The 112,023-nt window shown below is 37.0% G+C and overlaps 1 long non-coding RNA gene and 1 pseudogene across 1 annotated transcript; one reads left to right on the top strand and one right to left on the bottom strand.

The window, feature by feature from the left end:
* The first annotated feature begins 13,600 nt into the window (after positions 1-13,600).
* Positions 13,601-111,883, top strand: LOC113095074 (RIMS-binding protein 2-like; annotated as a pseudogene).
* On the bottom strand, positions 65,512-71,052 carry LOC113095075 (uncharacterized). Its single transcript, XR_003288266.1, has 3 exons — positions 71,027-71,052; positions 65,996-66,013; positions 65,512-65,750 (listed from the first exon to the last, which is right to left on the bottom strand). It is a non-coding gene; the product is annotated as an uncharacterized LOC113095075 (long non-coding RNA).
* Positions 111,884-112,023: the final 140 nt, after the last annotated feature.

Below are 112,023 nucleotides of genomic sequence, written 5' to 3'. Positions count from 1 at the left end.
AATGCTGTCATTTAGCCCTGCCTTCCAAGGGCTTCCATAATGAGTTTATGTGCAATATTCGACTTGCGTACATGTGGGAACACCCTAAGCCAGAGCGTCCAAGGAACTCCTATATCACGTAACACTCCAACAGTGAAACCTGATGATAGTGTAATAAATCGAACCCTGACCCGATATAGCCCGTAGAGGAGACAGATCTTGCTGTAATTTCCAGCTGTTTAATTGGCTTTAATTGGGATGAATAAAACGCAGCTCATGCCAACGTTACAAAGAGATAACCTTGACATTCTATTTAGCCCTGCTGTCTCACAGTACTGGGAATTCAGCCCAGCTAGTCGGCTTGCTTCAGATCTGCCGCTCGTTCACTTCCAGCGTCACTGATCTGGACTGTCATCAGTCCAAGCAGATAGATTTAAAGTAATAAAAAAAGACAGATTATATCCAGGTTTTCCTCTGAGAGCCACGATTCGCTTCTGATTTTTAATTATACAAACACAGCACAGAGGCGGTGATGTTCTATAGGGGTCTAACAGAGAGTCTGCACCACCGTTCAGTTACTTATTGGGTATTATTAATCATTTTTGTGACGAAATGAAAATCTAAGGCTGAAGCTCAGATGTAAAATGTAAAAGTAGTGTGCAAATACTACATAAGGTGGCTGCTTATGTAAATAAAATAGTAAAATAATACGGTATATATGGAGCTAACCTTCAGACCTATCAGAAATGCTTATTTTATCAGCCTAGTATAAATAAACATGACTACTACGATACTTTCCTTCAGGCACTATAGACCTTCTTGGTTTAGGTTTTATTGACATGTAAATGTGGGCCATTTTTGCTGCATGTTTTTTTTTCTCTTGCCGTATTCATATGCCGTATGAACTGCAAAGCTTGAATTGGGACAGGTCCTCATTTAAACACTAGTCTGGGACCTGAGAATCAGTGCCAATTTTTTTTGCCTGTGATTAGACGAACACCAGCTAGTTTTAAGGCTGCATGCGAGACAGGATTTAGCTCTCCGTGTGATTGCTTCTGACCTGAGCATATGAGAGCAGAGGACCTGTTGATCCAATCATGTTGGGATTCACACTCATATGAAGTAACACGTTTCAGTAGAGCTGAGCTTGGGAGGCCGCCTTTGTTACGATGTTCTCAGTGACAGCCAAAGCTTCAAAGCTCGCCCTGTAATCATCCAAAAACACCCACCCCATGCCATGACGGCAGGGACATCTGGTGTCACATCCGGCAACTTTTTGGACACAGACGGCTTGTTTGTGTTCACATTCTTTGTAAACCACAACATTTGTTTGTTTATTGTCATGTACGCTAGATCTTTACGCATTTATGTGATTTTATGATTCATTTAAAGTAGTTGGTGCTACAAAGCATGTAGCTAATTTCTATTTATTAGATCTCTGTTATTGAATACAAAACACCAACAAGAGAAAATGAAAACGGCATTAGACAGATTAGAATTAAATAGAATTACACATGCAGATAAAAAATGAACACATTTTTTTTTTCTTCGTTTTTTTCTTGTGGTCAATTTGTAACGGTAGTTAAGTGAAACATATTTTAGCTTTTCATGACAATTCTAATTTCTAATTCTATTCTATTTACATTTTTGAGACGTATATGCACTCTACCGTATTCAGTTAAATTTGTGCTCTTATGCTCACCAAGGCTATTGTAATAGTAGTATTATAGTTTAATAGTATTACAATTTAAAATAGAAATTTTAAATTAAAGTATGTTTTTATTATTATTTTAATACATTTATTTTTGTGATGGCAAAGATTATTTTTTTTCCACCAGCCATTACTCTTCATTGTCACATGATCAGAAATCATTCTAATATGCTGATTTGCTGCTCAAGAAACATTTCTTATCAGTTTTGTTATATATATATATATATATATATATATATATATATATATATATATATATATATATATATATATATATATATATATATATATATATGTAAATGTTTATATATGTATGTATATGTATATGTATGTATGTATATATGTATATATATATATATATATATATATATTTGTTTTTTTTTGTTTTTACTGTCAAATAAAATATATATATGTGTTTAAGCTGCAGAGTCACAGCTATTTTAACTGGAGTTTTGGGTTCTAAATATGACTCTTTGTTATATTACATTGACTTTTTAATTTCAAAATATCAATGAAAGTTTGGTTTGTGATGATTTGTTTTCTTTAAGAGGCGTAAAATTGATCTGTGGTGGCTGGCCTGCTGTGGGTGTGATAAGTCTGGACTGACATCGATGTGAGTGGATTAGAGGAAAAGTTATTTTCTATCGCTGCTCACTGAAGTCATCCTGACAGTCTAAGCATATACATGCTAGCATTTAGCCATCATTAGACTCAAATCGATCAAATTTGAGGTACATTGGAGATTTTCTGAGAGGTTTGTTTGTAAATACAGTTTCCTGTGAGACGATGGCTGTCAGCAGGTGAATTCACTACTGAAGTTTTCTTTGTGATTCTTAACTGTTGGGTGTATGTTTGAGAGAGAGAGGGATAGTTCTGCTCTGAGTGTGTAATAATGATAAATCCTCTGAGTTGCCTTCATTTGGCTTGTGCTACTTAAGAACCTCAGAGATGAATATAAAAATCTTTATATATTTTCCAATACTCATATATAATCTCATAGTGTTTCTTTAGGCTAAATTCTCTCAAACAGCTGATAGTATTTTATGTTTGTTTGTTTAGCTGACTAGCTGATTACTTTTTTTTTTTTTTTTGGATATGCCATATGTTGTTGTAGACTTGTTTGGATCCACCTTTTCTGGGCAAAAAGTGTTGCTTTTTTCTGAGCTTGCTGGGCTCTGGCTCAAGATGTGATGTCAGGGATTTCTTCAGTGATCTGGGACAGATTGGAAACAGCTGCTCGGAGGCTAACAGAGCTGGAATTATGAGGCATTGAGTCTAAACGATGTGATAAAAAAAACGATCAGAGACAAGAGATTAGAACTGTATCATTATTCGCCGCAATTAATCAACTTATCAGTGAGCAAATCTGTGGTGTTCATATTTTACACCTCTTCTCTTTAAAGCTGCAGTCGGTAACTTTTGACGCTCTAGCGATTAATAAACAGAACTGCTTGCGTCTTGCGGAAGAACATCGTAGCCGGAACTACTTCTCTCTGTTTATGTCTATGAAGAATCACAAAGGTACTGGGTTACTCCGCCGCGGTACCCCCGAAGCAATCTAAAATAGTCCGAATATAAACACTTATTATAGGTGCACCCTAGTGATTCAGGAGAAGCTAAAAACACGGTTTGGAAAATGGATTCATGGTGTACTCGCTTATTATATACATGTTTCTACATTTTGAACACAAACAAAGTTATGGACCGCAGCTCTGATTGGTTATTTTTTACCGGGAGCGGATTAATTTCTGCAAATGGCAATAGGACCACTGGGAGGAGCCAGAGGAGCTTGATTTTTTTCACAGATTATCTGTCTCATATTCTACTTTCAGGACATAATGACAGGTTTAACAAATATTTAAAATATATATTTTTACAAAAGTTACCTACTGCAGCTTTAAATTGTGGTCATTCATCAAAAGTGACAGTTTACCACTAAAATAAAAATTCTGCAATTTAGCTACTCCTCATAATGTTGTTCTAAAGCTGCATTTATTTCTTCGTTAGAACACACAATGAGATATTTTGTAGCTTCTTTTTGTATAATGAAAATAGATGTAGGCCTTTAAGAGATTCTGAATGTTTTTACTGTCACTTTTGATCAATTAAAAGCAACTTGTTGAATACAATTATTTGAAAAAATCTGATATGCTATATTCCAAGTTTTTATATATATCAGTTCTCCTGGAGTGCTGATCAATAGGAAGAAAAGGGCTGAAAGGACCCTTGTTTACTCCACAGAGCTAACTGATTCTCACTGCTGTTCTGATCAATTTCATTTCACACATCATTATGTCAGCATAAATATTGTCCCAATGTGCCCTCAGATAAATGCTTGTCTTTTTTCAAGTGTTATCTTTACACCTTTCGATTCATCTTCACTGCTGGAGATCCACAGAGACCGTTAATGTGTTAACGAGTATGTGACCTATTATTGTCCTCTTTAGTTAGCCGAGGCTGTAATCATAATCCTACACCTGAAGTTCATTCCTTCAAGCGTTACAGTAATGTCAGCATTTGTAAAAGCAGTGTTTTCATAGCCTGTGTTAAAGGACATTATGGCTTTGAGCAATTTGATGAGGTTTTAAGAGGCTGCTTATAATGCCACAAAGCAGCTAAAGGAATAAGGTCACCTACAAGCTTTCTAAAGGTTTTTGTTTTCTTTTGCTATCTTTGTCCTTCCTTTTTTCCTCTCTGTGTTCTGATGCAAGACCGAAGGCACTGCATAGAAAAATACAGTTCTCACTTTGAAGTAGGTCTTATTGAACAGGTCTTTATTTACACCTCAACACTCTATTTTATCATTATTTTATTATTTTTTAGGACAGCAGAAACAAAAAGAGAGCGATATATATAGAGAGAAATAAAACAGGATCACAGCTTTATAGGCTAGATTCAAACACCAGTCAAGAGTTGCAATACACTTTTCAACACAGAATTTCTTATGATCTTATAAACCTTTTGACCTAGGAATTAAATCATTAAAATTACTGACATAGTTATGAATTTGCCAAAATATTTGTGTAATCTAGGTAAGAGGTATTTTGACAAAATTTAAATATAAGATGAGTTTTTACTGGAACATAGAACTCAATTGGTCAGTGAGTTGTTTTTTTTTTTTTTTAATACTATTTAATTTATAAATGTATTAAATTTATTTAAATTAAAGTTAATACTTTCATTCAGCAAGGATGTCTTAAGATTACTAAAATATGACAAAGGGCATTTAAAATATTTTTCTACTTCACATAAAATCTGTTCTTTCGAACTTTCTGCTCATCAAAGTATCCTAAAAAGTGTCACGGTTTCCACAAAAACTTTGTTTTATCAGCAGCTGTTATCAACATTGATTATAATAAGAAATGCTTATTGAGCAGCAATTCATCATATTGTAATGATGTCTCAAGGATCACATGACAGTGAGAAATGAGTGCTGAAAATTTAGCTTTGCCATCACAAGAATAAATTACATTTTAAAATAGAAGACAGTTCTATTAAATTGTAATAATATTTTGCAGTATATAATGTCTTTTTAACAAAATAAATGCAGCCTTGGTGAGCATTATGGACTTCTTTAAAAAACATAAACAATTATTTGAACCGTAGTGCATATACCTTATAAGCCTCCCAAACTGTTACTGTAAAATATGACCAAAAATGTATATTTGCAGCTGGAGATCACATCTGCACTTCACAGAGTAGAATTGGTGTGCTGTTCTCTCTTTCTGGTGGTCCCATGTTCCTTTGAGTAGCGCACTGAATAGATGAGTTCAGATTCTCTATCTCTGCCTCTTAGTGCATGGGAGTAGCAAAGGCTAATTGAATAGCATATCTGTAATAGGCTAGATTTAATTTGCCTTGCCCTCACTGAAAACCAATTAGGAAAACGGTGAGGAGGGGTGGCCGCCCTCAGGACTGACACTCTCTCCGTCTGCAGAGTTTCACAGGACATGCAGCCGAGCCTTTTGCCAAATATTTGCCTATACTGGCAGCATTCCAGACTTGACCCAATACAAATTGCCTCCTGGCTGTTGGAAAAAAGGCTTAACCGTATTCACAGACAGCCAAACACGCTAATTAATATTGATAATGGGGAGAGGACAAGCTCAGCTCAGTATAACAGGTTTAATAACTTTTTTCTTAAAACGAAAAATTACTGAACATTTAAATACAATAAAGCAATACAGAAAGATAGATAAATGTAAAAGTTTTGCACAGATTAAAGCGCAAAAGAACTATAAAGACCCATAGGTATCACTTTACAATAATACCTCAATAGTTAACTTTAGTTAATGAATTAACATTCCCAATTGAGCAATAGCTACATTTGCTACAGAAATTATTAATCTTCGTTAAGAATACAAGTCTTAGTTCATGTTAGCTCATTAAATAGCACAGTTGCAACTTCCGTTTTTCCGATTCCGATTGGAAAACCTAAGATTAATGAATGTTCAGAATAATTTTTCATTGGCAGTTTATTAACTAATTTTAACTAGTGAAGCCCTAATGTAAAGTGTGAATGAAAAATAAAGAAATCAATACATTTTCTAGGGCATGTTGTAGTCCAGATTTAAATAATAAATAAAACAAGTTTGAAAATAAATAGCCTATGAAGTCTAAATATTTAAGTATTTGGCTGTGATGAACACCATCGCAAATACACAAATCTAAATGGCTATTAAATGTTTAAAATACGTTTTAGAAAGTTGCGCAGCTGCTTTATTTATGGGATTTCCAGGGTAAAGGCTGCATTTTCTGCAGTTTAGTGCCATCTGCTGTCAGAGAGTGAATGTGCTTTCATTCAGCGTGTCTCTCACATGTTCCCCCATGTGCTTCTCATGCTTGTTTACATCAGAGCGGCACAGTGCCTTTCAAGCAGCATACAGTGGTGTTGTGCATTTTGACTAGTTGATGGGAATAGTATTCTTAAAATGCATTCCAGATTCTGAATAACTTATTCATGGTATTTAAAAGTGCCCACGATAACAATATTGTGCATATTCATTACCGTGATATATCGCATTACCGAATACCAGCACATGTCTACTCATAACACAGTTCTCCTTAAAGGGGGGGGTGAAATGCTCGTTTTCACTCAATATCCTGTTAATCTTGAGTATCTATAGAGTAGTACTGCATCCTTCATAACTCCAAAAAGTCTTTAGTTTTATTATATTCATAAGAGAAAGATAGTCTGTACCGATTTTTCCCGGAAAAACACGAGCGCCTGGAGGCGTGACGTGTGGGCGGAGCAAAAGAATCCCGAGCGCCAGTAGACTTTTGCGTTGAGAGCGTCCAAAACAAACCATGGCTAACAGTCAGATTCAGCGTATATTTATGATCCAGAATAAGATCCAGAGGCTGAAATTTAACAAGAGCAGCATCAGCAACAAAGTCTCTATGTGGTATGTACTGAAACTGTATATATTTGCTTAGCGGTTCTAGAAAATGACTAAGTTCCACTTTATGTCGTTTTTTTTTTTTTTTTTTTTTTTTTTTAAGCTGTACATGTGGAAAGTGCAGTTTGATGACAACATCGCATGTTGTTTACTTGATGTGCTTACGCGCCGATTGCTAAGTTAACAACACAGAGATATTTGAAGCAGTTTTTCTCACTGCCTGCGGTTCCAACACACGATCGTGACCCTTTTTCGTTGGGATTGTATTATCCTTAAGAAATAAACGATGTGCAAATCCGGCGTCAAACTGGGCCTTGTTTGTAAAACAAGCATCTTCGAAATGCAGGGAACAAACAAAAACACTTGCACAACTCCGTTGATGCTCTGTAAAAATTAATGTCATATATTTAAAAAAGATAGTTTATGATTCATATTCATAAATGAGGGGTATAGCATTAACATGTATAAATATTTAATTAAACTTTGAGGAGTACAAAATGTATTAACATCAAAATTCAGCCATTTAAATGGCATAACAAGTGTGTTTTATGGAATTGATTTAAATAAAATAATAATATCACTTTGACAAATTAAGCATATCTAAAGCAATCGAATTTAAATTTCAGAAGTCTTTTTTTTTGTGTGTAAGTTGACCTCAAACACTCTGAAGAAAAGGATAATGGAGAATGAAATAATATAGAATCATATAGTTTTTCTGTGATTTTCAAATGTCTAGCGAGTACTAGTATATAAATTCCAGAGGTGAATGCACTGAATGTGGTCTGATGGAAGGTCTTTTTCTTGCTTGCTCTCAGCCATTTTCTCTTTTTCCTGCCTGATCATTTTTCTCTCTCTTTTGAGGGCTGCTGATGTCCAGATGTCTGTTTGCGTTATGGACGTTAGTGTGGTGGGTTGCTGGAGGGGTGAGCTTGTGTTGCCCAGTTGCCTGTTGGCGGGGTGTAGGAGCCATGCAGCTGGGGACGAGCAGGGCTATAAATACCCTGCTGCTCACTCTCTTGAGGCCAGTGGCTGTGCAGTGCACTAGCTCTTTCTCTGATCTACAGCAATTCTTTCAGCACACAGCATTTGAAAGGTCATTGAGTGGCCAGCCATGCAAATGACAAATATCGGAAAATTGTGTGATTATATTGCCTACTTTTATAGAGGTTCTTAAGTAGGGTTGGGAATCATTAAAATTTGTCTGGTTCCGGTTCCACCTAATGGTTCCGGTTCCAATTCTGGTTCCATTAAAAATCATTAAACAACTATTAAAAAAATAGTGGTAAGGAAAACTGCATAATACTCAACTACTCAATACTAACTACTGTTTATTACTTAATTTAAACTTAATTTTAAAGGTTAGAAATGTCAAAATTCAGCATATATTACAGTATACAAATTTTCCTGTTTTGATTCCGGTTCCATTTAAATGCATTATTATGTTTTTTACTATTTTTAGGGGTGCATGATGTATGTGAAAACACACACCTGATGGAATTTACAGCTGATTAGAGAACCGGCTTTACTGATGAGATGCACATTCATCATCGTCTGATAATATATCGTGCAGCCCTAACTATTTTACCTTCACTGTATGAAGTGTTGCTGGAAGGTAGTGTTGAGTAATTCTAGTCCCTCAAACACCATATGCTTCAAAGTTGATGTTTTCTACAATATCAATAATATTTTGCTTTTCAAAGCAGGAATAAGCTGGTTGGCCAAATAGTCCCTTGAGGGCTAACCCTCTGGAGTCTAAGGATCTTTTTGGGGCCTGGAGAAGTTTTGTCATGCCCTGACGCTATGCGGCCCGGCAAATCTGTGGAGTGCGCGTCATTGGAAACAATGTGCTCAGTAATTAAAGAGGCAGGGTGGCGTTTCTGTTATTCATTTTGTGACATTCTTTATGGGAAACGCAGAACACATCATCAGAACACCAGCCGCTGCTCACAGCGCTTGGTCACATGTTGCACCAGAAGCGTTTCAAAACCAAAACTTAGAAATAGCTCACAGTTCTGGTTCTTTTAAAAAACAGAACCGGTTCTGAATAATCCCATGCACAGCCAAAAGCCACTGTTACATGAAGACATAACACAACATGCCTGGGGGTCACCAGGCTATTCAAGGCTATCTGTTTTCACGTACTTGTCAATGATCAAACCATTTTCCCTTCACATCTATTAACACAACAGTCTAATTTTAGCCCTGTAGATTATCCATGGTTCGGAACATCAGTGTAACGTTTCTGAATCTTCTCCGGAACAAAGGCTGCCCCCCATTACACCTGACTGCTGCCATGAATTAGTAAACATGCTTTTTGTTCCCTGTGCTTCCTGTGATCTGGAGGGCTAAGCTAACCGTTAGGCTAGCTCGTCTAAAGAGCGGACGCTTAGGCAGGTGTGAGTATTTGGAGACCTCAAATGCCTCATATACTTACTGTACTGTAATCTGCTTGCAGGACCATTACATTGCTTTTTTTGGTGGTTTTCGTACCACATTAGTTGATTTAATGAAGTACTTTGCATTGTTTTCAAATGGTATCATAGATACAGTCAATCCATTATTAGTCCTTATGTCTTTATTGTATTTAAATATAAATGATATACTCTGGGGTCCAAAAGTCTGAGACTTCTATCGAAAATGCTTTTATTATGCTTGTATTTGTAGTAACATTTTTGTTATATGGGTAAATGACAAAGTGTTAAAAAAGGGAAGGAAAAATCTTTCAAAAATCTAATTTGAACACATCATTAGTAGAAATGTTAAATTTGAGTGTGTTTGTGTGTGTGTGTGTGTACTGTCTCTAAAAATGTCATGGGGTATAACCAGCAAGGTAAATGTAATATTTTCATATTAAAATATTTGAAAAATATATTAAAATGAATACATGTGAATGTATGCATCTTAACTCTTCCTCATTTTTACATTAAAAGTATAGTACACTATAGGGGTGTCCATGGTTAACCGATTAACCGTTAAAAATTGCGTAACCGAGTGAAACATTTTGCTCGGTTAAGTGACGTCAATGGCGTGCATTGAATTTAGTTGTAAAACATTTTTGCACCACCAGAGACCGCCAGAGCGCTCCCAGACATTTGTAATGTCCACAAGAAGAAGTCATTTTTCTAATATGAAGCGGGCAAAAAAAAGTACAGCGTTGGAGCACTTTAAAATTGACAGTGACGGGGCAAAATGCAAGTATCGCAATACAGTGCTTAGATATACTTCAAGTACAACCTCGTTGTTGTAATCTCAACAGCCAACACCCGGGCATCATTAGGCCGGTCAGGACACACTGGATGCGTGGCGATGGGCGAAAGCATCTCAGCTGTGTGGCGTGTCTGTTTTTAATTCGGCTCCCATGTTAACAGGTTAGAGCTTGCCGACTGCCTGCGTGAGACGCGCGGCTCAGGCGCGGCTCGACGCGTGCATGCTAGAAATAGAACCGACGCCTTGTTGGAAGCGTTTCCAGGCAAAATATAATAGGAAAATATGTTTGTCATTTTGTACAGAAATACATATTAATTCATGACATTTTAAATATTTGAAAGTCTATAGGTTGACATAAATTCAGATATAAATGTAATTAAAAAATTTTTTTTATCGATTTTCAAATATTGTACCTGTCAAACATAGTCATAAGCCCTATTCGGACGGGACTAGTTTTACAGGGGGTCGTTAGAGAAATCTGCGTTTCACAGACGTACTTAGTGATTTTAATCCCGTCCGAATCTGCCACGTCTGTGTTTTTCTCACACAACCATTGTGATAATTCCAGAGCAAATTACCTACCGTTTTTCAGCAAACTCAGTGATCCTCTGAGAAAACTAATCCCGTCTGAATGCGAATGTCTGTGATTGCCGGTGATATTTTATTTCACAACGCGGTTCCTTGTGTGTTTTGGCCAACGTGAATAACCGTAGATGCTCTTACCGCGCGGATGTTTAATAGATTTGCTTAGCGGCAAATAAATAATAATAATAAAAAATACAAATAATAAAATCAAAAGCAAGATCGCGTAAACAGTTAATACCGGCTATTGTAATATCAGCATCAGGTAAGATTACTCACGTTCATTTATGTACTCAGTTACATTAAAAAAAAAAAAAAAAGAAAAAGGAAAACAAGTTAAACTAAAAAGAACCACAAATTAACAAGGTTTGCTATACTAGCCATTTAGTATTTATTGTGTAATAATACTAATGGCAATCATTTTGAATGAATGCAATGCACGCATACACAGCGCGTGATCTCTGTGACGCCCAGATGCACAAATCAGACCCTCCCACCTCTGTAATAAACACGGAGATACTAGTCCCGTCCGAATTGGTACATGAAAATCACAGACGTCAGGTGGTAAGAATCGAAACTCAAACGTAGTTTAGAAAACTAGTCCCGTCCGAATAGTGCTATAGCCTTAGCGAGGCGGCCGCGGAGCCTGCTTGTTACCTTCGCCTAAACACGGAAAGTTACATAACTATTACTAGAGCCTGTTCCTTTATAAGATAGCCAAAGGTCGGTGTATATTTGCTTTATACATTTTAGGCTTATTCTCAAATTCAGATTGTGTTAGTGGGCGAGATTATTAGGCAGTTTTAATAGGACAATTTGACCAGAGAGATTAAATTTTGTCGAAAATTTCTTTTTTTTTTTCGGCCAATGTCCGGAAATTACCGGACAACGGAAACCCTGGTGCACACTATGGTTAACCGAGTATTAACCGCTAAGGGCCTCGGTTAACGGTTAATGAAAAACTTGAAAACGTGCAGCCCTAGTACACTATAGTAAACAGTACAATTATTAATCACAAATTCATTGATGTGTTTTGTGAAACTGCACCACATTTCAGAAACTGATGTAACCTTGTATTTTGCTAATGTGGTTTCACATTTATGGACATATGAGTATGACTTAGCATGTCACGTTGATTATGTGCTTCTATTGATAGTGAGTGAAGTGGCTGTTTCTTGAATGTTCAGTTTGTTCACTCATAACATTTCAATCAGGTCATAGGAGGCTGACAGCAACTTGTATTTGTACGTTTTTCGGGCACTGAGAGCTTTTGCTGAAGCCAAACATCTGGCTTAGCCTCATGCTAGCAGGACTAACAAAAACAAGCAAAATCATTCTGTGTGTGTTGTCCATTTACAGCAGTTTAATATACCCGTACTCTGTTTTCATGCTTGTTTGTTCTCTACAATCAAATGGAGCAGGTGTTAATGTTTAGTATGTAACCCAAACCAGTATATGGACACACATACACATGTACAAACAGACGCGCTGATAAGCTCCTGTTTGCTTGCCAGAGTAGTAATAGCCCCTGGTAATGTGTAAAGAACATGATGATGGTGTAATGTTGCTTTGTACTCATTGGCCACCTGCTAAAGTCAGGCCTTCCAGGAAAGCACCACTGTTGACAAGAACCACAAAAGAGTCACTCTGCTAACAAAGAGCACACAGTGTAAACACAGAAATGCTAGCTAGCTAGACTCTTTAATGGTAGATGATATGCTTGTTTAGCAGTAAGATTTGTATTTTATTCCTGTAGAAAGGGGGGGGGGGGGGGACATATTTATGTTTATAATTTATATTTTCATCTTCGACCTTCCAGGAATGGCACATAAATGCAAAGTTGGATTTGAGAAAAGCTTTAACAATATTTGCTTGATCTGATTTAGTATCTAGTGTAGAAATCTGAAAACTGAAGAAAACTGTCCAAATACTTCTGGATTTATAAATTTGTATATTTTCTGTTATAACATTCACTGAAGATCAGAAGATACAGTACAACATGTTGTTTATTTATGAATTATTTCTATAATAATATTACTACTGTATTATGTTTTTTAACTGCTTGAAAGTTTAGGGTCTGTTTATATATATATATATAAATTTTTATATATAATATATATATATATATATATATATATAATAATTATTTTTTTTCGTTTTTATGTCTCATACTCTAGGCAATTTTTTCTTTCTTTTTCTGTGCTTTTAAAAAATTCAGTACAAAAGGCAATATATTACAATGTGTATAACTGTTTTCTGATGTAATTTATTCCTGTGATGTCAAAGCCGAATTTTCAGCACTCATTACTTTCAGAAATTACTTTTCAGAAATGTCATTACTTTTCAGAAATATCAGATCTTTCCAAAATCATTCCAATATGTTGGCTGCTCAAGAAAAATCTTATTTTTTATCAATGTTGAAAACAAATGTGCTGCTTAATATGTTTGTGGAAACCATGATACATTTGTTTTAGGGTTCTTTGATGTATAGAAAGTTTAAAACAATATAATTTATTTAAAGTATAAATCTTTTGTTACATTATAGGCTAAATGTCTTTACTGACACTTTTGACTAATGCATCTTTTCTGAATAAAATTGTGTATTAATTAATAAATTAAAATAAAGTATTTTACTATTTGTTATATATATATATATATATATATATATATATTCTGCATTTATAGTTTTTGTTTCTGTATTTTCTAGAAACTGAGGAATGATGTTTTTCCGTCGCATTTATCTGAGTTGTCGCCTCAGCATGTGGAAGCATACCAACTGCTAGAGGACAGGAAACACAAACTCTCACCCGAGACTGCTGCCCTCTACCTGCTTCGACAACAGCACAAACTATTGGTCAGTCTGCATGTGTCTGTCCTCCTAACTGTATGCCAATGATCTTGATGTTTAAGGGTTTTGTTTTAGGAAGGAAAAGAAGGAAGATGTGTTCTTTTCTGCCTATATGCTTGCTCAAATTGATTTCAACATTACACAAATGTATAAACACACATATCCCACCAGAGATCATTTGGATGTGCTGGGCCAAATGTAAATTAATTGCCATTGGCTTATGCTGTATCACAAATATAGTGTCGACATAATCTGTTCTCATGATTACACATCATCATCTTGTGATCATGTGGTATGTTTGGTTCTCTTTCTCAGGCTCATTTTTGTTTCTCTCATGTTGTTAGTTTTGTGGATGAACAAAACTGCAGCTCATCTTACCTGTTAGTTGCTTGGAAACAGAAACTTTTTTCCCTTCTTTTTACAAAAGCAGTGCTTTATCATGTCATTTATCCTGTTTTGGTGTGTCAGATTTTTGCATCGCTCAGGAACTGAAAATAAGTATTTAGGAGTGGTGCATATGTTTGGGTGTATGGGAGCAGTCAGTCATCAGTTTTTTTCCATGCCTGTTTGGCAACACTGTTTTGAGGAAACACTCAAGTGTTGGAATGGAAAACCATCCGTGCAGAATGACATCTTGAAAATATGTGCGTATGGAGTGGTGTTAGAAAAGTGAGCTCGGGTTTCTAGACATGGAAAACAGTTTGTTTCCTTTGTCAGGAAGATGTTTTTGACTTATTAACAACCCTTTACATTGCGAGAATATCAATCGCATGCGACTAAATCTTCACTCTGGGCGACTAAATGATGTCTAATAAATTCTCAGATTTTACGCACCAATATGTGAGTTGGAGGAAGAATATAATTTAGCTCAGATTCAGATATATGTTCACTCGCCGAACACTCTGACGCCAACGCCGACTGAGTGCTTCAGAGTTTCTCTCTCCGTCAAGCGATATTTTTCAGTTCATCTCAATGGATGCACAGTGTACCTGTGCTTGACGTACCATGAACTCTACTGTAAAGGCACACCACTCGCCGTCGCTTTGGTGAGAGCAGAGAGAGCACATACATGCAGAATTGATGCGCTACTTGTAAACGATATACTTTGTTGTATTTTCTTGTCAAAATAACATGTTCCTATGATTTTTTTTCCAGCTTTTTAAGAACTGTCATATTTTCTGGTGGTGGGCAGAGCTAATGCGCAAATGACAATCTCATTGACTGGTGCTCACCTATTATCATCCCTGTTTTGATTTCAGCAAATCAGTTTGAGCAAACGCACACAACCTGATTAATATTCATGAATCCAGTAGCTCGCTAATCCTCAGTGTGTTTTATAATGTGCTTATTAGTAGTTATTCGTATTATTATTTTCAACTTATAAGTATTATTGTAAGGGTTTCCCTTTTGTTTTTGTTTTTTACAGAAACACTTGAATGACCAACAAAGCACCACCACTAGTCCAGTTAAAATGTTCAGTTAAAATATCTATGCATTCATACATGGTTATCAAGTTTTAATTCTAATTACTAAAGTTCTATCATTAAATAATATTTAATTATCATATTATAATGCTTCACTGACTGACGTTAAGAGTGTACTTTCAGATATTTAAAAGCAGTGCCATTTAAAAAAATATATACTGTATTTAGGTGTATATATATATATATATATATATATATATATATATATATATATATATATATATATATATATATATATACACACACACATACATACAGTATATATACTGTATATATTTTAAAAATCAGTCTGGCGATTAAACAAAAAACTTTACTAGCCAATGGCGATTCAGTTGCCAAGGTGTCCATAGGGGGTTGATTAATGAAAATGATTAAGGACTGTCACATTATTCATGATTCATAGTGGTTTCGAGCAGGTGCATAGGAACAGTTTGAAAACTGATGGGTTCACCCAGTTCACGTAACCATGAAGTTTTCAAACCAGGGTCCAGAAACCCCATAGTGGGGCACAAAGTGTTTTATGAGAAATTCTTAAACATTCTTAAAATATGTTCTAAGCAAAATGGTAGCAAACATTGCTGTGATCAATGCTCCCTCTAAGCTGTGGGCATGAGCAAACTTCTTACGTCGCGGCTTTGCAGAAGAAATAATATGAAATAATAGGGCATTATTAGCTATCTATTGTATTGTGATTGGCTGAATACCTAGATGAAGAAACGACAAACAAAAAGCACTACACTACACTGCTTAAAACTCAAAAACATTTGAATCATCAATGGCAAATCCTTTAAATATGTAAACGTACTTACAGACTGAGAGTCAGAACAGCCGTCATTGTAGTCTACTCTTCCAGGTTCAGGAAACAGTCCACCATAAAATGTGCTGCACACATCTGAATATTTGAGTTGATCTGTTCTGGAACATTGTTTTAAATACAACTCAACCACAGATTTCTAGTTGTGTCCTCTTTTGGAAGCCCAAACAAAGTAGTTTTGCTTTCACAACGAAACAGTGTCTTCACGACATTGCGGCGGCACCTTCTTTCTTTGTATGAACATTTGGGTGGGTTATGCAAATCTTCCCACACAGTGACGTAGATATGTGGGTGCGTGTTCGAAAAAATGTATGCATGAATGAATCAGTGACAATAAAATCAATAAGATTTTATATTAAATAACTTCATTTTTTCTCACATTTATGGGTCTTTTTACATGAAAATATGCAGCAGGCGTTTAAGAATGGGGCCCTTGGAAGGGAGTTATTATATTTGAAAACCCCTGAGGGAACTGAATTAGTTTATTAAATTATTTTTCAGAAATTTGACTAATATAGTTTAAAAAAGTGGGCACACGCATGAAAACACTGTACTTGCCCATGTTTACATAATTGCTAATGAAGTTAGAACAGCATGTCGACCACACTACAAGCCTTCCACAGACCTCTAATTTCATTATCCTTCTTATTAACACTCAGAAGGAGCCAGTCTGGCCAGACTACTTCCTCCTTCTGTCTCTGTTTTCCTCTTCTCCTTCACAACCAAAGAGGCCAGTAATACCTGAAGAAAGCTGTCTGCTAGCATTCCAATTCATCTCAATGCAAGTTGCTTTTTTTAGCCAGTCTTCTGAGGCATAAATGTCATGTAATCACTCTAAAGCTGCAGGAAAATTACATTATGACAATGTTAATTGGCTACTCACACCACAAGAACAAACACAGTCCAAAAACCTTCACTAGTGACCGTCCTAAGCTTTGACGTTCATCTGCAAGCATTAGAACTAGCCCCAACAGGACTATGAGAGGCTGTCCACACGTGATCTCATATCTCTTCACACACTCACATTCCTATCTCAGCCCTGGAAACACTCGCACACACGCCTCAAGTATCTCTTATCGTTAACAGTGAAGGAGTGTGATATGGAGCCTGCAGGTGCACATGCATACCCACACACTTACAGGGTCCACAGTGAATGCCAATGACGGGTGAAGTAAGATTTCTTACCAGACATTAAAAACACTCTTCCTGTTTACATGACACCAAATTACTGCTGTCTTTATTAAAGGTTCTTTATTGGCATCTATGGTTTCATAAATATCCATGGAGCCTTGCCATTGGATAAAAATGTCCGTTAAACTATAAAAATGTATTCACGCAAAAATGGTTCTTTTAAGAACTGTTATACAAAACATTCTTTGGGAAACCAAAAATTGTTTTATAATGCCATTGCTGAGATAACCCCCATTTGGAAACTTTATTTTATAAGAGTGTGGCCCACCTTAATGTTTGTTTATTTCTTTATTTTGTATCTAGAGCTGAGAATCAATACAGATTTCCTGTTTAATTAGATTTGATTCTGATTCATTTGGATACATTTCAAATATAATCTCCATTTTGCTTAAATCCGAAAGAATTCTGCTAATGCTGTAAATTACTGAAGACTGATTCAGACTGATTCATTAGAACTGGCTCATACGTAATACTATTATATTTTAAAAGACAAAGTGAGTATTTAAAATTGTTTTATAGTACACTTAAAAATACAAGGCTAATATTTATATTAGTATTATATTAATAATAGTATATGTGTGGCCAGTTTTTGCACTGCTGAGTGAAGTGTGTCAGTGAATGAAATGTCAGTATAATATAATATAACATTTCTAAAATAATAATTTTAATAATAATTAATTTAGCAATAGTTAATAATTCTTTAATTGAATTAATATTTCACAAAATTGCTGTTTTAATTTTGATCAAATAAATAGAGCCCTGGTAAGCATAAGAGACTTTCAGACTTTTGAACTATAGTGTAAGTTAGATAATGGTTAAAACACAGTCCTGGTCTGTGCAAACCTTTTCGGTTCTGTCCTAATAAGGTGAGAAAAGCAACATCTGGATGAAAATGATACCCCTGACATCTCACTTTCCTTGGTCTTTCTTCAAACATCTCCCATTAGATGAGACAAAAAGTAAAAGAGCTGATGACACAGGAGAAATCAGCAGAGTTGAAATCTCGTCCTTCTCTGCCAACTTTCACAATCGTTTTTTCCTCCGACCGTGAGAGAATTCATTAAAATTTCACTCAGCCTGCGGCCTCTCTCTCTTTCTCCCTCTCAATCCATCTTTCTCTCTTTGCCTTCTCTCTCTCTGAATGAATGGAGCTTTGAATAATGTAACCAGTTTTAACAAGATCATAAAAACCCCCATCCAACATTCATAAGCCAGTTAGCTGAGGTTGGGGATCTTGGGGACGGCGGCACACACACGTTAAGCACACCTCGTTTCTTTCACACACTCGCGCACGTGCACACTCAAATGTCTGTCTTCCAGACGCACTCGCACACACATACTTGAATTCTGTAGAGGATGAAAGAGTGACGCAGGGGCTGGAGAGATGAGAGAGGGATGACTGGAGGAGGAGGATGAGAGACAGAGAGTGAAATCAAAGAAGCAGTGATGTAAGAGAAGCCCCCATAGGTCTCTCTCCTGTCCGTCTGTCGAGAAAACTGCACCAGCTCTTTGGCTCTGCTGCAAATTAGAGGACTGTGAATGTCCTTTAAACTGCGTTAATTTAACAAACAAAAAAACTATAATTATACTTTATATATTTCTTAACTGCTTTTATCATAGTGGAGAAGCAAACATGTCGAAAAACACAGCCTTTAATACATTGGATAATATAATATAATATTAGCAGATAGCATTGCCAACAGAGATGCATTTGCATTGTTTTTCCAAGGAAGTAATCTCTGTCTAAATCTTTGAGCTGTTTTGCTCTTAGCAATCTTATGTTATGAGGAAAATGCAAAATTATATTTTACACTGAGGAAAACATGAGGTTTGGCTGATGCTTAGATGCTAACATGCAATTTTATACCGTTTGCACTGCATAGTATGCAATGTGATTTATATACCATTAGGTGTTTATATATTATTAAAGTACTATTAAACTGTACTTTTTCATCCAAGTTTTTTTTTCAGTTTTATTTCCATTGTCAAAATGATTTTGTCAGTTTTTTTAATTTAATATTTAAATATGAATCTAGAAATGTATTATTAATACATTTTAAGATAATTTGCATGAATACTTAAAAAGATGGAAAGCACAGTGCATGTAGGGGGTGTGGCCTCAATAGCCCTGCAGTAAGCAGTGTGCTGTGTGTGTATGTGCTTGTGCAATGTGTAGGGAAGAAATTAAACTGGAATTGCATTAAATCAGGTTGTTTATTCCCAATAATTCCCATTAATTCCCATGAAAAATTTCCAGTCTTGATCATTCCCAGAATTTTGCTGTACTATACTTAAATGTTACCATATTTTTTTTCCCCTATAACCAGTGCAGTATGTGTACAGATACTCATACAAATGATACACATGGATATTTTGAGAAGCATTTTCTCACGTAGTATTTCAGTATCATAATGTGTGCCTGATTCAACGATACAGGAATATGTCGGTGTATAGACTTTGTGTCTGTGTGTGCGAGTGTGTGTCTCTAAGTCTGTGAAAACGAAATGTGACCTTCATAGGAAGATGAAATACACTGTGAGCAACAGACTTACATCGATTTCCACAGCAATTACTGCCATTCTCAGCTCAGCCAGTGCATGATTATTGATGTTCTGTGTTGAGACATTCAACATTCGGTGGGTTTATATGAGCGTGTTTGCATATATCGCTGGTTCTTTTCACTTTCTCTCTCTCTCTCTCTCTCTCTCTCTCTCTCTCTCTCTCTCTCTCTCTCTCTCTCTCTCTCTCTCTCTCTATATATATATATATTTGCTTTTCACATTTTGCATTAGCTCATATTCACATTCTCTATTTTTCTCTACACAAACACGAATATGCGAAAGCAGAACACCACACATCCTTCCAGCAGACGTGTCAGATGTCACAGTGAGAATGCAATCCAAATCTGTAACATCTAATTTTACGCTATCAGAAGGAGGGACATGTTCAATCTCACAGCCTTTAATTAGATCTCAGTCACTGGTTGTGTGTATATGTGTTTGTTCGAATACTCACATTTCTGTGTGTGTTGGTTTTGTTATGGAGAAGCAGGAAGATACATTCAAATCTTTAAGATTTTTGCACAGGTTTGCGAATGCTGTTAGTGAGAGAAATCGATCAATGGAGCATCATGTGTTTTCATGTTATTTGGCTCGTATGCAGGTTTTATTGATTTATTTTATTTATGTGGAGTTTAAAATCTTTAATCTAGCTCATCCATCTTAATTTTCAGCACTAATAGATGTTTTTACAAAAAAAAAATTTTTTTTGAGGAATTTTTTCCTCATTCACAGGAACAGTTTGCTTAAAATGTAGTTACCCTCAGGCCATCCAAGATGTAAAATAGTTAATTTCTTCATTAGAACAGATTTGGAGAAATTTAACATTGCATTACATGCTCAGTAATGGATTCTCTGCAGTGAATGGGTGCCATCAGAATGAGAGTCCAAACAGCTGATAAAAACAAATCCATCATTTAGATGCTTTTAACTTCAAACAATTGCCTCTGGCTAAAATATGTGCCCACTGTCCATAATATTGCTTTCTTCATTATGGAAGTCATCAGGAGAATCAGGAGAGAAATATGCACAGAGAGAATATGCTTAAAAGTGAAAACAGTCCAAAACAGTTGTATTTTGATGTGAGAAGACAACAGGGAATGGACCTTTTTTTTTTTTTTCTTTTTTTTTTACTTTGGAAGAGTTAATGTATTATGGACATTGATTGTAAGTAAAAATGCCTAAATAATGGATTTGTTTCTTACAAACATTTATCATGTGAATTATTTGTGGATTATTGTTGATGTTTTTCATCTCTCATTTTGATGGCGGGGATCCTTAATGTCCCTAAATCTGTTTTCATGATGTAACAAACTCATCTACATCTTGGACTGCCTGAGGGTAAGTCAGTTTTCATTTTTGTGTAAACTATTACTTTAGTGCACATGCAAAGGAGTGCATGTGTGAAATTTTCCAGGGAGGTTGAGACTGCTCTCACTTTTGATATTACAGGAATCTCAGCAGGTCGGAGCCCGTGGGAGAGAGTTTTGACACTTTTACTTGTGAGAGAAGAAGCAGGAGAAGGTTTAAAGTGAGCTAAACAAGAGTGTATAGATGAGTGACTGCACATTTGGAGCTGCTACAGTACATTGGTTATTTTTTTTAAGGCCTCCCAGAGTAATACTTGGACTATAATTTACTGCACCAGCACTGCAGAGGGTTCAGACTGAAATAACATTTTATGTCAAAATGGTCAAAATATAGGGTGTATAAATCATCTAAACTCCAGCATTAGCTGGTCTATAGGTTGTTAGAACAAGCGTCTGATTTGTATTACAGACAAAGATGTTGGGAAAAAAACATTCAACTTTCAGGAGTCAGGTGACAAGAAAAAAAGTAGTGTTTACATGGTAAATCTGATACTAAGAACATTTTGTGTGTGTGTGTGTGTGTCTAATTCTTAAATTTAATCACCCCTATTATCACATTAAAAAATAAAATGTTGTAGGTCAGTGGGTAATTGTCATTAAATACTTTTGAAAAGTATTTTACTCAAACTAAACTTATTTATTTATTTATTTATTTGCTTTTTATTTTTTATTGTAAACTTTTCTACATATTTATTTGTTTAATTTTACATTTCAATTATTCGTTTTAATTTATGTACTTTTTAATTTTTATTATTTATTTTACTTACTATTTTTTTATTACAATTTTACATGCACACGCACACACACACACACACACACAAACACACGTTTGTTTTTGTGAAAAGTGGGGACATCCCATAGGCGTAATGATTTTTATCCTGTACAAACTGTATATTCTATTGCCCTACACCAACCCTAAAAAAATAAGCGTTTTGAAGAATGGGGACATGGGTTATGTCCTCATAAGTCACCCTCTCCTTGTAATACCTGTCATACCCATGTCATTATGCAGAGTTGTGTCCTGATGTCACAAAAACATGCCTAGATAATACAGCATCTAAAACACATTTCCCTTATACATTGATTTAATTGATTAAAAATGGTTTTCATGGACATCTTAGATTTCAAGTCAACTATCCACATGTCAGTCAAATAGCCTCTTCCTTTCTAAATGGGTTGTTGTTGGCCAGAAGAACCTGTAATGTTGACCACACTTAATGCGGCTCATCAAAAGTCTGGCCACAGACTAAAAGCATCAACATTACGGTTGCGGACAGCACAAAGCATGCTTTCTTTGGGCCTCGAGGCCATCAGCAAAAATAGAAAAGGCTTGTTTAGGCAGTGAGTATGTAGTTGAGCTCCGCTCTATGTACTGTGTGCTTGATTCAGCACCATGGTCAGCTCCCCGAACAAGAGTGCACTACATTCCCTCAAACTGCATCTGTCCTGCGCCAGAGAGGCAGTTTGTCAACACTTCATTAAAGTCTCATCAAAGAGCTGACTAGTCATGATGAATAAATTATTTTAATAAATTATTAACTGTTATGTTTTTCCTCAGTGCCTTGTGGTGTAGAGATGCTTCATCAGAACCTGCACACTAGTGTTGTTTTTGGCGGCCTTTTTTAGTTTTAGTCTAGTCTTTGTGTCAAGCTTGTCATTTTAGTTTTTATTAGTTTTAGTCACGTTCATACTCTTTTTAGTCTAGTCTAGTTTTAGTCGACTAAAAGTCTGAGCATTTTAGTCTTATTTTGGTCAGAATTATCCATGACTATTTTCGTCTAGTTTTAGTCGACGAAAACTGATGACAGTTCTAGTCAAGTTTTAGTCAATGAAAATTTTATTTTAGCCTCTTGATGCCAAATTCAGTTCAGAGTGATTGCTATGTGAATTTAAAAAAACTAGCTAAAGTATTTGGCCAACAAGGGATGTCAGTCAGTCAGGTAGGAACTAAGAACCCACTTTACACTCTCTCACATAAACACACACACACACTCACAAACAAATATACACACACACACACACACGCTAGTCACACACGTTTGTCTCAGTCGTTTTCAGCTCCAGTGGCTAACGTCTAAAGCTAAGGTTAAAATGAGACACATTAACCACAGCCTCATGAGTTGGCTTGGCTAATATAGAAAGTTTCTAATATAGAAAGTAACGTTATGTTAATGTCTTTTGACTTACCTCAATTTCATTATGGAATGCCTTGAGATGTCTCTTAAGGTTTGTGGTGTTTTTTCATGTGATTTTGTGGCCGCATTTCTCCCCATCTTTTTCACAACACATTCAGTTTTCTTTTCCACTTCTATGTAATGAAAGTTTTTTCCAAATGTCGTTTCTTCTTTTTCTTCCAAAGATGAACCCCGGCTGGCCGGCCATCGGACCCTTTCTCTCTGTCAGGCTAATAGACTTAACTTTGTTGTCGTTTACATACACTAACCATGACACTCACCGCAGTCTAAATATCTAAATAATGCCGCGAGTGAGGCTTGAGGAAGTGACGTCGCCTGCGTCTGCGCAGTGCAACCTGATGCAACCTCCCGAAAGGGAGACACAGCAGGAAACAGAAATTACTGCAAAAATACTACGACTAAACAAGACGAAATAAGGTTATAACATTTCGTCTCGTCTCGTTTTGGTCAACGAAAATGAAGAGACATTTTAGCATAGTTTTTATTTTGTAAACCACATTTAGTCTCGTTTTTATTCGTCAACGATAATGCATTATACATTTAATTATAGTTTTCATCACATGATCAGCATTTACGTTGCGTCTCCGCTCGTTTTCCTCACGTGATAAAGGTTCGTTGACGACGATATTTAGTCATAATTTTTGTTGACGAAAGCAACACTACTGCACACCGCTTGTGTTTCTAATCATTTTGCTACAAATGCAGTCTTTATCTCTTCTGACATTTGACGTCATAGGGATTTTAAAGAACATTTGATAAAGTAACTCTTACTGTATTCTGTGGAATCATATTATTTATCATATTCATTTGTCTCCATTACTCCATTTGAGGCACAGCATGACAAGATTGCAGTGAGAAAAGTCACAAAAAAAATAAAAAATGCTGTATCACGTGATAAAATCACAGCCAATCAGAAGAGTGAGAGTGATCTAGCTGTTTGCATGTAAAATATCTGGTTCTCTAAATGTAAGTTGTTAACCTTTAAATGTCAATTGTTTGCAAATTATCATCAATTTATTAGACAGTTATTGTCTTTCTAAATGTTTACATCACAAATCAGTTTAATTAATCAATAATTAATAGCCTGATAACTTAATAAACTGTTAAACAATTAGCCTGGTAACATACTTTTACCGAGTTAGTCTGATAGTTTAGCTTACCATTAACTACTAAGCCCACTGGGAAGCACATAGCCTGATAGCTTAGCATATTGTTAACTGATTGACCTGATACTCTGCACGATCTTCCACCTTTACATAAGTTATAAGACACAATGACAGCCCTCTTTGTGTATTTGTATCGAGGTAAACTGTTTGTGGTCAAATCTCTCAGTGTGGCTGTGCTAAAGGTTAATGTGAACTTTGGTCGGTTAATCCTCCTCTGTAACTCAATCAACAGTTATGGGATCAGTACACACCATTGCAGTATTGAGTTACGGTGACAGCGCTCAAGTCTAATGTCGTTCGTCCACACTTCTGGAACCTTCTTGACTATTTAGATGTGTCTGTCTAGAGAGATCGGCAGTCTAGTCTGAGTGTTTGAGGGACGGGCGCTATTGTTGGTTGAAGAAGAACACGATGAGAGACATTAGCTTCCAGTACTGCTCGGTATGTGCATGGGAGAAGGTAAGCAGAGAGTCGAGAGAGAGGGATTGTAGTCATTGCTGTCATAGTGGTCGAGACTACATGAGCATCTAATAGACAAGTCTACGTTTCTTTGCTTAAATTTTATTTCATTGGAGACCATTTATGTGTTCAAAGCACTTATCCTGTTTATTAATGCATGAGTCAATTTATGCATGTATATATGTATACTATAAACCTATGCTTGTATATTGTATATGCAGAGTGCAGTCAGTAGGTTTGAGACCACGAGTGAAATTTTGTATTTATTTCACACTTAATAAAAATATTTTTTATTACTTACCATATTTTCAATGTGGTTGCAGATTTTTGGACCATAAAAATACTTTTTTTATTTTTGAAAGAAAAAAAACATTAACTTAAAATAAAAACATTAAATTGATCAAAAGTGACAGCAAATAAATGCATGGATGGATAATTGAATGAATTAATGAATGTAATGTTAATTTCAAATAATTGCTGTTTTCGGTCCTCAAAAATAGGTTTCCTCAAAACTTAAACAGCACATCATCATAAATCATCACTTTAGAAATATTTCTGAAAGATCATGTGACACTGAAGAGTGGAGTAATGAGTTCTAAAATTCAGATTTGCATCACAGGAATAAATTAAATTTCTAAATATATTAAAATAGAAAACAGTATTTTAAATTATAACAATATTTGACAGTATTACTGTTTTTATTGTATTATTTTTTTTTTTATCAAATAAATGTAGCATTGAGACTTCTTAAAAAAAAAAAAAAAAATCTTACCCACCCCAAACTTTTGAATGATTTATAAATTATATTGTAAATTAATTACATGTAATTTACATTTACAAAAAAAAAAAAAAGAAAAAGAAAAAAAAAAAGGTTTTATGGCTTTGGTTAAAGTTATTCAGGAATTAAAATGTTCTTTTTACAACAGTTATAGTCCACCAATTAGTTATGCTGAGCAACATTTCAAGAGTTTTACACATAGGAAATGTTTGTAGAACAGAATGTCCTCAGTTAGGTGGCTAATTGCATTGTGTTTATGTGTGTCCTCATCAAGCAGGTTTAATATGTAGTGGGTGAAGACTTTGCTCCCTTCAGTGTGTAAGAATATCTCTCACATTACTTGAACTCACACTGGGTAATACAGCAAGCACCTCAGTGGTGTAATAAGATCAGCTCAAGGCTACGGAAAGTCTGATCTCTGATCATCTCTGATGTTCGCACCCTTGGCAGGGTCCATTTCTCTTTCTCCTCCTCTCCTTTCCCCCATCGCTTATCTCTTTTCCTCTGATAATCGCTCTTCTCATTTCACTGTGAGGCTAAAATTCAACTAAAATCTCTGGACATCAGAGGATGGGAGAGCTCAAACCATTAGTTTGTGCCCTGTGGTTTATCGGTTGGAAAACAGTAATACTGTACTGATTTGCATATTTTCATGTTTGTTTGTTGGCCACGTGGGGAGTATGCAAATTAATCTAAAATAAATCTTTAGAAACGAAAAATTTAATCTTTTTCCCCTGCAACATTCTGAACTGCATTTTTGGAATTGTTCTGCTGTGTTACCAAGGTAACATTCCAGTTCAGAATAAATTGGCAGTGATGTACAGCTTTGTATAGGGTGTACAATACACACACAAACATGAGACCAGACTGGCCTGCATCCTTCAGAGTACTCACTTCAAGTGCTCTGCCCTTTAGAGTGAGTAGGCTGTTGTGATGATGCTCACTTCGAAATGGTTCTGTTTAAATTTAACTAAAATTTGTTTATGGTAGAAAGTGCATTAAAGGATCAGCCAGAAATAAATAAACATGCATTCTGTGTATGTGTGTATATATATAATTAATGAATGTATTTATTTATAGCATATAGAGAGATCTGTATAGTACTGACATTCTGATTAAACACATACATGGATATATTGTGTACAATAAGAACATAGATATTAATTTATGTGCATTTCATTAATTTGGGCAAGAGTGCTGTCATAGGATGTCTATTGAGCCATGTGGGTGTTAGTACATTATTTTAGATGTAAAATCTTCATATCAGAAACTAATATAGTCATATAGTCACTGTGCAAGAACATTTTTTTGATTTGATGTTGCTGGTATGGGTTTGTTTCACACTCCTTAAGCATGGTAAATCCAAAAATCACATTCAAGGAAAATCACTTATATAATAAATATACAAAAGAATGTCTTAAATAAAATCTGATATTGTATACAGGTCTGGGAGAGGGTTTGGTTTTAGGGTAGAGGATAGAAATTATTGTCATATCATTATAAACAAAACAAAATTCAATTAAGAGGCTCAACCAGTATGTGTCTGTCTTATTTTAGTGTTCTCCTGCTGCATTGGCCGTGTGAGCAGGAGATCTGGGCAAACTTAAGGAATATAGATGATCTTCTGCACCAGTGATGACTCATTCAAGCACGCACGCACACACACACACCCTGCAGATATAAAGGAGGAGAGACCGGGTAGCTGAGACACAGAGAGGAAGAAATTACAGTGATGGAATGAGAAATACAGTGCATGCTTGGTCATCCAGACACACACAAACACTTGTTAATGCATGCATACACATGCACAGCTACATTATGATAACTGGAGTCAGATTAGTTTTAGGAAATCTTACATGAGAAAATTCTGTCTGACATTTATATGTGTGTTTATTCATGTGACTCCCTATATTGTGTGACTCTGAATCCACCTTCATGCATTCCATTTTAGCATTTTATGCATGTGCATGAGTGTGTACATGCATGGGGGCTCTATGTGCATGCACGCTTGGCACGAAAACATGCCAAGGCTAGTTCGTAATGCACATTTTGCGCTTTTTTTTTATATTTCAACTTGAAGAGCTCTTTCACATTCAATCACTTCTTGTTCATAACTGAGCCACAACCGAACACTATAAACCAGACAGGCGTCTGCTCTCCAGGGCCTGGCGGACTGACTGAATATGAGCATGGAGGGAATGATTGATGTGAGATTTCAAACAAGATCAAGCGTTAGAGAAGGGCGAAGGTTAGTTTGGACTCAGTAGGGTGCCTGGAGTCTGCAGCGTTTAGTGTCGCTCCATGAGTTGTAAACTGTAATTGATTTTGATAATGATTTACTATTAATTAGTATGGTCAAATGTTATACTGAAAGTTGAGCAGGTAGATTTAGACTCTGTTATCTCAAAATCCTTTTTTTTTTTTATATCTAGTTCAGTTCCATTCCTTAACATTCCTTAAAATTTCCTTAACATTAATGATTTGTTTAGTTCTTTTCAAGAATAAAAGATAAATAAAATTCTAATTTTCTGCCAAATGCTGACATATTTTTGAAAATGGAAACTTAAATGAACAGTTATAGCAAAAGCTCTGTTTCGAGGCACTTAGAAATGGTTAATACAAGTCATTCCTTGATGAATCACTTGGACTCTATTTTTCTGACTGTGTGGGTTTGATTCTCTAAAAATAGGCAACTCATAAGGGGGATTTGTTTTGGAATCTGTTGCACTGGTTGTGGATTTTATTCACTAAAAATAACCTACAGTACACATATGAATATTCAGACTACTCTTGTTGGGTTGTACTGTATGTGTTTGATTTGTTTAAAGAGAATTGCCATATTTATCATATTTATTTCGGAGGAATTTACATACGAGAACCATAGAATCAAACCAAGGATGCATGAAAAAATACAGTAATAATAATATAATAATTTTTTTTTCTGTTTTAATTATGTTTTCTGTTTTAATTAATTTTTTAAATCTAATTTAGTCTTGTGATAGCAAAGTGGAAATTTCAACAGCCATTTATATAGTCTTTACCCTATGCCAGAAAGAATCTCTGCCAGAATTTATTTAAAATACATCCATTTCATACTAGGCATTCTTCAAATCCATTAACATATTTACTGACACGTCACTTAAGACTTAATGATATAAAAGTATAAATACACTTTATTTGGAGTATTTCTTTATTGCACAATGCACATTTCTTAATATCATGGCTAAAATGTGTTTTAATATCACAATTATCAAGGAGTGTATGAACTCTGTATAGTATCAGTCTTTAAATGCAAGATAATTAAAAGTTCATCTGAAGTATACTTGCAATAATTTCACTTTAGCACAATCATATATACTTCCGAAAATCTTTAGTTGGACCACGGCACTACTTTGCACTCAATTGAAATGCATTAAGCACAAAATAAGTGCAATTGCAGGGTATTTTTAAAAGAACACTCCACTATTTTTTGAAAATATAGGCTCATTTTCCAACTCCCCTAGAATTACAAATTTGAGTTTTACCGTTTTTTAATCCATTTAGCTAACCTTCCAGGTTTGGCGATAGCACTTTTAGCTTAGCTTAGCATAGATCATTGAATCTGATTAGACCATTAGCATCTAGCTCAAAAATTACCAAAGATGTTTAAAACTGGACTCTTCTGTAGTTACATCATGTACTAAGACAGACAGAAAATTACAAGTTGTGATTTTCTAGGCCGATATGGCTAGGAACTACACTCTTATTCCGGCGTAATAATCAAGTTATCTCTGCTGCCGTACCTTGGGTGCAGCGAAAATAATCCCCGAAATAGTTACGCCATATCCTAGCCATACCAAATCACAACTTTTCATATTCCGTCAGTCTAAGTACGTGATGAAAGTACAGAAGAGTCAAGTTTTAAATAGGAAAATATCTAACCTCTTTGGTCTAATCAGATTCAATGATCTATGCTAAGCTAATCTAAAAGTGCTACCGCCAGACCCGAAGATCGGCTGAATGGATTCAAAAACGTTAAAACTCAACTATTTAACTCCAGGGGAATTGGAAAATTAGCCTTTTTTTTTAAATAGTGGAGTGTGTCTTTAAGCACATAAATATGTAAACGTATGTGTAGTATGCTTAGCACATAGTGTGTTGCAAAAGTATTTAAAATACATATTTAGTATTTATTTCACAAGGGTAGTGTCATATGATCCATAAGAAAATGCAATCCAATAAATATTTCTTATTATTACCTATATTGATTTATGTTTATCCTTGTTACTTTTTATTTTGAGTTTCACATACTTTGTTTGAATAAAAAAAAGAAAAAAATTTGATAATTTTGTGCTTAATATTTTTCTGGAAACCTAATACTTTTCCTTGCTTTATACTAGTAGTAATTTCTTTACAAATAAATGAATACATAAATGCTACAATGTTGGTTTAATACTGTTGTGCTACTTTAGGAAAGCAAATCACAAATAAGACATTTTAAATATCTAAATTGCTTGATCCTAGAAAGAAATTAATTACATGGAAACCAAATAGGCAGTTATGCAGTTATGTGTCTCATGCATTTTTGAGAAAATGGCCTTAGTAATTTAATGGACCTCTTCTAGTTGCAGAGGAAATCTCAGCATTGTTTTAAATGGCTCAAGTCTGCAATCAAGATTGAGACACTTTATATTATACCCATGAATTTGATAGCTCCCTGCTCTTACTATGTCAACAAATGGTATTTGTGTCTGAGTTTATATCTCCTAAGGAATTCTATAAAACAGAAATACTTCAATAAGCCATAACTAAGAACTCCATTAACTTATGAAAGCACATCCTCTGAACAATAAAATGTTCCTCTGGGCTCTCACCCTTCAGCCCCTCCCAGCTTACAGTACCCTGCCTCATCTCTTCCTCGCCAAGATTCGTCTATTCTTAGCCTGGTGAGTCAAAACAAGCCTGTTCCATTGGCTGGATGTGATCGCTCAAATAACTCCCTTTACCCAGAAGGCTAGACTTGTCTCTCTGGCTGACCGATGTTAGCTGTGGCCACCGCAGCAGCTCAGTTTCTTTCCATCTCTTTCATACAGTGTATATCATCATCATCATCATCATCATCATGTGATTAGCCAACAAAGCTGCCACATTATATTTTAGCACCTCCTAAATGTATTAAACCCAGTGTGAGCTCCCTCAGTGACAGCTCTATGATTAATGAACAGCAATGCTGACAGTGAGCAAGAGCTTAAACTACTTGCATTATATGAAGGGACTCCAGGTCGCCTCTATAGACTTCTCAAATTACTCAGAAAGACTCTGCTCATGGACCGATATCAGAGCTGATGTGATCAAAGAAGTCTGTCTGAAGCCTTATGCATCCCTCTGAAGACGCCCACTGCATGACGCACAGCAGAAATATTGATATGAATGGAAACTGATGAGGAGTACCACAATAAAATATCTTCAGAGCCTATTCAAAACGTTCCTGTTTATGTGTGTTTTATGATTAAATGTTTGCCTACAAATACTTGAATCTATTTATACATGTTAATTATAAATACTTATATACTTTAATTGATATTTTAATTGTTATTAATATATTATTTATTTGTTTTATTTGTTTATATATTGTTTAGATTTTACCTGTTTTAATTAATGTGTTAAACGTTTCAAATTGTAGGACTTCTGTCTGAGAGAGACTGTGCGCTTCATTTACAGTCAATTTTGGCTGGTACTCTTACCCTGCTGAAAAGACCAGCTTAGGCCAGCATGAATGTCCAGTCTGTTTTATGGAGGTATGGTGTGTATGCAGGTTTTATGCTTTTCACCAGCACAATAATACTGGCAACAAAAAATACAGATGCAGTTATGGTGCAGATATTATTGGAGTGCACAAGCAAATATTTTAGATTAAAATTATAATAATTTATTTTATTCCTCAGCTGTTGCTTGAATCCACATGTGGTTGTTGCCTAAGCAAGCCATCTTTGAAAAAAATGTCTTAACTGACCTAAGTAGGTTTGTTAATTTTAGCTGGTTTTGTCTGTTTTAGAAAACAGACCAGGCCAGCAGACTTTTGTTTTGTTGTTTTGTTTGCTTCGATTGTCCTCATTTGTTCACGCACTTTGAATAAACGCATCTGCCAAATGATTAAATGTTTACTTTTGTTAACTTTTTTCATTGTCTGTTGTCCTCATTTGTAAGTCACTATGGATAAAAGCATCTGCGGGAAGATGAATGATTAAATGGTTTTTGCGTTTTTTTGTTTGCTTCAGTTGTCGTCATCATTAAGTCCCTTTGGATAAAAGCATGTGCTAAATGAATAAATATTTTGTTTTGTTTTGTTTGATAGCTTCTGTCATCCTTATTTGTAAATCCCTTTGGATAAAAGCATCTTCTGAAAGTTCTAAAATTCTAAAATTTTGTTTTGCTTGCTGTTTTTGATCACTGTTTTTTTATTTATTATTATTATTATTTCTTCTATTGTCCTCCGTTTTAAGTCGCTTTGGATTAAAGTGTCTGCTAAATGATTAAATGTTTTGTTTCCGATTGAACTAATACCATTTTTTGTGTAATTTGTTTATGAATATAGGTTTAGATTCCGTTTTTTTTATATAGTTATAGTTTTTGTTTATGTTATTTTCGACCGCGAGTGAAAATTTTGCAGTAGCTGTGAAATGTAAGGTTCATGACTGATGGAGTTTCAGAAAGGTGATGATGGGTGTGCAATACAAGTTGAAATTTGACTGCTCTTAGATATATTTGTAATGTGTCAAACAGAAAGACAGTGGAGAGATTGGTCATTACAATAATAATATGGCATTCCTTCTGTTGGCCTGCAGCATAAGCAGAGGCCGTTGTGCGGTGAAATACACTGCTATTCACAGCCACACTCAGATCCCTTTAATTGAATCAAACGCCTCTATAATGTATTCATAATGGCCTAGATCTGCTCGACATCTTAATGGGATCAAATTACGTGATCAGATTCACAATCGGTGTAAAAGCTCTGGTGTGCCATTTGTTTTTCTGTGTGTCTTTGTGGTTGAGTGGGTATCTTCTTGGACACTTCATGCGTTTTATTGATCAGACATCTAACCATTTGTAAGATTTGATGTAAATGGAATATGCATTCTTAATAGGATCACCATCTGATAGTCCAAAATGTCTGAAGTGAATAGGCCGTTGCTGTCAGCAGAAGTTCAGAGTGTTTTTGTTCCTTTGCTTGTGTTTGTCTGTCAGGGCTTGCGTGCTTAGCATTCTGTTTGAGCTTTAGAAGTGTTTGATCATTCTTAAAAGTGCTCAGAATAGGGTATTTCTTGCTTTTTTCTCACTCGTTCTCCACCCTCCAATGGGCACTTTCTCTACTTGACTGACTGCTGACTTACTAGTTCAGGCATCTGTAGAAAAGAGGCTGTGCAGTCAGTCAGTGTGTGTGTGGGCTCTTGTCTGTGGAATTCTGCTGACAAACAATCTCTCTCTATCTTCCTTGTGGTGGTGACTTTTCCATTCATTCATTCCCAGCTCAGAGCTCAGAGACACTTTCTTTCAGACTTTTCAATCTGTTCATGTGCTGCTTTCATCTAATGGCTCTTTTTTTCTGCCAGGCAGCATTGTATTGAAATTCCTCATACTACTGCTCACACATTTCTGCAGTTCAATCAGCATTTAAAGCTGTGACTTTGCATTTAAAGCATTTGTGACTTTGCAGCTCCCTACAGTTAAGAGGAATTCAGGGTTGTAATATCTCACTGTATATAATAATTAAAGTGTTTGTGCATTTGTTGCTGCTGTAAAGCAATCTGCCATATTCACTGAATTTCATACCAGCTCACCAAACTTACAAATACCAGAAGAGATGTTTTGGGGGAGTGTGGGAAAGAAACAGAAGCCTTGTTAGAAGTCAGAGTACCATTAGCCTTATTTAACATTGTTAACTCTATTAACAAAATAAGTAAGGTTAAGAGACACATTTAAAACTGCTTATTTATAAATGTTTAAATATTGAATTAATATGTCGATTAATTTATTGAATTAACATGCCATTTGCAAAATGCTTTTAATTTTATTTTTAATAAATTGATTATTCATTTACTCCACTGTTATTTTAGTATGTTTGATATACTATTACAGTATTTATTATTTGAATTATCTTTTATTTGCATATATTCAGTCTCCATTTTAATTTTAATTAAGATTTAGCTTGTACTTTTGTTATATGCCAGTCATTTGTATTAGTTTTTTTTCCTTAACTTCTTTCTTGTTTCTTTTTATTTCAATTACTAAATTAATCTATTTTAATTTAATTTTAATTTAATTTAATTTCAATTACTTAAAATTTTATTTTATTTTTAGTTTGAATAAATAATATGTATACTTATACTGCAGTAAAATTTTCTAGGGATGCACCGATCATGATTTTTCATGGCCGATTCCGATACAGATTTTTTACAAGCACACTGGCCGATTCCAATACCGATTTCCGTTTTTTTTTTTGTATTGTTTTTTTTTTGCAACAAACAAGAAAGAAGGAAAGTGTGCATAAACAAGATGTTTATTCTGTATTTAATAGGCCAAACTGGTTTTTGGCTAATTGAAAATCATGATGCAACAGTCCACCAATGCAAACTGTTGGATTAACGGTTCATTTTAGCCAAGCTGGAAGTAAATGTTGCTATTTAAAGCAGTTTTTCCCTTTTCTAGGACTGCATTTGTTTTTCAAATAAAGGACTCAATAAGGGCTGTCTTAGCAGAACACATCTTCCCTGGACAGGACAGAGTATCCCGTATGACACTTGTGATCTCATTGCAGTTCAACCTGACACAGAATGTACATATCTGATTGCTAATGTTTAGGATCAGCGAGTCGTCTCGTGAAATTTCTCCAATGTCATCATGACTGTCTGTCCAATCAGCATCACACTGATGCTCTTAGCTGCTATTTCAGACTGAATCTATATTTAGTTGTTGGTGGGCATGTTCAGCTGCCAGGATGAAGAAAGCGTTCACAAGACTGCCTTTCATCCTTCTGTGCTCTGCTTGCTGTCATGACATATTTTAATTCATAATTCACTAGACAAAATGTTATTATCTTCTAAAACAACATACTCCCTGTGTTTGTTTAGCTTCGTCATAGCTTAAAGACAGGGAGGAAGTGGAAATGTGATTGTCTGGTTGCTGTGTCTGGATTTGAGGACTCAAGTGAAGAGCAGAGAAAGGTCAATTTTGTCTGTCATCATTCTTTTCTTCCCCCAACCTACAGCTTTTTTCTCTGTCCTTTTTTCATTTGTTCTATTTGAAGAGAAACAGTTTGAATGCTCGATTTCAAAGTCAGATCAAGTTGAGGTCTAGAGGGAGATGTCAGACCAGTGACGGGTCATCTGATGTGTTTACTTTGTTTGCTGTTTTCTTGTTTATGAATTCTCTGGAGCGGACAATGAATGCTCTGACATTCCTGCCTCTTTCTCAGATAAGGACCAGTGAGCATGTCAACAGTAACCAAGCTGAGAGCCTGTGTTTGTGTGTGTGTGTGTGTGTGTGTGTGTGTGTGTGTGTGTTTTCAACTGATGCAAACAAGGCTTTGTATTCTGTTTCTCCAAAAAAATGGTCGGTTATTGTTTATACCAAAACGTTTTCAGAAATGATCTCTGTGCATTTAAATCGATTTCATTCTTTTAAAACTTTTCAAAACGTGGAATTAAGCTGTAAATTCCAAAGGGGTAGTTCTTTAAGAAATGTGTGTGCAGGCTATTATTTTGCAGGATGTAAATAACTGCAAAAACAACTACTCTTATTGTCTCAAATGATAATTTTGTAAATGCATAATGATTACTGGTGAGTTTCTACCTCAAATCAGCGCAACAAAAAATTATGCTACAAACATCTACGAAGTGTTTAGAAAAGCCATAGAAAATTCAATCATTTTGGATCAGAAAATCAGAAAGAAAGAAAAAATCCAGCTAAATTCTTATGTTATGGCTGTGTTTTTTAAAGAATTGATCGTTCTGTGTTCCACTAAAAAACTAACATTATAAAGGTTTGGAACAAGATGACGAGAAATAATGAGTAAATAATGACAGTTTTACATTAATAAATAAGCTTAATAGCTGAATGCTAATGCTTACAGTGCATTAATAGAGCATGCGAAATTAGTCTTTTTACAAATTCATAAGTATAGACTTTCTCACCACCAGTCAAGTATGGTTGGAGAGGAATGCAAATTGAGATTCCCTTGATTGTCGTATTATATTTATCACCAACCACAAATACATGATGAAGTTTTATTTTTAATAGAAATTATAAAATATTAGCAGTGAAGAAGGAGGACATGTGTTTGTGTGTGTGTGTGTGGTGTGTGTGTGAAGTGAAGGAGAGGCTGTTTCGAACTGTGCAGCGCCTGCAGTCCAATCTGTGTGCAGACCAGAAAATAAAGCAATTTGTTATCCACCGAGTCTCTGCAGGGGCGCCTCCTCAGCACTTTTTCTTACTCACTGTGTGCTTTAGAAAGAGAGAGAGAGAGAGACTGTGTTTGTAATTTCAGTTGTGATGTGCTGTGTGTATGTTCCACTACATTACCTTAATTGGCCGGGTCTGTCTTTGTGTTCCTCAAACTCAAAGCAAAGCTCAAGCACCTCTGAGTTACTAACATGCTCAAATCTCAGCCCACACTCCCTTAATCTATATAATCCCAGAGGTTAGGCTGGTTGTGTTTGTTAGAGATACAAAATTATGTGTCAAATTGTCACAAAGATGTCCCTCATTTTTGCTGTTAATGTGCTGTTTGGGCAGCAGGGTTTTGTGAAGGTACCTGCTAATGCTGCAAAGATTAGCTCTCACAATAAACAGGGCTTTATTTGGTTTACTCCCACACTCATATTGTTCAAATAGGTCAAAATCTAAAAAAGTTTCCGAGGTGGAATTATTTAATAAATTAGTCTGCTTGATGGTTTAACCCATTAAAGCCAGTTTCAGTGAATAGTTACATACTTTAACTAAAAACAAACATTTAGTTTGGCTTTTTGATGAAAAAGATCAAGTGGATGTTAGACAGAGATCATTAAGTGTGTGTGTGTGAATATGTTAGGCCTGTTCAGATGAGATCAAGAGCTTTTTAGATCCCTGGGAGAAGCACCTGTCTTCATTTAGAATCAGGACTTGAGATCAGAGAGGTTGTGTCTAAAAACCAAAGAGTGCTAGCATGCCTCCTCATTACAGAGTCAGTCAGCAGCTGGAAGTGAGGTACATCCTAAATTGGTTTTAAAGTGACAAAGTAACAAAGTCAAGTGAGCTTTAGAGAATATTTTATAACGCCAGTGCTTATTTCTTTGTAGAAATAGAATATAAATGCAAAATAGCTCATTCAACTGCACTATCAAATTACATTTTTATTGTTTTAACCAACTCCCAAAGTTTCATTTGTGCCCCCCCAAAAATTGACCAAAATCTAACTATGCAAGATGTGATGTGAACATTGGATGCTAATGAGCACCGAATATATGCTTTTCCACACCTTTGCAGATTATAAATTCAATTATAAATTTTTAGTACTTTTTTTGTCATTAAAGCATTTAAAAGGTATTATTTATATATATATTATTCTAATATATATATTATTTTGATAAATGCATTAAAGATTAAAATATTTTATTTATATTTTTGAACTCATAATCTTCAAATTACACTGAACAAAATTATAACTGGAACACTTTTGTTTTTGCCCCCATTTTTCATGAGCTAAGCTCAAAGATCTAAGACTTTTTCTATGTACACAAAAAAACTATTTCTCTCAAATATTGTTCACAAATCTGTCTAAATCTGTGTTAGTCAGCACTTCTCCTTTGCCGAGATAATCCATCCACCTCACAGGTGTGGCATATCAAGATACTGATTAGACAGCATGGTTATAGCACAGGTGTGTCTTAGGCTGGCCACAATAAAAGGCCACTCTAAACAGTATTATCACACCGCACAATGCCACAGATGTTGCAAGTTTTGAGGGAGTGTGTAACTGGCATGCTGACTGCAGGAATGTCCACCAGAGCTGTTGCCTGTGAATTGAATGTTGATTTCTCTACCATAAGCCATCTCCAAAGGCGTTTCAGAGAATTTGGCAGTACATCCAACTGGGCCTCACAACCGCAGACCACATGTAACCACACCAGCCCAGGACCCTCCACATCCAGCATCTTCACTTCCAAGTTCATCTGAGACCAGCCACCCAGACAGCTGCTGCAACAATTGGTTTGCTTAACCAAAGAATTTCTGTGCAAACTGTCAGAAACTGTCTCAGTGAAGCTCATCTGCATGCTCGTTGTCTTCATCTGGGTCTCGACCTGACTGCAGTTCATCGTCGTAACCGACTTGAGTGGGCAAATTTACACTGTACAGCGCAGATGGCAGACAGTGTGTATGGTGTCATGTAGGTGAGCGGTTTGCTGATGTCAACGTTGTGGATCAAGTGACCCATGGTGGTGGTGGGGTTATGGTATGAGCATGCGTATGTTATGGAAATCAAACACAGGTGCATTTTATTGATGGAATTTTGATTGCACAGAGATACTGTGATGAGATCCTGAGGCATATTGTTGTACCATTCATCCACAACCATCACCTCGTGTTGCAGCATGATAATGCACGGCCCCATGTTGCAAGGATTTGTACACAATTCCTGGAAGCTGAAAACATTCCAGTTCTTGAATGGCCATTTCACCCATTGAGCATGTTTGGGATGCCCTGGATCTGCATATACGAAAGTGTGTTCCAGTTCCTGCCAATATCCAGCAACTTCGCACAACCATTGAAGAGGAGTGGACCAACATTCCACAGCCCACAATCAACAACCTGATCAACTCTATGCGAAGGAGATGTGTTGCACTGCACTTTTGTGTACATAAAAAATTCTTAGAATTTTGAGTTCAGCTGGGGGCAAAAACAAAAGGGTTGCCTTTATAATTTTGTTCTGTGTAGATATTATAAGCCATTTTTTTAAAGAAAATGCCTTTTTTCCCCAAGATACAGGCCTGGTATTATATGTTTGAACCAGGAAAGAGATATTAAAAAGGCTCTATTAAAATAACATACTGAATCTAGTGAAGAAAAACTGTTGTTTCTTTCTTTGGTGTATATGTGACATAATTTCTTTATAAATAACAGCTGATCCAAATAAAGAAATGCTACACAATATTCTATTGTTTAAGTATAAAGCTAATTATTATCACATTTACATTTAGTCATTTAGCAGATACTTTATCCAAAGCAACAGACAAACAAGGACAATAGAAGCAATCAAAATATAAAAATTTAAAAAAAACTATGTAAGTGTTGTGACAATTCTCAGTCTAATGCAGTACTCAAGGTTTTTTTTAATATAATGAATAAAAGAAAACAAGTAGATATAATTGAAAAAAATAAATAAAGAATGCTAGTATTAGAGTGTCATTTTATAATAAAAAGAAAACGAATAGATAAGATAGAGTTAGAATAGGAGTGCTGAAGTTAGAGGTTTGAATGAAAACGGAAGAGTTGTGTTTTTAACCATTTCTTGATTGTACAAATGACAGAACATAGTGATGCCATGTAGACAGAGAAGATAAGTGATCCAATAACTGAGCCCTGAGGCACCCCAGTAGCTAGATGTTGGGACTTAGTGAACGTGACCGGCTGTATTGGACACCTAACCCCTCCAAGACACCTTGAAGAACCTATCTGAGAGGTAAGACTCGAATCACAGGAGTGTGGTTCCTGAGATGTTATTTGCCAATAGGGTTGACAGGAGGATCTGGTGGTTGACCTTGTCAAAAGCAGCCGACAGGTCCAGCAAGATAAGTAATGAAGATCTGTAAGCCGCTCCTACCAGTCTTAGTGAAAGTGAAAGTGAAAGTGAAAGTGACGTGACATACAGCTCAGTATGGTGACTCATACTCAGAATTTGTGTTCTGTATTTAACCCATCCAAAGTGCACACACACAGCAGTGAACACACATACACACCGGCAGCCATTTATGCTGTGTTCCCCGGGAAGCAGCTGGGGATTCGGTGCATTGCTCAAGGGCACCTCAGTCGTGGTATTGAAGGTGGAAGAGAGCTCTGTATATTCACTCCCCCCACCTACAATTCCTGCCAGACTAAGACTCAAAAAGAGCTGGGTTTAGAGTGGGTTTCTTAAGCAGTGGGGTTATACAGGACAAGCCCGTTTAAATGTTGAGGGAAAAACACAAGTATGAAAGAATGTTTTAGGGATGTGAGTGATTTAAATTCATAAAATTATTTAACTCCATGATCATTTCTATAATGAATATAATTTTTTTGTAGTTATGCCATGATTTAAAATCATGAACAAATTGTTAAAAAGGTAAAAGTTTGTTTTATAATGAGAACACATTTAGAGAAATGTAGATATAACTTGCTCACCAATTGATCCTTTGCAGTGAACAATGGACAATGGGGGGCCTTTGGGTCAAAAAGATTTTGAACACTCATTCTGTCCTAAAAAGTAAGCTTTTGTGATTTATAAAAAATAAAATTGTCCTCAAAGGGAAGTGTTGTCAGATTTACAGTAGCTCTCTATTGGGCACAGTTTAGTACTCTGCATAGCCTTGTTACTGGTTCTTTTGTGTAAATGATTGATTTTTATTTTAAGGTTAGTTCTTTCATGATCGCTCTTTGAGAGTTTAGCATGGTATTATACATGGCAATATTAAAGTGTTTGGTCTTGGCAGAATAGATCTGCGATGCTGCTGCTGTGGCAGAGACATCCTACTGCCAGTACATCCACAGCATGTTGCTGTGTGCATGTACTAATTAATGAATGAATGAAATAACCCCCATATATAACATACATCAAATTATCCCATAGCAGATCTATACAGGTGGAGCTGGGGAAGGAGAAGGGTTCCTGAAGCATGTTGCAACTGCTACAGCAAGCACTATCCTTGAAATTGAATGTTGAGCAGCAAGCTCATTGGCTACTGCTGCAAAATAACCAGCTGTGTCATGTTAGAGTATATCAGTCTGTGCCATCTAAAGTTTCATCAATGGCTCGATCCATCACTATAAGATAAGCATTTTCTAGTAACCATTGCTTTATTTCAACAGGTATTTGGCCAGAACTGTTGTGATTCATATTTTATAATAATTTCAGTGAGTGAAGCAGTCTACTTTTCAGAGCTTTTCACACTTGAAGTTGTTAACCACAAGTCATTGTTAACCATGGACTGTGTTGTTGTATCTTTCACACTGTACTGTACTTTACTGTACCTTACCAAGGATTAGTACATAACTATGGGTAATCACTCTAGAGAAAATTTATGCTTAACTGTATTGAATGTATATTTTTTTAAAACATATTTAAATTATATTTTTAACACACAAGTATACTATTAAAAGGTGTACTTTATAATAAAATTGAATTAAAAGTTTTACTCAAAATCATGTTATAAGAATGTAACAAGATTAATTATTTGTTGTGCATTGTTCAATATTACATTTCAAGCTAAGATATTTAAATGTATTAATTTTCAGAACACTTTAACCATATTTTAATATAAAATGTAACATGAAACCATATTTTACATGAAATTAAAAGTAAAAAAAAAACATTACATTTAATTCACAGTATTAAAAAAAAATATTTCCATTACAGGATTCCATGATGTATATTTGCAAACCTGAGTTAATCTTTTTATTTACATATTTATGAGGATATGAACTGTTTGCAACAACCTTTCAACTGTTTGTCTATCAGTGGAAAATCCATCATGTAGATCTGCTCTAGTTGTCTGATGTGCTTTTTCATAAGGGGTCAAAAATGGAGGTGTACCTGGGGTACCAATTAACGCTAGTTTCCAGATGGTTGCACAGCTTTGAACAGTGTTACACAGCATGAGAAGATGATACGGATAGAGCATCAGAGTAAAGGCATTATATAAAAGGCTGATTGGTCCTGATAGATCGTTGTACTGCATGGGTTTCTCCCTCTGTCCATTTAATCTCAGCGTGTGCTGTATCGATGTACCATGTCGGCCGAGCCAGGCTGAACACGAGGCTGCAGGGTTTTAAATGAACATCGTTGCTGTGCTTTAAGACAAATGATTGCTGATGAAATGTTAAATATTCATACTAACACTTACTGCCATGTCGGAGACAACTTATCCACTGCTCTACAACAGCCATTAAACACCAGTATGCCCCAGATCTATGCTGCCAATCTATATTACGTAACTCTGTACTCCGCTAAACAAGAGCATGCAGTGGCAAACTGCAGAATGATACAGCTATTACTCTCTGGCATATCACAGACCCACTGTGCCAAGTCATGTTATGTAACTGCACAAACACACACTAAACACACTGACAGAACATACACTAGAAGCACAGGCTATGTAATATGTAACTTGTTAATATACTGCACTGAACTGTGGGAATGTTACTTCCCTGTGATTTAGGTTGAGGTGAATAAGGACATGGGTTCAAAAGTTTTTTTTACACACATGTGCATATATATACTCATGCGTCACATGACATGGCACAATAATAGCCAATCAGAACATATTTTATTTTAGATGCACACTGCTGTGCAAATGCTTGTGGTCAGTAAGAATTTCAGAAGCTATTATTTTTGGAAAGATGAATGTCTTCAGCCCACAATGATTGTTTGCAGTTTCTGCGATGCATGAGGATTCAGAAAATATCATTCATAATGATTCTCTGCATTATGATATAATTGGCTAGAAATGAACAGGTGCTCCAAAACACTGCTTGCCAATATTTTATTAAAGTTGCAATCTGTAAAAATAATTTTAGAACATTAATGGCAATCGATTAATGAGAATTAACAGTTCATACATGGCCATTTTTATGGCAAATATTTTGAAATTAGTAAAATTGTAACCTTTTCATGGTAAACCGATTTGCTATTAATACAGATAAGTTCTTTTTATTATGTATATTTTTTATAAATGTTTTGTGTTGAACCATTAAAGGGTCGAATAGCTACAGTAGTATCTTTCTAACACAGGCTTTTCCATCCATTAATCCATTCATCAGCCGACCATCCATCCATTTATCCTCATGATTGTTCGTTTATTATTAAAATTGGGTCTTCTGTCTCCCCATCCCAGGTGTAACTCAGCAGGATGGATGTTGCCATTCACTAATACCTGCGTGCGTACACACAACGTATGTCAGCCTCTCTTGAGACTGATATACCCATTATGAGGATGGTATGACCATCTGTAGCCCACACACGTATAACTACACAATCCCACACACGTCCTGGACCGCAGCACACCTGCTTCCCTACAGACCAATAAAGTCATTCAGCCATTGGCAGATACAGTGTATTATGAGACAAAGTGCTGGAGATGTACTGTACCTGTACTTTACCTATGATCCCACAGTGTGTGTTTGTGTATGTGTGGGTTTCACAGAGGGGTTTAATTAGGGAATGATGTCACAAGTGGATCCTCAGTAGTCTTGATATAATGCTGAGCTCCACTGACGTGACTACAAAACACAGCTTCAGCTGCACTTACAGTGAATAAGAGGGAAATGTTGTATTTTACTATATCTCATCATCACACTTAAACCTACTATTTAAAGTGCCATGACATACAGCCAAGTATGGTGACCCATACTCAGAATTTGTGCTCCGCATTTTACCCATCCAAAGTGCACACACACAGCAGTGAACACACACACACACACACACACCGTGAACACATAAAATGTTGAGTGTCATTTCTGATACAGTAGCGTGCTATTTATTTACACCAGATTGTTCCTGAATGTATTTTAAATGGTAAATATGTAATATAATATAAATATAATATGATAAATGAATAACCAGATGTATGTATGCGACACAAAATTGCATTATACAAATATTTATATGTTTTAATTATGTATATTTAATTTAGTTTAGCCAGACCAAATCAAAATCTATAATATTTATACATTACTGTAAATACTTACTATTTAGATCATTTTGATTTGGCCTGGTTATACTTTTAATAATTATTAGAAAGAAAATAATTACAAAGAATCAACAAACAGAACTAACAATTATTGCTAAATGTGTGACTGCATCATATAATAACTTAATTAATAATATTGATAGTTCATCGTCTAGCTGACTACGTCTTGTATTATTATTATTATTTGTATTTTATCTAAAATCCTGTCAAATGTGCACAAACTACTAGCTACTACTAAATATTGTAGAAACATAATTTTCTGTAAAGTTGCTTTGTAACGATTTGTATTGAAAAAAGCGCTATACAAATAAAATTGAATTGAATTGAATTGAATTATTTATTTTGTTTATTTATTCTGGTTATTCATTTAATAATAATAATAATATTTCAAGTATAACCAGATATGATTTATTAATCAGACCAAATTCTATTTTCCAAATTCTATAGATATTTAATCTAATATTTCAATATAAAATAAGAAATGAACAATCAACAGACAAAATAACATATGTAACACCTAATTGAGTTTCATGAATACTTAAAATGTTCAATACAATAGATCCTTTTTCCAATAGGTCTTTTTAAATAAAAAAAAGACTAAATCATATTATTAATTTATATAACATCAGATTATTAAAAAAATATTTAGCAAATAAAAAATGCATTGAAAAATATATTTTTTTTTTAGAAAGAAAATAAAAAATTCACAAAACTTTATTTATATATTTTGCTTATGTATTGATACAAACTCTTTTAAATTAACATTTTAGAATTGCACACTATTGTTAACAGAGGTCACAGGTATGTCATGTTTGGTAACTTTCAGTTGCATTTTTAATGGTCTAAATGTTATTTTATGTTAATGTTAATTTATATCATATGTCGGTACCTATGGAAGGTATTAGTGTTCCCAGAATCTTTAATAGTTTCTTCATCAACATCAAATCAAAGACCAGATGTAAAACATATGCCTGAGGACAAAAGGTTGACCTGAGGACCTTCCCTCCAATGCTATTATTCCACATTGGCTCACTCAAGTCCTAAGGGTATGACATTGTCACCCTTTATAGATCACTGATCACCAGATCAGAGAAGTTTTGTTTTTTGGTAGTTTTTGAGATGAAGAAACTCCAGGGCAGGCCAGGATGCAGAGCTAAGAGTCCTCAAGAACCCAACCTGAGCTTGTGCCAGGCTTTCAGCCTAGTCTTTCCTCTTCAAGATCCTCTGACTCAAACTGGTTCTTTTTAAATCAACCAACTTCAGCAAAGATCAACTTAAGCCAACAGACTGCATCAGGACTCCCTTTCAGACAGTCAAGACATGCAAGTACCAAACTTAGTCTTATTAATTGATACAATAAGTATCATTTGCACCTTTTTACAAAGGTGTGTTTGAACTAAGAGACTGATGTTTCCTTCAGGCTGTAGATCTGCTAAATTGTATTATAGCTTTGTGTCTTTATTTCTCTTCTCTTTAATGCTTAAGCTTTAACCCCTCTTCCTATGCCAACTGTTTATGCATGTGTGTGTGTGTGTATATGTTAGACTAGTTTGAGTGTTTATGTAGTTAATAAAGTCTTACTTGTATCACACTTGAGGTTGTTCATTGTTTGTTCATCCTGTAACTGGAGTCCCTAATCATGCAGATATTTGCTACATGCTCTGAATAATATTGTACAGTAAGAAAGTTGTTTTCCTTAAACTGGAAAGTAACGTTCTTAGAATTGACAGACAGTTGACACTAAGATGTCAAGTAAATACTTACAGTGGATCTAAATATTTTAGGGGTGCACGATAAATAATTAATGCACATCTCATTAGTAAAGTCCGTTCTCTAATCAGCGGTAAATTCCATCAGGTGTGTGATTTTACATAGAGCAGCTGTTACTACACAGAGCTGTTGTTAACTGACAAGCTTCGCAAATCCACTCTGATAATGAACGTGGATTTGCGAAGCTTGTCAGTAACTAGTTATGATTGATTATTCATATTTCCCATTTGAGCTGATTTGCTACACACATACTGCATGAACATTATTTTTACTTTGAATGTGCGCATTTTTCATGACTATATATGTGTCTCCATTAGAACTGTGTGCGCATTTGTTTTTCTTTTAGTGGATTTGTATTTATAGTGACTTTTAGACATGCATTTCACTGGTGGAAGTGCAATATTGTGCTATAGAGAACGATGCTATTTATAGGTAGATGAGGGATATGGGTGCCCACTGGCTCTGAGAATGTGCTACTATTTCCTACACAGACACGAGCTCACGTAAACGTGTACTGTATACATACACAGATTGTGTGTTATGCCGCATCAGCCTCCCTGAAGAGAGGTGGTTGCATTAGGCCACATCTTATCTAACAGCAAATTGAATCCCATCTATCCATCTAACAGTATTTATTTTATTTTCTCCCTCAGGAGACTGAGATCTGCAGGAAGAGAAAGGAGTGTGAAGTCCTTGAGGAGGAGGTGAAGAAAAAGAGCCAGTCATGTCAAACTCTGGTGAGAGCCTTTACAAGTTCACATCTTATGAGAGGGTCTCACATGCTGGGTGTCATATCAAGACTCTTCTGAGATATTTAGCAGTTAGTCTTCCACCATACGGCACTCTTGTAGTCGTGATTTATACAAGGCCATAGCTAATGGGCTCAAATGATTTTAGGGGCCTACAGGTACCCACATTAATTATTAAAACCTTGCATTTGGAATACTGTGGCCACATGAACACACATATGTGTGTAAGATCAAATTAAGAAGCCATATAATTATATGAGAGCTAGACATGCCTTATGCCTTTATTTTATTTTATTTTTATTTCATTTTATTTTTATTTATTTTTAACATCAAAGCATGATACAAAAATATATATAAAAAATATTTAATAGTATTTTGTTAGTATAATAAACAAAATAATAACTAGACTAAATATATTTATTTGCTTAATTATTTTCTTAAGACCAAAGTGTGGTACAAAAAGAAAAAAGTTAAATATTTAATGTAATATTTTAATATAATAAATAAAATGACAGCAAGGCCTTATTTATTTATTATAATAAATAAGACTAACCAGAACAAATAGATTAATGCATTTATTTTATTACTGAAATTAATTAAACTGCAAAACTAAATTACTAAACTATTTAAATGGTATTTAATATATTGTGACGAGTCAGCTGCCTCCTCCCTGATTATCACCGGCACCCCGTCCTAAATCGCCGCCCTTCACCAGGCTCCCGACTGGAGTGGGTGTGTGAGAGGAGGGGCGCTGGACGAGTCAGGGCTGGCGGCGTGTGATGGGGCACACCTGAAGGAAGTGGAGCCTCATTACCGCCGCTGTTTAAAAGCCCAACGCGCCTCTCCTCAGGAGACCGGTCTCTTCCCCGTGCATGCACACTGGTGTCCTCGTGGGTCCAGGAAGGGTGCGTTGAGGGACTCCCGCGCCACCAAGACGTGAGCTGCCGGACCCGTGATCCGGATGGGAACCGCACCCGTATACACGGCCGACAGGCCAGGATGCCGGGCCGTCCATCCCCTACCAGCGCCGCGGCCAACGAGAGAGACGCGGCCGCTAGGAGAAGCCGCCGCCCCTCGCGCCCCGGACCAAGGAGGGGAGCACGTGCGGCCGCCGGACTCCGCCCCTTGCCTGGACCCTTCCTTGATGAACACTGCCCGACCTACACAAACCCTGCAGCACGACGAGGACACCAGATCCCCTGTTATTTTGGACACTTTCCCCCTTTGGCCACTTTTATTCCCTTTGTTTTATGATTTCTGTTAATAAAAGCCTCTCCGAGGCCTGACGCCACGCCCACTGTGTCTGTCTTGTGCTCCTCCCGTGACACTGGTGGAGAATGCGGGCAAGGCGGAGCCTAGACAGCGCAGTTGGGAAACGTCTGGTGACGTCACTCCCTCTCGCTTGCAAACGGTCGTGAGAACCCAGACTGGGACGGAGGAAAACTGGGGACAGCCTCCCAGCCACACAAGGGGTAAGTGACTTTTCCATTGTCATTTTACCCTGTGGTTGGTTGAGACTGTCACTAAAACCCGGTTTCTCTGTCCCTGTTCTGGTGCGCTGCGAGAGGGAGGACCGCCCGGAGAGGAAGCCCCGCCCACTCCGACCGTTTGGAGCCTGGTTGAGGATGGTAGCACTCCCGTGTGGGCGGCGCCCTGATGACGGGGATGTCGCTTGGGAGGGGGAATGTGACGAGTCAGCTGCCTCCTCCCTGATTATCACCGGCACCCCGTCCTAAATCGCCGCCCTTCACCAGGCTCCCGACTGGAGTGGGTGTGTGAGAGGAGGGGCGCTGGACGAGTCAGGGCTGGCGGCGTGTGATGGGGCACACCTGAAGGAAGTGGAGCCTCATTACCGCCGCTGTTTAAAAGCCCAACGCGCCTCTCCTCAGGAGACCGGTCTCTTCCCCGTGCATGCACACTGGTGTCCTCGTGGGTCCAGGAAGGGTGCGTTGAGGGACTCCCGCGCCACCAAGACGTGAGCTGCCGGACCCGTGATCCGGATGGGAACCGCACCCGTATACACGGCCGACAGGCCAGGATGCCGGGCCGTCCATCCCCTACCAGCGCCGCGGCCAACGAGAGAGACGCGGCCGCTAGGAGAAGCCGCCGCCCCTCGCGCCCCGGACCAAGGAGGGGAGCACGTGCGGCCGCCGGACTCCGCCCCTTGCCTGGACCCTTCCTTGATGAACACTGCCCGACCTACACAAATCCCGCAGCACGACGAGGACACCAGATTCCCTGTTATTTTGGACACTTTCCCCCTTTGGCCACTTTTATTCCCTTTGTTTTATGATTTCTGTTAATAAAAGCCTCTCCGAGGCCTGACGCCACGCCCACTGTGTCTGTCTTGTGCTCCTCCCGTGACAATATATTTATAATATAATATAAAAATAAATATCAGGCCAAATAGCTTTATTTATTTATTAACTTACTTACTTAATACTGATCTGTGTTACTAAAATATTAAAATTTTGTGTATTTAATGCAATATATATATAAATATTGTTGTAATTATTTATTTTCACAAACTTTTGTGTTAGAATGGTTTAAAGGTAATATAATATACAAATATAAAAACAGACCAAATTGGTTTATTTATTTATTTGCTGTTCTTTAAGTTGCCTGTTGGTTCAACAAGATTAATTCTTGTCACTAATGTTTTGTTTTATCATTACTTGTTTTGTTTTCATCAAAAATTGAAGCTTTTTATAGTTTACATGAAAGCTTATAGTTAGGGTGGCCAAATGTTTCTTTCATATGGGACACGTCCTGGCCAAGATTTTAATATTGCCTAAAACATCCAAAGCAGTTTGACAAATAACATGCAGGTATTGGACATAATCAACCAATCATGGGGCTAGTAATGAGAAGGTGAGATCTACAGTGAACGATAAAAGTGATGGAAATATGTGCACGTATCTGTTCGTTGGTTTGACTTAAAGCTTCGCTGCGCACCAAGAAAACAAAAAACAAAACAAAAACAAAGTAGGCGCAAGAGCGATTCGAAAGCGTAAGGAGCCATCTACTCTGCTCTCATGAATAACACAATGATCAACCGGCACAGTGCAAACAGCCTAAACCTGGATATTTTAGGCAATATTAAAATCCTGGCTGGGACCAGTCCCATATGAATGGTGCATATAGCCAACCTACTTATACAGTAGTTTACATTTATTTATTTATTTTCTTAAATGACAAAATGTCTCTTTTAACATTCACCAGAGCACATGTATGACGCATTGCTCAAATTCACAACATTTGGTACGGTAGGTGGTGCAGGATTGTGTAAGGGATCAAACAACCTTGTGGGAAATGGCCCACTTCTGCCAGCCCACCCCTGAGAACTGTGTGCTTTAGTATAATAATTAGACTGGATTTTGATTGGCATGATACATTTTGATCCAGGGCAAACGTTTTGGGGACAAAACAGTTGCTGATCAAGGTGTTTGCCTGACCGAAGCACATGAATGTTGGAAGTGCTTTAGTTTCACACACATACATACTCAACACTCTCAAGGGCGTTTGCTCTCTTTCCCACTCTCTCTCGGTCTTTCTCGCTCTTCCCACATAGCAGACATGGAGAGCTGACTCCAAGGTCCACTGTCAGGGGAAACAAAGTGAGCAGAAGGACAAAAAAGCAAGCCCGTGAGAGTAGGAAAGAGAGTGCGAGGAAGATGAGGGAGAGAGATAAAGTGTGCAGGTGTATGTACAGAGACTATTCGTCCCTGACTGCCAGGGAACCTCTTTTAAACACCCTCTCTCTTCTTCTGTATTCCTCTCACCTCAGCATACGGGAAAGACTTTTCATCCATTACACATGAGAGAAGCTTTGCCGGAGCTTTTTAGAGCTGAGGAAGACCTTTTAAATGGGTCATGCCCCGAGTTTCACATTTGATTCCTACTTTTTGGACTTTTATGGAATTAATTGAATATTAGTTCTTGTACTGTATCATATGCTTTGAATTCAAGGGTAAAAGCTGTTTAAGTATTAATACTCTCAATGCTGATGTTGTATAAATACTCTGATAAAAATATTGATCCTAACTGTTTTAGATTAAATAATACATTTATGTTTATATTTAAAATATATCCAGGGAGTTGTTATCAGTGAATAAACACTGACAGGGCAATTAGATAACATTTTATGACCTTAAAGGGACACATTTAAGGTCATAAACACATAACACATAAACATCTAAATATATTTTAGAGAGCAGAGTAATAATATAGTTTAATTATTTGCCATTGTTTAGTATTATATGCTTTGAGGTGAAAAAAAAAGTTTACTTTTAATTTACTTTTAAGTTTTTTTTAAATGTATTATTGTAAAATGTTCATAATTACCTATTTAATCCTCATTACAAAAGAAAAAAGAAAAAAATCTAACCATCACTATAGAAAAATATACATGGAGTCGGTTATGCTTACCCAGGCTTCATGTAATTGATAAAAAATATAGTAAATCGTGAAATATGATTTAAAATGATTTTTAATGGTTTTAAATGCTGTTTTCTATTTAAATATATGTTTACATTTCAGATGTATTCCTGTCATGAAAAGCTGAATGTTCAACAATAAGTTCTAGTCCTCAGTGTCATGATGCTTCAGAAATCATTCTAATATTTGCTACTAAATAAATATTTCTTATTATTGTCATCAATGTTGAAAAAAAGGTGTGATGCTTAATATTTTTTGTGGAAATTGTGACGCTTTTTTTCAGGACTCTTTGAGTAATATTAAGTTCAAAAGCAGCATGTATTAGTGAACATTTATATGAAATAGAAATCTTTTGTGACAAAATTAAATTGTTTTCCGTCACTTTTGAGAAGTTTAGTGCATCTTTGCTGAATAGAAGTGTTAATTTGAAAAATTTGGAAATTTAAAAATGTGAACTGGTTTCTTTTTGATTGGCTTGTAATGATTTTAATTTACTTTTTGAAAACAAAAGAAGTCATCCACATTTAAACAGCTAGGTAAAATTGCATGTTTGTCTCAGTAGGACACGCATCTCTCAGTGTGTGAGAATCAGCAGTATAACTGTTTCTCTCCTCAGGGGCTCTCTATACCACAGGAGGCTCTATTTTCACAGTAATGACTGCAAAAATACACGGAGCTTAGTCTCCTGACAGGTCTATAAACACACAAACTTTGGCAAAGCCTGATATAAGTCTTTTTTCCTTCTATATTAAACATTGTTTGTTGTGGATTGGCAGAACATTCATTCAAACTCCTATATCTGCCAGCCCACATCCCCTAATGAGTGAACTACACCTGAAACATCAGCATTTTTCACTCCATTCCAGATGGAAGATCCTGAGATGTTCTGGAACACAAACAGTTTTGTGTTTTTCTCTTTCTCTGACCACTAAAGAGTAAAGCAGTCAGTTTTTTTGTGACGCAACTGTGTTGTAAATATAGGACACTAAAAACGGTTTTAAATACACATTAAATAACGTTAGCATACAAAATAAGTATATAATTTTTTTACCTTTATAATTTAGTGACCTAAAAACAAATGTAAAAAAAAAAAATCACAATGAATCAAAGTTCATTACAAGTATTTGAGTTTGACATTAATATAGAAGGTGCATTTTATCATGCACACTTGACACTAAAAGCAAGACATGACACTTAAATAATGCAGTACAAATTATTAAATAATGTGAACAAAAAACGAAGAAAGAAAAACTTCTCAGGTTACTTATGTAACCGTGGTTCCCTGAGTAGGGAATGAGACACTGCGTCCTCTAGAGGTCGCTATGGGAAACGCCTTGTCGTGACCCGTGTCTGAAGCATTCATTGAAAAACACCAACAACATGTTGGCCGGCGACTTCATTACCGGTGTGATTATAGTATAAATAGGTGCAGGGAGAACACATCATCCACTTCTTCATCTAAAGCTTGCGTCCAAAGCATGGCAGGAAGGTAGAGGATGCAGTGTGTCGTTCCCTACTCAGGGAACCATGGTTACATAAGTAACCTGAGACGTTCCCTTTCAAGGGAACTTCAAACTGCGTCCTTTAAGGGTCGCTATGGGGAACAGTATACCCACGCCACCATGCTGAGGGGAGTGTAGGCCAGAACCATGGTGAGCACTAAGTACCAACTGTACCATTTCCATGGGAGTTGCCCCTGGGAAGTTAGACGGCTGTCTGTGACATTATCCCTTACGGCCAAAGGCCTAGGCTACATATCGAAACTTAACTGTTAGGGCCAGATTCCTGGGCCCGTTGTAGAGCTCAAGGCTTGGAATCAAAAATAGATTCCTTTAGAGAGATACAACCAAGAGCCTAGCATCATACTAAGTCGTGGCCTTTCATATCGGCTACTGCTTGCTCACGCATAAGCTTGCTGAAGGAACTGTTTCAACAGATCCCTAGTAGCAACACCCTGTTTAAATAGGTATCCTGAGGATACATAGATGGACCAGGGCCCAAGATGAATGGGCCTTTTACCAGCTCAAGAAAGAGCATGAAGCAACCGTGTGAAGCCCTTACCATATAGGTTTTTAAAAAAGAATGCTGAGTACTAGCGTGTGAACTTACCAAAGTGTGGATTTTAGAAAGTGCGCAAAGACTTCACGTGCAGACTTACTATAACATGGATTTTAGGATACCATTCTAAGGGGCTCTCGTGGCACTCTGAAAGAGCAGCTCATAGATGGAATGGTGCATCCCAAAACCAATATGTTTGAGAGTCATCAACCCGATCTATGGTATAATGCATGAGTGGGTAGCAGTAAATATCTAGCTAAGGGGAGGGGCAAACACACAGCTCTCAAATGGGAGGGGAGCTTGACCTTCTGCATGTTCCAATGCTGGAACAGCTTGCAGTAATTTATTTAGCTGAGGGAGCAACACACCCAGTTCTCAACGAGAGAGGGGGCTCAACCTACAGCATGTTCCAATGCTGGAATGGCTAGCAGTAGGTTACCTCGCTGAGGGAGCATAAACCCAGCTCTCACGAGAGAGGGGGCTCAACCTACAGCATGATTGTTAGAATCAGAAGGGAAAACATACTGCAAGATAGCCAAAAACTATATTGCGCATCAGAGAGGCGAAGGAAGGGCATAGTTCACCTGATGCTTGTTCCTGGTGCTCTGGAAAAATGGAGAACTCAACTCTCATGTGAGAGAAGAACTCTGAATTCAGAAAGTAGTAATGTGTCCATAGGCAACCGTTTTTGGTAAAGGGGAGCGCTGCTAAACTACCACGAGAAAAGCCCATGGAGCAAGGAATTCAACTCCTCAGAAGGGGAGAGAACTCGAACGCCCAAAAGGAAGTCAGGAAGCACCTCAGGGCAGCCTAGCCGGACATCAAGGAAATTTTGCAGTTCCATACAGGGGGCTTGATGATCAAGAAGGCTCCGACCTGGCCGCATGACCCATGAAGCATGAAGCTGAAACCAGGGCTATCATACCAGCTAGACACAATATCGACGAGTGAAGTAACACTGTAAGTCGAGCACCTGGTTTCTGAATCCAGCCAAGGGGTGTGCTCACAGAGGACCTACCTAGAAAGGACAGAAACCCACAGGTCCCAGAAAAAAAACACTGCAAAGAAATCTCACAGAAGGATTATACACACATAACCACCAGCTCATTAATACATACATACATATATACAGTGACCTAAAGGATTATTAGGAACACCTGTTCAATTTCTCATTAATGCAATTATCTAATCAACCAATCACATGGCAGTTGCTTCAATGCATTTAGGGGTGGGGTCCTGGTCAAGACAATCTTCTGAACTCCAAACTGAATGTCAGAATGGGAAAGAAAGGTGATTTAAGCAATTTTGAGCGTTGCATGGTTGTTGGTGCCAGACGGGCCGGTCTGAGTATTTCACAATCTGCTCAGTTACTGGGATTTTCACGCACAACCATTTCTAGGGTTTACAAAGAAAGGTGTGAAAAGGAAAAAACATCCAGTATGCGGTAGTCCTGTGGGCGAAAATGCCTTGTTGATGCTAGAGGTCAGAGGAGAATGGGCCGACTGATTCAAGCTGATAGAAGAGCAAATTTGACTGAAAGTTCAAAGTTCCTTTGAAAGGTGGGCTAATATGTGAGCTGTTGCACAATATTCTGTAGGAAGTAGAGTATTCTGGGAATGTTAAGATTCAGTTTTTCATTTCCAGAAAGTATAAATTTAACAGCATTTTACAGTGAAATTACATGAAATACCCATTAGATACATTACAGTGTTTCACTGCATGGAGTAAGTGAACTGACTTACTGGAACAACTTACAGGTTTTTACCCTAGCTTTTTATGAGTATTTTACAGTTATAAATCCAATTATTTGTATAAGCATAGCATTGGTGTTTAATAACACTGAGTAAACCTGATATCAAGACAACCTTTCTTAACCTATATCAAGAACTAAGCTGCTGGAAAATTCCATCAGTCTCCTCCGTGAGAGGAACCGTCTGAAAGCAGGCTAAAGGTCTCCACAGTGCATTACATAGAAAGGATGCTATTACAGGATCGTTAAATAAAGTTTTTTACTAGTGAAAGTCTCTAAAATGTGTATTTTTATCTCCTGTGACCTCTGCGTGAATGCAGTAAGTCTCGTAATGTTCCTATCATACAACATCACTAGCACACTGTAAAAAGAGTGCAAAGCTACAAGGGCCAAACTCAACTACCAAAAATTATCTGCCAGCCTTTGGAACGTCTATGATGTGCCCTGGGTTGTTTGTGTAGTGTTTGTGCCGTTTTTTTTTTTTTTTTTTTTTGAGTATACATACACTTGCATTTTTTTGTGTGTCCATTAGTGGCAGAGTGAGCTGTTTGTCCCCTCGGCTCCAGCGGTTGCTTTTGTGCCCTACTGAAAGGCTAATAAATGGAAAAAATACAAAAATAGACATGCTGTCCTTACATGATGTGAAAAGAAAAAAACAAAAACAAAAAAAAACACTTTCAAATTCACGCTTTCGTCATGTCTCTCCACCACCATTGTGCACTCCTGTGATCGTGAACTGCTGTTGTTTGTATGGGAACAGCAGCCTGTAGTGTAAAGCTGTGTCTGGTGGTGTTGTATTGTGTCTTGGAATGTGGGATGTTGGGACGGACTCTCTGAGGGGACCATCTGCCTCTCTTCTTAATCACTCATCACATTTACATCTGATAGTTCCAGCCAGCCATGTAGAACATCATGTGTGATTTCATGCACTTGAATGATTGCCAAAATGTTTTTTGAAGGATGTGTCTGTTACACGTTTTGAATAGAGCTGGGTGATATTTCCATTACTGACATTTTAATGCACTTTTATTGAGCCATTAAGTTTCTTAAAGACCTTGTCATACTGCTTTTGCAGTCCTTGTCTTGTGAGTCAGAACAATGACAGCTTTAAGAGTGATGTTTAAAGAGTGTCTCTAATTCATCAAGAGTTGAGTTTGATTCACTGTTGAAGTTTTATTCATTTCTGCGAATTTTACTTACAGTATATTCAAGATTCAAGATTTTTATTCATCACATACATGATTATATAGAGCATACATAACCAACAGTGAAATTTGAGTAAGCTCATTGACAGTGCAATTATTAAAGAATACAACACAGATGAAAATGTATATAAATATTAGTGTATAGTATATACACTAATGTTCAAAAGTTTGGGGGTGGTAAGATTGCTTTATTCATAGGCATTTCTATTAACAAGAAAAAACTAATAATAATAATAACTGCAACAAAACGTTTCATAAAAATCCCAGAATATTCTGTAGGTCCATATTTGTTTCAGTGTTTAGGAAACCCCTCCCAAAGTAAATTGCAAGTCATCAAAATATGTAAAGAAGGGTAACCATGTTTCAAAGAAATTGTGGTATGAGCCTCCGACAGTGAATTAGATTTTTTCCAAGAAGGATAAAATACAGCAATTCTTTAATCCATCTATTATGTGCTCAGCTTTTTTTCAATGGAAGATAATTAAATCTCTTGCCAACAGTGTGTTAAACCTTATGAATTCCTATCGTAAGCACAGTATCTACAGCATTAGTACCGAAAATGGCAAAGAGGGGGTCAGGGTCAGAAGAAACACCATATATATCACCACTGTTGGGAACGTTACTTTAAAAAAGTAATTAGTTATAGTTACTCACTACTTGTTCCAAGTAACTGAGTTAGTAACTGAATTACTCTATAATAAAAGTAACTCGTTACCAGGGAAATTAACTATTTGCTTTACTGTAAAAAAATAATAAATTGCTATATGTCAGAGAATTTGTACTTTTTTTTTTTTTGCAGTTTTCACAAGTCAGTTGAAATGAGTAGAACAGACAGGTGTTCGTACATAACTTTCGATATTTATTGCACGTCAACAGACAGCAATTTGCATGTACACATTACATACACGTTCTTGCCTTTGACCACAATGAATTTGAAGTAGCGCTTATATCTCCACCTTGAAAATGCCAACTTTTCATCCGATTGCTCCTGACTCGCCATCTCGCCATCTCTGCTGCGAATCTCTGTGTAGCTCTTGCGTGTGTTTGGTGCTCTATGGTTTGGCGGTGCTGGCGCGTGTGCCGGCATGTATGTAAAAACACTGGCTCTGATTGGCTACCATGAAACACATGACTCTGCCTTAGCCAATCATAATCTCTTATCTCGTTATTAACCCACCCGCTGTGTGAGCCAGGGGTGCGTTTGGATTGCATAGTTTATTAAATCAATGCATAGTAACGCACCGCATTTAACGTTTAGTAACGTTAACGGCGTTGTAACGACGGGAAAAGTAATTAGTTAGATTACTGCGTTACTGATAAAATAACGTCGTTACCTAACGCCGTTCTTTTAAACGCCGTTATTCCAAACACTGTATGTCACTAAAAGATTTAAAGATATCTGTAACCCAGGTTACTAAGAGCCCTGTTAATGTAAAATATTAAAGGAAAAAAATACCATAATACTCGTAAATATGTAAATCAGCACTTTATTTTCATAACATTTTGAAATAGGAAATGCATAAAAAAAGAGAAAACTATTTTAGAAACATATTTTTTATTATTATTCAAATAAAACAAAGTTAAAATTGGTCCAATGAGGAGAGCGAAGAGTAAGCCCCGCCCTATGATCGGAGCTGTGCGCGGGAGTGCGAGAGAGAACGCGCGATGCGAGAGTGAGAAACAGCAGTTGCGACACGGTCCTGAAAATAGAAGAAAACAAAATTAGAATATAGAATTCAGCATTCGTGTTAAGAAAAATAACAGATTTTGAGGGAAGAGATGTGAATTGAACATCATCAGCCGTTTATCACGATTGATGCTGGTGCAAACTGTTACCAGGAGAGAGAGAAACTCGGAGAGGTTGGAGTGTCACCTATCTGAAACCTTCATATTTAGAAAATTAGATTTCTCTTGGTTGGGTTTTTTTTTCTGTCCTTCTATCTATCTTCTATCTTCAATCATCTTTTGAGTCGGGTGCAGCACATTTTCTGGAACCAGACGATCGGCGAAGAAGACTTTGAACTTGAACTGTTCCTGCATTGCACTAAAAAGGAGTCTGTGAGCAGGAACTGGCGAGCCATGCCCAAATACGGATCGAACTACGCGAATCGAGAGATTGGTAGGATTGTGCACACGCTTTCCTTCATTTTTTTTTCTGACTGAACTGTGTTGCTCAGAACTCAATTGCGGAAGATGGATCTCGTGTAAGCAGCACTGAACTAGAGCTAAAGTTTGGTGAAACCCTAATCCACATTGGGACTGTTATTGTAAGCAAGGTTGATCCATTGTGTTTTTTTTTTCTCTTCTCTCTATTTTTACTCATTCCACTGTGAAATTATTTGGTTTTTTTTTTTTTTTTTTTTTTTTCTGAAGAACAAGAGTGAAAAGGGTAATTTGGAAGAATTGTATTTACAGTCAAATTCAAAGTTATTATCTATATTAAATAAGCCAATTAGAACACAAATAAATAGGTGAAATATACATTCTATATTATTTTATGTATCTATATTCTATATTAGCAAATTAAGGGTCATTTAACTTTATTAGGTTGAGTTTAAATAGTTAAAAAATAAATAGACAAACAATTAATAAAAAAGGAAGACAAATGAAATAGAAATAGAAAAATAGACATTTAAATATATAAGGGTTATAAGGAGGATACATTTACTAATTTCATTCTTTTAATTTATTTTATTCTCTATTACCCCTTTTTTGGGGTAACTATATTCTTTTATTTTATTATTTTGTTTGTTGATTTTGATGATGTATTGAAACTCTGACTTTTATTATTATTATTATTATTATATATATTTTTTCCCTTTTTATTATTGCAATCACTTTAATACACTTTACCTGTTTCTAATGCAGCCAGTGTTGTTGTCATTTCCTTCTACCCTTGTTGTTGACACAGTCTCTTGAGCGAATCTGATCTTCTGGTCGCTGGTCCAAATTTAGAAACGTGTACTCTTTCTCCGCTCATTTCCGTTATTTACTAATTGAGAGGGAGGGTTGCACTTGCGCCGCGACACGCGCTACATATCTCTCCAAAATCCCTCCCAATTTTTCGGCATGACTAAATCATATGGGCTGTTGTGGCTGGCGAGTGTAGGCATCTGATGCATGCAGGACTAATAGTAGGATAGATTCTAGCCAGTTTTGAATTGGTAAAAATGTAGTCTGTGAAGTATTTTAAATTGAGTGAGTGAACGTCTGGCACAGGGTGAAGGGGTGGTAAGAGTTTTAAAATTTTCAACAAAGTTGCATTTATTTGATCACAGGATACAGTAAAAACAACAATATAATCAATGCATCATTGCTGAATAAAAACAGATTTTTTTAAGTGTTTAAATGAATATGATTTAAAAAACTAAAATACTTTGAGACACAGTATTCCTAGCTTGTCCCTATATGTGACATTGTCTGAGTGGAAAACATATGCTTTCTTGGAGCAAGAAATGATATGTAGGACCATCATCTAAAGCGTTAGATCAGAGATTATTCATATGAGAATCAAACAAGAAAATATTCAATAAAGCATATGCAAATTGTATGTATTTAGTATTTGCCTCTTTATTGGGTCAAAGATGATTAGCTCTGTGGGTATACGATTGTTGTCATGTCACTGTTCTGTTTTTGTGTAAACATGCAGACGGGGTAGTGCCTCTGGTATGTAGACGTGTGTTAGTGAAGTGCCTAGTGTGACTTTGCCAGTGGGACTTATTCTTGCTTGTTCTATTTTAAGGTCATGCTTCTGTTGAGTGGTCCTCACAGATAAGAAGGACTGTAACTCAAACTGTAGATTTAGCAACATGCTAAAAAACAAATTAGCAGTCACGTAGCAACTGCCTGGCAACCACTTTAATGATATATGATGAATTTTGCCTTGGAAAGCACCACTCATATTTTTTTTCATTAAATTAAAAACCCCTTTATGACCTTAGTCATATACTCACAATCTCAGTATTACCATATTTCGTGCTCATTGTAGCATGAATCCTGGTGTCAATAGGAATATGCTAGCTCTCTCTTGAACGGAGTGCTTGCAAAGAGAGAGACGTGTTTGGTGAGCAAGCAGAACAGATTGTGTCGTCTCAAAGGTCAGTGGCGCTTATTTCCTGGAAGGGCCTGACATCCATTACCCTCTCTTCGACTGGACATCTTCCACAAAGCAGGATGTCTGGCTACAACACCATCCAAAAATAAAATAAAAGCTTTAGTCAGGACTGAATAAGTAGCACTTGATTGATGCATATACACTGTTTCTGTCACAATACTATGGTGCAGGAGTGAAGGAGAACAAAGATGTATGGGTTAATAGTTAATAATAATTAGAGTCTTTAATAATCCACAACCAGGGTAACACAGGGCAGGCAGGAAAACACACACGTAGCACTTGTATAGATGACACTGGACAAAGGAACCTATATCTATTTATCTATTTATCTATTTATCTATCTGTATTTCCTTGATTATCGCTAAATCTCCATCACCTGCTTTCAGATGGAGCGGCATTTAATAGAGACAGCCGTACTGTATATTTTTCCTTTTTTTTTTTTTTTAACCAGCTCTCACTGTGCTTTATGCAATACAAAGTTCAATACAGGCAACCAAGAAGGTAAATATTGCATTATTGCCAGTATTATGTTGTTCTGAACATAATCATATAACATGTTCTGACGCAGAGAGCAGAGGGTTCCAGAAACAAGCATGTGTGTGTGTGTGTGTGTGTGTGATTAGTGTATGCTTCACTTCTAATACATTATTAGCAGGCTCTTCCAGCAGAATGAATAGAATGTTTTTGTAACGACCTCCCTCATGGCATCCCTCCCTTTTTTACCATTCGTTCATTTGCTCATGCAAATGATGGTGCTGCAGAAACGGTGCTCAGACTCCTGGGCTGTTTCATGCGATTTGTTAGTGTTACACATTCGATGTGAATCAAGTTTATATGTGTCTAATCTGTAATCATTAGCTCTCTTGCTCTCTCTCTCCTCTACACTGGGTCAGTCGAGTCTTTCATCCGTTCAGAGTTTTTTTGGATCGATGTTCAGAGAGTGGGCTGCCAATGCAATCATGTGCGGCTCAGGAGAGATTGGAAGTGACTGCAGCGAATTGACGCTAGTTGAAATGACAATGGCCTTTCGATGAGAGTGAATGGAGAGAAATGGAGGTGATCTTCTGTTATGAAGCAGTGTGTGTGTGTGTGTGTGTGTGTGTCTATGTATGTATGTGTGCTAGGGATATGCCGGTATCAGATTTTCACGTTTCAATTAATTGCTAAAGCTTTTATCACGGTATATGTTATTATCACGATATTGGAAAACATTTAAAAATGTTGTGTGCTTTTATGAAGGAAAGTCACTGACGTTTGAACCTATTTATTTATTTATTTGTTTATTATCATTTTGGTCTGTATTACATTTACAATTACATTACTTCTCATTGAGCTTTATTAGTGTAAATTATTTTCTATTTATAGATTTAATAAAGTGAAATACTGTACATATATTTTCTCTTCTGGGATATGTGGCTGGGAATCTCCACTATGAGCGATACATTTTCTTTAGAGCACACGGAGATGCACACGTGAACAAATGAATACTTACATTTGTGGTTCTTGCCTGAAGATAACTTGAGTAAGTGATGCTAGTGTCAGACCACGTGGATGTTGGTGGAATGTAAATACGTTTTTCTCTTGCAGTGAGAGGAGAAAACTGTGTAGGATGGGGGTTTGGTTAGGGGGCGTATGCAAATTTTCTGCAGCATGGAAGATTAACCAATCATTTGAGAAGTTAACCTAATTACACAGAGCTATTTAAAGGTGTACAGATGATTCAGTCATAAAAGCAGCATGCTGTCTGATGTGCTGTGTGCTCTCCTCTCTTGGGTAGTGCCTCATCAGCATTACTTTCTTGTACTTCTCAATCTTACTTCCTCTCTCTCTCTCTCTGTCTCTCTCAGTTATGTTTGATTTCAGTTTAGTGTGCTTCATTGGTCTGACAATACAATGCACAATCTGTGAAATAATAGTAAAACATTACAATGTGAAGAATATAAAGAATATAAAAATCAACTCAAAAATAAATATAATTCATTTGCAGTAAAATAAATTAGGTTAAATTGCGTAGTTCTGTGTTTTGGTACATATATTTTAATATTTTTTTTATTGATCAATAAAACATTAAATAAAGTGGTATTATTTTGATTTAAAATGTTATGCACCAAAATAAATTAAAATCCAAATTTTTAAAGAAGAGTGTTATGTTCACCTAGGTTGTTCCTTTGATAACTAAAATATTAACAAAAGTAGCATTGTTGTGATTTAAAAGAAAATGTATTTAATGTATATTTGAAAATATAATGTGTTCCTGTGATGGCAAAGCTGCATTTTCAGTAGTCGCTATTCCAGGTTTCAGTGTCACATGGTCCTTCAGAAATCATTTTAATATGCTGATTCTGTCACAAATGCAAAGTAAAAAAAAAAAATAGATAGATGCTGATGTAGTGATGGACTCTCTCTCTGGTTCTTTTTCTCCTTGTCTATGTAGACTGTTCTAGATGTGTTGTGTGGAGACGATTTCAGTTGACTAGTGATCTCTGTAGTTCAAACCCTCAATGTCAGTCTTTCTTAGACAGGTGGGCCGCAACGTCCCTCTCTCTCTTACTGTCTTCACTCACTTACTCTCTCCCTGTCTCACTCTTCTCAAAATGAATAATGCATTGACTAACACTAGCTGTGTTGGAAACTCTCTGTTCTTACCAGAAATACACCCTGCCATCTAAACGTGTTTTTCAGTGTGTGCCTGTGAGTATTTCTGCTAGAGTTTGAAAATGTGTACTACAAAACTGAGAATCTAACCTTTCTGTTTGTGTGTGTGTGTGTGTGTGTGTGTGTCTTGACAGGAGAGTGAGCTTCAGCATGTTCTGCAGGAGAAAGCACGTCTGAATCTCCGCTTGTTCACCGATACCCAGAAGGCAGCAAAGTATGAGCAGGTAAGCAGTCTGTCTCATTGTGGCTTATGGCTAGATAGTAAACCCTCGTCGTCTACTCACTCATACATGCACAATGGCATTGTAATCCGCTCGCCCTATCATTTGTTCCCTGGTGGAGAGCACTAATGGTGTTTTTGCCACTTGAGTGGAAGAGGAGTATTGTTCCTCATAAAGCTGGAGGCCTTGAGCCGCCCGTCACACATTTCAGCATCCTCTAACTCAATCCACTGAATCCCTTTGCCCCGCTGGAGCACGCCGGTGACCACCCTCTCACTCGTGAGATTGATGAGTTCATCTCTGAATGATTGTATAAATGCCCGCTGTATGAGTATGGAGGATTTGTGCCGAGATATAAATGTCATGCCGATTTTGGTTTATGCTAAAGGAAAAATGCTGGAAGAATAAGGTTTGACTTGAGCGTAAATATCTTAGTTACACATACATCTGCAAAGTTGAGCAATGTTTCAGCCAACTGCAAACTGGGATTAATCATGATTCCTTCCATAAAAAATGTGATTAATTAGTTATTTTGTAATCAATTGACTGTACTAATTGATTTATTTATTGTCATACAAAAATATTTGTTATCTACCATTGGAGTGTAAGATTCTTTGTTGTTGTGAAAGAAATTAATACTTTTCCAAATGAATAGTAATTAATAAAAAATCAAGGATGCATTATATTGTTTAGAAGGGACAGTAAATACATTTAGAATGTTACAAAAGATTTCTGTTTCAGATAATGATGCTCTTTTGAACTTTCTTTTCATCAAAGGATCCTGAAAAAAAAAAATGTGTCATGATTTCAGCAAAAATATTAAGCAGCACAACTGCTTTCGGCTGATTATAAGAGTAAAGGTTTCTTGAGCAGCAAATCAGCTTATTGGAATGATTTCTGAAGGGTCATGTGACACTGAAGAAATGGCTTCTGAAAATTCAGCTTTGACATCACAGGAATAAATTATATTTTTTAAAGTAGTTTGTCTTTAAAAATATAATATTCCACAATGTTACTGTTTTCACTGTATTCTTGATTAAATAAATGGAGCCTGGGTGAGCATCATATTCTTTCAAAAAGTTAAAAAGTCTTACTTTTTCCAAACTTGGAATGTAAGTGGCAGGGTAAATGTATTTTTTAATTTTTTTTCTTTTAATATTTTTTTTTTCACCTAAATTAGTGCAGTATTCAGATACACTGTGTTTATGCTTTGGTTTTATAAAATTGTTCCAGAAAGCGCTGGAGCTTTCGTGAGTCAAAGGGCACATTTCTACTTCCTTTTATCTCTTGGTAAAATTATATTTTGGGGGTTTTCTAATCCACCATTTATATGTGTCTGCTCTGATAGCCTATGTGCCTGTGTGTTGGTCCTTACGGGGTAAAAATGTAATTTCCTGGATAGTGAAGTTGATATCGAATGTGATGTTGATCTTGAGGTGAGGGTCTTTTGTGTGTAGTCATGGAAAAGCAATTTCCTGAAGGATTGGTTTATGACAGCGTCAAGAAATATTGTTTTACATGACATTGTAGGTCAGTTGTGGGCCTGTATGTTTGTGTGTAACACAGCATATCTATTGATATCTAGTCAGTTATAATCAGTTATTCAGTTAATTTCTTATGGAAATCGTGATCGTTCCAGTCTCCCTTTTTTGCTGAATGCGACATATCTGCTCAACCAATCACAGTGCACCATTCCACGAACTCTAGACAGTAATGGCGGTGCTTTGAATACACCAGTGTCCTAGTTTCCCTCATCCTCTTTGCACTTTGTGATCAACAAACAAGGGCTGCATGATAAATCGCATGTAATTGTCATTCGCATCTCGTCAGTAAAGCCGGTTCTGTGATTAATAGTACCGCTAAATCTCAATCACATGCTTTCAAATGGAAATTATTCAGATGCATTTAATACATAGAGCCGTAGATCACTGACAAGCTACGCTACATCATGTTCATTAGATGAATCGTATTCGATTATGAATGCAATATTGCGTAGCTTGTCAGTGTTAGTGTTTTTATTAATGCCATTTATGTTTTTTACAGCACATAGCACTAGTCAATTAAATAAATGTAACATGGCAAAGATGAATGTAAGGGAAATGTCATTTTGGAATTTCTGTGGTTTAATGTGATGTCGCCATGTTCTTGTTTGTGATTAAATTGTATTTTGTCACTGTAATTAATTTAAAGCATTAACAAGATGACCCGTTGAAATCATTTTGGTAGCGATGACTGATGAATGCATTTTTTAGTCCGGTGCCTGTATATAAGATTAGTATTGACCAAGTTCAGATGCTGTCGTATACTATCACCTTACAATGTTGTGTATTTTCATCAGCTCCAATATGAAAAATAACTTTCATATTGATTCAGTGGATTTATTGCATTTTGGAAGAAAAAAAATGTATCATGGATTTATTGCATTTTGGGAAAAATAATAAAATTTTATAATAAATCTTTGAAAATCAAAACCTGACCACTCATGTTATTATAAACTAAATATGCTATGTGAAAGTTTGAAACAGAAAATATTGGTTTTCATCCTGCCACTTTTTTGATAAAGAAAACACATTTTTACTCAAATTAATCATAATGGATTTATTGGATTTTGGAACCAAACTTTTCATATATTCGAAAATAAAACCGCTATTATTCATTGTCAGATAATAAGGGACTTTTTTCAACAGCGGTAAATAATGTTAATTATTCCAGACTTATTTATTCTGAACTATATTTATTTGTACATTTTCTGTTAAATGGTCGGTTAGGATCATATAATCTAGCAGCATGTATTCATTGGGCTCCATTGCTTATGTCTTCTGATACTGCCGCTCGGAACTATAATCATAGTCTTGGATGTGCATTTTTCTGATCTCCCCTAGTTCTGTCTCACACCTGCAAGTGTGATCTTTTAGTCATGTCTGTGTCAGTGTTTAGTTGGAGGCACATCTTGGCATCCCATCCTGGCAGAGCGATGTCCTCCTGCTGAGCTGTTGGAAGGTAGGCCGTGTCCGAAACGTCCGAGTAGGTGTGTTGTCAAACGCTTTTGCAAAACAGGATCCCTACTCCCTCATTAGTAATTTATGAATGCAGTGCCTTTGAGGCCGATGGCAATACAGAGGAAAGAAAAGGGGAGAGAAAGAAAAGACAGAATAAATAAAGGAACGCCAGTAATTCAAAATCATCAGGAGGGCTATAAGTGTGATATTTATAAGTAATAAAGTATAACACTTCCCATAGTTTATGGTTTGAGTTCTAGCAATGTGCTGTATGAATTTTTTTTTTGCTTTAAAGTGATATTTACCCCAAAATTCTGAAAAATTCTGTTATTAATTACTCACCCTCATATCGTTCCAAACCTGTAAGACAACAAGAACACAAATTAAGATATTTTTGATGAAATCCGAGAGCTTTCTGACGCTGCATAAACAGCAACACAACTGACATGTTCAAGACCCATAAAGGTAGTAAGGACATCATTAAAATAGTCCATGTGACATCAGTGGTTCAACCTTAAAATTATGAACATACAAGAATACCTTTTGTGCCCAAAGAAAACTAAAATAATGATTTTATTCAACAATTTCTACTCTTCCTTCTCAGTCTTTGATGCACGTTCACAAGAGTACCATGAAGCATAACATTACAGTTGAACCGCTGATGTCACATGGACAATGACGGCAGCCATTGACTTCCAAAAATGGAAAAAATACTATGGAAGTCAATGGTTACCATTTACTGTTTGGTTACCAACATTCTTCAAAATATATTGTCCTTAGTGTTTAACAAAAGTAAGAAACTCATACAAGAGTACAACTCATTATAGGAGAACTTGGGAGGAAATGACAGTAAATCCCCGCAGCTAGCGGAAAACCTTCCCAGAAGAGTGGAAGCAGGAAGGCTGAATTTTACTTTCCTGTCTATTAATTTAAAACACGTTTAAATTACAGTTCATACATAGAGTGACTTTAATATTCAGCTTCTAATCAAATTCAACTTCTACATTAAACTTCATTCTGATAATGTTTGGGAGGTGTAAAATAAAATATTCCAAAGGGGTACAGAAAATAAATAAATGAAAATAAAATTCTGTGTAGTTTGGCGTATTTTAATTATTATTTTTTATATATGGCACAATATAATATACTTAACTGCAAAATATTTACAATCAAACAACACAACTAACAAAAATTAGGATCACATATAGCTCATTATGTTACGATGCTAAACTGAGAGCTGTAATGGTGTGACGTCTCTGAGTCATGTGAGCCTGCCCTTGCTTGAAAAGAATGGTCCTTCATGCATCAGTTATTTTGTGAGTTTACCCCCCACTCAAACAGCTGTTTCAGAGTGAGACATCAGTGAACTTACAGCTCTGTCCCAGCGATCAGAATGGCTGTCATCAAGATGGTAGTTGCTCCATCTACACAACTTATGTCTATCCACTCTGTTAGTGGCTCAGCATTACTGGAAAGCAGAGCAGGACTATTAGATGAGTGTCTTCACTGTCTTGACCCTTTGGAAGTCAGGCAGAGGTTAACTGATGTATTTCACGCCTGGCCTATACATACATACCTGTATTATAAAAACAATTTTTGGTATGAAGCTTACGCCGCAAACCCATTAAAATGTGTCCCTTGCTTGTGGAATGATCTTCTTAACCTTGTCCAGACTGCAGAGTCCCTGACAATATTCCAGAAACAGCTGAAAACGCATCTCTTCCATGCACACTTAACTGCATACTGCTGAATCTTTTCTAAAATCAAATCAATTCAAATAATAAAATAAAAATAAGTGAGAAAAGAGTGCTTTCACTATTTCTTAATACCTACCAGTTCTATCTTTAATATTTATTAAAATAATTATTGTGATCAAATAGTAGTGGTTCCTTGATAAAAAAAACAAAAAAAAAACACACTGATTTAGGACACTGAGGTTAAAACTATTATTTTTTTATTTGTATTTATTTATTTGTATTTATATAATATTCTGATGAAGGTAACTGATTTAAGAAATTGCATTTAAAATGTATTTCAAACCATATAGACACATTAAAAAAAAAATAATAACATTGACAAAACACAAATAGGAAATTAATTATAAAAAATCTTAGAAATAGAATGAAAACAGAAAAATTTAAATATAAAATAAAATAAAACACTGTTCCTAAGTGCATATAATGCCTTGACATAAAGTGTCGACTGAACTACTGAGTAAATTGGTTTTCTCCATACATTTTTTTTTTTGTTTTAATTGTTATTATTTATTTATTTTCCTTTAGGACTAGGCTTAATCTGTGTCTCTGTGGTTTTCTCTTGCAGGGGAATGAATGTTCCCTTTAAAGTATGCAAATGTTGGCAATGTAAATTTAATGAATGAACAGGGTGCACATTGCTTTAAACAACATTCAAAGCACGATATGTAAAGCTGAAAATAATAAACGAGTACTTGGATTAGATATAGTTTAATCATGAAATGATTAAATACATTTTTTGTTTTACCTGCCAAACATGGCCTTGGTAATAGCAGAGGTTGTTTCAAAGGTGGAGAAAGTTATTGAAATTTAAAATAAAATAAAAACTTTTATTAAAAGTAAGTATTGTCAATTTTGCTGAAATGTTCTCTTTAATTTGTACACAAAGGTTATTTGCTCAATGCCACCATCACTATCTAACAACATGCCAGTTAAATGTCATAAGAATCAACAATACAAGTGTAATAGGTCAAACATATTTCCTCTGGAACAAACGTATTCAGCTGTAATTGCTGTTACAGTGGGTGTTCACTTCAGGTCAGGTTGCAGATAAGAGATGAGTGTCAGACTGGAAAGGCGTGGAGTGTGAGTACTGCCTCTGTCTCTGACAGCTCAGCTTTTTATTATGACTGACACTGTGATCGATACAGGATGTCAACCCCTCTGCCCTCCCTCTCTAAAAACACGACTCTCACCCCAGAGCTCAGTGCTGACTACACTCACTCCGGATATCACATGCCAGTGGACAAAGACAAACAGAATATGTCATTTTCAATTGATCAGAGTGTTTAATAGCATTGAATCCTTTGGGGAAACCTTTTATATGGAACAGTGGAACAGATGTGCCTGGAGGTTTCCTGGTCGGGACATGAGCATCTAGAGCTGCCTTCTCAGACCGTGCTGTTTATGAAAGCATGCTGATAGTTTCACCTATTAGGCTTGTGGCCACGTGGGTCCAGATGGTCTTATTCATACATGGTTTCAAACAGATCCAAAGACAACCACCACAGACAGTTTGACACTCATAACTACTAGTTTAAACTCTCACCTTAATAACTGGTATGAAGTAAAAGAGGCCTAAAGGAATGATGGGGGAACGGGACTTTGAAATGTGTCATTTGCATGAGTACCAGTGTGTGAAACTTGTGTACAAACCAGTCGGCCAAGGCACTGATGTGTGTTTTGGGAGGATGGAATGACCTTTCACCTTTATAACAGAGGTCAGAGGGCAAACTGTGGAAGACGTGTGTGTGGAAGACGTAATCTTCTGTTAATATCTGCCTCTCTCTCTCTCTATCAGGTGAAAAGTGAGTATGAACAGCTGCAGGAGGCTCTGTACACTGTGACAGTGGAGAGAGATTGTGCTCTGTTGGAGAGGACTGAGCTCCAAGGCAAACTGGAGAACCTAGAGCAGGTGCTGAAGGTGAGAACCCGCCAGACGTGTCAATGTAGAACACATAAAAGAAAAACAAGTTATGGAAAAAGAAAATGAAGCCTATGTTTGGACAGTTTCTTCTGTAACTCGTCAGTTTGCATTGTAAGATTATTTTAATTATGGTTACATAAAGTATTACATTAACATCTTTCAATCTACAGTGCCCTCCACTAATATTGGCACCCTTGGTAAATATGAGCAAAGATGGCTGTGAAAATAAATCTGCATTGCTTATCCTTTTGATCTTTCATTCAAAAAGTTAACCAAATTTGAAGTTATCACTGAAGTAAATCAAAGTGGGGGAAAAATCTCATTGTGAAATAAATGCTTTCTCTAGTTCATGTTGGCCGCAGTTATTGGCACCCAATTATTGCAACGTCCTCTTCCCAAGATAACAGCTCTGAGTTTTCTCCTATAATGCCTCAAGAGTTTGGAGAACACCTGATAAGAGACCAGAGACCATTCCTTCATTCAGAATCTCCCCAGATCCTTCAGATTCACAGCTCCATATTAGTGTTTCTTCTCTTCAGTTCACTCCACTCATTTTCTATAGGGTTCAGGTCAGAGGACTGGGCGTGGGGTACTTTTTTATCACTGTTTGTACTTAACCCATCTGGTGGGTTTGCTGCCAAAAAGGCTTTCTGACCCCAATACTCAACTAATCTCTGCAATACTCCAGCTGTGATCCTTGGAGAGTATTTGGCCACTGAAACTCTCCTCCTCACAGTGCATTATGATGATATAGGCACACGTTCTCTTCCAGATAGATTTGTAACATCTTTAGTTTATTTGGAACCTCTTAATTATCGCCCTGATAGAGATTTTCAATGATTTATCTCTTTTCTTACAGCCACTTTCTATTTGTGAAGCTCAACAATCTGGCTCTGCACATCAGAACTATTTCTGGTTTTACTCCTTGTGTTGGATGATTAAGAGAATTTGGCCTCTGTGTTCCTCATATTTATAATCCTGTGATAAGTTTTTCTGCTTGGCCAATGGGCTCAAGGTGGGACTTTTATTTTGACAACGATGAGAAAGGCAGTGCCTGAGCACAAAGTGCTCACATTCTCCCTCTTGTTTGCTGTCGTCATTAACAGTTCTGTCTAATTCAGATAGAAGTCTGTCTAATAATCAGACAGAACAGTTAACCCTTTGGAGTCGATTAACGCATATATGCGTTATGAGGCATTTTCTCCTGATAGCCCCGAAAAGAACTTAAATTACACTTTCAGTTTGAGCATCAATTGAACATCAATCGAATCTGTGAAGGGTCTACTTTTTTTTGTATACAGAAATAATAACAACAAAACTTTGCGCACTTATAAAATAAAGATAACAAACAAGGTGTGCTGTCTACAGCCTTTGTCTGCGCTGATCTTCATTTACAAACACCTCATTAAAATGAACTGTAACTCAGTGAATACTCAACATAGAGACATGAGCGAGATATCTATAGAAAGCCTGACATGTCTACTTTTAAGCTAAACAAGTGCCGCCGAAAACAAATATTCTGTGATAAAGTAATCCATATGAAAACAACGCAATGTTTGTTTTTCACGTCTCCCTTCATTATACCTAATGTGACTCTGCCCCCGGCACTGAACGCTCTATTCAAATTCTAATGTTTCACTGAATCGTGGGGCTTGAATGCACCCAAACAGAAGAAAAAGCAGCGTAACTCACCTGAAAAGATGTGTTTGTGTGCCCGAATATGAGTTTAACCAGGCACAAAAGCGAAGCTTCTCTTCTCGTCTCTCTCAGTCCTCGACTTTTTACAAATGCTGGAAAGAAACGCGCTACAGAAACTCTCACGATAGCGCATTTGCCTGTAAGTGACTAGTGATTAAACTGTCGCGATAGTTTCACAGTCCGAACGTAATCATTTTGCCATGATCGATCGAGGTCATGTTGATCAAAATCTAAGAAACTATTATTATTATTTATGATAGATCGCAATTACATCGGGCCACCCCTGGCCACGCCCCTGCCTCTCAGTGACACAAGCTGACTTAAAGGCTCATTATCCAGCTCATTAAAATGTGAAGTGACATTCAGCCAAGTATGGTGACCCATACTCAGAATTTGTGCTCTGCATTTAACCCATCCGAAATGCACACACACAGAGCAGTGAACACACACACACACTGTGAGCACACACCTGGAGCAGTGGGCAGCCATTTATGCTGCGGCGCCCGGGGAGCAGTTGGGGGTTCGATGCCTTGCTCAAGGGCACCTAAGTCGTGGTATTGAAGGTGGAGAGAGAACTGTACATGCACTCCCCCCACCCACAATTCCATCCGGCCCGAGACTAGAACCCACAACCCTTCGATTGGGAGTCCAACCCTCTAACCATTAGGCCACGACTTCCCAAAGTTAATCAAAATGAGATTCATGATAGTTGACGCCTACTCGCATATGACTTTTACAAAAATAAAAGTGTCTTAGAAAATTTAAATCAATATATTGTTTTGAGTAAACAAGATGATTTTCACATAATTTAGAAAGAAAAATTCTAGGCTACAAGCTCCAGTTCTCAAAAGTCCCGGGAACCAATGTTCTGTATGTGTTTTATGGCCTTATTCAAGTGATTAACATTTTTTTTGTTTTTTCACTAACCTCGCATAACATTTTTTTTTCTCAAAAACACCATCATGTACATTAGGGGTGTAACGGTACACAAAAATCACGGTTCGGTACGTACCTCGGTTTTAAAGTCACAGCTCGGTTCATTTTCGGTACAGTAAGGGAAAGAAATGCAAACATTAAACTGCAGGTTGTTTATTACAATACATTTAAAAAAAACTTTTTAATAAAATATATATAAAATAAAAAAAGAATAAGAAATAAAATACTGCTGCAAAGTTCTCCACTAAATAAAATACTCTCAGTCTCAAACCAATATCATATAATATTGGTTAATAAAGGCTCTTGTCATGACAACAATATCTATACTTCATGTTGAGCATAAATTTAAAGCCTACTGATAAAAGGACACCGTCAACAGTATTGACGGCAAATAGACTATGTTTGACAGGTGCAATATTTGAAAATCAATAATTATTAATTTATTTTTTTAATTACATTTATATCTGAATTTATGTCAACCTATAGACTTTCACACATCAAAGTGTCATGAATTAATATGTATTTGTGTACAAAATGACATATAAACATATTTTTCTATTCTATTTTGCCTGGAAACGCATCCAAAACGCTTGCGTGTCGCGTGAAAAATAGGCATCGGTTCTATTTCTAGCATGCACGCGTTTTCCGCGATGCGCGTCTCACGCAGGCAGTCTGCAAGCTCTAACCTGTTAACATGGGAGCCGAATTAAAAACACACGCCACGCAGCTTAGACGCATGCGCCACGCATCCAGTGTGTCGCCGGCCTTAGAATCAGCTGCAGGGCGGGATTTGCGTTGAACGCGGAGACTTCCGCCACTTAATATGTTCATTTGGAAACACGAAAATGTACTTATGTTCCGCACACAAAATATTGCATTCCGTCATTCAGTACACACGTGCACCGTACCGAAAGCCCTGTACCGAAAACGGTCCGGTACGAATACACGTACCGTTACACCCCTAATGTACATACATGCTGCTCACATATTATTATAGCCCAGTTTGTGCGGATTACAATGAGACTAGACTTTTAGCCATTTAGATGTTTATAAGCAACTGAAAAAGCACAAATGTCAGGGCATGACAAAACTTCTCCAGGCCCCCAAAATACCCTTAGACTCCAGAGGGTTAAACAAGGGAATTAATATGTACAAAAACTATTATAACCATTGCTTTTATATTATTAGCAATAGAAAGGCAAACATTATAATACTTTCTTGTTTGCCATCAGCATTAAGCAAATTCACATTTACATCATTTAAACAAATCTTTGAATTGCTAATGAACATTTCATTTCACAAACCTTGCAAACTTAGCTGAATCCAGCTGTGAGATCTTGTGAAGTGTGCATGTAACCTACATAAATGCGTGCTTTCTTCGTGACGGTTGGTCCATGTGAATTGAATGCTTTAAACTTTTTAAACTCGTGATTTTTAATTATGCTTCATTGAAAGGTTCGAGTTTTTGAGAATTTCTTGAATAAAATATCAAAAAATAATAATAATAATGCAGATTTATTTCCACAGCCGCCTATTGTCATATTTACCAAGGGTGCCGATATTAATGGCGGGCACTCTGTCTGTCTGTCTGTCTGTCTGTCTGTCTGTCTGTCTGTCTATCTATCTATCTATCTATCTATCTATCTATCAATCATCTGTCTGTATGTCTGTGAATATAAGTTACAGCTTTATAACAAATACTTTTATACAGTGATGTGTAAATATTTCCTTAATAATACAATTAAATAATTACACTATTGAAAATGACCTTTTTTTAGATTACTGTAATAAGAATTTAATCTGTGCATAATATTCATAAAATAATGTCACAACTATTTATGTAAACACTCTTTATGGCCATAAAATAGGCTTCATTTTCATTATGGAATACATAATAATACATTTTATTCAGTGTTCGAATTGTGTCAAAGATCTTGGGGGTCCCCCCCACCCCACCCAAAAAAAAAAACTAATAATATACATTTGTATTTATTTATTTCATATAATAATATCATTTAATTTACTTTACTTGTGAATTTCATTTACTTTGTGTGTTTCAGAACATGTTTTTTACCATATCAAGTCATTCCAACCTAAAATCAGAAGTTTGCGGTAAAAAATAAAGTAGAAAAATTGTGATCTGGACATTTGCTTGACTGGTTGCCTGATTAGCTTTCTTGTTGACTGAGTCAAAATGTGTTGAGGCAGAGTGAAAATGGTAGTCCTTTATCTTAGTGTGATCTATGTCAGTACCTGACAGATCATCATGACAGATGTTTCAGGAAATCCAGCTGGCAATGTATAAGGATTTATAGCTTGACCTCCACTTACATCTGTTTTTTTTACCTCTTTTACTCCCCTTGTACTCTTTTATGGTTTTAGAGCTGTCGTACACCTCAAAGTGTGGATCTGTGATCGACTAGGAGTCCTGGAGCGCCTTACCCCTCCCCTAACATCTAACCCTCTCCTGCCCCTCCCTTCTCCCTGCCTCCCTCCATATTTTCATTCATCAGGTATCTCTAAAGACTTTACAGAAGCCAGCACTAACTGAATGTGGACCTTCGTACTGAGTACTAACAGCTGATCTGGATGCTGTATGTGGTCTGAATGGTCGGCCGGCTGAGGCACTGCTGAATGCGTTTGTGCATGACACAACAGTTATGCACAATTACACCCTCCCCTCACAAAATAAACTAACTCGGCTCTTCTTTTGAATGTGAGATATACATGGTGTTGATATTCTTAAAATATGCTTGTTTTTTCAGTTATGTACTTACAAATTAATGTACAAAGTGTGAAATATATTGAAACCTTATTATTGCAAAATAAACTGCAATTGGGTGATCATTATATGATCTTGAAGGGGGTTTATTTTGCAGTTATGACTGGATGACCGAAACATTTTCCATTAAATAATAAACTTAAAACATAATATTGATGCATCTTCGGTAAAAGTTTTATAACAGTTGTAAATTAAAAATGTAAAAATGTGAAAATGTAAATTAAAATTAAATATATAAATAAATACATTAATGGTCACAAATGAATAAATGAATAAGTAAATAAATTGACAAAATATTTATATATGTTAAAATGATTAAGCTATTTAATAAGTAAGTACTTGAGTAAATAAGTACTGATTAATACATAAATAGACCAGATAACCAGAATATATTTCACACACAGTACAGTTTATTTGTCCTCTGAAGGTTAGATTATTCTAACCTTCCTCTTCCCTGCACTCCTCTTTCGTAGCAGCATGGAAAATCCCTCCTTTCCCTGTATCCCTTGTAACCTCACATGTCACAAATGGAAAGAAAATTGCTAGGTGTTGTCACTGTGTACTTTTAACAGGTCAGAAGAGCTGGGGACTTTGTTGGGCAGTGATTGGTGCTGATTGAACATGCTGTGTTGTTTGCACACACCCTTTCATGTACAGAGCTGTGAGCCTTAAGCCCTTTATTGATCATGCGAAGCTCCGTGGCTGTGCTTAGTCTGGCTGATTGACATGATGCTTCACTTCTGTTTTTGCTTTACCTAAAGGGGTGAAGCAAATGACACAAACTTGATTTACAACAACACTTTGCTGTTGTTTTCAGTGCTTAAAGGGAAAGTTCACCCAAAAATGAAGATTCTGTCATTATTTACTCACCTTCATGTCATTTCAAAACCATATGCTGTTATTTTTGCTGTGGAAAATTACTGAAGTGCAGCTCAAAACCATGCAACAACAGTCTGTAGTGACTATGTGTATATTCCAGGTCTTCTAAAGTCATGCAATAACTTTGTTTGATGAACTGATGGAATATAAAATTTAACACAAGGCTTTGAGGGATAGACTTACAGTCTTCACAATGACTGTATACAGTAAATACTGTATAAAAGTAATAATTTTCACAACTCTCAACTTTAAAAACTGTTTTAGTCTACTTTAGAGTTTTTGTCTACTTCAATTTTTTTTGTCTGCTGCACAGTCAATATTTTGTTAAACGATCCTTTGAATGCATTGTACTGTCCATTACAGCCTTAATTTGATTCCTTTTAAAAATGAAAAATAGTGTTACCCTGACTCAGTTCAGTTCACTGAAAGTTATTTTAAGATTCAGCATATGGGTTTCAAATGACTTTAAAGAATCATTTTTGGATGTACTGTCCCTTAAAAAAACAAACGTTTTAGCTCATTAGAGGACAAATAATAGACAATGCATAAGCACAGTGGTCAATTGCATCTTTACATAGAAAGAAACAAAGAAAAAGCATAGCATTGTAATGCGTTCAGTGTATATGGCCCCTAATTCTGTCAGTTCAGGTCAGGGAAGAAAGAGATCTTAGAGTTTACATCAGATATTCCAGGATTAGAAGGGATTTTTGTCTCTGGTGCTCCTGGAAACTGATGATCTTTTATAAGCTGATAGTGTTTCAGTGTGACATAAAAGATTTTAAATGAATTATTTCACCTAAAAACAAATATTTTGATATAATTTACTGGCCTTTTCCAAATCCATACTTTGACATTCTTGCGCGCAAAACTAAAGTAGTTATCTAACATCATGTCCAAGCTGCTGTTTTACAATGAAAGTCAGGGGTTAACACAGCTGTCCATGATCCCCATCTGCTTTAATTGCATGGGTTTGTGTTCCTCTCAAGAAAGTAAGTCATCACGAGGGTGAGAAAATGACAACTGAGTTTTCTATTTTGGATGAACTATCCCTGATTGATGGTTGCTCTCATTCTGTCTGGGTTCATCCTTTATCGAGTTTCCTCTCACTTCATGCTCTCTCTTCTCTCTTTCCCAGCATATGCGAGAGGCTGCAGAGAGGAGGCAGCAGCTAGAATTAGAGCATGAACAAGCCTTGGCCGTCCTCAGTGCCAAGCAGCAGGAGATTGACCTTCTGCAGAAGGTGAGAGATCATGGTTTCCATCCACACCAAACCTTAGGATGGAGCTCATGCTCATATCAATATTCGGGCAAATACAATGTAAGCATAAAACCAAGTAACAGGGACATTAATCATTCAGTCAGTACTCAACCAAGCAACCTCATGTTTGTAGCATAAAAATCTCAGCTAGTAAAACAGACAAGAAGGCAGTAGAATTTAGTTTGTAAAATTAATGTTGACAATACTGACTCTCAGTTAACCACTTTTTAAAGTTAAACTTAAAAGAGGCATAAGTATTACAATTTGTAATGTAAGTTAGGATGGAGTTCCACTCACGAGCAGCCCTAACCAAAACACTCTTTGACTAAATAATTTTTTTCTATGCAGTTACCTCTTACTGCACTTCTTGTTAATCTGTTACCATTTGATGCTATGTTAACAAACTGGATCAATACAAAAGGAGACAGTCCATGTTTAATTTTATACACAATGTTGATGGTGTATGGATTTCTTATCTAAAACTTTTACATTTTGTTTATATAGAGAGAGAATTGGTTTGAGAGAAGTATTACTTGCTTGTGACCAGTTTGTCAAACAATAGGTGATATGTGAGCAGATTATTGAATGCATAAACTTCTTCACAGCCTTAGTTGACAAGCATCTGAGGACAAATCTAAAATTTGCCAAGTTTAACTTAATGTTATTGCAAACCTTCTTGATATTTCTATCAATATATACACCCAGATATTTAAAATCTGAGATGTCTTGTAGTCTCTCCCCATCTATGACTACATCTGGCTTCACACAGTAGCTTTTAAATTTACAACAAAAAAAAACTTACAGTTTTCGATACATTTAGTTTTAAGCAATTATGTTTTAGCCATTCTGTGTTCTTTATCATTAAGTTTGTTAACTGAACAGCAGCTTGAGATGCACTATTAGCATGTAACAAAAATGTTTAAAATTGAGACAAACATTTGGCAAATCATTTACATAAAAAAAAGAAAATGGGCCCAAGATCGAGCCTTGTGGGACACCTGCTGACAAAGAAACAACACCTGATTGACGATTCTTCACTCTAACCAACTGAGTATGACTCTACCCATTTAATAGTATTTATAGAAAAATCGACAAAATAATTATTGAAAACATCAGCTACTTCAGCTGACTTATTCTGAAGTTTTCCATCAACAACGAGTTTAAGTGATTCAGGATTTATAAAATGATGTCCCATTAATATTTTTAAACTAACTCCAAATAGACTCAGTATTGCCTGCTGCTTTTTCTATTATATTCAGAAAGAAGTTAGCTTTAGCTACCCTTAAAGGCGGTCACACATCGGAAGAGAAGCACAGCGCTGCGTCTAGTTGGTGGGTGTTTTGTTAGGTGATTTTGGGCTGTTCATAGCTGTTTTTTTTAGGGGCTATACTGTATGTGTATTTTAGTTTATTTTACTCTGTCTTAAATATGTTTATTTATCTTTTCAACATTTGCATTAACACGACTATTAAAATTACTAATTTGTTTTGCTAAGGCTGATTTCTTAGCATCATATGTTTGCTACAATTCTACATAACAGTTGAACTAAATAAAAGTCACAGAATTATTGAAATTACATTCTTAATTTAAATTATATATAAAATGTAATTATTTTTTGATAGGTTTTCATAATTTAAGATAGACAGTCTAGCTTTAAGGATCTTTATATATAAAGTATTTTGATAAGATTATTGATGAAGGCATAGTCAAAATGTCTAAGATAGTTTTAATGTAATAATAAGTTTTAATAAAAAATACCAAAAAATCGATCCATTTGACAGGAAAAATGCTTGAAATTGAAGAAACACCCAATAATAAAATCCAGCTGTCAAAGTGCTCCTAATGAAGAGAGATCTTTAATGGAAAACTGTTTCAGCAATTGTAGGTAACTGTCTGAAATTTTCCTCTCATTTCTCATTTGAATGAAGAGAAAAGTGCCACTGTCTCACCACTCAGAGTAAATTACTCTCTAATGAAACAGCAGAGCAGGTGATCAAATCTGACATTTTCTCCAGAACACTTGAACATTGTCACCCTGTGAAACGTTTGAGTTATGGTCTGTCTTTATTGAATGGGGCACTGTGATTACAGAGGAGAATAAACAGAATAAATGAAACACACATGCTCATCAGAAGAAGTCAAGACATTAAGAACCCAGTTTTGTTGTTCTGAAGATGAATCTCCATGCATATTTCTGAAATGTTGTGATGCTGCAGAGGCTGACACTCAAACAGATGTTCCTCTATTCATGTGGAACTGAATGCTGTTTTCCACAGCTGCTGGGAGTTACAATGAATGACCCTACAATGCACTGCAGTCCTTGTTGCCTTAAACCTATTCAACCAAATTTGAGAATAGAACATGTAGGAATATTTTTTGCTGTGACTTTTATTAAGTACACCATACACTGACTTGACCATACACCCGTTCTATATTATTTTTGTGTGGTTTATAGGCTCAGGTTGAGGCTAAGAAGGAACATGAAGGTGCCGTCCATCTGTTAGAGGTGAGTAACAATATCTGCTCATGAATGTCAGTGCATGTGTATGAGAGCCTGCATATAAGCATGCATTTTAAATCGTATCTTTGCTGCCCATGATAGTACAGCACATTCCACATGCGTCATCGTATATTTTCTCATATAAGCCCAAAATCTGGCTACCATATGAGTCACATCTTACTACACCATTTTTACATTTTGAGTTATGTAATAACAATGTAATAAATAAATAAATCAATAAAAGTTATTGTGTAAATATCCTTGCTGACCATTGTTGTGTTTTAAACTAATGTACATCTATTTATTTGCTGTATTCTACTTTCCTCTTTTCATTCATTGCTGGAATTAATAGTCAATTAAGGAAAAGTGTGTGTGTGTGGGGGGGGGGGGCTGTACTCATGGGTCTCTGTGACTTCTGAAACTGAAGAAATGCTCATGTGTGCAACTGTGATTTGTTTGGTTCCTTACATCTGTTGTCACTATGTTACTGGTCTTTTTTTTATTTTATTTTTATTTTTATTTTTTTGCATATCCAGAATCACTTGGACAGCATGCAGGTATTTTCGAGTTACTTCTCCTCAAAGTTGTGCCTCTCTTCCCCGCGTGATTCATTGGGGGTAGTTCCTGTCACCTTGTTTAGCTGTCCTGTCAATTATTGTACCGCTCATCCATGATTGATCTGTAAACATTTGATCAATATCTTTGATCTATATCACCATAGATCAAATTATTGAACCTTTTTAGTACAATCCATTAGTCTTCATAGTCATTTTATACGCCATTTTATGCGACAAACGTTATTTATGTGTTTTATAAATGTTTAAAGTAAAACAGGTCACGTTTTGCTTGTCTTTAAATCCAAACAACTGCTTTTATTGCATTTTTTTTTATAATTATAATTATAAAGTTTTATTTTAATTGTGATCCTGCACCGCAAAACCAGTCATAAGGGATAATTTCTCAAAATTGAGATTCATGCATCATAAACAAGCTTTTAATTGATGTATAGTTTGTTAGGACAGGACAATATTTGGCCGGGATACAATTATTTGAATATCTGGAATCTGGAAATACCCTTTAAATTTGTCCAAATTAAGTTCTTAACAATGAATACTGATAATAAAAAATTTGGTTTTGATATATTTATGGTAATAAATTTACAAAATATCTTCATGGAGCATGATCTTAACTTGATATCCTAAAGACTTTTGCCATAAAAGAAAAATCAAAATCAATAATTTGGACCCATACAATGTTTTTTTGCCGATTGCTAAAATATACCCCAGCGACTTAAGACTGATTCTGTTGTCCAGGGTCACAATTATTAATAACAATATATACATTTTATTAAGTTAAAATGAAATGTATAATTAGTATTTGGAAAATACTAAATAATTATAGTAGTCTATAAATTTAATTGATCATTTCAGTTGTTTAGTTTTTTAGCTTGTTGCCATCCCAGTAGACATTCTAAAAAAAAAGTTGTCATTGAATTACCTCGGATTAAAAGTAAAAGTCTTCGACTGTTATTTTATTTTATTTTATTATTGTAGTTTATTTCTATTTATGTGAAAGCGTTCTGTTGTCTCCTCATTCCTCTTGGGAGGCATTTTTTGATAGTAAAGAAGCTGAACACAGGAGATAAATGAAGATGAGGGCAGACTCTATAGTTGAGGGCATGTATGTACTTTATAATGAAAGTGCTGCAAAAGTCAGTTTGGTCTCTTAATACAGTGGTAAAAGTTTCTCATTCACTGCTTGATCCTTTCTGCTCCTGTGTTGCGATGCATGGGTGCTGCCTTGTGCTAAATCCTGTTAGCGCCTCATGGATATGTGTGTTTGCAGATCAGATCAGCAACAACAAACATGACTGATGGATTACAGAACGTGACATGTCTTCCTTTAATTTCCTTGCCTAAAACGCCATATTTAGTCATTTATGTAACCGTGCATAAACATGTTTCACAAGACATACTGTAAGTATAACAGTTTTGTGTTGACTTGTTAAAATGCAAACTCACATGATCCTCTAATGTGGTTTCTAGTTTTGATGTACACAAGTATACATGTGAGTTTCGTCAAATGATCATCAGCTTTAACTGTTATTTTGGCATGTGTGGTACCCTCCTCCATTTAATAGTACTTCCCATCACTAACATCATGATCAAAACAGAGATTTGATGTACAATAACAGCTGAACATAGATTGACTCCTGTCTTTGTTTGATTCTGTTGGTGTCTGAAGCTGAGAAGTTTCCTTCGCACTAAGAACACAATGCGATTTTTGGTAGGAAAAACCTCCTTTTAGATGTAGGCATTATTTGTAGTATTGTAGGTTGTTTACAACATTCACAGTTGGTAGAGTTGGCAGGCTCTCTTCATTAGCATTCATCAGTTAGTTCATGTGAAGTGTAGATGTTAATAAAGCTGTTACCAGTTTTAAATGTCAATGCTTTTATCACAGACCAGTCAAATTGGTCTGTATGTGTTTTTAACACTAGACATTCTCTTTTCTTTTTCTTTCCAGGCTAAAGTGAGAGAACTGGAGGAGAAATGCCGGACGCAGAGTGAGCAGTTTAACCTGCTGTCAAAAGAGTTGGAGAAGTTCAGGTTGCAGGCTGGGAAGTTAGACATCTTGAGCAGCAGTCAGCTGACAGGGGGTGACTCGCCCGGCTCACCCACCAAACCCCTCACCCTCTCCCAGCTCCTCAACGGCCTCACTGCCCCCTCCGGGAAAGGTACAGAAGGTCATGTGTTGACATATATAATATGAAAGAACCTCAAAATATTTGGGAACTTTTGGGAATCTTTGTCATTGCATTAGAAATTCAAATAATGTTTTCCGAACTAACTTCACTTTTAACTGTTTGACAGTGCCTAAATACTTTTTGGCTTAATTAGAAACAATGTAACAATATATTTTTTTGCAGTATTTTAAAAAAGCAAAAAATATACACATATTTAAGCAGGTCTTGACATTTTTTGCTCATCAGTCTCTTTTGCTAGTGGTTTTCAAAATTGACTCACTCCACATTTTCACTGGCCACAATTTTATTGTTGGGAAATTCAATGTCTAAAGTTACCGCATACTAAAATTTATTTAAATTGATATTTAAATGGCGTTTTTCCCCTAACTGTATTAAATGCATGCGTCATCTTTCATATCGAATTTTTACTTTTTTTTTAATTTTTATAATTGCACTTATAATAAGGCTATATAGGGCTATTAGCAATCAAATGAAATCAGTATTAACAAAACAGATCTTTCCATTGCAGAAGAAAGTGGCAGCAGAAGCGTTATTTAGGTGTAGGGCACCTAAACGATTATTTTTTAAACTATTAATCTAGCGATTATTTTTTCGATGCATCGATTAATCTAACAATTAATTTTTCAGACCGATTCGATTTCAATTATCTCCCCATTAATTGACTACTAACAATTTATACATGTTGATTTACATGAATTCTTTAACATTGCAATATATGTTTATTGCTCTTAAAATTAAAAAATAAAAGACTGACTAAGAATGCATTACTTTGCACTTGTATAGAGATAGCATTCAATAAAACCTTGAAGCCTTGAAAACACATAGCTTACTGAAACAAGCTTACTGAACACATAGGGCCTAGATTACTGAAAAAAAGTTCTTCTTTCAGATGTAAATAACAACAACTTGATGTCTAGCATTCAATAAAAAAGATCACCCAAAATACGTTTAGAGCAATTGAAAGAATACAGTAACCAATGTAAACTTGAGGGCTCTAAGCTAATACAGAGTGCTTTTCCAAAAAAAAAAAAAAAAAAAACAATTTACAGTGGGAGCCAGCAGTCTGTCATGGATAAAAAAAATCTCCGAATGCTCCACATGAAATGTCATTCTATTCTACATGACTCACTGATCAAATAAGGCTTTGACAGCCACCAAAAAAAAAAAGATCAATGCAGAAAAACCCCTGGATTGGTTATATAACGTTGGACAGAATGTTGATCCGGCCATCACGTATATTCAGCGCACATAAGGTAAACGTTTTGCAAACGTTTTTTAGACAAATAAAAACAGGTTGACGAATCGATGCGCATATTTTGCATCGACGTATTTTTTGCGTCGACGTCATCGATGACCTTGACGCGTTGTCCCAGCCCTATTTAGGTGTAATTACATTTATATTATGAATTATTATTTCATATTACTTGATGTTAGTGATGTCATCTTTTTATTTTATTTTTTATACGAATTTGAACTTTGGAAAAAATGAAAAAAATTTATGAGTGAGTCATTGAGCCATCATTCAAATGATTCGTTTAGACATCTGATTCATTCACCAATGAAGGTGCGTGCCTTTATGAATATGCTATTGAATCATTGACTCAAATAATTCAATCAAAAACGTGAATAATTCAGTTACAAAACACCGCTGTGTGTTGCTCAGAGATACGTGACTGTTCTGCTGTGATCTTTGTTTGGAACTATTTTTGTTAACCAAATCGAGCAAAAACAGTCATCATTGACAAAATTTATATTAAATCTTGTATAAAATCAATATAAAATTTGCAATTGCGGTTTTCTGGTTAACCTTCACTCTCTTGGTCGTGACATGTTACTTAACTAGGCTATACTGTATGTTATAAATATAAAAACTAAGTTACTATTTTTACTGTAGTATGTTTCCTCTGTGTGCAGTTGGGTTATTTTGTTTAGATTTCTTCACAAGATTGGCTCAGACATGGACAGGCTGCGTGAGCCTCAGCTGGCGCGTCCTTGTTACTGTTGATTTCCCATTATCAGTTGCAATTTACACCGAATGTAATGAATTCAGAATCATTTTCACTGAAATTTCGATGACTGCCTAATAAGTTGTTTCAATGCCCAGTCAGGCAAGCACATTTCTTTCACTTACCCTTCAAAAACTCCACTTGTCCCACACAAGCATTAATGTCGAGCTCTGTGGCTAGTGCGAGTGACCATATTACCCGCTACTGCTGAAATCCACCCGCATTTGGCACGTGTTAATTTCAAGCCCTGTATTTATTGCTTTAATGAATTAATTTATTTTGTTAAATACATAGATTACAGTTACGTTTTTTTAAAAAAGAAATGAATAGTTTTTATTAAGCAAGGGTGCATTAAATTGATCAGTACAGAACATTGACATTGTTGCAAAAATGTTATTTGAAATAAATGCTGTTTAAAATAAATTTCCACCAAAAATGTATAATAATAAAGAACATTTATTGTTCAGAAAATCAGCATATTGGAATTATTGGAAGGATAACTGAAGATCGCAGTAATGAAAATGTAGCTTTCGCCACAGGAATAAATGACATTTTACAATATATTAAAATAAAAAACTATTATTTTAAATCCTAATAATATTTCACATTTGCTGTTCTGTAATTTGACTAAATAAATGCAGTCTTTGTGAGACTTCTTTAAAAAAAAATGAGAAAATGTTTCTGAACCCAAACTTTTGAACAGTAGTGTATATTTCCTGTCCAAATCTCTTTGTAAGGCATTGATTGATTATAGTTCACTCATATTTGCTCACCTTTAGTTTACCATCCTTCATCCTTTTCCCTTCCCATAAAGCAATATGAAACAATGTCTAATGCTGAAAAATCTGAAGACTGATAAGATCAACAGCAGTGATGACACAGTAATGAAGTAATCAGTCACCTTTGTGTTTGTGTGTAAAGGTAATGAGGATTCGATGAGTAAGATCTCAGAGCTCATACGGCCTCTGCAGATGACTGAGGGGGAGAAGGTAGAGCTCCTGTCTGTCAAACCCACTTTCCTGTCCCGCAGCACACCCTCCAGCCCACGGCGGGCCTTCCTCTCAGAGGTGCGGCCCGTCATCGCCACTGCTGTGAGTATGACAAACAAACCAATCAATCAGTGTTAGTTCGGAAGTGCCCCTATTATGCCTTTTCGACTATTACCTTTCATGCAGTGTGTCATGTAGCTGTATGTGAACATACACTATCTGCAAAGTTGTGAAGCTGACAATGCACGATAGATAAAGATATTGTCTGTCAAAAAAAAAGATTCGGCTCGCAATCGCCTAAACAAGTGGTCAGGAATTTGAACACTTGACACTAACCACTGAGAAATGTCCTGCTCCGGTCTGTTGCCGATCAGCCAGTTCAAACGTTTCATCATCAGACTATCTTTTCTATGTATTGACAAGTCTGGAGGGCTGTCATTCCGTAATGACAATGGGCGTTTCGTTTTCGACACGCGCTGTACGCGGTAGACCAATCACAAAGGACTGCGCCATCTGACCAATCAAGAGCAGTGAAGGCTCACAGAAAGAAGGTGTTTATGGAGACTGATTCTTCTGATTGGCTAATAGTTGTTTGACAGCCTTCACAGATGTGATGTGATTTTGGTTAAAAACACATAAATACTCAGTACATATCAAATGATGTAAAAAAAAAAAAAAAACCTAAAACAAATCAATAGTGACCACCTAATAAAAACAGTTACTCACACTTATGTGGTGTGACATTACTGTTGGATCCAATACAGTCAGCAAAGCATCGTCTTTTAGTTTCAACCTTTGTGAAAGTCTTGATTCTTGTGCCTTGATTGTAAACTAATTCTTTGTAAAATGAAGTGAACAAAGGACCAATTCTCATTGACACAGTTTGAAACTTAATTTTGAATCCATCTTTATCATTGGGTGTCTGCGTAGACCTGTGTTTGCCTCTATCGTTGTTTACACTACATGCCAAAAATGGAGGGCGGGGCTAAACAGGCAGTTATGTAGAAGTAGGCGTTGATCTTTTTCTGTGGAGATGGTGTTTAGCCGCATGATTATATCTTAGACTAGAACATTCCGCAAGCTTGTTTTTTGGCAGATTTGGCTTCAATATAAGCTGTTTCGAGTTCTGAAACTCACAGGATGGTTTTATAGTTAAATTACCTGTTATTTGTCAAGAAATTACGGGAATTTTGATTTCTCAGTTCATGACCCTTTTAATGCTAACCATTTACAGTTTAATTTTAGTCTTGAGGTGTAATCTATTGAACCAAAATGATTATATTTGCATTATCGGAAGGAAATGCCATATCAATACATGCATTTTTGGTTTTAATATTTTCATTGAGTGTGTGGTAACCATTTCACAGACTGTGATGCATTTTCAGAGTTATAAACATTGTAAATCTAGTACAGTTGGGATTGCAGGCACTCCGAGTTGTGTCATGCCTAACAACACCCTTCAGACTTGACTTAAGAAAAAAAGTTATATTAAAAACTATACTAGATTGAATAGATTTAATGTTAATAATTCTGGAAATGTATAATCACAGTCTGTTAAAGAAAAATTTTCACTTTTTAAATGTTCACTGTTAATAAATTTTTTAATGTAAGTGAATTATAAAGGTGCAAAAAAAAAAAAAACAGGACGTGAGTAAACTATAAAACTGAAAGGTTTGTAAATAGTCGAATAGAACAGAATAGATAATTTTGAGAGCAAAGTAAATTATAATAGTGTGTCATGTACCACAGTGATTTGGCCATTATGAGAATAATTACAGTATACATTGACAGGCTGTGTGTGTGTGTGAGAGAGTGTGTGGGTGTGAATAGTCCAATTTGTCTGCTCAGACTGTTCTCTGCTGGTGTTATTGGCTTAATCGCCCACATTATCAGATTGCACACTGGATTTTGCTTTCAGTTATTTCAAAATTAATTTTTGCCCAGGCATTTATCAAAAATCTAAACTTGAATAAACATTCACTGATTTGTCATTGACTCTCTTAGGCATTGCTCATACTACACATAAATCTGATCTTTAGGTCTGAGTGCGCATAGTGTCATTTTGCCGTTTGATTAAATATGATCCACTTCAGAAAGTGTCACCAAAATCTAGTGCATTTACATCAGCACAATTTCAAAAAACACATTCTGAATTATGAAAAGTAGCTGAAATTTTGAAATCCGATCTGAACAATTAGACTTGAAAATCAGATGTAATCGGTTTTAAACCACATATGAATGTGGTTTGGATCAGGTTTGTAAACACTGGATTTCATATGGTTTGTTTGCTGTTCATACTACAAAAAACTAAACAGATTTGAGTCAGCTATGCCAACAAATCTGTCTGAACAAAGCATTAAACTCCCTGTGCTGGTGAAGCTTAGCATGCTGCTTCACAACAACAATGCTGTAAGCTAGTAAAGCTGGCCATTAACTCATCTATCCGCTTTCCCTCTCTCCTTTAGATGGACAAAGAGCTTGGCTCGTCCCCCAGGTCTAAGACCAGATACACAGGCAAAGTGCGACTGTGTGTTGCCCGCTACAAGTGAGTGGATTCACTACAGCTGTTGTAACACGTTACAGTATGTTACAATGGGACGTTTGCTGTAATAATAGATTATAGCATGTAATTATCTATAATGATCTGTTATATCGTGCCATTAGCTGTAATGGTTAGGTGTAGAATAGCGTTAGCCACAGTATCAGGCCTGCCTTAAGAATACTCTGGGTTAAATACAAGTTTAGTATATCAACACCATCTGTGCACACTGTCAATTACCACAGACAAGAATTTCGACTCATCATCTCTCCAAGCACATCATAGCACTTACTATAATATTATACAGTATGTGTTAGCATGAGATGGTTTAATGCAATTGCAAAATGATATCCATTCTATATAATGTATGGTAAAAACCATTTGTGTGATATCAATTTAAAAATACTATAAAAGGTTGTGATGTAAGCATTTGCATAGCATTGTTTCCACATAACCAACTACTTCATCCGCCTAGATAAATAGTCCTACCTGAACATATATATACTTTTACAGTTTGAATATCAAGCTGAAGCATTCCCATAAAATGTTTACCAAAATATGAGCTTCAATATATTCTGCCTTTAGACCTTCCAGTCATCTTTCCCTATAGGCTTCTAAGATTGTATCCCAGAAATAATGAAAGATTATTTCAAATGGGATTGACACCATTATATAAGGCTGGTTGGTATGTTTGAACAAACCAAGTACAGAGCTTCAGTGTTTAACGTTTTCAGTCAGCCTACAGATGGCCTAGCAATGTCAGCATTTTGTGCTAACTCTATATTTACATTTTTTTTTAAATGGACTTTTCCTTAGTTTTGTTTGTTTTGTTTGTTTTAATCCAGAATATACATATTAATGTAGGGATTAATATTAATAATAATGAAGTCCATGAACTAAATTCAGCATGTCCTCCCTGCAGTTATAACCCTTACGATGGCCCCAATGATCATCCTGAAGCAGAGCTCCCCCTGGTGGCTGGGAAGTACCTGTATGTTTATGGGACCATGGATGAGGACGGCTTCTATGAGGGTATGTCATATTACAGAACTGCTTTAGAGCTTCAAAAGTTTGGCTTCAGTCAGATTTTTTATTTTTATTTTTATTAACATTTTTGAAAGTAGTCTCTTATGTTCAACAAGGCCACATTTATTTAATTAAAAATACAGTAAACTCGTATTATCAAAGTTTTAAATAACAGTTTATTTGAATATAATTTAGAATGTAATTTATTCCTTTTATGGCAAAGCTGAATTTTCAGCAGCAATTGTTCATGCTCCTATTCATCACTCGGGACCCTTTTCTGTTCTCCAGGTGAGTTGTTGGACGGACAGCAGGGTCTCGTTCCCTCCAACTTTGTGGACTTTGTCCAGGATGAGGAACTCCCGTCGGCTCCTCTCTTGGACCGCATCAAGGAAACGTCCTACCTCAACCACAGCCCCGCCTCCATGCCCAGCAGTGCCGTGAGTACACTCAGCACGCTGCTCTCAGAGAAGCTGGACACCCTGGGCTCGGGCACTGGGACGGGCACTAGCAGCAGCAGTGGGGTGAGCAGCTTGGGCATGAGCATGGGGCTGGGCATGGATTATCTGGGACCCTGCAGTAATGGCACAGGCACGCTGGACGTGAACATCGACGAGATCGGAGAAGACATCGTGCCTTACCCCCGCCGTATTACCTTGATCAAGCAGCTGGCCAAGAGCGTTATCATAAGCTGGGACCCTCCGGTGGTGCTGCCCGGGTGGACGCCCATCAGTGGCTACAATGTGCTGGTGGATCAGGAGGTACGCATGAGTGTGCCCTTCGGCGGCCGCACCAAGTCTTTGATCGAGAAGCTGAATCTGGCCTCCTGTACGCACCGCATCTCCATCCAGAGTGTGACGGAGCGGGGGCTCTCCGATCCACTGCGCTGCACACTGCTGGTGGGGAAAGATGTGGTGGTGGCGCCCTATTACCTTCGTGTGGAGAACATCACGCAAGTATCAGCTGAGCTCACCTGGATGCCAAGCAACAGCAACTACAGCCACATGATCTTCCTGAATGACGTGGAGTATGATGTTGTGAAGCCTGGAGGGTACAAGTACCACTTCTACAATCTGAAGCCCATGACGGTGTATAAGATACGGGTGGTGGCCCGGCCCCATCAGATGCCCTGGCAGCTTCCCCTTGAGCAGAGGGAGAAGAAGGAGGTCTCAGTGGAGTTCTGCACTCAGCCAGCCGGTGGGTCAACACTGAAAGCACACTCATCGCAGTTTCGTATTATAGTGATTTGAGATCTGGTTATCAGCAGGGCTGTCAGTCAATTCAATATTCAGTCTGATTTATTGCATAATATTTTGTTGTGTCATAGCTCAACATGCGTTCTTGCAAAAACAAGATGGTACTTCAAGACTGAATTACTCCAGTGGTAGGAATATTTCTTATTACAGAACTTACAAATCAGGGGTCATTATTAATACTTATTATCAAATATATATATATAAAAGAAGAAATGTTTCTTTATCACCAAGCATATCTGAAATATTTCTGATGGATCATGTGACACTGAAGATTGGAGTAAAGACTGATGAAAATTTGTTGTTGCCATGACATAAATTCGATTTTAAAATATATTAAAATAGAAACCTGTTATTGTAAATTGTAATGTTTTTTAATACAGTTTTTTTGTATTATTATTATTATGGGTGGGGGGATAAAATACATATAGCCTTGGAGAACATATGAACAACCTGTAACGTTTCATTTTAAATGATCACACTAAATTGGCAGTTATCACTCCTTTATTACGATTACTATGCCCTTTTAAGACCTGTGCAAAACTTGTCCCCATCATGCCAGGATGTTGTGTGTGGTTGGTAGGCCATTGCTATGTGGTTGCACAAATGTTCTCCTTCTAAATGGTTGTTAGCGCAATGTGATTGCTATGGTGTTCTGAATAGTTTTTGCTAGGTGTTTTCTAGTTGCTGTTAGGGTTGGGTGATGTCTACAAATTTGGAATCGGACGATGTCTAGAGTGAAGTGCAGACAGTGTAGACAGTCTTTAGCTGATGCAGTGCGGCACCACACGACAACTTTCACGTCCGGTGTAGACACTGTGTAAGGAGAGATGACTGAGGACGGTGGCGAATGATTTGCAGATCCTCAGTACCACTGACAAATGTATAATCTTGTAAAAAGTGTGTAAGTATTGCTACTCCATTGTATAAATAGAGTACGTGCAATTGTGAATCTCGAAAGAGATAGTGAAACTAAAAGCTTCTTGCATTCAAAAAGGTGTGTTGGGGGGTGGGGGGGTTGGGGTTGTCATGACATCGTCTATCGGCTCAACCTTAGTTGCTGTTTAATTAATTCCATGGGCTAGTTTCCTTGCAGATTTTACATATTTTTTTAGCCCCATAATTATTTTCAAGCCAAAAAATGACAGCGATGCCATGTTTTTAGGGCATGATATCTCAAGAATTATAATTGTTGGTACTTCAAAATTAGCAAAATATTGTACCATACCCAACTAAAATATCAATCACACATTTTGATCATGACAGGGACTAAAACTGAAAGAAAGCCTAATAAGGCTAATGCTTTAAGATTAAAACACACGTATTGGTGTTCTTGTTATGGATGTAATTAAGCCCCCAATACCACCCACGTCAAGAAATGTTTCACTTTTTTAACTTTTAAGGGCCAATTATTAATAGATCTCTACCCAGAGGAGAGTCTGAAAAAATTTGACTTCAAGGGAACAAGTCTGTCTTTGTATCTACCAACTCCTACGAGATCTCCAGTCATAATCCTTGTCCAATTATAATTCTCATCCAAATATTTCAAAGACTATGCTTCCTCAGAGAAAGCATCCTTGCTACTTTATATCATACAAGTTGTCAGTTTTTTGTGGGAGTTCCTAGTGCCAGATAACAGTTAACATTAAGCATGTAACCTTGATGTGTGCTATGCAGTTCCTATTCATCAATTTGCCCTGCTAAAGGAGGAGACTGGAAGTTTAGTGCTCCATAATGAGCTTCCTACCCTAGAGAGACTGTAGACAAGCACAAGCTGCCTTCATTAAAAGAAGCCTATGGCACGTTAGCGTATAAACGAAGAGCTGTCGGCTCTGGTTTTCAAATATCACCTATTACACAGACATCTACCTGAGATGTTGATCAACCGTTTTGCGTTTTGCTTTTCTTCATCTCTCAACGCTGTTCCCAGCGGACCCTGAAGATGCCTTGCTTTGGAGTACAGACGAATGAGAGCGAAGGAAATGAATGAATGCGTGATGAATGGAAATGGGTAGAGCATTTGCCGCAGTAGGGAAGAGGAGCGACTGAAGATGAAAAGAGGAAAAATCAGAGAGGATGTGAGAAAGGGGAGGGCGGAGGGGGATGCCCAGTATTCTGCTTCTGAGGGAGTCCTCGCTTGCTTGTTTTTTACTGTCTCCCACATTATTTCACACCGGCACACACACTCATAGACGTATAGGCTCTCATTGCAATGCCAAGAAGCAGAGCAGACGTGCCTATGAGGATGCTTTCAGAGCCAGCTCATTCTTCCGTCTCATCCTGAGTGTGACAGCCATTGTCCAGGGAGGAAATGAAAGGCTGTCAGCATTATTACGGCTGTCTCCTGCCGTGCCGTGACTGTCAGCAGAGCCTGTGATCATTAACAGTTGCAGTTTTTATTGCTATAGGCTATATAGGGTTAATGCTAATGAACCCTAATGTTCTGTTTGGTGCGTGGAGAGACCCAAAGATGCTTTTAATATCTCAAAAATCACACTTCATACATCATTAGTTTGATACTTAATGAAGTATTCATACTTCAAGAGTGTATAAATGTCTGTCACTTTTGATCAGTTTAATGCATCCTTGATGAATAAACATTTTAATTCAATATCAGCTGGAAATTCTTCTCTACACTGAAATAAAGTCGGCAGCAACTTCTGGATCACATGGACTTTAAAGGTCCACCGAAGTGCTTTGAAACACGCAGCTTTGTTCTATGTTCCCGTTCCAAATGCAACACTTCATGTGCACTTGTGGTCTAACGAACTTAATGTCCTTGCAAACTGACTTTTTTAGTTTTTTTTTCATATTTGTCATCCTTTCCTATCAAAATGCTTGCTATGGATGCGAAAACGCAGAAAACCGAAGCTGATCTAAATTTTGAATGACAGATGAAAGTTTCGGAGGCAGTGTGTGAACGTGATTGACTCAATGTGAGGTAATTTTTTTTTTTTAAAGAATTTAGGACTCGGTTTGCAATGACCGAGTAGTACATGTTACATGTAAGTCACAGAAGTGTGGACTCAGAGGAAGATCGCAAGAGTTAAGGGTGCCATGTGGGAAAGTGCCTATTTGTTGAAGTCATTTAAACTGAAACAGAAGCGGGTCATCCCACCCCATTTTTTAAAGAGCCGGTAGCGTTTAAAAAGTAAAATGTGAAAAACAATTCAACCCAGTTTAGCTGGAAGGTGATGTATATGATGCAACATCTATGATCACTTTGTGCACCCAAATTGCTTTTATTTTTTATTTTTTTAAAGAATGAAAAAAAATGGAAGTCATTGATGTGTTAACAGGAATATTTTTTATCCCATAGTGCCTTTTTATTTTTTTAATAGATACTTTTAATTGATAGGGAAGGCTGCTCATGATCGGATGGACCTGCTCAAGATTATCAAATTTCCAGCACAGTGGAGTGCATGTCTCAGGGCATCTTGACATCTTGAGATAAATGAACCCTCGGTCTAGTCTAGCTCACATTGTGTTCCCCTCCTACAGACTGTGTTATACATACTGGGCAATGTTAGCCCATCAGCAGGCTTCCCTGCGGACTAACAGTGCAGGCTTTTATTATGTGGCACCCATCTGCAGGCGTTTAGCCATGCAGTGCCAACCTTAAATGAAGGCCTGATCAGATAAAGACAGCCTTTGAGCTGTTTTCAATTACAGAGCATTGATCCAGTTCCTCTGGATCAACTTCACAAATTACATGATCCACTTTTAGCTCCACTGTCTTTCCACAGGCACTGACGTCTCTGGACCGATGAGCACCCCGAGCAGCCCTTGGGCTCTGATCAGTGAGGGGTGTCTATTGATTAAGTGCTCCCCCGATGATCTGTCAAGTGGTGGGCAGAAAAGTGATCAGTGTGGATTAGTGTGATCCATCAAAGAGTTCAAACCTGCAACAGGAGAACCTGCTTTCTGACATCAGGATGGCTTGTCTTGATTGATTGTTGGTCACTCGGAAACAGTATACATTGTTTTAATTAGTTTTTTAGTATATAAGACATGAAATGGCATCTCTAAAACACAATTAAATGCTGTTTAAATTTAACCAAATTTGATTATTTCTCCAAAATGTTTGGGCCTAGATCTTAGAGCCAAATCATTTTCACACTTGTCCACGTTCAATGATAGTGGCCTCATTTACAAGAAATAATGGTGAGATTGACCTTTCTATGTAGCTCTTGGTACAACTTTACAGTGATAAACATGACCATTCAATGATGCAAATTCAATTCTGTTGTATTCAGTTCATTGTTGATTCAGTTTGGTTTCAATAGCTGTGTAAAGTCCATCAGTTATGGAATGAGATTAGTCCATCTCTAAAGTTGCCCTGGAGAAAAGTGTGATGTCATCAATCACCTTAATTCATTTCTCATCCAATAGAGTCTGTGCAGTCAAGTCAATAATAGTGCCAGTGTCCCCAACTAAGCAACCCAAAAAGGGAGTCAGGGGCAAGGAACCCAAACTCCATCGGTGACAGAAATGGTGTTAAAACCTAAAGGCTTAGTTGGGGGGCCAGTTCTTCTCTGGTTAGATGAAGAAACATGATGTGGCTGAATCACAAGATTGTGGAATTATATTTTTTGTCAGGAATATTAATACAGTTTCTTCTTCTTGAAGATCGGGATACTGTACATTACACCAGAGTTTGGTGAAGAGAGTCGAAGCTGGCCATAGGGTCTGTGTACAGGACATGTCTGGTTCTCATGGTCTTCGCAAAGACATGTCCCATGCTGCATGCAAAAACAAGATACAAATAGTTTTTATGAACCAGTACTGTTTAGCCAATCAAAAACGTACTGTATATTGCAACCTGAGTACCTGAAATAAATTACTCTTATGATCCAATACATTTTAGTGAATCAAAAACTTACAGTACGACCAGAGAAGCCAGATTCATGAGCAAATTAATCTTATGAGCTGTTTTTTTTTTACAAATCAAAAACATACAGCATGAGCCAAGTATTCAGGTTCACAAACAAATGACTCTGATGAGCAGATTCCCAAAATTATTGACTTTTGAGTCATTTTGTTTTGACAAGTTGCTGATTTGAATAAGTCTGAAACTGCTGTGTGTAATTTATAGCAAAGAGAAAATGTCTTTCTGTATGGCAGAATGTGTAAACAAAATGGACATTGTAAATGAAATCTATGCAAATGAATTGGAACTGAATCCAAATTAGAATCAGATCTAAACAAATTTAGAGTGAATCAGAATTGATTCAAACTTTGTATCGGTACCCATGCCTAACAAATCCCATCTGATAACCAGTTGCAACACATTTAAATGTTTTGAATTAAAACAAAGCGAGAGAGGAGATGAATGATGCCTGTTAAACAGCTGAAATGATAACAGAGCATTGTGTGTTTTAGGTTCTGAGATGGTGCGGTCCATTGCTGGCAGCCACATAAAACACTCAGTATGATTAAGACAAATCAGCCCACATAAATTCAGAGTGCTGACATAAGCAAATACACTGTGATAGTCTATGAACAGCGGGCGTCCCTTACGGCTGTAAAGCGCACCACCCACACGCACATTTACATGCCCATTACACATACATCATATTTTCAAGCACAAGCATGCACGTGTTTCTGAAAACAGCTACAAACACAACAGCAGACCTACACAGATTTGCCTTAATCACGATACAGTGTAACAAACTCACAAAGCTACTCTTTTTTGTTTAGGTCCTCCTTTACCTCCTCAGGATGTGCAGGTTCAGATGGGACAGACACCTGGTGTCTTACAGATCCGTTGGAAGCCTCCTCCCCTCACTCCTACCGGCACTTCCAATGGAGCCAATGTAATCGGATACATAGTCTGCACTAAAGGTCAAAAGGTGAAGTGATGTTGCCAGTTCTTACTATCATCATGCCGTTTGTGCATAACAGCTACTGATTTGCAATTAGGAGTGGGCCCTGCTAATTAAAGGTGCTATCAGCTTTGAGCCTTTTTAAACATATTATGCTAGTTCACATTTTTGTTTTATTCTGCTCACTGGCGCCATCAGGTGATCGCTTGTCATTGCATGGCAAATGTTTTCCTTGTGTTGTATAATGCAGGGGTTTATGTAAGTCATTTTGGATAATCTGACAAAAATATATTTGAAAATAATGTTGACCTCTTTTCGTGAGACAAAAAAACAAACAGTACAGTTATTTATGTATCATATATACAAATGTATTTTATTTCTGAGATGTTTTTTTATGTACCAGTAGGTTTAAGATCTTATGATGCCGATCTTAACAATAACTATGTCTAGCTGATCCAGGACCAGTGTGAGGAGTTTTCGTCGCCTTGTTTGACATTCATAAAATCTAATGTGTTTTTGTGCCTGGCTTTCTATGATGCAATAAGCATCTAGCTGTCTAACATTTGTCAAATGTGAGAATTACTTGTTATAATCTGACAAATATCATCTGTGATGGTTGCGTAAAATTATAAACAAATCACCATATGCTTCTGTTTTCTAACAAAAGTGTGTTTATGAGTTTATTTATGTTACAGAATTAAACTATAGCTGTGTAATTTCCAGCTGTTATTGCAAATAAAATACTGTTAATTATTGCATGTATGTAAATTATTTTAAAATAGATATTAATTAAAAATAAAATATGTACTAAAATATTTTATTTCATTAGGTAGATTATTTTATATTTATTTTACATTGATGTATGCATTATATATTTATAATTATTTTTTAAAGTAATTGAATGTATTTATTGTTAACACAAAATATATAGCTTTTTTTATATATCATTTTTTATGATGGGGCTAATTAAAAAAAAAACAACAACAACAAAAAAACAGATCAAGTACAAATCTGAATAACTGCCTGACTATATCAGCGGGAAACACTCATTGTTTTCGAGGCACATTTGTTTACCCCGCATTCCTTTTGTTTGTTTGTTTTTAGATAGCAGAGATAATGTACCCCACAGCAGATTTCGTTACGGTGGAACTGAACCGTATCCAGTGTCTGGAAGCGCGTGAGGTCGTTGTGAGGACAATATCAGCACAAGGAGAGTCACAGGACTCTCCCGTGGCTGCCATTCCACACAGCCTCCTGGTGCCTCACTCCCATGGACACCCACCTCAGCCGCCTCCCTACCCACAAGCCTACCCCCCAAGCCATCCACAACCGCACGTCCAGCCCCACTCCGTCCCGCCATCCCACCCTCATCCACCACCCTCGCACCCCCACATCCACCCTTCTCCCTCCCCATACCCAATGTCTAAGCCCAAGCTCTACCAAGTGCCAGAGACCCCCATGCCAAAGAGCCAGAGATGGGCAGGCAAATGGGGCAGCCCTGGGAGCCGCATCCACGGGCTCCGTCACCCCTACCGCCCCCTTCACACCCGGGACACATGCTGGAGCCCCCTCACGTAGAGGGCCGACGCTCACCCTCCCCTCAGAGGATCTTGCCTCAACCTCAGGGAGTGCCCATTCCCAACACAGTGGCTCGTGCTATGGCCCGCCAGGTGGCGCAGAGGAGCGCCCCGAACAGCAGGGTGAGTCCACTGGCTTGCTGTGTTAAATGAGGTAGATGATGATCAAGATGGTTGCTGGCATGCTTTTAAGCAGCATGACAGAATATCCATGTGCATGCTCTGTTTCAGGTGGAGAGGAGGAACATCTTTAGCGAGAGAGGTAACGCTCTGCATTCATTAAACTCAGACGAGGAGGAGGACGGGTACGATTCCCCTCACGCCAGGCGAAGAGGAGCTTCTGTGGACGAGTTTCTCAGAGGTTCTGAGCTGGGTAGACAAGTGAGTCTAAGAAACAGCAATCTTTTTGTACTGCACAAGAAAACTTTTCAAGGGAGTTTTGGGTCAGGACAACCGTTTTTTCCAACACAAGTAATGGGCATTTCTGTTTATTTATGCTTTACAAATAAACAATATGTGCATGCCAAGCATGACATTATATTATATCACTCATAGTATAATGTTGGTATTATATAGAATTAATGAATTAACACTGGTGAAATGCCAGGCCAATATCTGTATGTCCTAAAATGTAAAAAAAATAAAAAAATAAAACAATTGATGGGGTGTAAAAAAAAATTTTCTTTTCTTATATATGTCAAATTGTTTGTTCTAACTATACTTTGTAACTTAAAGGTCCCCTTCTTCGTGAATTGTGTGAAAAATACTGTGTTTTTTTACACGCAAAACATGAACACGTTATATTGCACACTGTAAACACAATCAAAGCTTCAAAAAAGCTCGAAAAACAGGACCTTTAACTTTAACATAAATAATGAAAAATGCAAAACTAAATCCAGACACAAACAAATATTGCTACAAATGACAAAGAAATCACAAAATGACAAAATAATGGCAAAAGAAATCACTAAAAAATATTGCTGTGTTTGTGGGTGTGTGTGTGTGTGTGTGAGAGAGAGAGAGAGAGAGAGAGAGAGAGAGATATACAGACTTCGACTTTTAAGGTCTCTTTATTACAAAAAAAAAGTTTAAAAATTATAAATTGCCATCAATTTTTTTTTTTTTTTTTTTTTTTTTTGACAGCATATTAAAACAAACATTCCTCAAACATAAAAAATCAAAACTTCATCAGAGTCAACTTCACAAATGCATTGATTAACTTCCCATTTATATTTAAACATCTGCAGATCATTTATCAACTTATAATAGCTATACTCTATACTAATACGGGATTTTATTAATCCCCTCAATATTAAAATAGCATCAGTTGATCCCTTTTCGTTTAGTTTACTTTTCCTTGACAACCATATAGCCATCTTTGCTTGCCCAAATAAAAAGTTTAATAGAACATGACTCCTCATTTTACTTTTGCTATATTTTGGGCCAAAAATAAACCTTTCAGGTGTGAATACTTCCCCTAGAGCTTGACACCACTCTTCAATTTTATCTAATATTGGTTGTAATCTTTCACAATTAAAGAAAAAGTGGAAAACAGTTTCTTGAGTTCCACAAAAAGGACAGCCCTCCTGGACTTGTGGATCGAGGTGTGCTCTGTGTCTGTTTGTGGCTATTATACCATGCACAATCCTCCATTGTAAGTCTCCAGTTCTTTTCTCAATAGGAGGTTTGTACAAGGTCCTCCAGCAGCCTTTAGGGGAAACACCTGACCCAAAAAACTCCTGCCACTTCGACTCCTTCACATTCTGAAGTTGAAGAAGATGAGATACCTTTACACACAATCCATAAAGATCTTTCTTTCCAGCAAGTCTAAAAAGTCCCGGCTGGGGTGTCTTAAAAGAAAGCAGACCATTTTCCATTTCTTCCCATGTTCTAAAATCAGCAGAAAAAATTAGGTCCGGGAAGACAGGAAGCTCTTCCTCTTCAGCCGGTGTCTCTAATAACAGTCTATAATCGGGTGGTAAAAACTCAAAGATTTGATTCAACAGTCTGTCTGCCACTCGGACTGATCTAATACCCAGTTTTAAAGCCAAATGTTCAGCAGAAATCCATCCTTTTTCAGAAACAAAATGTCCAATTTTGGTCATATTTGCAGTCCACAGCATTTTTCTGAGGGATCCTGATTTAAAAGCATCTAGATCCAGTGATGCATTAAAAAACAGTGGTTCTTCTTTCAGCCATAGCCCCTTCACACCATTTGGTTCTCGAGAGAAACTGAAACAATTCCATATATATAACATTGATCTGTAAAAAGTTGTCAATCCTGTCAGGTTTAGCTTTTCAGTGTCCATCAGAAACAGATGTCGGTCTAATCCCATATTTCCTGCTCTCTTCAAAAGGGCACAGGCTGTCCCAGTCCAGCTTACATCTTCATCATACAGGAGTCTCTGAGCCGCCTGAAGTCTAAAAGCTCTGACTCTGGATTTAATGTCCACCAACCCTTGTCCTCCTTCCTGTGTTGGCAGATAGAGCACTGGTGCCTTCAGCCAATGTTGTCCTGACCAGAAGAAATCCACCAGGCACTTTTGAATTCTTCTTACCAGGTCTTCCGGAGGCTCTAAAATCATCATTTTATGCCACAACGATGATGCGATCAGGTTATTACAGACCAGGGTTCTCCCCCTATAGGACAGCTGGGGCAGCAACCATTTCCAGTGAGACAACCGAGCACACACTTTTTCCACCAGTCCTTCCCAATTTTTATTTTTATATTTATCTGTCCCTAGAAAAACACCTAAATATTTAAACCCTTCTCTCCCCCACTTCAATCCACCAGGTAATGATGGACTAATAAAATCTTGGCCACACCACAAAGCATCACATTTTTGCCAGTTAACTTTGGCTGAAGACGCATTCCCATAACATTCCAAAGCCAACTTTACACACTCAACATCATTTTGATTACGGATTAAAACTGTGACGTCATCCGCATATGCAGAGAGCTTGATAGGACACTTAAAATCCAATGTATTGACCTGTAGACCTGTCAGCTGTCTTCTCAGTCTGCATAGTAAAGGTTCTATGGCTATACTATACAACTGACCGGAGATAGGACAGCCTTGCCGAATTCCTCGTTTTACTTTCACAGGAATACTGAGGCCACCAGCCATTTTAATCATGCATGTGGCTCCAGCATACAGTAGTTTTATTTTGGAGATAAAAATGTCTCCAAAACCAAAAGCTTTTAAGGTATCAAAAAGAAAAAGATGATTAACTCTGTCAAAAGCTTTTTCTTGGTCTAAAGACAGAAAACCTATATTAGTTTTACTGTAAGAGGCAAAGTCAAAAATGTCCCGTACCAGATGTAAGTTATCTTGTATCGATCTATTTTTTATACAATATGACTGATCTTTATGTATTATTGTATGCAGTACATTATTTACCCTATTGGCCAAACATTTTGAAAAAATTTTATAATCGGAACCTAAGATTGCTACAGGTCTCCAGTTCTTTAAAAATGTCAGGTCACCCTTTTTAGGGAGAAGTGTAAGAACTGCCCGCTGACAACTCAGAGGAAGCACAGCTTCTATGATACATTTTTTGATTACCTCAAAATAATCAGCACCAATAACATTCCAAAAAAACTTATAAAATTCAGCAGGTAGTCCATCCAGTCCTGGGGTACGTCCTGAGGAAAGTCCCATAACAGCATCAGTGAGCTCTTCAAAAGTGATTTCAGTGTCTAAAGATTGTCTGTGTTCCAATGTTAAAACAGGAAGATCTTGAAACAGTTGATTTCTGCACTGTTCATCGGAGTCGTCATCATCATACAGATTAGAATAAAATTCCACAGCAAGTTTCCGCATCACTATAGGGTCTGAAGTATTATGTCCATTGTTGTCCTTTAAAATGTACATCTGCTTTTCTTGACCTGCTTTTCGCTCCAAATTAAAAAAATAAGAAGAAGGTCCGTCCATATCTCTTATCGTTGCAAAACGGCTTCTTACAAGTGCTCCTTTTACTTTCTCATTTAAAAAGGAGCTTAGCTGATTTTTCTTTTCAATCCATAGATCTTGTAGATTCCCAGCATCAGTATCATTCATTTTCTTTTCAATGTCCATGATTTCCTTTTCCAACCACTCCAAAGTCTTTTTCAGAACTAAAGAGGAATGAGATGTATATTGTTGGCAGAACCCTCTAATGTGCACTTTGCCGACTTCCCACCATTGAATAACACTTTCATAGGTACACTTTTCACTTTTCCAAGCCTCCCAAAAACATTTAAAATTCTCACAAAAAAGCTTATCATCCAAGAGTTTGGCATTGAAATGCCAGTAATAACTCCTATGCTTTCTTTCAGTTAGTATATACTCAACTGTAATAAGCTTATGGTCAGAAAAAACTATTGGGGTGATGGCTGTATTAACAATCATATTTCTCATATTGTGTGATATATAAAATCTATCCAAACGTGCAGCAGAAACACTTCCATTACCGACTTTCATCCATGTATACTGCCGTACTGATGAATTTTGTTCTCTCCATACATCTGAGAATTTAAAATTGTTTATAATATTAGCTAAAGATATACTTGACTTTGGATGAGGTTCTTCTCCAATCCTATCTTGTGTAGAGTCTAAAGTGCAGTTCCAATCTCCACCTAGTACAATAACATCACCATCCTGCTGCTGTTTTAAAAAGTGCTCTAGTTTAATAAAAAACTGTACTCTGTCTTCTCCTATATTAGGAGCGTAGATGTTTACAAACAAAAATTTCAAATTTCTAATCTCAGCTCTTACAGCCAATAATCTCCCTGGTACCACTTCATGTTCTGATAATATTTTTGTTTTGAGAACAGGGGAAAAAAGCACAGCTACTCCTGCACTTACATTAGTCCCATGACTAAGAATTCTTTCACCTTCCCACCACAAACCCCAATCAGCCTCATTATTTTGATTACTATGGGTTTCTTGCAAAAAAACCACACTCAAATCTTTCAATCGAATTATTTCTGATAGTAAACTCATTTTCTTTCCATCCCTCATTCCATTTACATTAATTGATCCCACCCGCAAGATCTCCATAAGCAAAGGGAAAAAGAAGAGGAAAGAACAGAAAGACATAGAAATGTTAAAAGCCATTAAGATTTCGTTTTTCCCCTCGCTTTCCCTGTCTTTTTGCCTTGTCTAAGGCCAGTAAGATGTTTTTTTAGACGATACCGCTTCTGTTGTGAGAGCTCATCAATGCTATTCACCTTCCTAGCCCACATCACTGAAGCAGTAAATTTCTCAATATCAGGAAAATAATGACTTACTTCAACACCAGCTTTACCTTTAGTTTTATCCAGAAATGCATTAATTTCTTCAACAGTGTACAAATCTTGATCCGTTCCTCTCAAGCCCTCAGTCCACTGTTCCTCATCTACTCCATCATCTGTATACTGGGATAAACTATCCACCTCCTCAACCATATTTTCCTCTAAGTTGTCAGCCTGTGCCACATCCTTAACTTCACACACATTTTCCACACCACTCTGTGCCTCTCTCTTTTCAATCCCATCTGTCACATCTCCATGTTTATCAGGGACAGAACTACATCCAGCTTGCTCCACACTCACAGCACATACATTCATTTCACTCACCTCCTGTATCTTCCCCTCCTCTGTAGGCCCTTCATCCTGCTCTTCAGTTCCCTGTTCTTCACTTTCACTCTTTCGCTGATCTGTATCATTTACATCCTCACGAGAAGTAGATGCACGTTGGTCATCTTTATGCGGACATGCAAAACGTTTGTGACCCAAGACTCCGCATTCATAGCACTTTAGGTTCTCAGTGCTAGCGTAAACCATGTATGAATTCTCCCCGTGATTAACACGGAAAGAGACCTCTAACGTACGATCCGGCGAATTCAAAAACATAAAGACTTGGCGTCTAAACGAGAGGACGTGTTTAAGCGCATTATTTTTACATCCAAGCGGAATCATTCTTACAGGGCTGGTGATCTTTCCAAACCTCTGCAGTTCTTTCGTGATAGTCTCGTTAGTTATAAACGGCGGAACATTTGAAATGATGATCTTGGTTGCTGGAGCGGATAGCGGGGTTATCGTAACAAACGCTTCCCTTACCCATATTCCGCTCACAGTCAACTGGTTAACATGAGAGTCTGATTTTAAAAAACACAACGACAGCCTTGTTCATCCGCGAAGCAGAAATGATATTATCAAACCCCACTTGCTCTCCTATAACTAAAAGCAGCTCTTCCACTGTCACCCCGGCCTCTGGTACACACTTACAACCATTCCGGAGTGACAGAGTTGGCGTTCCTTGCACGGGAACAGACGCCATTCCGGCGTCTGAAAGACCGCACCACCAGAACAAAAACCTTTTGTTTTTACTATTTGTTAACTAAACAGCGAGGGGAAAAAAGAAAAAAGTGGGAGAAAAAAAATAAGTTTGAAAACAAAGATTCCACAATCAATCTCACAGCCACGCTCCGCTCGCTCCACAAACGCCCACGCCCACGCATACGCACGAGAGAGAGAGAGAGAGAGAGTATTTGTGTGTATTTACTAATCTGGCAAATAAAAATATTGACAGGGCAAGTATAAAACATGAGCTAAAATGTGACATGCATTCATTTTTACATGTTGGCCAAATAAGCCTCCATATATGGGCCTAATGTTTTTTTGTGCTGTTTTTTTAATAATAAAATAGCAAGAATGTGCAAATAACAAAACAAGTAGTGAAAAAGTGTGAAATCATGAAGATTTCCATGTCTGTACCTCCAGCATCTTCAATATAGCCAAAGTGAAGAGTACTACACCGAGAGCAGTCGGGGCTCCGATCTGTCTGACATCATGGAGGAGGATGAGGAGGAGCTGTACTCGGAGATGCAGCTGGAAGAAGGGCGCAGGCGCAGCATCAACTCACACAACACATTAAAGGTATGGAACAGACACCCTTCCGGCCGCCGTCTGTCTTGGGCGTGGGCCACAGGGCCGCAGGCTAGAGGCTGGGACAGACGAAGGGGGATAGAGTATGCCGTATTCTCTAGGGCTCCTCCCAAGGAGTGGTACTAGATTATTGGCACTTCAACCTTATAGAATAGGCTTGAAAGGCCAACTGCAGTTCAGTTAAGGTCATCTTTAGAGGTAAGAGTATATTTTGTTATAAAGTAACTCAGTGGATTTGTCCTGAATGTGACTAGCGCTGGGTTTTTTTGTGTGTTTTTGTGATGGTGAATATAAAACACGTGGTGTTAGACCTTTGATGTTGTACACAAAGCTTGAGCGGCAGGATCTTAACAGGTCACCCCATCCTCAGTCTCTCCTCAGTCCTAAAAGCGTGTTGCTTTGCACTACCGAACTTCGACACCATCCAGTCATTTAGACAGCTTTGTATAAGCCTGTCCAGTCATATAAAGCTCGATACATCTGAATGGCTTAACCTGAGGCTGCACACGCAATGCATGAGAAAACGGTCTGAATATGCTTTACACTCTCCAGATGTTGCCAACTCTGTTGTTCAGTTTTAAGTATTGCATCAATATGCATCTGATCGAAATCGATCTGGATTAGTAGAAGATATAGTAGAAGTGGCTCTTGTTACTTGGAATTGCCAGGATTATTTAGCAGATTCTTAGATTTATTGCATATGACAATCACATATGTGCAGATATATACAGTGTGTATCTGTTTGCTATGCCTGAAGTGTTTACTTCATGGAATGTAACGCCATGGTTTTAATGTGTTTGTGATTATTATTAAATAAAGACAGTTTTTTGTGCTGTTCTGTATAAGTATCACATAAATTGAAAGTGTCAAATTAGCTCCTAGTTGATCTGGTGAAAAATGCACATATCATTCCAAGGGCATTTTGGGAATCTCATTTAAGTAAAGTCTGCTTAAATGAAACAGTTATTCACTTTTGGTTATGTTTGTCTCATGGTTACACTTCTGTTAAGTTTTACTTTTCTCAGTGTAATTTTGACAGTTTTGTGAATATCTGTTTCTTCATGAACGATGTTTACTGTTAAGATTTATTTTAAAAAGATATTTATGAATAAGTATTATACAGAAAGGGTTGCAAAAATACATGATGTATTGAATATATGAAGTAATAAATGGTATATTATATTTCCGTTTTTGTCATTTTTGTTTTGAGTTATCTTTTTGGAGACCTGAGCAGCCATTGGGATTGTGGTATGAAAACTAACACCTTATAAAGGCTACAATATATTCTGCTTTTTGGGATATGGTTTGCTTCCAACTGCAGACATCTACAGTTTAGTATGATACAGAAAACTGTATCTGCAGTAGTGTCAAACTTAAATACTAAAAACAATATTTTTTAACAATATGCTGTTGTAGCTATCTCCTCTTATTCTAAAAATATATTCTACATGTATCGGGATGTACAAATTTAAAACCAACGATTACGGTTTTCATACATAATTTGAAATGATTAGAAAAGATTTGTCTTTTTATTAATATTTTTTTAATTTCCATTCCAGGTTACTGGTCTACTTTTGAACACAATTCACTTGTTGCTTGGCAGATGAATCTCCATTTTGTTATTTTATTTTTTATTTTTTTTATGTAAAGTCCTTAGATACTTTAGCCTTGATCCTTTGATTGCCTGTTAATAATTTCTTAATGTTCTGTGTTCTGAATTCTCATCTGTAGTTTTGTTGTTGTTGTTGTTGGACTGTGCTTTGTTAGTGGATTGTCTCAATGAGCCCTGCATATGTGATACTCTCCAGTTCTCATTTTCTGTACGGTTTGCATTTCCTGACAATTTCCTTCAACAGATTCCCTCCCGTCGCATGTCATGTCCGTCATGGAATGAGACTGCATGCCCTACATTCGACCATGACCTCCGATAACTAATTCTGTGTTTATTTTGTCTTTCTTTTCCCATTTTGTTCTCTATTTGCACACTGTTTTATCTTCTCTGCCTGTTCTAACACCATCAAACAAAACCCGCCAAAAACAATCCCGATTTTAACTAATTGAAATACGTCCAAATCTAACTGAAACTTTGGCTCCTCCTTCGTCCATCATCCTCTCCGGCTTCTAAAAGGCATATTACAGGAGACAAGACCTGGCGGTGGACCGGGACAGTTGGGACCTGCAGCGGGAAGTGGTACGACAGCGCTCCTTGCGCTCCCACAAGCGGCTCCACAGCATCCCGGAAGTTGCCGAGGAGGAACCCGACACCGGGGTGGAGGTCATGGGTCAGCGTCTGCGTTTCGAGGAAGCCTGTCCAGGCACTCCTTGCAGGAGCCCACGGCCCTACCAACGGGATTCACGGCAGCCGAACCACCTCTCCCCTAGCAAGAGCATCCGCAGGCTGCAGAGGCAGCGCTCTTCTCCGCGCTACAGCTCCATAGAGGACCGGCCATCGTGCTGGAGCAGCAGCAGTAGCAGGCAGAACACCAAGAGCCCGGACAGTGGACTAGACTGCGGGAGTGAGGAGGAGGGCTCGCTTGGCTACCGTGGAAGCTACCACTCGTACACGGGGGGCAGCCCGCTGCGGGTGGGTTCTGGCCCCAACATGCGGGTGATCCACAGCGAGGGACCTGTGGAGAGACGTGCTCTGGCTGCTGGCAGGAAAAGGACACTGACCCGGCAGTGCAGCGTGGAGGAGGATATCCTGGATTCCATTCCAGAGACGAGGAGCATGCGGGAGTCATACCACCATTACCACTATCATCCGCACCATCACCGTCCCCAACGCAGGTTCCAGAGCGAGGGCAGGCTGAGCGAGGTTGGCAGGACCTATCACAGGGACATTAGGGCCTACTCTGTGGCCAGACTCAACAGGGCAATGGATGAACCCCTGGTGTGTGTCTCCTACCCCTCCTGTCACCCTTCCGTCCTCTTCTCATCTACCAACTGCTTGTGTTCTCATCGACAATCGATTAAACCATTCTTCTGTTCATGGTGTTCCACCCAGTCTGTCATTGGTTTATTTGGTTTTGTTCTTCTTGTTTAGCCTTTTGTTTGGTCTATTTTGCTAGATGTTGCTATGTTATTGTTTGATTTCACCTTTTGATATTACTCTTGTTTTGGGGGGAGTTTAGCTTGTATGATCTTTCTTGACTTTCTTGATTTGGTTTAGATCTCATGTGACTTTGTTTGATTTCCTAGAGTGTCAAGTGAAATTTTTTGGATGTGTAGATTTGTTTTGATTACCTAAAGGCCATTTCTGAGTGTTTCTTGTTTCTGTTGTAAGAAGAGTCACAAATCAAATGACAATGTTTCCACAGTCCTCCAACTTATACTTTAGAGTCCAACCTAGAAGTTCCTAGTGAGTATTCAACACTGCTCCTGGAGAACTACTATTTTTCAAAGTTTAGCTCCAAACCTAATCATCTAAACCAGTTAATCTGGGTTCTGAAGATCACTTGAAAACGTGCAAGGAGGTGTGGAAATAAACTTTGCAGGATAGTGGGTCTCCGAGAGCAAGGTTGGAGACCTGGTTTAGAGCAATGTTTCCAAACCCTGTTCTTGGTGGGACCCCATTAGTACACATTTTGGATGTCTCCCTTATTTAACCCATCCAGTTTAGGACTTGGAGGTCTCCACTAGGTGTCTTTTTAAGTCTCTACTAATGAACTGATGAGTTAATTTAGATGTGTTTGATTGGGAAGGGTTCAAAAATTTGTAGTATTGGGGTGCCTCTAGGAACAGGGTTGGGAAACACTGGTTTAGAGTTGTTTATGGGTAGCTTGAAACACCAAAGGAATGACGAATTTGTATATTTAACAGTGCAGTATGGACTGAAGTTATTCAAATAAATGAACAATGTTTTGCCACTGATTGGAACGGTCAAAGCTTGTTTATTTGGGCTTGAACAGATAACTCACTTCACTTATCTGGATTGAGCAGCACAGATGCATACTTTTTTGGTGGGTTTTGCTTCCCATCATTGTTTTCTTCTAATACCTGTTCATACAGTCCTGTAAATCATCAAGAAAATTCCAGGGAAATCTCCCAGGATGTCTGTGGTGGTTAATGTCCTGACTACTATCGTATACAGATTTGCAGCATGCTATATACCTGCACTGACAGTTTTATATACTCAAGACATTACATTAAGTGTAGGCAGACCATAATGTAGAATGATATGAATCAGAAAGCTCATATCACAAACTAAATTCAAAACTTTCCCATACGAACAAGAGGAGCAGAACAAAAACCAAAATGGTCTTTAGCTAAGCATCTGATTTCTGCCAAAACCCTGCTCATGTTGTTGTCAGAGTTTGTTTCAATTGTTTATGTTAAATGTTTTGGCGGGTTCATCCTCCTTGTTTTGATTTCACTTGGGACTAGAATCTTGCTCTCTAAAGAAATCACTTTATTTATTTATTTCATTTTGGGGATGATGGGAATCTTTTTTTTTAATAGGATATCTATTTTTAAGGAACCACAGGCTTTGATTAACATATTAATGTTTGCTTTTGAAGATTTTAGGGAGCTCTCCCTCAACGGGACGCTCAGATCGACTGGACCATTCCGGCCATAGGACGAGTCACGGCTGTCCGCCCGCTCAGAGAAGGCCAATGACAGTCCCTTCCATTGGTTAGTGTGGTCACATGATGTTTGGACTCTCCTTCCCTTCCTTTGTAGAGACACCTATTGTGTGTTCCTCTGATTTCCTTAAATGTCATGACAGTTCTGGTGTTCTGTAAGCCCTGGGAGTCACTTTTGGTTGACCTTTGAACACTCATTCTGTTTCAGATTCACTAATAATTATTTAACTGCTTTATTCTAGTGTACAATTGGTACTCCTAACAGGACACACATTGTCGCTTAGAAAACCATCATCATGTTGAACATTGCTGTTTTACTCCAGAGCAATTCATGTCAGCTGGCTTTCAATACTGTTTTAAGATCAGTACGCCATTTCTGATGCTTTAATGCTATAGAATGGCATTTCCAATCTTAAAACACACCTTGAGAGCCCTGAAAATACCATAATCCACATCTAGCGGGGTGAGTAGAGGGGCTGTGGCTGTAATGCTCTGATTGGTGTTTCCGTAGAGATCACCGTGGAGAATAACAGTGAGGGGAGTGAAGGGAACCTCTCACATATCAAGGATGATGTTTACTATACCAATGTAGCCCACCGCAGGAAATCGGCCCCACAGCGAACAGAGCACCGATATGGTATGTGGCGTGAAAAAGAAAATCCAACAAAAATGACCAGAACAAATTTGAACTAATATAGCACATTTTTATCAACAGTGTCTTGTTTAAAGACCCTTATTGAAATCATTACTCTTATTGAAATTATTACTTTCACTGAAATCAATGTAGGGGTTTAGTGGCTTTTAGTCCATGTTTGTGAGCTTTGAACAGCCTATTAAAACCCAGGTACTGTAAGTTTGAGTTTACTTTGAGCAAACGCATATTGAAGCGATTTAGAAATGTATAATATTATTTTATATGAATTATATGAATTATATATATCCTTATTGTATTGTCACCCAATAAATAATTTAGCATATATATATATATATATATATATTTACTCTAAACCTACTCTGAAACTCAGACTTTGTCCAACTAGTTTTGTGTAACAGTCAAATGCTGACAAAATAAAGTGTTGGCAAACTTTTGTCCCACCCAAACAGAAAAAAACGTCAGTTCAGAAAAAGTGCATTTTTCAGGAGATTTCATGGGGTCTTTAATTTAATAATTCTCAACTAAATGCAAGTTAAGCTCTACTGACTGTTTCTGTGACTGCTGATTATCACAGATAAAAATTTAGGTTCTTCCGTTTCTAAAAAATAGGTGTCTCACAGCAGTTCTACCTGAATAAATAGAAAGAAAGAAAATACAAAACAATTTCCAAGAAATAAGGCCACAAGACTTAAACATAATACATGAGGTTATTGTGATGGCATTGCTTTACTACATTTTTCAAAATAACGTCATATCCAATCTTTCAGTTCCTGTCATGTGGATGCTAAACCCTTAGACCTTAAAGTTTCACAAAATAGGTTAATTATAGGGACACAAACATGTACTGTAGCTACACAGAAGTTCAGCTTTAGTCTTTTTACAAAATTACAAGTTTTGCTTGTCTTTTAACCTACAGATTTGCATATGTAGAAATGTAAACAAATATAAATTGGAAACATATCTCGGATAAAGTTGCTAGAGCTTTACTTGTATTGCTATCCTCAAAAAGAGCAAGAAGCTACCTTTATCTTAGAAGAATAGACATGCAGGGAATTCTCATTAACATATGAAAGACAAAGATGGATGAGGTACATTTATTAAACAATTTTTTTTCTTTTGATTTACTTTTTATGTGTATATTTTATAGTTTTAATCAAGAGGCAATTTGTCTTTATTTTAGCAACAGATAACTAGGATTTGGTTAGGGTTTCGGTCTGTTTAAGGGTGATTGCTCCTTTTCTTTGTGCTCATTTTGTGGTCTAAAACACCAGACAGTGTTTGTGAACCCCTTCTTCTTCCTCCTCTTGCCTTCCCTTGTTGCCTTTTTCCTCATCATCCATCTTTTACTGAGCTTCCTGTTGAGATTCTTGATTGTTTCAATTGCATGAATATCTTTTCTTTCTGTTGGATGTTGGATGATTGCACACTATAAGAGCATATAAGAGCATATGCCTGCTTTAATGGAGAACTATGGAAATTACTGTATTTTAAATGCAGCTTTTGAATTTCTATATATCCTTATCAGTGTGCATGATTCACTTTATCAGCTCCATATACACTTTGAATTAACTGGCATGGTCTACTATTTACTCCTCTCCAAGGCTTGGTTATAAGATAGAGAAAAAGTTTGAGATTGATAGTGGATCATCCCAGTAAAGTATTGGTAATGAGTTGCTGCATGTCTGTCCATAATGTTCTGTAGATGTTTACAGTAAAACAGCAATGTTTTTATCCTTTCCTGTTCATTTAATATGCATGGCAGTTTCAAACATGTCTTACTGCATTCTTCTGTTTTCAGTTATGCTTGTGTATTACCCCACCGGTGTGCTGTGTGCCAAATAATTTTATTGTATAGAGAGCATGCATATGTATCAAGTTGCAGTTAGCATTTTTATCAGTTTATGATGTAAATATGTAGTTTTAATATGTAGCCTCACTTAGGAAGGAATGGCACATAATATATTCAGATAGCAGCATACTGTATGTCATTTTCTAAATATTGTTTAGCTGTCACAGCATTGATTGCCTCTGAGGATATAGATTAGTTAAGTGTGCTATGTCTCTTTTGGGCTTTAAATGTCCTCTGGTTTCAGTGTGTAGCAGAAGCTTGCCTTCTCCTGTGTTTTCAGATGGTTATGGAGGACGAGACGGGCGGTCTCCGGACTACTATGAGTCCGAGCCAGAGGACTTGTCCCGAATCTTGTGGCCATGTTTGACTACGACCCCTTGTCAATGTCCTCCGAACCCCGATGCTGCTGTAGAAGAGCTTCCCTTCAAGGAGGGCCAGATCATAAAGGTTTGATCTGAACTGACTGATGTCAAGCACTTCTCAACTGTCATTTAATTCCATAGCTTGTTTTTCAGTTCTCTCCACCTTTTCAGACTTTTTATTTCTACTCTGTAACACTTTAGAATAAGGTTCCATTAGTTAATGTTAGTTAACTACTTTCGTTGACATGAACTAAGCAAGAACAATCTTTCTACAACATTTATAAGTCTTAGTTCATGT

Source organism: Carassius auratus, unplaced genomic scaffold, assembly GCF_003368295.1.
Source record: "Carassius auratus strain Wakin unplaced genomic scaffold, ASM336829v1 scaf_tig00215596, whole genome shotgun sequence".
Taxonomy (NCBI): domain Eukaryota; kingdom Metazoa; phylum Chordata; class Actinopteri; order Cypriniformes; family Cyprinidae; genus Carassius; species Carassius auratus.
Note: the sequence above shows the minus strand (reverse complement) of the source record. Positions and strands in the feature narration are given on the sequence as shown.